Source organism: Podarcis filfolensis (genome assembly GCF_964270895.1).
Source record: "Podarcis filfolensis genome assembly, chromosome: 7".
NCBI classification, from domain to species: Eukaryota; Metazoa; Chordata; class Lepidosauria; order Squamata; family Lacertidae; genus Podarcis; species Podarcis filfolensis.
In genome coordinates, this window is record NC_139603.1 from 85394464 (window position 1) to 85538642 (window position 144179).

The following is a 144179-nucleotide window of genomic DNA, read 5'->3' on the forward strand; positions in this document are numbered from 1 at the left end:
GTGGTCAACAAAAGAGGTTCAAAGACTGTCTCAAGGCAAATCTTTAAAAATGTAGTATAACAACTGGGAAACACTGGCCTGCGAGTGCTCCAATTGGAGAACAGCCCTCACCAAAGGTGTCATGGGTTTTGAAGATGCTCAAACTCAGGACACAAAGGAGAAACGTGCTAAGAGGAAGGCATGCTTGGCAAACCCTCACCGAGATCAACTCCTGTCTGGAAACCAATGTCCCCACTGTGGAAGGATGTGTGGATCCAGAATTGGCCTCCACAGTCACTTATGGACTCACCGTTAAAACTGTGTTCATGGAAGACAATCTTACTCAGTTACCCATTCCCAGGTGGGGCAACAAAAGAAATTAATGGAGATATCAGGAATGTCCTCATAACCAAGACAAACTTCCATTACTAAGCATTATTCCCACACCGCCCTGTGTTGATGGTTAAATTGTTTGCCTCTGGCATACCGTATTTTTCGCCCTATAGGACGCACTTTTTCCCCTCCAAAAATGAAGGGGAAATGTGTGTGCGTCCTATGGGGTGAATGCAGGCTTTCGCTGAAGCCTGCAGAGCGAGAGGGGTCGGTGCGCACTGACCCCTTTCGCTCTCCAGGCTTCGCGGACCTCTCCGCAAGCAGCGGGAGCCAGCGCTGGGCTCCCATGGCTTGCAGAGAGCTGCCTGTTTGGGGGCTGGGGTCGGGGGAAGCTCGGGCCTCCCCCGCCCCAGCCCCGCGCCTGGGGGGGGAATAATTTTTTTCCCTTTATTCCCCCCCAAAAACTAGGTGCGCCTTATGGGACGGTGCGTCCTATAGGGCGAAAAATACGGTATGTAAGTCAAAGAGAAAATAACTGCATCATTTTATTGATGCAGATGAAAGCTTTTACATACCTAGAATGAATGAAAAGCTTTCTATAATAATAACTTCTGCAACAGTGCACGTCTACTCAGAAGGAAGCCTAGTCTAGTTCAATATGCGCTACAGTCATAGTATGGTTGGGAGAGTTCTGTGGTTGCACTCGGTTTATGCTCAGAGGTTTGGCCTTTAAACAAGCTCTCAGTGTCAGCCTGGACCATAATATATATCTGTCAGTATATAAATCCTATCTGGCTTTCAGGTAAGTAGGCACAATGGTGTCTCAGGGGACACAGAGTCTGGGAAGCTTAAGTCTAGTAGCGGCAGCTGAACATGCAAAGAGTTGATCTGGAAGGAAAAGAACTCACCTCAATGAGGGTTAGTAACTTGGAGAGTCAACATGCATGAAACTGGGAGCATATATTTGATGGTAAAGGTAAAAGGACCCCTGACCATTAGGTCCAGTCGTGACCGACTCTGGGGTTGCGGCACTCATCTTGCTTTATTGGCCGAGGGAGCTGGCATACAGCTTCCGGATCATGTGGCCAGCATGACTAAGCCGCTTCTGGCGAAACAGTGCACGGAAATGCCGTTTACCTTCCCGCCGGAGCGGTACCTATTTATCTACTTGCACTTTGACATGCTTTTGAACTGCTAGGTTGGCAGGAGCAGGGACCAAGCAATGAGAGCTCACCCTGTCGCAGGGATTCGAACCGCCGACCTTCTGATTGGCAAGTCCTAGGCTCTGTGGTTTAACGCACAGTGCCACCCGTGTCCCTATATTTGATTCTAATGCAGCTTAATTTCAGCCACTGGGTGGCCACTGTTGACTGCCTACCTATGGGCTGGATTTGGCCCAGCGGCTGCCAGATATCTACTTGTTGCTGCAGGATTATTGAATTTCATTTGTAGACGGGCACTTCAAAATGAGCAGTTAGGAGACTTTGAATAACGTCCAGTTCAAGGCCTCTTTACCCAAAGCTGACCTTCCATTGCGGCAGCATTCCATTCTTTATTAAAGGCCGGCTTTGAACATCGGCCTAATGCACCGGAACAGTCACGGTCCCCAGGAACGTCTCTCCTGCCTTAAGTGCTTGCCGTGAGTTTGGCCTCGGCCGCCCCTCACTTCCCAGCCATATGTTTCGCATCCAGGACTGAACAAAAGCTTCCTTTTGCAGGCTGTGCCCTTGAAAGCAGAAAGGGCATGCAGAGGTCCGTGTTGTGCACAGAGAAGCATTTAGGGAAGGAGAAAAGCGGGAGATATTTCTCATAAAACCGGCTAGCCTCTTTTGCTGCCTTGGATGAAACACATGGCAGTGAGCAGTGACGGATTTATGTATAAGCTAAACAAGCTATAGCTTAGGGCCCCACTCTCTTAGGGGCCCCAACAGAAAAAAAACACCCTGGATGTACATTTCCAAAATATAAGATAAAAAACAAATAAAACAAACCTATATGCAGCAACAGTGTTTTGTGTTGTGTAGGCTCCTATGATATAAGTCATGGTCTCCACCTGCTAGCCTGCTCCCTAAAATATCACTGGTTTGCTCATTTCTGTATATAGGGTGCCTACATTCTGCATTCTGCCCACAAAGATCCGTATAGTTAAAGCTATGGTTTTCCGAGTACAGTGGTACCTTGGGTTACAGACACTTCAGGTTACAGACTCCGCTCACCCAGAAATAGTACCATGAGTTAAGAAGTTTGCTTCAGGATGAGAACTGAAATTGTGCTCCTGCGGCGCTGCAGCCGCAGGAGGCCCCATAAGCTAAAGTGGTACCTCAGGTTAAGAAAAGTTTCAGGTTAAGAACAGACCTCCAGAACGAATTAAGTTCTTAACCTGCGCTACCACTGTAGTGATGTATGGAAGTGAGAGCTGGATCATAAAGAAGGCTGATTGCCGAAGAATGGATGCTTTTGAATTCTGGTGCTGGAGGAGACTCTTGAGAGTCCCATGGACTGCAAGAAGATCAAACCTATCCATTCTGAAAGAAATCAGCCCTGAGTGCTCACTGGAAGGACAGATCGTGAAGCTGAGGCTCCAAGACTTTGGCCACCTCATGAGAAGAGAAGACTCCCTGGAAAAGACCCTGATGTTGGGAAAGATGGAGGGCACAAGGAGAAGGGGACGACAGAAGACGAGATGCTTGGACAGTGTTCTTGAAGCTACCAACATGAGTTTGACCAAACTGTGGGAGGCAGACAGAAGTGCCTGGTGTGCTCTGGTCCAGGGGGTCACGACGAGTCGGACATGACTAAATGACTAAACAACAACAACAACATTCTGCATGGACTGGTTGCATGGCAACATGTGCAAATGGCTTTAGATACCTATTAAAGGTAAAGGTAAAGGGACCCCTGACCATTAAGTCGAGTCATGACCGACTCTGGGGTTGCAGTGCTCATCTCGCTTTATTGGCTGAGGGAGCTGGCGTATAGCTTCCGGGTCATGTGGCCAGCATGACTAAGCCGCATCTGGCGAACCAGAGCAGCGCACGGAAACGCCATTTACCTTCCCACCGGAGTGGTGCCTATTTATCTACTTGCACTTTGACGTGCTTTCGAACTGCTAGGTTGGCAGGAGCAGGGACCGAGCAACGGGAGCTCACCCCGTCGTGGGGATCCGAACCTCCGACCTTCTGATCCGCAAGTCCTAGGCTCTGAGGTTTAACCCACAGCGCCACCCACGTCCCAGATAGCTACTAGGCCCATAAATTACCATATAGCATCTATTCAGCAACAAAAAACAGCGACCATTTGTTGTTGACAAAGGACAGCTGGACATATAAAGAGCCCCATTACCTTTAGTAGCTTAGGGCCTCATTAAACCTAAATCCAGCCCTGGCGGCGAGGACCCAGAACAGCACCCAAGCACCCACCCATTCCTGCCCGGGACGTGGCTGGCTGCAGGAATGTCAGCCCAAACCTCCAGCCAGTTTTTCCTAGTGCAAACGGAGGACAGAGTGTCTGAGCACAGTTGGGCCAGGAGAAAGGGCCTCTCCTCTCCCCTGCTTGCGATATCTCTGGTGCCAAGCAGCACATGGAGCTCCTGCTGAGATTTAACCTCCATTTGACTTTTGAGTTTCCACCCTCTGATAACTTCAGCAGATGTGCATTTCTGGGTGGGGCTTGCGAGTGGGGAAATCCAGCTCTGAGCGTTCCTCCGTCTTCCTTAACGGATTGAGGGGTGTGTGTGTGTGGAGAGCTCAAAGGGTCCACAGCGAACAGAAGGAGTCGGGTTTCTTTTTGCAAAAGCCTAGTCTTCCGAGGAAGCAAGAAAAACAAAGAAATATATAAAAAGAAATATATAAAAAGGGCAGGTGATCCCCGCCAATCTGTTTGGTTCATTTTGAAATAAAAAAATTAAGGTCTTATATATAATAATAAATGTTCATAAATGAATACCAAGCAAACACGTACATAAATATATAAACCACATGTCTGAAGCAGCACAGGAAAACAGCCCTGAAACCATTTTGACTTCCAAACTGACCAAATGTTTTCTCTGCAATGTCGAAGGAAAATGTAAAAGCCTCTCCGTTGTCTTTTCCTTCACAAATCCTGTCTTAAGGGTATGTCTGTGTATGAATAGGGTAAGCCTGTGACCTGGCCCAGGAGCTAAGTATTTATCATTACAAAAGTCTGGCAAGGCTTCCCAGGGTATCCAATCAAGTGACCATTAACAGGTAACCTGCCAGACAGGAGATAAACAACACACTCAGATTTTTGTTGTAGACTGCCTTATCTGTGATGTAGGTATGATGTGTCTGGGGGGTGGTCTTGAGCAACACCCCTTCTGTGATGTAGGTATGATGTTTCTGGGAGTGGTCTTGGGCTCCAGGGCGGGCAATTTAAAACGTATATATAAGGGCAGGCACACCTTGGTTCTGGGTCCTCCTCCTTTTCTGCGTGTGGGGGGAGCACCCTCTTGCAACAGTTCAATAAAGATCAAGCTTACTAGCTGCTTTGCTTCTCTATATTCTCTGGTTGGCCTCTGTTATTTTCTCCAACCGACGGAGAACCTGTAAAGGACTCTATAAGGGCTCTTGTGTTCCCTATAAGGGAATAAGGGCAGATTTTTGTTTATTACAATTTGTTATTCTTTATTACATTTATGTTGTTGTTGTTGTTTAGGCGTTTAGTCGTGTCCGACTCTTCGTGACCCCATGGACCAGAGCACGCCAGGCACTCCTGTCTTCCACTGCCTCCTGCAGTTTGGTCAAACTCATGCTGGTAGCTTTTAGAACACTGTCCAACCATCTCGTCCTCTGTCGTCCCCTTCTCCTTACGCCCTCCATCTTTCCCAACATCAGGGTCTTTTCCAGGGAGCCTTCTCTTCTCATGAGGTGGCCAAAGTCTTGGAGCCTCAGTTTCACAATCTGTCCTTCCAGTGAGCACTCAGGGCTAATTTCCTTAAGAATGGATAGGTTTGATATTCTTGCATTTATATACCAGCGCTATTTCCCAAGGAGCTCAAGGCGGTGTATGTGGTTTCCCCCTTCCCATTTCCACAACAACCCTGTGAGGTAGGTGCGGCTAAGAGATGGCGACTGGCCCAAGGTCTCCCATTGAACTCCATGGATAGTGGAGCGGAGATTCGAACCCTGGTCCTCCTGGTCCTGCTCCAACACTCTAACCATATCGCGCCACACTGTCTCTCCCTCTTGCATGAGCAATGCGGCCAGTCATAGAATTAGAATCACAAAATCTTAGAATTGTTGCGTTGGAGGGGACCCCAAGGGTCATCTAGTCCAACCCTCTGCAGTGCAGGAATCCCGCCGACAGTCATCCCTGGGTGGGCACTGTTATAAGAATTTTAAGGTCTTAAATATATATTAAATGTTCATAAATGTACCAACCAAGCATGTACATAGATCAGCATGGGAAGACTGACCTGAAACCATTTTGACTCCCAAACTGACCAAATGTTTTCTCTGCAAGGAGGAAGGGGGTCAGGGAGCCTTCCCATTGTTACAGGAATTTAGTAATCACCATTTCAAAGGAATGGCCAGACTACCAGGAAAGGCAATCCGATAAGGCATTATCAGTTAACCTGACAGACAGGAAAAACAACAACATTCAAATTTCTGTTGTAGACCACCTTTTTTGAGACGTAGGCATGATGTTTGAGGGGGGTGGTCTTGGGTTACACCCCTTCAGTGATGTATGTATGATGTATGGAGGGGTGGTCTTGAGCTCCAGGGAAGGGAATTTAAAATGTCTATACATATAAGGGTGGACACACCTGGGTTCTGGGTCCTCCTCCTTTCCTTCGTGTGAGGGGAGCACCCCGTTGCAACAGATCAATAAAGATCAGGCTTACCAGCTGCTTTGCTTCTCAATATTCTCTGGATGGCCTCTGTTATTTTCTCCTACCAATAGGGAACCCATGTAAGGACTCCATATGGGCTCTTGGGTACCCCATAAGGAGAAAAGGGCAGATTTTGTTTACAACAGCTCGAACCACCAATCTTCTGGTTAACAGCTTGACGCACTGACCCACTGCACCACAGAAGCACCAATCGTAGAATCGTAGAGTTGGAAGGAACCCTTAGGGTCATCTAGAGGGTCGACCCCCTGCAACACAGGAATCTTTTGCCCAACATGGGATTCGAACCCACAACCCTGAGATGAAGTGTCTCATGCCATCCCAGCTGAACTAAAATGGAACAAAGTTTGGAAGTTTCTGGTGGTGGACAATCCGAGGTCAAGTTGCGCCGGGACATTTCTCTTTCCTGCCGTGGGTCCTGTTCAAGGCTATGCCCTTAAGGAAATGTATTCTGAACCATCCTGGGAGACATGTGTCTGGTTACTGCAGAAATTAAGGCATGTGGTGTATGGAAGTGAGAGCTGGACCATAAAGAAGGCTGATCGCCGAAGAATTGATGCTTTTGAATTCTGGTGCTGGAGGAGACTCTTGAGAGTCCCATGGACAGCAAGAAGATCAAACCTCTCCATTCTGAAGGAAATCAGCCCTGAGTGCTCACTGGAAGGACAGATCGTGAAGCTGAGGCTCCAGTACTTTGGCCACCGCATGAGAAGAGAAGACTCCCTGGAAAAGACCCTGATGTTGGGAAGATGGAGGGCACAAGGAGAAGGGAATGACAGAGGACGAGATGGTTGGATAGTGTTCTCAAGGCTACCAGCATGAGTTCGACCAAACTGCGGGAGGCAGTGGAAGACAGGAGTGCCTGGCGTGCTCTGGTCCATGGGGTCACAAAGAGTTGGACATGACTAAACAACAACAAGAACATGTTTCACTTCCTGTTGAGTGTGTTCCATTTGCAAATTGAGTCCCCCGCTGCTATGGGAAAGCACGCCTTGGTTTAAGAACGCTTTGGTTTAAGAACAGACTTCTGGAACAGATTAAGTTCGTACCACTGTAGTTGTTTATTTTCTTGACCTCTGATGGGAGGGCGTTCCACAGGGCGGGCGCCACTACCGAGGAGGCCAGCGGGAGGCAGTGGAAGACAGGAGTGCCTGGTGTGCTCTGGTCCATGGGGTCACGAAGAGTCAGACACAACTGAACGACTCAACAACAACAAACCTGACACCATCCGGGTGCTACTGAACCACAACTCCCATCAACCCTGACCATTGGCCATGCTAACTGAGGGTGATGGTGGCTTGGAGTCTGACAGGTTCTGCACCTCCGTAATAAGGAACATGACAACAAGTCAGATAAATTATTGGCAAGCTGCCTTAAGAATACAGAAGCAAGGATTACGGGCCAAACTGGATCTGCAGTTAGATTCCTGCAATGCCTGTTGCGTTATTTAAGAGCACCTGAGCTCCGTAACTGGAAATCATAACACCTCTGAATTTTGAGATGGCATCTGGGGCTGCACAAACACTTTCAAGCACATATCTAAAATGGTTGTTATTCTTCTTCTTCCGTATTTATTTATTTATACCCAGCCTTTCCTCATGATGGGACTCAAGGAGACTTACGGATAAAAACATAGAAGAATCGACACCGAACGAGTAAACACGGACAGAAGTAAAACTATATGCTTCAGACTACGTTTAATACACACAGATAATTACAATAAAACAGCACCAGCCCTTTCATTAAAAAGCAGCCCGTTGCTAACAGCCTGTTGGAACAAGAAGGTTTCACCTGCTGGTGGAAGGATAAAGAGGGAGGCAGTCTAGCGAAAATAAAAGGCAGCAGATTCTGCACTTTTCCTGCTAAATTACAGTCTATACCTGCACACCATTTCCCGCTTTTGGGCTTAAACCGATGCAGCATTTATCCATATCACATGTGCAACCCCCTTGTGACACCTTGGCTGGGGGCCCTGCAAGCTGACCTGGAGTTTTGGGTCCTGGCTTGAAGGTTGAAGGGGCTGGAGAACACTCTCGGTGGTAGTGCCACAATAAAAGTGCCACAAATCAGGAGCGGAAAGACTGTTGGCAGGGAAGTTAACTCTTTCCTTGAGGAAATGGACGGACAACTTTGCAACCCTTCGCAGCAGGTCTTGCCCCCTAGCGAGCAGCTGCCAGGACTCTCTAAGGCTCCTCCTCTTCCAGATGTGTCCCATGGAGGTGCAAGCTGGGTCTGTGCACCTCTGGCCTCTGTTGTTCTCCTTATTCTGCATGTTTTTGGAGACCAGTGAAGAGGGGAGCTTGTCATAGCAGGAGAGGGAGATTCCCTGGATTCTTAAACGGCTTCTTGACCCCCCTCCTCTGCTTTAAGTACCAAGGTGTTTGAGAACCAAGGTACCACTGTAAAGGATCCCTGATGGATAGCTTTCAATTGCATGTTTTTGGGAAATATTAGTGTGGGGACCCTGGCATCAATAAGCAGCATGCAATTTGTCTTCAGGTAAACTGTGTGACTGGAAGAAATGGAGGCAGTGAGAGATTTTACTTTCTTGGTCTCCATGATCACTGCAGATGGTGACAGCAGCCACGAAATTAAAAGACGCCTGCTTCTTGGGAGAAAAGCAATGACAAACCTAGACAGCACCTTAAAAAGTAGAGACATCACCTTGCCAACAAAGGTCCGTATAGTAAAAGCGATGGTTTTCCCAGTAGTGATGTATGGAAGGGAGAGCTGGACCATAAAGAAGGCTGATCGACGAAGAATTGATGCTTTTGAATTCTGGTGCTGGAGGAGACTCTTGAGAGTCCCATGGACTGCAAGAAGATCAAACCTATCCATTCTGAAGGAAATCAGTCCTGAGTGCTCCCTGGAAGGACAGATCCTGAAGCTGAGGCTCCAATACTTTGGCCATCTCATGAGAAGAGAAGACTCCCTGGAAAAGACCCTGATGTTGGGAAAGATGGAGGGCACAAGGAGAAGGGGATGACAGAGGACGAGATGGTTGGACGGTGTTCTCGAAGCTACCAGCATGAGTTTGACCCAACTGCGGGAGGCAGTGGAAGACAGGAGTGCCTGGTGTGCTCTGGTCCATGGGGTCACAAAGAGTCAGACACGACTAAACAACAACAAACTGTGTGACACTGATTGCACCTTGGAACACATAGAATCCTAGGATTGTAGAGTTTGAAGGGAACCCTGAGATTCAACTCGCCAGCCCCTAGCAATGCCATCTTGACAGATGGCCATTAAACCTCTGCTTCAAAACCTCCAAAGAAAGTCCACATAGGATAAAGTTACCCTGCTTCTCAGTGCATGGCCCACACAGCATTACGACAAAGGAAAAGCAAAGGCACACCCAGAGATTTCAAGGGTGCCTCTCCACATTCCAGCCCTCAGCCGTGCCCTGCAAAACAGGTGGGCATTATCGTCTGGGAAAATCAAGAGATGCCAACAGCAAAGCAAACTCTGGCCAGGCAAAAATGTGTTTGGGTTGGCAGGCAGAGCCCTGCAGCTGCTGAATGCAACTGACACGGCGCACAGAAGAGCTAGCCTCTGTCTGCGTTTTTGCTAGCAGATCAAGCGGCCTGCATTTTTTAGGAAGAAGCTGCTGTCGGGGAGAGTTGCAAATATTAGCCCCCGAGCAGGAATGGAGCTCCTGCAATGCCGATTTGCCAAGCGTAAGGAAAAAGCAATCGCACGCTGTCAGATTAAGCAGCTGAAGATAGCCATCTTAATTGCACTGCTCTCTGGGGGCGAGCAACGCCGTCCCTGTACATGTGTGAGCGGGAACTTTCCCACCCTTAAAAGGGCCTGAGTCACTTCTACTCATGTTCCACCTGGGCTTTCGGTGCATTCAAACTCCTGCTCTTCCCCTCCCTCCCTCTGCCACCCACGCCGATCCTGAAATGACTCGAAGCTGCCAGTGTGGTGTAGTGGTTAAGAGCGGTAGACTTGTAATCTGGTGAACCGGGTTCGATTCCCCGCTTCTCCACATGCAGCTGCTGGGTGACCTTGGGCCAGTCACACTTCTCTGAAGTCTCTCAGCCCCACTCACCTCACAGAGTGTTTGTTTTGGGGAGGAAAGGAAAGGAGAATGTTAGCCGCTTTGAGACTCCTTCGGGTAGTGATAAAGCGGGATATCAAATCCAAACTCTTCTTCTTCTTGCAATTTTACTTTCCTTGGCTTTCTGTACAACAGGGGTAGGCAACCTAAGGCCTGGGGGCCCGATCCGGCCCAATCGCCTTCTAAATCTGGCACGCAGACGGTCTGGGAATCAGCGTGTTTCTACATGAGCAGAATGTGTGCTTTTATTTAAAATGCATCTCTGGGTTATTTGGGGGGGGCATAGGAATTCGTTATTTTTTTCAAAATATAGTCCGGCCTCCCACAAGGTATGAGGGACAGTGGACCGGCCCCCTGCTGGGAAAGTTTGCTGACCCCTGGGCGAGAACCCCGTTAATCCCTACGACGACCTTGTGAGGTAGGTTAAGGGACTGCAACTGACTCCAAGGTCACCTCACGGGTTTCATGACGGAGTTGGGATCTGAACCCTGATCTCCCAGTTCCTAGTCCGACCCTCTAATCCAGCCTTTCTGAACCTGTGGGTCCCCAGATGTTGTTGAACTACAACTCCCATCACCCCTAGCTAGCAAGACCAGAGCTCAGGGATGATGGGAGTTGTAGTCCAACAACATCTGGGGACCCACAGGTTGAGAACTGCCCCTCACTGGCTTCTTAAGAGGACTTCTGCTATGGAGCAGCTCTATAAAGTCAGTAAATAAATATGAGAAAAGCAAAATGTCACATAGAAAAGGATCTGAAATATTTCCCATGAAGTTTGAATTTTATTCTGGATTTGTTTGCTGTGTTGCAAACAGCTTTAGGATTATCCCCCTTTAAAATATAGAGCAGTACAGAGATGAAATGAACAATAATATTTTTTGCAGCAAAAAAAGAGGCACCTAAACATTCTGTTGTGGTGACCACAATTTAAGTTTTGAAGTGCCATTTGGCGATTAGCTTATATATCTGATTTTCTACCTAGAAGGAGCAATCTATGATGCCTCTAAGCTCAGCGTTCAAACCACAATGACCTGGAAAGGAGTCAGATTGTGGTTGTTTCAATGGACAGCTTCTAGTTTTACCTTAAGGGAAGGAGAGATAAATAAATGCACTGCAACACAGAGTCTCATACAAAACAGTGAAGCCTTTTTATTTTTTAAATTTTCCTTTGTTGTTGCGGTCGGAGGCAAGGACAGCCTTATTACACTCTTAAGGAAACCTCTCACAACTGAAAAAAAAAGTGAATACTTTAAAAAAGGCATTGACAGTTTTACACAGGACTTGAGCAGAAAAAACAGACAAGTTTTCACTTTTTTTTTTTTTTAAATAATTCTTCTTCTTTTAAAAAAAGGTTATAAAGTGTCTGGACCTCGTTGGCATCTGCCAAAGTGATGCTTGCCCGATATAAAAGCACTGGGTAGAATAGTAAAAACCAACAATAATAATTTAGCTATGGCTCAGAGGGAAAACGGACAAACCAACAAATACCCCAAATAACTGGTCTCCGCCTACAACACCCTTCCCCAACTTGGCGCTCTCTCCATGTTCTGAACTACAACTCCCAAAAGCCTCAGGCGGGGCTGATGGGAGTGGCAGGCCGTCGAATTAGGGAAGGCAGACCTATGAACTAATGGCGCACCGAGTTTTTAAAAAAGGGAGACGTGTAAAATCCCACTGCTGAAGGAATCAGAAGGATCCTCTGGTGTATCTTTGGGAAAACACGTTTCAAAAAGAAACAGGGTGGGTTGGGAAAATTCAGACACACATCCCAGAACACTAAAATATTGAAGCTAGGAGTACCAGTCTGGAAACATGCACCCTCAAGCAGGGATTAGAAGCTGCCCTCGATTAAAACATTAACCTTTCGCCAGCAATTTCACCAAGGTTCTAATTCGCTTTCCCGCCGCCACGGCCAAGTGGGAGCTGTTTCTTCGTGAAGTCTTCCCACGCTGGCCTGGGAGCATTGATGTGCCAGGAACGCTCTGCGTCGGGACCACCTGCATGTCTGTCCCCCCCCTTGCTTGGCCACTTGGGGTCAAGCGATGATCAAGCTAGGACACCACCCCGTTGCCTCGATAGTGCAAGAGCAGTGTTGGAAGAAGCTGGCGGAATTTAAGGCGCCCCCAGACCTGGAAGATTAAACGGGGTGTGAGGTCGATGTGGTGGCAGCCGTTCCAATTTCCTTCCTGCCAGGTGTGTTCCCTTCGTCCCCTTTTCCCCCAAAAGGCTTTTCCGATGCCCCAAAAGATGCCAGCGGGGAGGGCTCGCTCGCCCCCACCGTGCTGCACATTCGATTGCTTTCCGGTGGGAAAAACTTGCGCACGGGGAAATGTTGGGGAAACGACGCCCATCACTTCTGGGATGTTATATTGAGGGTGCAACGAAGAGGGTCTGAGGAATTCTCTGTCTGCCTTGGGGTGGAATGCATAGCTGTCAACTTTTCCCTTTTCTTGCGAGGAATCCTATTCGGAATAAGGGAATTTCCCTTTAAAAAAAGGGAAACGTTGACAGCTATGGTGGAATGACCCTTGGAGTTATGCTGGAAGCCCCCTTTCTCCCCTGGAACCATAAAACGTCATTTCATTGCGACGTTTGCATTAGCAGTTGGGAATCCCCCCTCCGAAAAAACATTGTCGTTTTTAATAATTAAAAAAACCACACACACACACATCATTTAAATTCACATTCCTGGACATTGTAATGAGCCATATCATCCCAGAGCCAAGAGGGCGTTTCAAATCCCCACTCTCGGCTGCGATGTGGTGCAAAGAGCCTTGAGATCTGTGGAGGAACATGATCACTTTTGCTTTACAACAGCCGGGAGAGAGAAATCGCCTCTCCCAATACCACACACACAAAAACCACAAGAGGCATTGCAAATTTGTATATATATATGTTTCCCCCCGCCTCCCTGCTAGAGGATACACGCAAGCTTTCGGTTTTTTTAATTTGAATTCAAGATTTCCACACTATAAGGCTATTAAGAATGCTGGTATATCTGTGTCTGGCTAAGCCAGCGCTCTGAAGTCATTTTATGTGCTATGATTTTTTTAATTTTATTTTTCTAAAAAGAGACCTATGGGGAATTTTTTTTGCAAAAGGCGCACATTTGAGAGAAAGAACGACGCTTTTCGGAAAGGATCTTCTTAAAAAAAGTTGGCGCTTGTGCCCTTTTAAAGAACATTCTTGATGCAGCAGGTAGATGAAAATAACTTTTCCCTGCCTGTGTTGACCACTGCTCTCCAACCACCCCCCGCAAGCTTATGGTCAGCCAAATGGTGGTCACTTTTAATCTGAGGGAGGGCACTGTGTTCCCCAGACACTAATCTTGGGCTCTGGAGAAAGCTGAGTGGCCAAACTCTATCGTAAAGATGGCATCTCCAGGCTATGAGGTTTTACGACGAATGGGCACATTATGTGCTGATGGCAGAAGGTTGCTGACTAGGGGCCAAAGTGAGGAAAGTGCTTCCTGAAAGATCTACCTGGAGGCTGGCAGTGAAATATATAAACAGGCCCAATGCTTCACTCCTTGGACGTGACAACTAAAAGCAACATTTAAAAAATAAAATTAAAACCGGGAGGGTCAGGCTAAAGTTGTGTTGGCCTCTTTCCGATACAGGCATCCCTGTCCTAATTTGCACCACTTGAGTCCGAGGGAAGTGGAAATCCAATTATTTGAATGTTTCACATGGGAGGCAGGATGGGGAGGGAATCCCAGCAGTGCACATGAAAGCCATTTGCCAGAAGAGGCATGTGGGCCAAGTCTTCCTTCTCCCTGACATGCTAGCTGTCTACATGCAAGGGGCCAAGTGCGTCAAAGCTTCCGCACAACACAGTCTCTCTGCTGGCAGCCTGAAATCCTGGGGAAATGGTGCGATCCTGCTTCTGCCACAAGAGTCAGCCCAAATTTGGGCGCAGGCGCAAAATTAGGCCGTGCGTATTTTGTGCTGCGATCTGCTTGAGTCCACCCTAGTCAGCAAGGCTTTCCCCCCATAAATCTCCCCCCTCCCCCAATTTGGTAGAAGCTCACCCAAAGCAGCTGCCTGCCTCCCCCCCCCCAAACTGTTCCCTCCACCAAGTCACGCCTTTGCAGGCTGAACAATTCCCACCCATCCTCCATCCCATAACCTGCTGGCTGCACACTTGAGCTCTCAGCACAGGAAATCGCTCCCACCCACGCATGGAAGCTGTCAAGAGGACTGCACATTTATCGTCAACCGGAAGAAAGCTTTCCGGGCCAAGGGAGACCACCGTAAAAGTTTAAAAAGCAAAATGCTGAACTTTTTTGCTCGAAGGTATTAAAAACGCAACTGAAACTTCTGCTACACAAACAAGAGGAAAGCAGAAGCTGTGGCGTCTCTGTGGGCTGCGCATCTCAGATCGGGGCATGTTCACCTTTAGAGCACTAATAATACCAAGGCTTACAGAGGCAGAGCGAGTCTCCGCGCACGTTTGCCAAAAGCAAAGATCCTCGATTTGCTCATGGGGACTTTAATTCATCTATTTCCGACGCGGATTACCGCTTCGGCCAGGGAGTTCTGCATGCAGATGGAATGTGTGCACCTGCAACCAGTTGCACGCCTGTGATTAACGTTGCATGCCATTCCCAAGCGCCAGAAAAGGAGGAGAGCACACAAAACGTGGCTACGTACCCAGAACTCCCATTTTTGCTAGCAATAGAGAAAAAGCAAGTTTCAGGATCTCATGGCTTTTGAGCTGCTGAAGATTTTCATAATTTGGAAGTGGGGCTTCAGCAGCCAAGCTACAAAATAGGACTAGGGAAACCAGAATGAGGCAAGAGGGGCAGAATTATTATTCCTCACCCCCCCCGCAGTCCCCTGATTTCTTGACCCATAATGCATTGGGGGTAGAATTGTTACCATTGTTTTTTGCACCGAGGGGCACATAGGCTTAGTCCTCTTTTCGGGGGAAGAGGCGGTGAGCAGCTCCCTATTACAGCCATTTCCCTGCTGAAGGGGGGGATTTGGGGGCTGTGATTTCTGCATGGCTTCGGTAAAGGACCAGCCGCTGCTGCTATGCTCACACAGCAAATCTGCAAGCACCCGGGCAGCAATGGCGCGATTTAGCTCCGCAAAGACAAAATCACCAGAAATAACTTGTGCATTTAATAGCGATTAAAAACGTTAAGCATCAAAACCGAAGGTGTGGCTTGGGTGCTATTGACAAGGGCAAAACTGCAGCATGGAAAATGGGTTTTAAAGCTTCCGGTAACCTCCTCACAACCTGTGAAGAGTCAGAGGAGAATTTATTAGCCTGCCTTCTCCTGGGTCCAGCTTCCTCTGTCTCTTAAAACTGGACCCACAAGATCCGGGATCTCCCTGGGTGCCAAAATTACATTGCATGCTCATTTATTCTTCTCCCGCGAAGTGGGATCTCCTCGTAAACGTCCTGCGACTGCAGGAATAGCTGCCTGATCTCTTAAGGCCTAGGGCGAAGACAGGAATAAATTGTGCAGTCCTCCATGTCCAAATCAGATGTCGTTCCATGCATGAAACAGCTTTCTCTGTCTCACGCCTTTTCCCAATTCCTGAGCCCAATGCCAAACATTCCTGAAGCCCTCTGTTCTCAGACCAAAAACCATTTTTTACTAGCTACCTGCCTCCCCTGAATTCACTCTTGGTCTCTCGTGCAGGTAAGCCAAACCTTTGCCAATGAGCTACAACCCTAGGATGCCCTTGCAAGCAGAGGCAAGGATGGGAATCGAATGATTTAAACGTGAAGGGACCAACTTCTGATCACACACAAAGAGGAATCGTAGCACCTGGGAGACGGAATCTCACAAGGTAGAACTACGATGCCTTTGGCAGAGAGCCTGTTTGCTTTCCTGTTGTGCATTGCAGAGAAATGTCCCTGTACCTTTTCCAAATGGAGTGAGGAAACCCCCTTCATGGGGTTAGATCAAAGATCACAGCAGATCACTCAAGAAGACCACAGGACTACCTTGCCAGAAAGACTACTTTGCAAGAAGGTGGCAACTGACCCATCACGCCATTACCCAACCAATGCCATCCCTCCAGGCAAAACCAACTTGCCACCTGGGTTGCAGGAGGCCTGGCATAACATGCGGTGCCCACCAAGTCAATTGGAGACCACCACCCCCAGCAGAAGGGGGGAGGAAGTGGCAGGGTGGCACTGCTTTTGGCTTAGTGCATCGGAAGCCACGCTGGCATCAGGGAGAGGGGAGGCAGTGGCAAGGGATCTGAGCTGCAAGAAGTCTATCCCACCCAAAGCGATCCCACTCGGCCCCTGCTGGGACCTGCCCCTCCCTGGAAAGGAGGTTTTTTTTGGGGGGGGGCACGGAAGAGGAGCTGTGGTAGTCCCAGATAGATACACCCCAGCACCAAGGAACAGAAGCACAATTGCATTGTGGTGTGCCATCGTCACACTTGGCGAGTGTTCTGCGAGGAGAGGGGGACAGGGGGAAAAACAACAACATAATTTCTAGTTTTTTGTTGGGGGGGGGGGAATGGACTCAGCCACCTTCCCCCCAGGCTCAGATCCCAGCGCTGCCGGATTTGGCGGCACCGAACAAGGAGAATCCTGCACGGTGGGGAAGGTTGCTGCCTGGGACTTCAGAGGTCAAGCCCTGTGTTTGTGTTTGCGGAGTTTGTGTGTGTGTTTTGGCAAAAGGCTATTACTGAGGTTACATGATGCAGCATTTGTTCTTGTGGTTCTGTGGGTCCTTGAAACGCAGCCGCTGTTTGGGCCGGTACTTCTCCAGGTACGTCAGCTGCTTGCTGTTGATGGCTCCGCGGCGCTTCCTGGCGAGGAGAGAGAGAGAGAAAGAAGGGAGGGAGGGGATAGAAAAATCAAAGCTTTGGTGTGCTGATCAAAAACACCTTGCAAGCGTTGAACACACACACACAGGTTCTTGACCCCAAGTAAAACCTTTCCTGAAGTCCTGGAAGAGACCCTCACATGCCGGAAGAAAAAGCTATCTTTGCCAGCCCCAGTTAGGTGTTTCCAAAGCTGTGCAGCAGCAAAACTCTCTCTTCCGCAGAAAGGGCTGGTCAGAGCAGCCCCAGGTGCACCCTCGACTCCAGATGTGGGAGGGTGGGGCTAATAATAATAATAAAAATAAAAATAAATTTTATTTATACCCCGCCCTCCCTGGCCAGAGCTGGGCTCACAGTAAAAAAGATGATAGGGGAAAAAGAAAAAGAAAAAAACAATTTAAAATGCAGCCTCATTTTAAAAGTAGCCGATAAATCAAGACCATAAGGGGAGGGAAACATAAGGGTCAGACTGAGTCCAAACCAAAGGCCAGGCGGAACAGCCCCGTCTTGCAGACCTTGCGGAAAGATGTCAAGTAGCGCAGGGCCCTAGTCTCTTGTGGCAGAGCGTTCCACCAAGTCGGGGCCAGTACTGAAAAGGCCCTGGCCCTAGTTGAGACCAATCTAACCTCCTTGAGGCTTGGGACCTCCAAAATGTTATCAGGTCCTCCGGGGGCATGCCAGGAGAGGCGGTCCCGCAGGTACGAGGGTCCTAGGCCGCATAGGGCTTTAAAGGTCAAAACCAGCACCTTAACCCTGACGCTGTACTCCACCGGGAGCCAGTGCAGCTGGTAAAGCACTGGATGAATGTGATCCCACGGCAAGAAGAGACGTTTCTGGCCGTTCAGCCCCCTCCCCAAGGTCCTTGCTCTGCCAAGAGCACGAGGGAGAGACTGAAGGAAAAATCCCTGTTCCGTGGCCTTAGCAGAACACGCTAAGGAGATTAGAGGAGGGATTGAGAGCAGAACGCTTGGCTGCAGCTCGTGAGCAGAGCTGGTGGCGACGAAGGGCTCACACAGCTAGTACAGCTGCAAGCCAAGCGATGCGGCCAGATGGACCGTAATCCTCGCCGGATCCGGCCGGACAGTTTTCGCTGGATTCCCCCCCCCCCTCCAAAGGTTCATTTTAGTTCTTCCCTAACCCCAGATGACTTTCTGGCAGGGCAACGACGCCCCGCTCCCCACAAATAACCCCCCTGAAAGCGAGAGTCAGGGTGGGTGGGTGTGCCGTGCGACAGCAACGGGCTGCACCTCGGAGGGAGATCAGTTGCTTGGCATGCAGAAGGCTCCAGGTTAAACCTCCCAACGGCATCGGTTAGTGCAGAATCCTGCAGCGTCCCTCATCACGCGACCGAAACATCCCTGACACAGACTGACTGGTTCTCAGTAGATTGGCGCAGTCTCTCTTTAGGTCGGACGTGAGTGGTGCTGTGGGTTAAACCACAGAGCCTAGGACTTGTTGATCAGAAGGTCGGCGGTTCGAATCCCTGTGACGGGGTGAGCTCTTGTTGCTCGGTCCCTGCTCCTGCCCACATAGCAGTTCGAAAGCACGTCAAAGTGCAAGTAGATAAATAGGCACTGCTCCAGCAGGAAGGTAAACGGCGTTTCGGTGCACTGCTCTGGTTCTCCAGAAGCGGCTTAGTCATGCTGGCCACATGACCCGGAAGCTGTACGCCGGCTCCCTTGGCCAGTAAAGCGAGATGAGCGCCGCAACCCCAGAGTCATTTGCGACTGGACTTAACTGTCAGGGGTCCTTTACCTTTTTTAACAAGTCACAGCACCCTGAATAAAGTAGTCATCCCAGTTCCAGAAAACAACACTCTTAAAGAGACTATGCCCCTGTGGACAGAGACAAATAGAATCAGTTGTTCATGTTCACAAATGGATCTAATGGTCAGGGGTCCCCTTACCCTCTACCTTTACCTCTTTAGGTACTGTTTCTGCTAGCAATGTGGGATTTGGGGAAGGGTCGGAGCTCAGCCAGAGGGCGTCAGCTCAGCATGCAGAAGGCTCAGGGTTCAATCCCCCAAGGGCGTCTCTGGGTGCAGCTGGAAAAGACCCCCTGTCTGAAACCCTCGAGAGATTCTGCCAGTCAGTGTAGACAGCACTAACCTAGAGAAGACCAATGGCCTGGCCTGTATAACGCAGCTTCCTGTATCACTGTGACGGTCTCAATGTTACAGGATTACAGGAATCCTCTTGCATCTTTGCATGGGAAAAGTTAGCCTCTCAGGGAGAACAAGGCTAAGCTAAATCCTTCTTCTTGATATGCTAGGGAGCCCTGACCATTAGGTCCAGTCGTGGCCGACTCTGGGGTTGCGGTGCTCATCTCCCTTTATTGGCCGAGGGAGCCGGCGTACAGCTTCCGGGTCAAGTGGCCAGAATGACTAAGCTGCTTCTGGTGAACCAGAGCAGCGCACGGAAACGCCGTTTACCTTCCCGCCGGAGCGGTACCTATTTATCTACTGGCACTTTGACGTGCTTTCGAACTGCTAGGTTGGCAGGAGCAGGGACCGAGCAACGGGAGCTCATCCCATCACGGGGATTCGAACTGCTAACCTTCTGATCGGCATGTCCTAGGCTCTGTGGTTTAACCCACAGCGCCACCCACGCCCCTCTTGATACACTAGCTTTCTCCGTTTAGGGTTTCTGCTACCGTTGGAAGGGAAATTAGATGTGACACACCGCTTAGGACTATGAAGCGGTACAGCCACCACTATGACTCCAGCAGAGTACAATGATAGAATCTTAAGAGTGGGAAGGGGCACCGAGGGTCATCCAGCCCAACCCAGCCCTGCAATTGAGGAATCTCAGCTAAAGCATCCCTGACAGATAGCCATCCAACCTCTGCTTAAAAACCTCCAAGGAAGGAGAGTCCACAACCTCCTGAGGGAGACTATTCCATTGCTGAACAGAACCCTACTGTCAGAAAGTTCTTCCAGATGTTTAGCACCAGGACCAAAACTGAGATCATCATCAGCTGTGTCGAGAGTTGAGTTGTCGAGGGCAGGAAGAGAAAGCCGAGTGGCTTGTCATAATAAAAGCCTGCCCCTTAAAGTCAGTCCACTTACAACCCAAGCAGTATTTCTACCCATTACCTTGATCAACTATGGAAGACCGAGGCTGGGGTCCAAAAGCTGCGTCTCGAGACGCGGGAGTGCCCAGAAGCATTTTACAAAGTCCCCTCTGTAGCAAAAGAGCAATTTTGGGGAGGGCGGGGGGAAAGACTGCTGTTTAAATTTCTATGGGCCTTGGATCCTGGCCATAAACAAACAGATTTGCCTGTGTAAATTTGTAGGTCAGGTTCCGATTCATTCAGCTAAACCGAAACAAAGAGTTCAAGAGAAGGGGCAGAAACTTGTCCCAGCCATCTTTTACAAGCCTGCACCCGATCGGCTTTCTGGGTGGAGCTCACCCATGCCAGCGAGCCGCACGCTCGCAATTTTTGGTGTGTTCCTTAGGCCGAACGACCTCTGCTTTTTCCGTAAGCAACCCCCGACTCCTCTCTCCACAAGCATCAAGCCAGTCTAGGAACGCTGGGCCATTAATCTGGATCTTAGCAGGCGGCTCAGAGGCACTTACTGTCTAATAAACTGAATGGCATCTTCGTATTTCATTCCGCTCTCAATCAGCGCCAGCGCGACAAGAACCGGAGCTCTGGTTTAAAAGAGAGAGAGAGAAGATTAAACCATCGCACTAGGAAGAAGAAACAGGGTTCAACTAGAGAAAAAAGGCTGGCATTTTTATTTTTGCAGGGGGAAGGAGGAGGAAGAAGGCACAGGAATTCAATCAGTTTCTGTCCCAACCTGAGCATTTAGATATTTACAGCTGGTTAAAACCCTGCACAGGCCCTTGCCACTCTCCCTATAAGCACAGCTGGTTGTCTTGTTGGTATTTTGTGCTATGCTTGCACCTCATGGGACACGGGTGGCGCTGTGGGTTAAACCACAGAGCCTAGGACTTGCCGATCAGAAGGTCGGCGGTTCGAATTCCCGTGACGGGGTGAGCTCCCGTTGCTCAGTCCCTGCTCCTGCCCACCTAGCAGTTCGAAAGCACGTCAAAGTGCAAGTAGATAAATAGGTACCGCTCCGGCGGGAAGGTAAAGGGCGTTTCCATGCGCTGCTCTGGTTCACCAGAAGCGGTTTAGTCATGCTGGCCACATGACCCGGAAGCTGTACGCCGGCTCCCTTGGCCAGTAAAGCGAGATGAGCGCCGCAGCCCGAGTCGGCCACGACTGGACCTAATGGTCAGGGGGTCCCTTTACCTTGCACCTCACACTTTTTAATCCAGGGGTGGGGAACCAGAGACCTGGGTATGTGTAATAATAATAATAATAGTAATAATAATAATTTATTATTTGTACCCCACCCATCTGGCTGGGTTTCCCCAGCCACTCTGGGCGGTTTCCAACAGAATATTAAAATACAATAGTCTATTGAACATTAAAAGCTTCACTAAACAGGGCCACCTTCAGTTGTCTTTTAAAAGTAAAATAGTTGTTTATTGCCTTCACATCTGGTGGGAGGGCATTCCACAGGGTGGGCGCCACTACCGAGAAGGCCCTCTGCCTGGTTCCCTGTAACTTGGCTTCTCACAGTGAGGGAACAGCCAGAAGGCCCTCGGCGCTGGACCTCAGTGTCCGGGCAGAATGATGGGGGTGGAGACGCTCCTTCAGGTATACTGGACTGAGGCCGCTTAGGGCTTTAAAGGTCAGCACCAACATTTTGAACTGTGTGTGTTACATGTGGCCACTCTATCTGGCCTTTAGGATTCAACCAAAAGGTACTGGAAAGGGTTACTTTCGGCTTTCACCGCTCGCGCTCAAAATGACGTCACGCGCATGCGCAGAAGCGGCAAATCGCGAACCACGCAGAAGCGGGTTGCGTTCTGCTCATGTTTCAAACGGGTCTCCGGAATGGATCCCGTTCGCAACCAGAGGTACCACTGTATTATTATTATTATTATTATTAGACAATTACTTCCCTTGATGTAGTCCTGGATTTCCAAAACTTGGGTCTCCAGCTGTAGTTGGACTACAACTCCCATCATCCCTGACCACGGGCCCCGCTAGGTAGGGATGAAGGAAGTTGTAGTCCCAAAAAAAGACCCAAGTTTGAGAAATCTATTCTGCAGGTCGCTTCTGCCCAATGCAGGGCCTGAATTCACGACCCAGAGGTGAAGAGCCTCATGTTTTCCCGACAGAAGAATGGCCCGACTTAGACTGAGGGGAGCTCCATATAGTCCCAGGCTCCCTTGAGAGCACGGAGCTCCGGCTTACCGTCCCAGGCCAGCCACGCAATGGACAGCCACGCAGCAGCCGGGGTCTTCGCAGAACTTGGTCTTCAGCAGGTTGAGCCAGTCGTCCACAATCTTGGTAGGTGGCGGAGCGCCGTCGTCAAAGGGCCAGTCCTGGAGGAGAGGGGGCACAAAGAGAGAGAGAGAGAGAGAGAGGTTTATTTACCTCCTTTTTTAATGCTTTATTGAGATTAAAAAGAAGTAACATACATGAGGGTTAATCAGGAAAAAGCAAAGAAAGCAATAATATTTGTTGCGTCACATCACTGTACATTCTTCTTGAGTTTCTATCAATTTCCCATCATGTATTTACTGCTTTATCTAGCGCACAATTAATTTTAATTTTTTAAATTTTCATCAATGTTATGCTCTCTTATGATTGATCGTCCTGCCACAGAAGTTATTCCTGCCACTGGCGTGATGTTATTACACTATTCAATAAGATTTTTTTTTGCACATTTCTTATTTCCTAATAAATGTTTGATCAGTATGATCTCTCAGTTTTTCTGTCATTTTTGCCAAGTGGGCGTACTCCAGCCACTCTAACTTTGTGGGGGTTTTCTTTCCTTTCCCATTTGTGCCGATTAGTATTCTTGCAGCTACTGTAGCGTACAAGAATATTTCTCTCGCATTTTTAGGTATATCTGGGCCTAGTATCCCCAGGAGAAATGCCTGCGTTTTTTTGTTTTTTTAAATGAAGGATACCTTAATCATTCTTTTAAGTTCATTATAAATTACATTCCAAAATTCCTTAATTTTCTTACAAGTTTATTCTCAGAATTACTCTAAGCGCACTAATGAGACTGATACTGATGAACTGGAAGAACAGAGACACGATTCTCCTTAATCAATGGCTTGGCATCCTAACAACATATGAACATAACAATATATGTGTGCTTTTTTTTTAACAAGCAATTTACTGAATATATATATATATATATATATATATATATATATATATGAATGAATATAATATATATATATATATATATTATATATATATATATAAACACATTTTAAAACCATAACGTTTTGCTTGATTTCCCTCCACTCCTTGGTTCCATTATTTTAGACTTGTTCATGCATGTCTGTAACACCTTATATTTATAATAATCCATTTTTAAAACCTTCTTCATCTTATTACAAGTGACTTTAAAAAGTTATACACAAAGCTTAAAAAGTATGCATTAAACCAGCGGTTCTGAACCTGTGGGTCCCCAGATGTTGTTGGACTACAACTCCCATCAATCCTGAGCTCTGGCCTTGCTAGCTAGAGGTGATGGGAGTTGTAGTTCAACAACATCTGGGAACCCACAGGTTGAGAAAGGCCGCATTAAAACATTTGCCCTTTTTATAAACTCAAAGTTGAACATAACAATATATGAACAGACTGCTTATAGACGCTACAGCTGGGAGATATATCAATATATAGTCTCAAACTGCTTTGAAGTCCATATTGTGATATTAGTTCCCTAATTTCTGACATGGCAATATATCGCAAATCCTGATGCGTGTTTCGTGTGCTACGCAAAAAACACACCGCAGGAGAAAACCGTGCAGCCAGCCAACGCATAGCTCCATCCTTATTTCAGACATCGTGATATATCAGTACATCACAATATTTAGCTGGCGATATATCGCAATGTTGAAAAACAGATATCACCTAACCCTAATACACAAAGACTTTCTTTGGATAAATACAATGATATTTGGAGTGAGTTTTACTCAAACTATATTAGGTTCTTGGTAACAATATGTGCATTAATGACAGGGCATAAAATAATAATAATCTGAAAGCAACCCTGCTTAGGGAACTTTTTAATGTTTGATGTTTTATCATGTTTGTAATATTCTGTTGGAAGCCACCCAGAATGGCTGGGGAAACCCAGTCAGATGGGCGTGGTATAATAATAATAATAATAATAATAATAATAATAATAATAATAATTTATTATTTGTACCCCGCCCATCTGGCTGGGCTTCCCCAGCCACTCTGGGCGGCTTCCAAAAAAATATTAAAATCCTCTAATACATCAAACACTAAAAGCTTCCCTAAATAGGGGTATTATTATTATTATTATTATTATTATTATTATTATTATTATTACCCTCAGCAGGTCTTGAGCTCCTCCCCCTTACTCTCCATTTTTCTCTTGCATCTTGTGTAAGGATCGTTGAGGGCAGAAAGTTGTTGTTGCTGCTGCTGCTGCTGTTATTATTATTACAGTCATACCTCATGTTACATTTGCTTCATGTTACGTTTTTTTCAGGTTGCGTCCCACAGCGACTTGGAAGTACTGGAAAAGGTTACTTCCGGGTTTCGCCGCTCGCGCATGCACAGAAGCGATAAATCGTGCCACGCACCTGCGCAGATACAGCGCTTCAGGTTGTGGGCTTTTCATGTTGCGAACGGGCCTCCGGAATGGATCCCATCCGCAACCAGAGGTACTATTGTATTCCATAATAATTTATAGAAACGTAACTTATTATTCTCTTTTCCATTCGCACTTTTCTGTTCTTCTTTGCCACTCTATCTTTTCTTCCAATAAAATATATTTTTTGAAAAGCTTTGCTGCCATTCAGTGCAGACTAAACTGAACTGGACGGGACGTGGGTCTGACTTGATATATAACACACCGTTCTGGGTTGGTAGGTGCTATGTGGCATGGGATAAATCCATCTGGATTTCCCTGTGCAACCGTGTTGGGATCATCCACAAGTTCTGCAGTAGACAAAAGGACCGATTGATTCCACCCCTTTGCAAACAAGAGCACGCAGGCACATGAAAAACCTTCTGCACCATAAACGGCCGCCCGCTCTCGAACGAAGACAGGCTTGGATAGGAAAGGGAACGGGGAGAGAGGGGGCCCAGCCAAGCCTGGAGAAGGCCTTCCCCCTGGGGCCGGCGATAAATCCACTGGTTGTGCGTAATCGGCGAGGCACCGACCCAAGGAGGAGGTTTCACAGATGCGGCTCGTAAATAGTTCATTTCTAGGACGCGGAGCTGTCTTCTCTCCCGGCTACGGAGACCTGGAAAGCAGGCTGGGCCTTTGCTCTTATGAGCAGCCTTGCAGCAGAGCCCGTTTTCCAAAAATGAGAAAGGAAAGCCTGTAGGCAACACCCCTCCCAAAAGCAAGATTGCACCCCCAAAGAGGGTTGCAGAGAAAGGGAAGACTCCGAGTGATCTGATTTTCTCTCTGGAGCCCCAAAGCTGCATCTTGCAAACAGGCTCTCTCTCTCTTCTTTGCGTAGAGAAAAAATGTTTGCAAGCTGGACGGTGTCCAGGAGCAGCTCTCGACAAGCTGCCCATTTAGAACGGGTTTGGGGTTAGGTGGGGGGGGAAGAGACAGAGAGAGAGGAGTTTCACCAACCAAGCCTCCGCAAATCCTTTCCAAGGACCGGGCGGGTCGGGGAGGAAAAGGGCCATGCAAGGTAAATAGGACAGGCCGTTTTCAGGCTCCCGGCTGCAAAACGCGATGCGAGGCCGATAAGGAGGAAACCACAATGTCGCCTTGTTCGACGTGAAACGAGAACCATGCGGGGACGCAATCAACAGCACCCACACAAAGCAGAAACAGATTCGGGCGCATGAAAGCCCGCTTTTGTTTCATCTCTTAAGAGAGAAGGAATAATAATAATAATAATAATAATAATAATAATATTTTATTTATATCCCGCCCTCCCCAGCCGAAGCCGGGCTCAGAGCGGCTAACAACAATAAAAGTAACACAGCATTCTAAAATCAATTCATTCTGAAATCAGTTCAAAATCAAATTAATGGCAACCATTGGGCTAGAGTTCTGTGAGGAAGGGGTCAGACTGTGCCTTGGCCAAAGGCCAGGCGGAACAGCTCTGTATTGCAGGCCCTGCAGAAAGATGTCAAGTCCCGCAGGGTCCTAGTCTCTTGTGACAGAACGTTCCACCAAGTCGGGGCCAGTACTGAAAAGGCCCTGGCCCTGGTTGAGACCAGCCTAACCTCCCTCTAGCCTGGGACCTCCAAGATGTTTTTGTTTGAAGACTGTAATGTCCTCCATGGGACATACCAGGAGAGGCGGTCCCGTAGGTACGAGGATCCTAGGCCATATAGGGCTTTGAAGGTTAAAACTAGCAACTTAAACCTGATCCTGTACTCTACCGGGAGCCAGTGCAGCTGGTATAGCACCGGGTGAATGTGATCCCGCGGCGAGGACCCTGTAAGGAGTCTCGCCGCGGCATTCTGCACCAGCTGGAGTTTCTGGGTCAGTCTCAAGGGCAGCCCCACGTAGAGCGAGTTACAATAAAAGTGACAAGGAGGCAGGATGTTGAGAACGTGTGTCCAGTGAGAGTGAAACAGCTCCACACGTCCAAAATTCGGTGGTGGACGTTGGGCTTTAATATTTCAGCGGTGCCCAGTGTGACGCCAAAATTGGGTGCCTCCCCCTTGCCCTTCATTGTCTGCAACAGTTGGGGTACCCAGGGCAGGCAAAGCAGCCACGCACACCTGTATTTGCTTCTGCCAAAATTCCACTTGCCGTTTGTTTATTACATTTACATATCACCGTTTTACCATCAAGAAGGCTGATCGCCGAAGAATTGATGCTTTTGAATTCTGGTGCTGGAGGAGACTCTTGAGGGTCCCATGGACTGCAAGAAGATCAAACTGATCCATTCTGAAGGAAATCAGCCCTGAATGCTCACTGGAAGGACAGATCCTGAAGTTGAGGCTCCAATACTTTGGCCACCTCATGAGAAGAGAAGACTCCCTGGAAAAGACCCTGATGTTGGGAAAGATGGAGGGCACAAGGAGAAGGGGACGACAGAGGACGAGATGGTGGGACAGTGTTCGCGAAGCTACCAGCATGAGTTTGACCCAACTACGGGAGGCAGTGGAAGACAGGAGTGCCTGGCGTGCTCTGGTCCATGGGGTCATCGGACACGACCAAACAACTAAACAACAACAACATCACCACCGTTTTCTTCCAAGGAGCCTAAGGCGGTGCAGTTGGCTCCCCTCCCCCCCAAATTTCATCCTCAGAACACCCCTGCAAAAACTCTCAACTCTCCCTCCCAACTCTTATGAATAACAGCAGCAGTGTACGTACCAGCATCACAATGATATACACACAACACAACTCATCGGCTGCAACAGAATGCTATTTCCAAGCCTAATTTCAGCGGGGGGTTGGGGGGTTGGCAGAGGGTGTGACTATGCAAATGAAACGAAGAGAAAATAGTGGGGTTAAGTTATTCCTCCATCCTCTCGCCACCCCAACATTTCGTGCCCCTGGGAAACAGTGTTAGAAACTCAGATATGCAAGCTGTTTGACAAATGGCACCTTCAACCTAGGTTATGGGCGCCACAACCAAATGTCTAGGCACATAATCAATAACAACATATTCAAATCAACCATAGGTAAAATTTTATATACGTTAACACTCCTCCATCCACAAGGTTTAATTAACGTTTAACATTTTAATTGCCCCAAATTGTTCAAACCTACCCAAATAATTCAATATCTTCTCAAACCAATTCTCCTCTTTCTCTCTGACCTTAAACCCTTTCATTCTGTGTATCTTCACAGTTAGATATTCTAAAATTATAATATTACTCAGTTTTTCCCTCCATTGGTTCACCCCTAACTCTTCTGCATTTTTCCAATTACTCACTATAACCTGTCTGGCTGCAGTTATCATCAATTTTACCCATCTACATTCCTCTTTTGTTTTTAACTCGGTGCTACTCAGACTAATAAGAACCATTGATTTAGGTATTTCCACCTTCCTACCCACAATTCCCGATATTTCTATACCAATCTGTTTCCAAAATTCATTAATTAACGGACAATCCCATCGCATATGACTGTACGTTCCCATCACTCCACATTTCCTCCAACAATTCTTTCTTCCAGATTTTGTAATATTATAAAACCTTAAAGGTAAAGGTAAAGGGACCCCTGACCATTAGGTCCAGTCGTGGCCGACTCTGGGGTTGCGGCGCTCATCTCATTTTATTGGCCGAGGGAGCCGGCGTACAGCTTCCGGGTCATGTGGCCAGCATGACTAAGCTGCTTCTGGCAAATCAGAGCAGCACACGGAAACGCCGTTTACCTTCCCGCTGGAGCGGTACCTATTCATCTACTTACACTTTGACGTGCTTTCGAACTGCTAGGTGGGCAGGAGCAGGGACCAAGCAACGGGAGCTCACCCTGTTGCGGGGATTCGAACCGCCGACCTTCTGATCGGCAAGTCCTAGGCTCTGTGGTTTAACCCACAGCGCCACCCGCGTCCCAATTTCATGATGTAACCATCATGTATTAGTGATGTAGTTTTTTGGGGGGGTGTAACATGGGGATTAGCAGCTAATAAAAGTTTGGGGGCTTCCGGGTTTCGCCGCTCGCACATGCACATAAGTGCAAAATGACATCATGCGCATGAGAAGTGTCGAATCGCAACCCGCGCATGTGCAGCCGTGCCACTGCGGGTTGTGCTCTTTTCATGTTGCGAACGGGCCTCCAGAACGGATCCCGTTCACAACCAGAGGTACCACTGTAGTATTATTATTATTATGCAGATTGTGCAAATAAAAGTTAAAAGGGATTCTGCAGTCTGCCTCTGTGCTGTCTATTTTTACCCAAATCCTGCCCTGCCTTTGCTCCTTGACAGTTAATCGCCTTATGCCAGGCTCACAAAGCTGGCTCGTGCCTTCGGATGAAATCTTTGCTCCCAGCTACACCCTGGAGCCTTGGGTCATCTGCCAGCCACTCGCAGCAACGTCCCATCTTAAGGGATTTCTCCCTTCACCCCGCTAAGACTCTGAGAAGCAGGTTTCTTGTGCTAATTTTGCAGCGTTTGTCGTAATCGATATTTATGAATCCTAATGACGGATTGATTTTATTGCATTTATATCCCACTTTCTTCTCCAAGGAGATCAAAATTGCATGCTCCCCTCAATTCTCACAACAACCCTGTGAGGTAGGTTAGGCTGAGAGGTCGTGAATTGACTCCAAGGTTGTCCAGTGAGCTTTGATTTGAACACTGGTCTCCCAGGTCCCAATCGAACACTCTAACTGCTAAACCACCAGTGGCTCCACCTCTCTTGGGTGGGCTAGTTAAAAAGGACAACAAAAATTGTGGTACGGCACAGGTGCTTAAATGAAAAATATATAGGCAGCAGAGCTGGCGAGATGGGCACCATAGAGGATGTTTTCCTACAGAAGCCAGATTAAACTCCATTCCTGGTGGCCATTTCTGGCACTGAGCAAGGGAAGTTTGGCAATCTGCTCTTGGACTGCAAGAAACAGTCCTTTACTGCATGCACAGGTCACAATTCCTCTGTAGCGCAAAAAGTGCATTGTGCGCAGAATTATCAGCTAATCTTGGTTACTTCGAAAAGTGTTTGGAAGCCACCAAGTGCCAAGGGGCTCAGCTTTCACTCATACTTTTTTAAAAAATTGAGTTTCTAGTCCATATGGCCGTGGAGATATGCTTGAAGCTACTTGGGCGACGGCTGCTGAAATTGCAGGAAGCGAGAAATAGTTGAATAAGTTTTTGGTTGGTGGAAGGAGGGTTTTGATGCTCTGCACAGCTCTTCCCCAAAGATCAACAAAACTATTTTCTACTGCAAAATAGTAAAGATTAAAGGAGTTTTAAAACCTAAGAAGAGACCTTAACTATTCTTAACTGGCCAGATACCACCATGAGTGCAAATACCACCTGAAATTCTGTGTATCATTATGGGCACCGCAATTTAAGAAGGATGTTGGCAAGCTGGAACCAGTGTTAGAAAACTGGGATAGGAATGCTAGGAGCCATGTGGCGTCTCCCATCCAGTTTCAAAAGGGTTATAAAAAGCGACTGGCGCCCAGCTAATTTCGAACGTTGGGTATGTTTAGCCTGGAAAAGAGGAGATACGATAGCCACCTTGGAATGTCTCGAGGGCTGTCCCATGGAAGAGGGAACAAGCTTGTTTCTCCTGCTCTGGAGGGCAAGATTCGAACCAGTGGCTTCAAGTTTCAAGAAAGGAGATTCTCACTGAACATCAGGGAAAGCATTCTGAAAGTAAAAGCTGTTCACAGTGGAACGGTCTCCCTCGGGAGGTGATGGATTCTCCTTCCTTTGAGGTTTTTAAGCAGAGGTGAGATGGCCATCTGACACGGATGCTCTAGCTGGGATTCCTGCATTGCAGAGGGTTGGGCTAGATGACCCTCAGGGACCCTTCCAACTCTGATTCTGTGAAATCTTCATGAATGATCAACAAAATGGATGTCCAGGGAGCCCCAGTAAATCTTTTGCCGGGAACGAGGCAGGTGTGTCTCGCACTGCCAAGTACAGTGGTACCTTGGTTCTCAAATGCCTTGGTACTCAAACAACTTGGAACCCAAACACTGCAAACCAGGAAGTAAGTGTTCCGTTTCACGAACTTTTTTTGGAAGCTGAACGTACTCCGCTTTGAGTGTTACGCTTCCAAGTTAAGTGCCACAATTCCGTTTTGAATGTTACGCTCAGGAGGCCTGTCTGTTTCTGCTATTTATTTTGCATTTTTGTTTCTGTGACTGTGTGGAACCCAGTTCAGCCACTGACTGGTTGTCTGACTGACTGCACTACAGTGGATGCTCGGGTTGTGAACGTGATCCGTGCAGGATGCACGTTTGCAACCCGCGTTTGCAACCCGCAGCAGCATGTCTGCGCACACATGGGTTGCAATTCGGAGCTACTGCGCATGCGCGACCACCGAAACCCAGAAGTAACCCGTTCCGGTACTTCCGGGTTTTGGTGTGTGTGTAACCCGAAAAAACGCAAACTGAAGCAGCTGTAACCCAAGGTATTACTGTACATAGTTATTTATTGCTTTCATTTTATGGATCAGTGGTCTCGTTAGATAGTAAAATTCATGTTAAATTGCCATTTTAGGGGTTGTTTTTAAAAGTCTGGAACAGATTTATCCATTTTGCATTACTTTCTATGGGAAAGCATGCCTTGGTTTTGGAACGCTTTGGTTTTGGAACGGATTAAGTTTGAGAACCAAGGAACCACTGTACTGCTTCTCAGATCTTACCAAAGCTCATGTGCAGAGACTTTCGATTAAGTTACCTCCGACTTTTGGGAAGCAAATTGCCCTGAGTCCGGGCTTGAAACTAGACAGAGCTGCCTGAAACGATACTACTGATCTGGAAGCATGCATTCTGGAGCAGGAAGCAAAGATTACAGCTGAGCGAAGCCACAACCTTCTCCCACGCCGTTCCTTGCCCTGAGCACAGAGGATTGTGTCGTAACGCCGTCTTTAATTATTTCTAATTAAAAGGGCAGAACAAGCGCTTGAAAAAAACAAAACCCAGTTCTTTTTCTTTTGCTGACGGCTTCAAACAATCAAAGGCAACTACTGAAACATGCGCAGTTTCATTCCTTCCCTGCGAGATAATCACAGAGGGTAACGCGAGCAGCTGGTTTCATATCCAAGCCCCTTTAAAACTCTCCACCATTCACTCCCTGCAGAAGTCACAGGGTGAGCCAGTCAGCCAACCTGCCAAGGCATCTTCCTGCTTCTGGAGGGGGCAAGGTGGTTAGATTGGTCTCAACTAGGGCCAGGGCCTTTTCAGCACTGGCCCCGACTTGGTGGAACGCTCTGTCACAGGAGACCAGGGCCCTGCGGGACTTGACATTTTTCCGAAGGGCCTGCAAGACAGAGCTATTCTGCCTGGCCTTTGGTTTGGACTCAGTCTGACCCTGATGTTTCCCTCCCCTTATGGTTTTGATCTATGGGCTACTATTAAAATGAGGCTGCATTTTAAATTATATTTTAACCTGCATTTTAAATTGGGGTTTTTCCCCCCTATTGTAATTTTACTGGTGTTAGCCGCCCTGAGCCCGGCTCTGGCCGGGTATAAATAAAAATTTATTATGGTATTATATTAATATTTGCTCTAGTTGATCCCATCTCCATTTATATTCATAGAATCTTAAGAGCTGGAAGGGGATATCAAAGGTCATCTAGACCAGCCCCCGGGATTGCAGGGATCTCAGCTAAAGCATCCCTGACAGATGGCCATCCAATCTCTGCTTAAAAACCTCCATGGAAGGGAAGTCCACCATCTATCGAGGGAGACTATTCCACTGTCAACCAGCTCTTACTGTCAGAAAGCTCTTCTTGACGTTGAGTCGGAATCTCATTTGTTGTAACTTGAAGCCATGGGTTCGAGTCCTACCATCCAGAGCAGGAGAAAACAAGCATATTGAGGGCTATGTTTTCCAAAAATAACCCCAATGATTTAAGTCTTGGAGGAGATCAATACCTGCATCAACAGTGTTTTACCTCACAGAGAAATGCCGTTGTGTTAGGTAGGGGTGGGCAGTCTATCAATACATGGCCTGAAACCAATTTGAAGTTAAGATTGCACTAATGGCTTCAGAATGACAGTATATTGCCATGAGGGGCCATCTCTGGGAAGGACATGCCAGAGCGATTGATGGGAACTACTGGAGGGTTCTTTCGCTCCTCTTGCTCCCTCCCTCCCCAGCCCAGGACCTCTGCATAATAATAATAATAATAATAATAATAATAATAATAATAATAATAATATATTATTTATACCCCGCCCATCTGGCTGGGTTTCCCCAGCCACTCTGGGCGGCTTCCAATAGAATATTAAAATACAATAGTCTATTAAACATTAAAAGCTTCCCTAAACAGGGCTGCCTTCAGATGTCTCCTAAATGTCAGGTAACTGTTCTTCTCTTTGACATCTGGTGGGAGAGCGTTCCACAGGGCGGGTGCCACCACCAAGAAGGCCCTCTGCCTGGTTCCCTGTAACTTATACTGGTGTATCGCGATAGTTAAGTTTGCGGTCTATCACAATGTTGAAAACCAGATTATCGCAAAACCCTAACGGTAGGTGGCCACAATGTGAAGTGCAAACAGTACAGAGCTAAAAAGCACTCCTTAAACAACCAACGTACACCAAAGCATTGTACGAGGGTACCTGTCCGATGGCCTGCGAAAAGTAAAACAAAATCCGCCAGGTTATCAGACCTGGAAACTTGAAGACATTTCAGCCTTCCCAAGGCTGTCTATGGGACCAAGGCACATACCATGACGGTGATGCCATCTTTCTCCAGCGGAGTCTTGTCATAGGTAACTTCGCAAACCCTCACGACTGTCGTCGCACCGTATTTCTTCAGGTCCTGCACGGGGGAAGAAGGGGAAAGAAGACTTTAGCTCGCCTGGCCTGAATCATGGCTTCGTAGACTGACCACAAGGGCCATTCTGGTCCAATCTCCTTCCGTGAAGGAATCTTTTAATACAGAACAACAAACCCGTGTTGCAAACTTGACACAACAAACAACACAAGCAACACGAAGACCAGTCAATCTTTGAAAGTCCGTAGAAGTATAATGATTTCTTATGGCTGTAATATTGCTCTGTACCTTTAAATTGAATTACTGCAATTCAGTCTCCCTGTACTGAGTGCCACCTGGGAATGGTTACTTATGCTTCAGGTTTCATGCAACTGGTAGCAATGGTTACATATCCACATGACCACAGCTCCTTGTGCATTTTTCTAATCTATGGGGTATGTACCTTTGTCCTTCTTATTGTAGTTGTAGCATACAATAATAACAATAATTTATTATTTGTACCCCGCCCATCTGGCTGGGTTTCCCCAGCCACTCTGGGCGGCTTCCACAAAGACCAAAAATACACACAGATGTCACACTTCCCTGAACAGGGCTGCCTTAACATGTCTTCTGAATGTCAGGTAGTTGTTTATCTCTTTGACATCTGATGGGAGGGCGTTCCACAGGGCGGGCGCCACCACCGAGAAGGCCCTCTGCCTGGTTCCCTGTAGCTTTGCTTCTCGCAATGAGGGAACTGCCAGAAGGCCCTCAGCGCTGGACCTCAGCGTCCGGGCAGAAAGATGGGGGTGGAGACGCTCCTTCAGGATTGTAATATATGGGTTGTAATGTGTGAAGTTTATATAGCTTTCATGTACACAAGTCGTTGTTTCATATTTGAATTCTTTTGTAGTTGTGCTGAAGAAGATTCCAGCAAAACTGTCAGATTATCCGGGATCACTGTCCTACGTTGTTATTCACTTACTACTTTGGCACTATGAACGCCTAAAAAGTTTTAGCGCTTAGCCCACAGGATAGCATCTATTACTTCATTTCAACCATAGACTTATTATACTTCTACGGACTTTCAAAGATTGACGTGTGTTCATTTGTTTTCACATATATGAAGAGAATTTACAAGTGTACACGTTTTGTTTTTGTTGTACTAAATCATGTCTATTACGCAATAAGAATTACAGTGCTATCTAGTATACTGGTCTACGTGTGGCTTGTTGTGCAGGAATCTTTGGCCCAACGTGGGTCTCGAACCCAAAACCCTAAGATTAAGAGTCTCGCGCTCTGCCAACCGGAAGCCCAGTTCAGAAAGCCGTTTTGCTTCAGTGAGGCAGGAATCCTGCGACGGCTAAGTGGAACTGCTTCCTTCCTTCCTTCCCTGATGCATTCTTGCGCAACTTATTAAAAACGTTCTGCCCATGTTCCCCACACTGGTATTGGGGTCAGCCTTCTCCAAACTGGTGCCCCCCAGAGAGGTGTTACAGAGGTGTTTCTAGGCTGCCTCAACAGACGTACAGTGTCCTGATCAAGGGAAGTAATAGTAAGGTAAAGGGACCCCTGGCCATTAGGTCCAGTCGTCGCCGACTGTGGGGTGGCAGCGCTCATCTCGCTTTACTGGCTGAGGGAGCCAGCGTACAGCTTCCGGGTCATGTGGCCAGCAGGACTAAGCCGCTTCTGGCAAACCAGAGCAGCGAACGGAAACGCCGGTTACCTTCCCGCCGGAGTGGTACCTATTTATCTACTTGCACTGGCGTGCTTTCGAACTGCTAGGTTGGCAGGAGCAGAGACTGAGCAACGGGAGCTCACCCTGTTGCGGGGATTCGAACCGCCAACCTTCTGATCAGCAAGTCCAAGGCTCTGTGGTTTAACCCACAGCACCACCTGGGTCCCAAGCGAAGTAATAGTACCACTCTATTCTGTCTTGGTCAGACCACACCTCGGAGTACTGTGTCCAGTTTTAGGTGCCACAATTTAAGAAGGCTGTTGGCAAGCTGCAGAGTAGGACTCGAACCCATGGCATCAAGTTACAAGTTACAAGGAGATTTCAGTTTAACATCAGGAAAAGCTTTCTGAGAGTAAGAGAGTGATGGACTCTCCTTCCTTGGAGGTTTTTCAACAGACGTTCACCTACCATGGATGCCTTAGTTGAGATTGACGACACTACAAATCTAGGCTTCTATGCCCCCGATGCAGCTACAGTCATACCTCGTGTTGCGTTTGCTTCAGGTTGAACGTTTTCAGGTTGCGTCCCATGGTGACCCGGAAATACCGGAAAGGGTTACTTCTGGGTTTCGCCACTCGCGCATGCGCAGACGCTCAAAATGACGGCATGCGCAGAAGCGGTGAATCGCGACATGCGCAGACGCGGGTTGCGTTCTTCTCAGGTTGCGAACGGGGCTCCGGAACGGATCCTGTTCGCAACCAGAGGTACCACTGTACTACCCAAAGTGGGGCCATCGAGGACTGTCTTAAAATCCCCAAAGGGCTGCTACAAAGAGGAAGGCAAAGACTTGCTCTCAGCAGATCTCGTGGGTTTTAAATACAGGATGAAGTTACTGGATCTCATGGGCCAGAGAGGGAGGTCTGGAAGGCTACACTTGGCTGAGGTCCGGCATCCTTGGCCTAGTCGCTCCCCCTCCCACAAGGTTCTCCTTCCAAGTCCTACTTTAGAGAAAGCAGACTCCAGCCAGGGAAGGCAGCGATATTCCTTGCTGCTCCCCCAAAGGTTAAACGAGGGCATTTATTTTTAATCCCGGTAGGTATGCTGCAAGTTCGCTGAGTTGCCCACGTAACCAGATCAACATCTGCGGACAACAGAGCTGTTTTGGGGGCCTATTGGGGGTGGGGGAGAGAGAGAGAGAAGAGACGAACAGCTAAAAACAGCATCCTGGCCCTAAGCCCAGGTATAAGGGGGAGGGCAAAAGCTGCCCAGCAAATTTTAAGCAGATCTGGGTGGGCTTTAAAAACAAAACAAAAAAGGCAATAGGGACGCAGGAAGGGACCTGTGGCAAAGTAGAGTGACGGAAGTACATTCATTCAAAGTAAAAGCAAGGGGTGCTTTTGGGAAGAACAGGCACCTGGTTTGGTTACCAGGTGACGTAGTTCAGCATTCCCAAGGATCTGCCTGGGCAAGCTCAACCGCCAAAATGGTCAGAACCTCCTGCCAAATGTAGTCTGAATACTTGCATCTCAACCGCCCCTATAAAAATAAATAAATGGGGGGAGGGGGGAACTATGGCTAAGTTTACATGATACCTTTTAAAGCAGAATCAGATCACTCCCCCCCCCCACCAGCAAAGAATTCTGGGCAGTGTAGTTTTACCCCTCGCAGAGGCACAATCCCAAACAACCCTTGACAAACTACATTGCCCAGAATAATTGGGGGGGGGCGGGCAAATGTGCATGGAATGGGCTTTAAAGGTAAAATGAGCACACAGCCTAAGAGAACGAAGTTGTGGCTGGTGGCTTCATAGAATCACAGAGTTGGAAGGGATCCAGGGGTCATCCAGTCCAACCCGCTGCAATGCAGGAATCTCAACGAAAGCATCCATGACAGGTGGCCATTCTACTTCTGCTTAAAAACCTCCAAGGAAAGAGAGTTCACAACCTCTTGTGGGAGTCTGTTCCACTGTCAAACAGCTCTTGCTCTCAAAAGGTTCTTCCGGATGTTGAGTCGGAATCTTCTTTCTTGTAACTTGAAGCCATGGGTTCGAGTCCTACCGTCCAGAGCAGGAGAAAACAAGCTTGCTCCCTCTTCCATGTGACAGCCCTTGAGATATTTGAAGATGGCTATCATATCTCCTCTCAGTCTCCTCTTTTCCAGGCTAAACAGACCCAGCTCCTTCAACCATTCCTCATAAGGCTTGGTTTCTAGACCCCTGATCATCTTGGTCTCCCACCTCTGCACACCTTCCAGCTTGTCAACATCCTTCTTAGATTGTGGTGCCCAGAACTGGACACAATATTCCAAGTGTGGTCTGACCAAGGCAGAATAGAGGGGTGCTATTACTTCCCTTGATCTGGACACTATACTTCTGTTGATGCAGCCTAGAATAGCATTAGCTTTTTTTGCTGCTGCATCACACTGTTGACTCATGTTCAGCTTGTGATCCACCAAGACCCCTAGATCCTTTTCACATGTACTGCTAGTAAGCCAGGTGTTCCCCGTCTTGCATTTGTGCATACAATTCTCCCTGCCCAAGAGCATAACCTGCCATTTATCCCTACTGAAATTCACTGGGTTAGTTTGGGCCCAGTTCTCCAATTTGTTAAGGTCACCTTGAATCCCAATTCTGAATTCTGCGGTATTAGCTACCCCTCCCAGTTTGCTCTTCCAGGTGCACTAGCAACTCCCATGATTGAAAGACCTACACTGGCTCCCAGTATGTTTCCAAGCACAATTCAAAGTGTTGGTGCTGACCTTTAAAGCCCTAAACGGCCTCGGTCCTGTATACCTGAAGGAGCGTCTCCACCCCCATCGTTCTACCCGGACACTGAGGTCCAGCGCCAAGGGCCTTCGGGCGGTTCCCTCGCTGCGAGAAACTAAGTTACAGGGAACCAGGCAGAGGGCCTTCTCGGTAGTGGCGCCCGCCCTGTGGAACGCCCTCTCACCAGATGTCAAAGAGAAGAACAACTACCAGACTTTTAGAAGACATCTGAAGGCAGCCCTGTTTAGGGAAGCTTTTAATGTTTAACATATTGCATAGAATCATACAGTTGGAAGAGACCACAAGGGCCATCGAGTCCAACCCCCTGCCAAGCAGGAAACACCATCAGAGCACTCCTGACATATGGTTCTCAAGCCTCTGCTTAAAGACCTCCAAAGAAGGAGACTCCACCACACTCCTTGGCAGCAAATTCCACTGTCGAACAGCTCTTACTGTCAGGAAGTTCTTCCTAATGTTTAGGTGGAATCTTCTTTCTTGTAGTTTGGATCCATTGCTCCGTGTCCGCTTCTCTGGAGCAGCAGAAAACAACCTTTCTCCCTCCTCTATGTGACATCCTTTTATATATTTGAACATGGCTATCATATCACCCCTTAACCTCCTCTTCTCCAGGCTAAACATGCCCAGCTCCCTTAGCCGTTCCTCATAAGGCCTTTGACCATTTTGGTTGCATTTTAATACTTTGTTGGAAGCCAGATGGGCGGGATATAAATAATAAATTATTATTAATTATTATTATCATCATCATCGTCCCTGGCCAGCAGGGCCAAGGATGATGCGATTTGTAGTTGAGTGCCCTTTCAAGAGGCTAAAAGGGTGACCACCCGTTTCATGTGGGCAACTTGCTGTTCTGGGGGGCTGAATGGAAACTCTCAGGGGTGAAGAATGACGACACTTTGAGCTCTTCTGCTGGCTCCATGCAGACAGCTTTGACCTTGCTGGTCTAAATATTACCTTACTTTCAAAGGTAAACTCCTTCTGATTGTTGACTCTCCAGGCCCAGCCAATTACAATTCAGCCAAAACAATCTTTCTGCGAACCAGATCCCTTGCCGAGCAAGTAAAAATCACCTCCAGGGAAACAGGGAGAAAAGGAACCACCCGCTGGGGGCAATGGGATAACTTGGGGGTCAGTGCTAAGGGGCAAGCGGGGTGCGGAATGACTTTCACGCTTTGGAAAGCTGCTATTAATCCAACTAAACAGTTTTACTTGCATTCAGAATGAAAGCGCAATTGTTACTGTTTTGAATTTTATTGTATTATTATCTTCCTTTAGTGGGCTGTGCAAACCGATATTCTGATTGATGCTTTTTTCATAGGGCAGGGCAAGGGGAATTTGGGGGTGAGTGTCTGGAACTGAGAAGGCAGAACCTCAAAGTGTCTGGGAACCACAGATCTATCCAAAATGGTTTTATTTTGCAGCCTACAAATGTGACGGCTGATACAGACACCGAGTAGGCCGAAAGTTCAGCAAGTGAGTAACCTTTAAGTAGGCTAAATAAACAGTCCCTCCGCCTAGGAGTTGGACGTGAAGACAGCACAACCAATTTTCTGCAGGAGTGCCGGTGCCAAAAGTTTGTGGCTTATCTGAACCGCTGGCAGCTGAGCTCCTTGAGAATTTCCCAAGTACGTCAGAACTACAGGTAATCTTCACATACTCTGGAGCCGTCAAGCGCCCATGGTGACTAAGGAGACTTTCTGAACAAAGCACCTAACATTCGGACTGAATCCCTCTCCAGTTAACAAGTGAGAGAACGTCGGGGGGAAATACACCCTTCTTTGTTTGACATGTAAGAATGTGCAACTTCAGGCTTAAGACTCTCACCCGCTGTCTTTAACCGAGATGGGAGACCCCCCAAATTCTACTCTACAACTGCTCCAACTCCCCTGAAATCCCTGGGAGCGCTTTTGGGGTGGGAGAAAAGAGAGTCTTTCTCTCCATCTCTTAACTCGATGTGTCCTTGACCTGGGATTGGACAGGGACCAGAAATCCCTCTCTTTCCTTGCAACATTCCTGGAACAGACTCCTGGAAAAGTGATGCAGTCTTAACTTTTTTGGGTTGTACTCAAAGCAGTGACTATGGGATTCTCCCTCCCTGGTTATCCCCTAAATCGGTTCTGCGGTTTCCCAGAACCAAATAAAGCAGATTTGGGGGTGGCAGGAGCGTCCCTCGTGCATGTTCCTCGTTCCCCTCGCACAACTGTTTCGTTGGCCGCTGCCCTTTGCATCTGTTCCTGCTCAAAAGAATTTGTTAGAGCGGAACCCCAACATATATGGCTTCGGCTCATTATACCTGAAGGAGCGTCTCCACCTCCATCGTTCTGCCCAGACACTGAGGTCCAGCGCCGAGGGCCTTCTGGCGGTTCCCTCGCTGCGAGAAGTAAAGCTACAGGGAACCAGGCAGAGGGCCTTCTCGGTGGTGGCGCCCGCCCTGTGGAACGCCCTCCCATCAGATGTCAAAGAGGTAAACAACTACCTGACATTTAGAAGACATCTGAAGGCAGCCCTGTTCAGGGAAGTTTTTAATGTGTGACATTTTAATGTATTTTTAATCTTTGTTGGAAGCTGCCCAGAGTGGCTGGGGAAACCCAGCCAGATGGGTGGGGTACAAATAATAAATTATTATTATTATTATTATTATTATTATTATTATTATTCGTCGAACCTGCAAGAGGGCCTTTAAACCAACGGGTGAACACAGAATCCGATTCAACCCCAATGTTTCCAATTTGCTCAGGCAGACTTACCTCGATGAAGGTGTTCAGAGTGGCGTTGGTTGGGTTGTGAGTTATCAGGAATCTCATGTTCTTGTAGCAAACCTCCACAGGCGCCGGGCGGTTCATGCGGGCCATGGCGGAGGAAGGAGTGGGGGTCTCAAGATTGGTTGGAGGGGCGGGGGGGGAACAAAACAAATGCACACACACCAAAATCCAACACGCCCGCAAAGGAGATGGGGGAAAAAAAGAGATTTGCAGGGCGAAAAAGGAAATGGAAGAGTTTGGCAAAAGGCTATCTTTTCTCCCCCCTGACCAACACAAATGTTGTGCAAAATATTCCCAGCTTTGGGGAGAGCGCAGGCTGGATTCTCTAAACCATACAGTTAAGGGGGGGAAAAAGGAACCCTGTGCTTGCTTGCTGCTGCGCAAAAAAAATCAAAACGAAACCAAAACCTGCTGTAGTGTCAATTTCCTTTGTGTGTGCAATTTTAGACGTCCTTCGCTGCTGCTTCGCTTCCCTGCCTGGACTCTCTCTATCTCTCTCTTTCCCCTCTTTAGAAAGGCCTCTGCATTCGGTTAACCCCACCGGCGTCCGTCCTGCGCCATCACGTTACCCCATCTGGATATGTAGAATATTTGGGGGCAGCGATGGGGACCTGGGGCGGCTCAGGCTGGGGCAGCGGGCGGCAAAAGTCCTCCTTGGGCTGCAAGAGCCATGCACAGGAGACCTGAATGGTGAAGCCCGACGACTCAGGGCGCCCGGTTTTGGGCGGGGCGGCGGCGTCCTTCCTTCAGCGGGTAGGATGTTGCGCGGGGCAGTGCTCAAAGCTGCACCCGGGACCCTCCATAAATCGACAGCCTTTCAGCATACGAGACAATCTGGAAGAAGGGGAAATGGGGGAGAGAGAAAGAAAGAAAGGGTCTCTGGTCAGTGGAAAAGTCTCCATCGATAAGGACATAATGATAATGATGATGATGATGATGATAATAATAATAATAATAATATTTATACCCCACCCATCTGGCTGGGATTCCCCAGCCACTCTGGGCGGCTTCCAACAGAACACTAAAATACAATAACCTATAATAATATAGGCAACCAGATGTTCCAATTTGGCGACTTCAACCTTGGTTTCAGGAGCCATTTGGCACCCAACTTATATACAGCCATGTTCTTTCTTTTTTTTTAAAGAATATTTATTACTTTTCCAACAATTTAAACAAAACAAAATAAACAACACAGTACAATACAAAAGCACTACATAATATAACATAAAAACACTACATAACACTAACACACACTAACAAAATAAAAACAATTTAAAACACACTAAACAATTTCAATATCTTATCTTTCATTCACTTATTTCAGCGACCTCCTCGCACCTCCCTTTTTGTATTCCACTTCTATTAATTGTTTCAGCAATTCCTTTCCATCTTCCTCTGTTTTCTATCCTATAATTATCTTAACATTTCTAACCTTATTTTTTCCTTTAATACTCTAATAATCTAATTATACTTAGTCCCTTATAACATTTCTACTAAAGCCATATAACTTCATTTCCACATTTTTCTAACATTCATTAATTTTACAGTATTTCTGTAAATAGTCTTTAAACTTTTTCCAGTCCTCTTCCACCGACTCTTCTCCCTGGTCTCGGATTCTGCCAGTCATTTCCGCCAGTTCCATATAGTCCATCAACTTCATCTGCCATTCTTCCCGGGTGGGTAAATCTTGTGTCTTCCAATACTTCGCGATGATACAGTCATGTTCTTTCAGGTTACGTCCCGTGGTGTCCCCGAGGTACCAGAAAGGGTTACTTCCAGGTTTCGCCGCTCACACATGTGCAGAAGCACAAAATGATGTCATGTGTGTGCGCAGAAGTGGCGAGTTGCAACCTGTGCATGCGCAGATGCGCTGCTGCAGGTTGTGTTCTTTTCATGTCTCCAGAACGGATCCCATTTGCAACCAGAGGTACCACTGTATATGAGTTTCTAACACCGGCTCTTATATACAGATATATAGTACAGTGGTACCTTGATTCGCAAACTTAATTCGTTCTGGAAGTCTGTTCCAAAACCCAAGCATTCCAAAACCAAGGTTCGCTTTCCCATAGAAAGCAATACAAAATGGATTAATCCATTCCAGACTTTTCAAAACAACCCCTAAAACAGCAATTCAACATGATTTTTACTATCTAACGAGACCACTGATCCATAAAATGAAAGCAATAAACAATGTACAATCAATCAATCAATCAATCAGTAACTGAACTGGGTTCCACACAAACAAAAAAGCAAAATAAACAGCAAAAACAGACAGACCTTGGCGTAACACTCAAAACGGAAGTGTGGCACTCAAATCGGAAGCGTAGAACTCAAAACGGAGCACGTTCGGCTTCAGATAAAAGTTTGCAAACTGGAACACTTATTTCTGGGTTTGCAGTGTTTGGGTTCCAAGTTGTTTGAGTACCAAGGCATTTGAGAACAAAGGTACCAATGTACGCTGGTAAGAAGCACTGTCTAAACACTTCATTTAAAATATAATAATAATAATAATAATAATAATAATAATAATAATAATTTATACCCCGCCCATCTGTCACCCACTTTACTATCCAGTATGGAGGAGCGTTGCACAGCAGATAATCTCTCCTTCTCTCTCTCTTTTTGCTACGAAGTGGTACCCAAAAGGTTGACATCACTAGCCTGAACTTGCCCAGCCTATTCTGCTGTCACAGTATGCAACACGTGAGGTCACAATATGGACCAGGGAAGCCATCCTCTAGCCAAGAGGGAGCAAGGTCTTTTTTTCTCTTTTGCAAACCCGCTTTGAGACGTTTTGCAACCAAGGGGTGTACAAAGTTTACGAAATAAATAGGACTAAAATGACGGAAGAAGGGGATGGGGAGAGAATAGGTGCCTTTCTAAATCTGCCCCCGTTCTTCATCCTCCGTTAATCCTGGACAGGGAAGCAGCTGGACTAGACCAGTGTTAGAAACTCAAGATATATAAGATAGGAACAGCTCCTTAAACCAGGGTTACGGTGACCAAAATGGAATGTCTAGCTGCCATTTTGGGCCCAGTCGGCTCAAAGGTCGTATTTTTCAATATGACTCTTTGGTTCCTCAAATTCATTCTTTTTTATATTTAAATTCTTATTGGTTTTATAAACTTTACACAAAGTGCAATTCATACACTTTTCTTAGCAATTTGACTTCCAAGCCTTACATTCATGTGGTTTTTCCCTACAGACAAATTACCTGCTGCCTCAGAGATGGCAAGGCCTGGAAATAACCCTGGAAAATTTTGGGGGAAAAAACCCAGGCCCCCCCCTGAAAAAAATGAAAAAACAATCAGTTTGATATAGTTGGAATATTCCACAGTGTGGTTTTTTTCCTGGAAAAAATAAAGCGCTTTGGGGAAAAAACCTGTTTTTTTCCCATTCCGCCTCCCAAGGTCTTTCCATCTCTATGCCTTATACACAATTCTTATTCTACTATAAATTTCTTTATTCCCTTCATTCTTACAATCCTTCCCTTGCTTAAACTTCCATGACCTGCTTGCAATTTCAATTATTTAATTTTACTGGAATTTTATTTACATCGTAACACAAACCCCCCACCCCCAATACACATTAAACGTGAATGGAACATACAGTGAACATAACATACAACAATACAAACAACCAAATAAATGACTTCCTTTATCCTGCATCTGGCCTCCTTATTTACTTCTTACAAACTGTTTCCTTTATGAATAATTATTAAGATTTTTCTAATTATAACTTAAATACCCACAAAGTCTCCTGCAGACATTAATCAAAACAAGTCCAGGTATGTATTTTAGGGCACTGTTTTGTGAAGTATTCCCTGCATTTCCCCCATGCTTTTTGAAACTCTTGTCTGGTGTGATCTCTAATTGCCTCTGTTAATCCAACCCAGCCTTTCTCAACCTGTGGGTCCCCAGATGTTGTTGGACTACAACTCCCATCATGCCTAGCTAGCAAGGTCAGAGCTCAGGGATGATGGGAGTTGTAGTCCAACAACATCTGGGGACCCACAGGTTGAGAACCACTGACAGCCAGTTCAATATACTCTAACAGTTTGTCTTATCATTCCTTTTTTGTTGGCACGTTTTCTTTTTTCCAGTTTTTAGCAATTAGGATCCTTGCTGCTCAACTTAGTCCATTAACTTCAAAATCCTTTCCTCTTTTGTTGGGGGTTCCTGACATTTGTTCTGTCTGTGCAGATAAAATGTCACGGATAGAATTCTATAGGATGTGTTGTGTATCTGTGAAAGTAGCCAATATCCAGGGATCCCCAGATGGTGGAGGCATCAGGTGCCATCTTGGCACCCGGGCATCTTCATAATAATAATAAAAAGCCAGGAAGAAAAGCACCTGGACCAAGCATCTTGAGATGGTTGCCTGTGGATATCACCCCTCTTCCCTTCTTGCCCCTGCCTGCTGCCAGGCGTTATGGCATGGACTTCCCAACTGCACCCAGAATCTGAAACCTGCTAAGCTAGCAGTTTGGAGCTGACTCATACATATACAAGCATCGGTTGCAAACAGCCGTTACTGAACAACTTGCAGCTGAATATTGTAAACTGCTGACTCAGAACAGCAGGGTGGTTCAGTGACCTCGGGTGATTTTAAAGTTTTTCCTGTGGTTCATCAACATGCATGAACTCGCCCTTGTCAGGGATTGAAAAGATGAGGAAATAAATATGTCGCCGGATGTGGGGCAGAGACACTACACTCGATTCCTGGCAGGTGAGCTGCAGCTGTTTGCAGGGGGAAAGAGGTGCAAGGCAGAAGAAGAGGAAGAGGAAGAGGAAGAGGAAGAAGAGTTTGGATTTGATATCCCGCTTTATCACTACCCTAAGGAGTCTCAAAGGGACGCGGGTGGCGCTGTGGGTTAAACCACAGAGCCTAGGACTTGCTGATCAGAAGGTCGGTGGTTCGAATCCCCACGGCGGGGTGAGCTCCCGCTCCTCAGTCCCAGCTCCTGCCCACCTAGCAGTTCGAAAGCACATCAAAGTGCAAGTAGATAAATAGGTACCATTCTGGCGGGAAGGTAAACGGCGTTTCTGTGCGCTGCTCTGGTTTGCCAGAAGCGGCTTAGTCATGCTGGCCACACGACCCGGAAGCTGTGCGCCGGCTCCCTCGGCCAATAAAGCGAGATGAGAGCCATACCTCTAGAGTCGTCTGCGGTTCCCTCGCTGCGAGAAGCCAAGTTACAGGGAACCAGGCAGAGGGCCTTCTCGGTAGTGGCACCCGCCCTGTGGAACGCCCTCCCATCACATGTCAAGGAAATAAACAACTATCCGACTTTTAGAAGACATCTGAAGGCAGCCCTGTTTAGGAAAGATTTTAATCTTTAATAGGTTATTGTATTTTAATATTCTATTGGAAGCCACCCAGAGTGGCTGGAGAAACCCAGCCAGATGGGTGGGGTATAATTAATAAATTATTATTATTATTATTATTATTATTATTATTATTATTATTATTACAATTTCCAATCTTCCCAATGACCTTATATCTTGTTCTGTCCCACTTTAACCGCAACGGCTTGCAGCACGGAGATGAGTTTGCCTACAGCCTTATTAAGTTCTGATTAGCCCCCCCCCCCCCCGCTGGGGAAATCCAAGGCCAGGAAAGTCGTGGCAATGATGGTATCAGACCACGTCGACAGCACCTGCAAGAGGGAACGTCCAAGAGCTTGTCAACGCTGCTTTGAACTTTTATCTCACTCTCTCGAGAGCCCTGCCAACAAAGCAAGATCTAGCCGTGGCCAAGTTTCTTCCTTTGAAAAGATCTCGGCCCTGGCTACATGGCAAGAGATTTGCATCTCTCCACCGGGCCAAGAGACGGGGTGATAATGCAAAGCAGACCGAACAGCTTCTTGGACCGTCTACAACACCGCTTGCTCTTTTGGGAGAGATGCAAGCACTGAGAAACATATGCTCTACTCGGCAGATCCCAAATATTCACACACACACACACACACACACACACACACACACACACCATAGCTGTCAACTTACAGATTTGAAAATAAGGGATCAGCAGCCTCGAAAATAAGGGATAAGCAGTCAAAATAAGGGATTTTGCTTAACTTATACATAAATCCGGCACTGATGGAGCCATGCTGCTTTTGCTATGACTGTGTTTTGCAGGGGGTTGGACTAGATGATCCTAAGGGTCTACAACTCCAACCAAAGAAGAGTGGCAGACAAAACTGATGAACGACGTCGAGATGGCAAAGCTTACAAGCAGAATTAGAAACCAGGAAGAGGACCTCTTTAATAAAGAATGGGGAAAGTTTATAATTTATTTGAAAAGCTATTGTAAAGAGTTACATACATTGGTAGGATTGACAGAAAACTTGTAGTAAAATTTAAACTATGGATGGACAAATGATTTATAAAAATAGAGTTATGAAAGGGATGCAGAGGGGGAAATCACTACATTAAGATGCTGAACTGGTTGGAGGGTATGCTAAGCAGCATGTCGGGGCTGCCGTCGTCCTGGCGTGAGGAGTTCCATTGGCTTTTCCCTGCCCGAGAGGGAGGGAGGGAGAGAGACTCTCGCCCACGCCGCCCGTGAGCCCGGCATGAGGCGCTTGCGGCAGCGCCGCGGCCGCTGAAGCGCCGCCCTTCTGCGTCCCTCCCCATCCCCTCCTCTTCTTCCTCCCCCAGGCCACCTTCTCAGCTGCCACCTCTGGCTTCCCCTGGCAGCGCAGTGGAAGTCTCACAAGAGAGGGGCTGCCCGCCCGCCCGCCTGCCCGCAGCCACCCGTCTCCGACGCGCCCCTGAGGGGGAAAAGGAAGAGACGGAGACGCGACAGCTCGTGTGCAATCTCTCTCGCGGTGGAGGACCCCGAGCCGCTGCTTCCCTCCCGAGCCGGGCGAGCATGAAACCCGGGAAATTTAAGGGACATCATCAATAAGGGACAGCAGCGGGACACGGCGCTGGGATAAGGGAGTTTCCCACCAAATAAGGGACGGTTGACAACTATGACACACACCCCTCCAGGAGAGAATTGCTTTTACCTAGGCTCAAAGAGAGAAGCGTGGAAAAGCGAGCACATGACATGCCCAGAATACAAAACCAAACAACACAACAGGTTGCCTGATAGCAGAGGCTCCCAGCTGTGGGGGACGGGTGTGTCCTAAAGAATTTCCTGTCCTTTCCCTATTGTTCCCGAAATCAATCGTGGGCGAGGCTTTCCTACCACCCCATTAACAGCAGCCATGCCCTTCCTCTAGAAGATGCCAGATTACAGACTGCAAACCCTCCAGAACAGGAAAGTCAGAGCAGGGGTATGTAAAGTAAAAATGTATAGGGTTTTTTCTTTAATTAAACACCCCCCCCCAATTTACTCATGATGAAGGATTTGGCACAATATGCCCCGCGGTGCTGCGCTAAGACAGGCCAGCTGACTTAGAAGCCAACAATTTTTGTGTCCCATTAACACAAGAGAAGAAGGTGCGAGAGACACCAAAAAAACCTTGTTTCCTATCCGCAGTGTCGATAACCACCAATGGGTGAGATGGGGCTAGGTACATTATGAGAAAACTCCAGCCTCATTTCCTCGCGAAACTGAGGAGTTGGAACCGGGTTGAATAGAATTCAGTTTATTCTGTTGCAATGAAATGCGTGTAGCCTCGGTTTCCTCTTCCGTGGGCTCAGCCATGTTTAGAACAGCTTTAAACAAAAGACCCTACAAACTGAAATCCAGTATACATAATATCAGTAGGTCTCTGACCCATCTGATGTGAAACCTCTGCAATCATATCCGAATCAGAGAGCACTGGATTGGGACCAATATTCATACAGTAATTTTATTGGTGCTTAATGACTACCCAAGCCTCGCTTTGCTTCTCAAACAATGGCAGCCTTATTCCTTCCTTTGATGCTAATCTACACACACACACCACACACACACACAGCTGGCTTCTCACCGCTGAGGCAAGTCTTCCTTTTTTAAAAAAAAGAAACAGGAGCTGAACTATTTTAGGTTCAACGTGCTCATTTTGCAACGAGATTTGCAGAGAGAGACAGGCCCATCCTTCTCAAGAGAGCGGGTGCCATTTGGACAAAATCACGCACCAAAAACGCGTGTGGGGGAAACGACAGCCGACGGATGCCTTACCTCCCCCTGTTCAGAGTTTCCCAACACAACGCACACCGAGCGCAGGTGCGGCAAGTTGAGGCACGCACTACAATCCTCACACGGCTCCAAAAGCACTGGGCGAGCCCCGGGACGTGGTTCTGCGAGTAGGTTCCGGGTCCATCGAGGGCAGAAGGCTCCTAAACCTTCCCGACGTTACCTCCGCTTTGCGCGAAGGTGTTTCTCCCACCTCCTCAGAGGCATTTTGCTTCCCCGTCGCTGCCTCTTCTCTCTGAAGTAGGAGAGGCACTCCTGCGAGCGGCCAGAAAGCCTGTTCGTGCGTGGCGGAAGGAGCACCGGCAAAGCGTGCGCCTCCGGTGCGCCGGGGCTGGCTCTGGCAGCGACTCAAGAGCTCTGAAGCTTGCAACGTGCTAAGAATAAGCCGGAGGCAAACATCAGCCTTGTGCACCCCTCCTACGGAAGCCTTGGGTGTGCCAGGCCTTCGTCACACCGGCAGTTTCCTCTTATTTCCAACCCAGAAACTGCTGTGTCGAGAGAGAGAGAGACGAGCGCACAAACATCCGCAGACCAGAAACACGCTGAATCGGAAACGGACTGGGATCGCTGCCAGCGACGCCTGCTCGCTTGGGTAGCCAAGGCCAGGAATTGGGTGTGTGTGTGTGAGAGAGAGAGTGGGCTGGTGTCGCTCTAAGCATCCCAGGGCTTTTGGAGAGGAGAACCCCGCACCTCGCAGATTCTAAGTCTTTGCAACAAGTGGGGATTGTGAGAAAAGACAGTCTTGAGAAATGAAGCCAAAACATCCGGGAGTCTTGGTTTTAGACCAAATCAGACCACTGGTCCATATAGATCAGCGTTGTCTGTCCTGGCTGCTAAGGGGTCTCCAGGTTTTCAGAGGCAGGGGTCTCTGGAGTGAACCCAAGACTTCTTGTACACCATGCATAGGATCATAAAATTGTACAGTCACAAGGGACCCCCGAAGGTCCTCTAGTCCAACCCGCTGCAATGCAGGAATCTCAACTACCACTGTTTGTTATCATAACTGTTCAGCGAAGTTTTTAATATTTAATGCTGTACTGTTTTTAACACCTGATTGGGAGCCGCCCAAAAATACAGTAAAATATCACACGTTAAAAACTTCCCTGAACAGGGCTGCCTTAAGATGTCTTCTGAATGTCAGGTAGTTGCTTATCGCTTTGACATCTGCTGGAAGGGCATTCCACAGGGTGGGCGCCACTACCGAGAAGGCCCTCTGTCTGGTTCCCTGTAGCTTTGCTTCTCGCAATGAGGGAACCGCCAGAAGGCCCTCAGTGCTGGACCTCAGCGTCCGGGCAGAACGATGGGGATGGAGACGCTCCTTCAGGTATACTGGACCGAGGCCGTTTAGGGCTTTCAAGGTCAGCACCAACACTTTGAATTGTGCTCGGAAACGTACTGGGAGCCAATGTAGCTCTTTCAAGACCGGTGTTATATGGTCTCGGCGGCCGCCCCCAGTCACCAGTCTAGCTGCCACATTCTGGATTAGTTGTAGTTTCCGAGTCACCTTCAAAGGTAGCCCCACGTAGAGCGCATTGCAGTAATCCAAGCGAGAGATAACTAGAGCATGCACCACTCTGGCAAGACAGTCCGCAGGCAGATAGGGTCTCAGCCTGCGTACCAGATGGAGCTGGTAAACAGCTACCCTGGACACAGAATTGACCTACACCTCCATGGACAGCTATGAGTCGAAAATGACTCCCAGGCTGCGCACCTGGTGCTTCAGGGGCACAATTACCCCATTCAGGAACAGGGAGTCTTCCACACCTGCCCACCTCCTGTCCCCCCAAAACAGTACTTCTGTCTTGTCAGGATTCAACCTCAATCTGTTAGCCGCCATCCATCCTCCAACCGCCTCCAGACACTCACACAGGACCTTCACCGCCTTCACTGGTTCTGATTTAAAAGAGAGGTAGAGCTGGGTATCATCCGCATACTGATGAACACCCAGCCCAAACCTCCTGATGATCTCTCCCAGCGGCTGCATGTAAATGTTGAAAAGCATGGGGGAGAGGACAGAACCCTGAGGCACCCCACAAGTGAGAGCCCAGGGGTCTGAACACTCATCCCCCACCACCACTTTCTGAACACGGCCCAGGAGGAAGGAGCGGAACCACTGTATGACAGTGCCCCCAGCTCCCAGCCCCTCAAGACGGTCCAGAAGGATGTTATGGTCGATGGTGTCAAAAGCTGCTGAGAGATCCAGCAGAACTAGCAAACAGCTCTCACCTTTGTCCCTAGCCCGCCGGAGATCATAAACCAGTGCGACCAAGGCAGTTTCAGTCCCATGATGAGGCCTGAATCCCGACTGGAAGGGATCCAAATGGTCTGCTTCTTCCAGGCGTGCCTGGAGTTGTTCAGCAACTGTTCGCTCAATAACCTTGCCCGAGAATGGAAGATTTGAGACTGGGCGATAGTTGGCCATCGTGGCCGCATCTAAAGATGGTTTTTTAAGAAGCGGTTTAATAACCGCCTCTTTCAGCGGGTCTGGGAAGGCTCCCTCACGGAGGGAAGCATTCACCACCCCACGAAGCCCATCGCCCAGTCCTTCCCGGCTAGCTTTTATAAGCCAGGATGGGCAAGGATCCAGGAGACAGGTGGTTGGTTTCACTCGTCCAAGCAGCCTGTCCACATCCTTGGAGGTAACAGATTGGAATTGATCCCACTCAACTTGACTAGACAAAACTCTAGCACTCTCCCGCCCCGGCCCTGCTCCCACGGTGGAGTCTACTTCTTCCCGAATCTGAGCGATTTTATCTGCAAAAAACTTTGCAAAATCATTGTAAAAATGCCTTTGAGGCAGTTTCTTAGCTTTTAAACTTTTGTTTCTTTCTAATGGTCTTTGTAAGAGTGCAGAAGCATTCCTTTGATAATGTTAAATTTGTAAGTTTCAGGGACCCTAAGAGTCATCTAGTCCACCCCCCAGCAATGCAGCAATCACAACAAAAGCATCCATGACAGATGGCCACCCAACATCTGCTTATAAACCTCCAAGGAAGGAGATTCCACAACCTCCCGAGGGAGACAGTTCCACTGTCCAACAGCTCTTACTCTCAGAAAGCTCTGACTGATGTTCAGCCGGAATCTCCTTGTAATCTGAATCCATCGGTTCAGGTGCTACCCTTCGAACCAGCAGCAAAAAAGCATGCTCCATCTTCCATGTGACAGTCTTGAGATATTTGAAGGTGGCTATCGTATCACCTCTCAGTTTCCTCCTCTCCAAGCTAAACATGCCCCGCTCCATTCCTCGTAGGGGGCTCTCCTACAATGCAAATTCTCCCCTGCTAAGCAATGGACCTTCCCAAACAGAAGACCTAGGACTTTCAAAATCCCCCCTCACTTGGAAACTTTCCCCCCACAACGTATTTATTCCTGCTTTCCTTTTTCCGGAACCCCTACCAGCTTGCCGCCAACGTGCTGCTTTGACGAGCTGGCGAATTATAAATTTGGAAATCTGCAAACCCGTAGCTTAGGAAGAGCTGTGTGCTGAGATACCTGGGCTTGGTTAAAGGAAGGAAGAAGCAATTTTGAAAGCAGCTTTAAGAAGGCATCGCCTGTCCATGCATGAACCTCCTGTTGCAGGAAGTACAAAGCGTTTGTCCCAGGGTGGGGGAAAGAGGCTTGGGGAAATCGCTGGCTAAAGTTCTGCAAGAGGAGGAGGTAAACAAAACCAGTCCCTGGAGTTTGATTTCTCATACGCGAGGCTTACCTTTCCGAAGAGGAGAACCTCCAGGTTGCCCAAACGCCTCTTGCAGCCAGATTTTCGCCCTGCTGAGGACTGCTCAGTCCCCCTTCGAAGAGGCTGCCGGCTTGGCTAAGCCCGTGGCGTGATCTGCCTGACAGCTCTTGTTTTGCAGCGCTTACCTTTGGCAGGGTCATCCGCTGCTTAGCACCGGGTGCACAGAGCCTCAAAATAGAACACAAGGGCTAAGCACATAAGTAAACGGGAACAGGGAAGCTGAATGATGCAAGGGACACGGCAGCCGGGGGGATGGACGGACGGACAGACAAGAGAGTGAATCTTTGTCAATCGCTCCCCCTCCCTTTGCACAAAACAGCAGCAGCAAGAAAAAGGAGAAGGCAACTTTTTTCTTACAAAGAGAGTTCCATGTTGTTGTTGCTGCTGCTACAGACTACTTCCTGCTCCTGGCAACTTTGCATTTTGGTGGGTGCCTGTGAGAGGCGGCCGATAAAGGCTTCAGAACGTGGCAGGCAGGCGAATGCCCCTTTCCACTTTTGCAGCCCTTGGGAAATATTATTGTTGATATGTGTTTCTAAATCCCATTAGCTCTTAAGGGCAAGCCCTGTTTATCTGCTTCACCCTTGCTACCACTGTAGGTCATGTTAAATCTACACAAACACACACACCACCAGCAACTGACACAAGCCAAGGCTCTAAGCTTGAAGCCCCACACACAAAGCCCCTGTATGCACACTGTTCCAACTTGGATAGCGTTAACCCTGCAATGCTGCTCAGATTTGGAAATCGAGGTGCACAATTCAGCATCCTGGGAGCTAGACTGGTGACTGGGAGTGGCCGCCGGGACCACATAACACCGGTCCTGAGAGATCTGCATTGCCTCCCAGTACATTTCCGAGCACAATTCAAAGTGTTGGTGCTGACCTTTAAAGCCCTAAACGGCCTTGGCCCAGTATACCTGAAGGAGCGTCTCCACCCCCATCGTTCAGCCCGGACACTGAGATCCAGCGCCGAGGGCCTTCTGGAAGTTCCCTCGCTGTGAGAAGTGAGGTTACAAGGAACCAGACAGAGGGCCTTCTCGGTAGTGGTGCCCACCCTGTGGAACACCCTCCCTTCAGATGTGAAGAAAATAACCAGCCATCCTATCTTTAAAAGACATCTGAATTCAGCCCTGTTCAGGGAAGTTTTTAATATTTAATGCTGTACTGTTTTTAACATTTGATTGGGAGCCGCCCAGAGTGGCTGGGGAAACTCAGCCAGATGGGCGGGGTATAAATAATAATAATAATTAATAATAATAATAATAATAATAATAATAATTACTATCCACCTCTTTTTTTAGCATTGGGAAAATGGCTTTGAAAATCTACAGACAACGCTTGGTAGGATCTCAGAAACCAGGTCCGGTGTGTGTGTGTGTGTGTGTGTGTGTGTGTGTGTGCATTTGCATCAGCATTTGTTTGCGGGGAGAGGGAGTGTTTCACCGCTGCACAAATCTAACTGCCCTCTTCTGTGACTAAAAAGAGAATCTTGCAAACGAAGCTTACTTGTGCAGATATGCTTATTTTAGGTAACGCGTACGGGTCATGAGTAAATTCAGTGTTTCCCGGTGCAAAGATGAGCTCTGTGTTTGTGCATGTAAAATGTGAGAAGGCATGAGCATGCCTGAGCGCGCATGCGCACACACAAACTGTTCCACCAGCGGTCTCTAGAGTTATCCGTTCCCAGCAAGGCTGCATCCATATCCCATTTTACAGTAATTATGAGCGGTACTTATAACAACTACAGTACCATGGAGAGTTTTACAGCAGCGATAGTAATGGAAAACCACTATTGAAAAATGCAAGCGGTTACTCCCAGTGGTGCTATACCATCACCTCTGGCAACTTAGGAATAATGTTGATAACCAGCAAGCCCCAGAGGCATAAAGGGCTTATAATGCTAAGGAAGAAATTATTCCTTGACCCATAGCTCTTGATGATGTGATTAAACAGTTCTAAAGTGCAGGGGGAGCAAGCCGGGCGAGAGGTTCTGGTATCCCTTGGGAGAGAGGGGAGCAAAGCGAAGCTGCTTGGCCTGGGGTCTATTTATAACCCTAAATCACATTCCGCAGAACCGCCAGAGCCAGGATGCAGCCGCTGGGCTTTGAAGGACATACCCTCATATCCTGTGCAAACTTCTCAGGGCTGTCTGATAAACATCGGCGGGCTCCTCTCTCGCGACGGACACCTGCCCCACATCTGCTTGGCGCAAACACCTGGCTTTTGTTTTCAAGATGGCAAGGCGGAAAAAAACCGTTGGGAGGAAGATTGCTTCGACTTTACGAAAACACTTTAAAGAAGCTAAGAGCAGCCCTGTTCGCTTAGACCGAATAAAATCCACTTGGTTCAGCATCCTGTTCCCACCACAACCCCCCCAATAGCGGGCAAGGCTATCCGGAAGCCGAGAAGAAAAGCACAAAGGGGACGCTGTTCCCTCTTTGCTGTGTCCAGAGTTGGAGAGCTGGAAGGGATCTCCAAAGGTCATGTAGCTCAACCCCCTACTGCCTGTAATCCAATTGTGTCTGGGTTCTACCACGCAAGCAGCCTCCTGAAAATCCAAATGCACTTGCACAGACCAGTGGATGAGCATGCTTTGAAAACTTCATCAGGTCGATAAAAACAGGAAACGGAGCGCTAGTTGGCTCAGCTGTCAGCCTCTTCAGATTTGGAAAGGGTTAATTTGCTCCTTCACCAACCTAATTTCATCTGGGTCAGCCTCTGTTCTTTTCCCAGCTAGCCTGCCCCCCCATACAGATGTATGGGGTTTTGTAATCCCAGCCAAACCAACAAGCGCCCCTTTCCCTACAGGGCTAAGCCTGCGAACATTCCACTGACAGTTCTATCGGTCACGGAATGCCCACAAACATTTCAACATCACTTGCGGTGCAACAAACCAGCGTCCGAATGCTTCAACGCCGGCAATATGAACACTGCGCAGGCGGGCACCACACACACACACAAAAAATACAGGCAGGCCAACAATGACGCCAGCTCACCACCTGCCAAGCTATTATTCATCTGGCAGCTCTCTGCGCGCATAACAGAGGGAGTATGCGCTCAGGAGGATTTAGGGAGGGATCACAGGGAGATCAAACTCTTAACCAACTTGATCCAGATTTCAAACACATCGAAAGCTACTGGAGTGGAAAAGGCTACGGAGACACCTTCTCTCCACCGTTCTCTGGGGAGAATTTCGCCCTGAAACGTGGACTGAGGACCCCGGGGAATGCGCGGCACATGTGTTTCTTTGCACCGCGTACATTGCGCCGTGACTCAGGGTCTTTCAGAACAAAATACTCTGAAATGGAGCAAACTGCATGACTGGTCCCTTCTCCAGGTCACAGAACAAATCTCCTCCTGTTAGCCATCACGTTTCCTGCGGAAAACCAGGAAGCTGTCTGATAATGGGAAACAGGGTTCGAAACTTCCATTGTTCCAGGCGCATTTTGCAGCAGGGAATTTCATTAGCGCGAGCCGTTTCTGAGCTCTGGGCTCAGTGATTTCAGATTAAAACTGCAGAGTGGAAGGAAAGGAGGACCTTTTCCTGCCTCCCCACTTCCAGCTGCTCTCTGAAGACTGGAGAAGAGACCCTCTTAAGAATATTAAGGTGTGGGCAGGGGGAGGACTAGACCGTGTGAAAAAGGAACATAATATTTTAGCTGCATTTCATTCATTTTCAGCTTTGTACATTGGTACCTCGGGTTAAGTACTTAATTCGTTCCAGAGGTCTGTTCTTAACCTGAAACTGTTCTTAACCTGAAGCACCACTTTAGCTAATGGGGCCTCCTGCTACCGCCGCGCTGCCGGAGCAGGATTTCTGTTCTCATCCTGAAGCAAAGTTCTTAACCCGAGGTAATATTTCTGGGTTAGCGGAATCTGTAACCTGAATCTTTGAAGCCTGGAGAGGAGAAGGGCCGGTGCGCACCTATCCCGCTCGCTCTCCAGGCTTCAGCAGAAGGCATCCCGAAACCTCCCAAAGCTTGTGGGGCTGGTGGTGGGGAAAGCCGAGCTTCCCTCACTGCCAGCCCCGGGGAGCAGCGGGAAGGCTGTGTGAAGGCTGTGTGCAGCCTTCCCGCTGCTCCCAGAGCTTGTCGGGGCTGGCGAGGAAACCTGGGTCCCACCCCCCACCCCCCAGCCTCAGGGACCACACATTCGCTCCATATGACGCACAGACATTTCCCCTTAGGTTTTAAGAGGAAAAGTGTGTCTTATGGAGCGAAAAATACGGTAAATATGGGGAAAGCCATATGTCTCCAAGGTCCTAATCCAGCACTCTAACCATCACACCACACACACCATTGCCGGGGAAAGAAGTTGCAAAAGGCTGTATTTCAAGTTTCACACAGTGGAGTCTGGGACATATTCTAGGATTCACGAACAGCTTACACAAAGGCTTATGGCCTAGCCTTTCATGTCTCCACACTACTGTCTCCTTACTCCACACATGTCTCCCCATGTGAACTCTGCATGAATCCTGCAACATGCACAAAAAATGCAAGCGTTCACTAGCGGGGAAAAGCTTGCAGCGGCACGGAAGATGTCGATTTCTCGTTTCTCTCCGGACATGTGGCCATCGAGATCAATACCTTTTAAACATTTGCAGAAATTACGGTGCTCATCATCAGCACCAAAGCCTTCCCTGCTGAGCCCCATTCCCACCAACCAGTTCCGAAGTTCGGAGACAGAAATCTGAAGGAACAGAAAGGAAACATATGAAGGTACTGGAATATTTTAGCCCTGGAGGCCTGGACCAGTTTGAACATGGCTGAGAGGAACCCATTCTGCCTGCCTGCAAAAAAGGCTTTTCATCAAAGGCTGGAGGAAAACTCACTACCTGGAAGACAGGTAGGGACTGCCCCTATTTTGCATGCAGAAGAACAAGTTTCTGGCAGAGTCAGGAGGAAAACTCAGGACTGCGAGCCCTGTGCTTTGTCGCGAAAGGCGTTGGGGGAACTCAACACAAAGGGATGTGTGTGTTACTTCACACAACGCATTAGGATTAAGAAATCCAAAAGCATCTAAGAATCTTAGAGGACTGGAATAAATACATGAACTATTTGAAAAGAAATTGTGATGAACAGATTACACTAGTAGGACTGCAATAAGTTTTGTAAGCTGGATTATCTGAAATATTACAAGAAAGACTATGAAAAGAATTATTAGTTGAATTCAATATAGAAACTAAGAAACGCAGAATAAGTGATAAAAACAGAAAATCATCAGAGGCGTTGACGGAAGTCTAAAACACTGCATAAGACGAGAAGTTATGTTGTATGAGTGTTTGAACTGGTATGCTAAAAAATTAATAAAAATGTATTTTTAAAAGAAAGAAGGAAAAGAAATCCAAAAGAAGTTTCGGGACGGATCAAAGAAGAGTCCTTCTTCACGCAGCTCTTAGTTCAACTATGGAACTCGCTTCCGCAGGAGACAGTGGTGGTTTTAAAAGATCAGACAAATTCTCTATTCGCAATGGCGGCTATGCTCTTGTCTCCACAGCTGGAGACAGCGATGCTTCTGTTGGGAACTACAGGTGCAGAGAATGCTCTTGCGCTAGGATTCTGCATGTGGGTTTCTCACAAGGCATCTGGTTGGACACTGTGAGAACAGGATGGCCAATGCTCTGATTCGGTAGGAGGGAGAATCGTAGTTTCTTTCTATGCACGGCAGTGATGCTGCAACATACAGTTCACCGGACCACACTGCCTGCGACAGCCATAGGCAAAGATCCCTGCAACTCTCCCAAAATAGTAATAATAATAATAAAATTCCTTCCAGTAGCACCTTAGAGACCAACTACGTTTCGTGTGCATGCACACTTCTTCAGATACCAACTCTCCCAGTTTGAGCTCCAGCAGCTCCTGCTTGGGAACTGGATGCCAGCGTTAAATCCTGAACAGTAAACAATGCTCAGCTTGACAGGTGAGGCGTGAGAAAGCCAGCGGCCCCAGAGAGCATGACGCCACCTTGTACCTTGGTGGTGGATGACTGTAACCTCAAAGGCCACCCTGGAAACTAATCGTCAACCTGACAGCTGCCGCAGATGTCTGCATGTCCCTGTAAACAGAGGCAGCGTCACTAAGATAATTGCAAGGTGATGGCTGTCTAGGCTTTGCACCAAGGATACAGAGGGTATCAGTGACGCTCGGCAGTTTGCAGAAGGAGCTATGAAGCTGTTGCCTCCTAACGTACAAACATCGGTGATGACTTTTGCTGGGTGAATCCAAGGTTCATGCGGGTACCCCTGAACGAGGTGGAAGAAGGAACTTAAACCACATCAGATTGCAATTAGGGGAAATATATAATAATAATGGGACGCGGGTGGTGCTGTGGGTTAAACCACAGAGCCTAGGGCTTGCCGATCAGAAGGTCGGCGGTTCGAATCCCTGCAACGGGGTGAGCTCCCTTTGCTTGGTCCCTGCTCCTGCCAACCTAGCAGTTCAAAAGTACGAAGTGCACATAGATAAATAGGTACCACTCCGGAGGGAAGGTAAACAGCGTTTCTGTGCGCTGCTCTGGTTTGCCAGAAGCACCTTAGTCATGCTGGCCACATGACCTGGAAGCTGTACGCCGGCTCCCTCGGCCAATAAAGCGAGATGAGTGCCACAACCCCAGAGTCGTCCGCGACTGGACCTAATAGTCAGGGGTCCCTTTACCTTTACAACAACAACAACAACAATTTATTTATACCCTGCCCATCTGGCTGGGTTTCCCCAGCCACTCTGGACGGCTCCCAACAGAACAGTAAAAACACAATAAAACATCAAGCATTAAAAACTTCCCTAAACAGGGCTGCCTTCAGATGACTTCTAAAAGTCGGATAGTTGTGTACAGTGGTTCCTCGGGTTAAGTACTTAATTCATTCCGGAGGTCCGTTCTTAACCTGAAACTGTTCTTAACCTGAAGCAGCATTTTAGCTAATGGGGCCTCCTGCTGCCGTCGTGCCACCAGAGCACGATTTCTGTTCTCATCCTGAAGCAAAGTTCTTAACCCGAGGTACTATTTCTGGGTTAGTGGAGTCTGTAACCTGAAGTGTATGTAACCTGAAGCGTATGTAACCCAAGGTACCATTGTATTTCCTTGACATCTGATGGGAGGGTATTCCACAGGGTGGGCACCACCACCGAGAAGGCCCTCTGCCTGGTTCCCTGTGACTTCACTTCTCACGGTGAGGGAACCACTAGGAGGCCCCTGGTGCTGGACCTCAGTGTCTGGGTAGAACGATGGAGGTGGAGACGCTCCTTCAGGGATACTGGGCTGAGGCCGTTTAGGGCTTTAAAGGTCAGCACCAACCCTTTGAATTGTGCTCGGAAACGTACTGGGAGCCAATGTAGGTCTTTCAAGACTGATGTTATATTGTCTCAGCAGCCACTCCCAGTCACCAATCTAGCTGCCACATTCTGGATTAGTTCTAGTTTCTGGGACCTTCAAAGGTAGCCCCACCATGTAGAGAACATGTATATATAAAGAACCCCCAAAACAACCGGGGGAAGTTTCCATCCCAGCCTTTTCCTTGCAATGTTCTATGGTCTGCAAGGTCCCTCCAAACTCTAAAAATTATTTGATTCTATACTTGCAGGGAGGAATGACTGTTTTTAACTTACAGTGGTGCCTCGCAAGACGAAATTAATCCGTTCCGCGAGTCTCTTCGTCTTGCGGTTTTTTCGTCTTGCGAAGCACGGCTATTAGCGGCTTAGCAGCTATTAACAGCTTTAAGAAAAAGGAAACAAACTCGCAAGAACTCGCAAGACGTTTCGTCTTGCGAAGCAAGCCCATAGGGGAAATCGTCTTGCGAAGCGACGCAAAAAACGAAAAACCCTTTCGTCTTGCGCGTTTTTCATTTTGCGAGGCATTCGTCTTGCGGGGCACCACTGTACTGTGTTCCTATAACAGAGCAAGATCCACTATTCTGCCCCAATAGTGTGCATTTACTGCTTTGAACACAAAAGGGCACATTGCTTCTCTCCAGGAGGCTGGTTTCTTTTGAAAACACAGTCCAATGATGCAAGAGGAAGTTTGCCATTGTGCCAGTGTTGCTTTAAAAAGTGTAAGTTCATGCATCACGGTAAGCTATGAACCACGGTTTACTGTACGCCAGGAAACTGAATCTGCTCAGCTTCTTGCATCTGGGAGGAGGAAACAAACCGCGATGCCAGACTTAGCTATATGTCCAGAGGAAGGATTATGACCTGGAGCCAAGGTGTGTTCTTGGCTTAATGATAGTGGGGTTGTCGGAAGGGGGTACGAACCACAACCCCTGGATCAGACACAAGGCTGAAACCACAAGGTTTCCGAAAAGCCCCGGTGATGTGTGTTCACAGTAAACCGTGAACTGTTAGTGTGATGTGGGCTCTGGTAAGGTTTTTTAGGCAAATGAGAAGGTTACGTACTAAAAGAAAACGGGGTTCAGGCCAAGGTTAGCTTACGAGCAAATTCCAGGGTCAGCATGCAATTTTTAAATGCAGGACAGGATGAGAGTCGCCACACACAAATTACATCAACCCCTTCAGAGCCTAGAAATTACTATTAATATATTTTTATTTATATCCCCACCTTTTCCCCGGACAGGGACTGAAGGTGGCTTACAGATACAGTGGTACCTCGGGTTACAGACCCTTCAGGTTACAGACTCCGCCAACCCAGAAATAGTACCTCGGGTTAAGAACTTTGCTTCAGGATGAGAACAGAAATCGCACGATGGCAGCGTGGTAGCAGCAGGAGGCCCAGTTAGCTAAAGTGGTACCTCAGGTTAAGAACAGTTTCAGGTTAAGTACGGACCTCCAGAACGAATTAAGTTCTTAACCTGGGGTACCACTGTAAAAGAAAGAAGAGCTAAAAACATAGGGGTGAAAAACCATTAATTGAAAAGCAATTAAGTCACATTCCTTGCACTTTTGCCTTTCGGGACACACAAGCAAGACGGAAAAGTTAAGCTCCCTTGGTTTTTTTCTGCTACTGCCAGGAGGTGTAGTGCATTTCATGTAACCTTGTTATGTTTATATTGCCGAAACATTGGGCTTTTTTGGAGGGGGGTAGCTTTGTCATATTTGCTGTTGTGTTGTTCTACAGAACAACAAACCCCTGTGTTGCAAACATATTCTCTAATATATTTGAAATCAATTGAACACATGTCTGTCAATCTTTGAAAATCCGCAGAAGTATAATAATATATTGGAGAATGTACAAGTGCACACATTTCGTTTTTGTTACTAAATTATGTATATTATGCAATAAGAATTACAGTGCTATCTAGTATACTGGTCTCTGTGTTGCTTGTATTCTGTGTTGTGTTGTGTTGTGTTGTGTTGTGTTGTTCTACAGATGCTCAAACAGCTTTCCCCCAGCCTGACATCGCACAAGTGCTTTTGCCTTCAACCAGCCTGCAGAGCCGTCGGAATCTCTCATAAAAGCCTGTAAGATTCTGGCAACAGCAGGACAATTTTATGCCTCCTGATTTATACAGGCACAAGCAGTAATTTTCAGGTACGGACCAAGTGAAACTCCAGGAAATGCCGAGCCTTTCATTTTCTCCTTAACGAAAGGCCCCGGCAACAGACAGGCTGCTATTAAGTTTCGCCGCGAGCTCCTTTTCCAGAACCCTCAAATTGGACGTAACTCCGGAAGCCGCGAGCAGGACGGGACAGGGGAGAGGGAGAGAGGGGTGCCATCTAAAAACAGCCCGCTCACCCTGTAACTAAAAAAAGGTAAAGGGACCCCTGACCATTAGGTCCAGTCGTGGCCGACTCTGGGGTTGCGGTGCTCATCTCGCTTTATTAGCCAAGGCAGCCAGCATACAGCTTCTGGGTCATGTGGCCAGCATGACTAAACCACTTACCTTCCCGCTGGAGCGGTACCTATTTATCTACTTGCACTTTGACGTGCTTTCGAACTGCTAGGTGGGCAGGAGCAGGGACCGAGCAACGGGAGCTCACCCCGTCTTGGGGATTCGAACCGCCAACCTTCTGATCGGCAAGTCCTAGGCTCTGTGGTTCAACCCACAGCGCCACCCGCGTCCCCTTTGTGGGAGTATATTGTATTTAAAAATGGGGTATCAGAGTTTTTAGGGGGCTAACCAGGTTGGGATAGCTGGGATAGCAGGCTTATTGGTTTTTGAAATGTCTTATGTAGATTTTTCAATTTCGTTGTGCTGTATGGGACAATGACAATAAAGATTGGTTGGCAGGAGCAGGGACTGAACAACGGGAGCTCACCCCGTCACGAGGATTCGAACCGCCGACCTTCCGATCGGCAAGCCCAAGGCACAGTGGTTTACACCACAGGGCCATCCACGCCCCTAGAACAAACTTAGTTGGTCTCTAAGGTGCTACTGGACATTATTTATTTATTTAACCCTACTTTAGAGACCACACAAACGTCAGAATGCCAAATAGTCGTTGTCATTCCTCACACAAACTCTCCCCACCAACAAAGGAGCTGTGGATCCACTTTTAGAACAACCTGTAACCAATTTAGATGGAAGATAGCTGTTCAACAAACGCGCTGTGCGTGTTATGGAGCGAAAAATACGGCAATACCTACACTGCTGAGGGTTGGACGAGAAACCCTCAAGGTCCCTTCCCATTCTACATTCCAATGATTCTATATGTGCTGCAGCTGAGAATAATTGAGATTCCTAGCCAGAGCTGTGTGTACTCTGTGATAAAAGCAAAACAACAACAACATGCAGCAAGGCCTCCATTTCTTGCCACAAAGCTGACCATGTTAATCTCACTTAACTCCCTGCACCCAGCGGATGAGAAAAAAATCAAGAAAATGTAGAACTCTGGGGAGTTAACAGAAAATGCCTAGGACAAGAACAAAGGGTGAATCTTTAGTTTTCAACTTCCTGGAGAAGCCTGGGAAGAGTTCCAATTCCTAGCACCCCAAAACTAAAGCTCCAAGGTGTTTGGTTTTTTTTTTCCCCTTAGGGGGGTGGGAGGCCTAAAGGAGGAAAGCCTCATCCCCACACTTCCGAGAATGGCAGAGCAATCGGGAAAGGGGGCAGAAGGCAACCAGGGGGTGGGCATCTTGCCAAAAGCATAACCTGCAAATCAACCTAGATTTGGGTGCTCCTAAGCCATCGAATTGCCAACAAAGGTCTGTATAGTTAAAGCTATGGTTCTCCTATTAGTGATGTACGGAAGTGAGAGCTGGACCATAAAGAAGGCTGATCGCCAAAGAATGGATGCTTTTGAATTCTGGTGCTGGAGGAGACTCTGGAGAGTCCCATGGACTGCAAGAAGATCAAACCTCTCCATTCTGAAGGAAATCAGCCCTGAGTGCTCACTGGAAGGACAGATCCTGAAGCTGATGCTCCAATACTTTGGCCACCTCATGAGAAGAGAAGACTCCCTGGAAAAGACCCTGATGTTGGGAAAGATGGAGGGCACAAGGAGAAGGGGATGACAGAGGACGAGATGGTGGGACAGTGTTCTCGAAGCTATGAACATGAGTTTGACCAAACTGCGGGAGGCAGTGGAAGACAGGAGTGCCTGACATGCTCTGGTCCATGGGGTCACGAAGAGTCGGACATGACTAAACAACAACAACAGCCATCGAATCCAGAGCACAGCTGAGGGGCGGCCAGCGGCATGAGCTCTCTCTTTCACCTCGCCCAGGTACAGCCGCATCTTGCAAAAATCCTAGGATTAGATTGCTCACTGGAGATTAAACTGTTGTGTCACAGCACGTCTGCTCATTCCTCCTTGAGCTCCGATTCCCCTTCCTCTTGAAGATGGCTTCCTTTGAGATGAAAGATTTATCTCTCCCCCCCCCCCAATCACCCTAAAGCTGTCACAGCCCAGTCTGGCGAGCTGCATCCTATTCAAGGTGGATATGATTTTTTAAAAAATCAGATTTTTGTTAATCAGATTTTTTTGATTTAAATTGGATTTTTAAAATAAAATGCTTTTGCAGGAAACATCTTTCTAAAGATAGTTTTCTATTTAGGTTGCATGATAGTCCAAAGGCTATACATCCGGAAATAAGGATTTGTTTTAAGATTTGCATGTGTGCTGAAACTCTAGGCTAGGGTTTTTGTTTTTAAAGTTTAACGACATCAGTTAACAAACATGGATACATATGCTATAATGTTATTGTTTTAGTTAAATAAATTGTTTAACGTGTTACTAAGGATTATATTTCTCCTTCCAATAAAGTACAGCAGAAAAGTTGTCCAAATATAAACAAGTTAACTTATTAAGCCTCACAATCATTTCATAATTACGTCGATATATTTCTAATAGCATAACCAAGTCAGTAATTTTTGATGTAACCGTAAAAGCTACTCTGAAAATTTATTATTCCAAAAATGAAACCTTCAACTGGTTGCAAATATTAAGATTACTAGGGTTGCGAACGTGATCTGTGCGGGATGCACGTCCGCAACCCACAGCGGCGCATGCGCAAAGCGCAATTTAGTGCTTCTGCGCATGCACAACCACAGAAACCCGGAAGTAACCCGTTCTGGTACTTCGAGGTTTCGGCGGTCCGCAACCTGAAAAAACGCAACCTGAAGCGTCTGTAACCCGAGGTATGACTGTACCAGCAAAAACACCCACGATTTTAACCAAGTCTTACTGACTAGTGATTTAAATTGATTTGATTTAAATCAAATCCACCCTGGTCCTATTCCTTCCCCAGGTGCAGGGAAAACTGAGCCACCTTGGCAAACTTTGCCTCAACCCCATCTCAAGGCACAGCCTGGAGTTCACCTTCCGTTGCTCCTAGGGGCCAACCTTACAAGGCCAGAAAAGTCATAAGTTACAGCAACATCCTTCCTTTCCCCCCCCCCCCATCCTGCTGTAAGAAAAAAGGATACCGTGCAGCTGGAGAAGGTTCAGTAAAGGGCCACCAAAATGATCAAGCGTCTGGATTATTGGTAGGCAAACTAAGGACTGGGGCCCGGATCCGGCCCAATCGCCTTCTAAATCCGGCCCGCGGATGGTCCGGGAATCAGCGTGTTTTTACATGAGTAGAATGTGTCCTTTTATTTAAAATGCATCTCTGGGTTATTTGTGGGGCCTGCCTGGTGTTTTTACATGAGTAGAATGTGTGCTTTTATTTCTGTAAAAAAATGATTTAAATCCAGTCTTACTGACTAGTGATTTAAATTGATTTGATTTAAATCAAATCCACCCTGCTGTACACCCACATGGACAACAACAATTAAGGCTGCATTTTATTTAATCTTTTCTTGCTAGCACAACTTACTCTGTCGTTGTTCAGTCTGTCAAAGGGGTGAGGAGTTCTGGAGGGGGAGAAATGGGTCCTGCCTCCAGCTATGAATAAACTTAATTCAGGTGCCCTCTCGACTCCTGCGGTTTACCACAGGTTGCCTACACATTCCCCAAATATAGCAATCGGGATTAAGGCGAAAGAGGGCCGGTTCTTAATTTAGGGAACCGGGGCAATTGGCGGATCCTGCGACAGTTCCTCCCACATCACTCTGTTCATGCAAAAATTCAGAAGCCTTGCGAGAAGATCCACACTGACTCTCCTTGCTACCTCGTCCTCTTTGCCCTGCTTTCCTGTCTGCTTTTTTCCTACAAACAAACAAACAAACAAACAAATAAATAAATTTTATACCCCGCCCATCTGGCTGGGTTTCCCCAGCCACTCTGGGCGGCTTCCAACAAAATATTAAAATGCAATAATTCATCAAATATTATTGTTGAACTACAACTCCCATCACCCCTAGCTAGCAAGGCCAGAGCTCAGGGATGATGGGAGTTGTAGTCCAACAACATCTGAGGACCCACAGGTTGAGAACCACTGCAAGTCTTATTTCCCAAATGATGGACTGGTTGTGGCTGATTCTCAGTTAAACATCTGGCGAGTTTACAGCAGTTTTCGGGGGGGGGGGACAATGCCCACAAGTTGACACGTCCTTCTGGAAAAGCCAGTACAAATAAAATGGGTAGGGTTTTCTTTGCACCCAAAGAAAATAAGTGTTGGAGCCTCTCTAACTTTAATCATGGGGGGCAAGGCCCCACAAAGGACAGCTCGACCACTGCTACTCATTCACACGCACACCCCCAAATCCACTGATATATTGGGGTGTTCCTTTGGAGGGGTCACCCTGTTCATTCAAGACACTAATCACAATGGATCAGTGCATCTGGCTGTTAACCAGAAGGTTGGTGGTACGAGCTCATCCAAGGGATAGCTGTGGACAGGATTCCTGCATTGCACGCGGGTCAGACTGAATGACCCTTGGGGTCCCTTCCATCTCTAAATTTCTAAGATTCTAGTGAACCCCAGGAGCCAAGGACCTGCTCCAGACAAGGGTCATGAAGCAGGGAAAGCAAACCAGAAGTAATAAAATGAACCGCAGTGTCAAGACACGATAGTAACCTCCAGTTATAAATGGAGTTACGAATCATATCTAGAAAGAATTAGGAGAAATGGGGATGAGAACAGACAGCATGTGGTTTAAGAGGGCATTGCGCAAATGAAATTTAGCCTGCTTATCTATTTACTGGCACGCCTTTTAACCCTGATCAGACACAGAATTTTATATTGACAATTCCATACTTTTGCTCCGATATTTACAGAAGACAATGACGTTTGGGTTATTTACGCAACTGCATATTTAGAATACAGAGAGAGTTGTGTTAAAGGAAAGAGGAGATTGAATACTTATTTACGAATTGCTGCGTAGTTCACCCTCTTAAATTCTGAATGTATTTGTGTGTGTGTTAACAGGCATAATAAAATTTAAGTTTAGTGGGGGGTTTTTTAAAAAAGAGAAACCAAATTGGGGAGGTTTAAGAGCCGGCACAGCAGCAGCAGCAAAGGTTTAGAACCCACCCTACTCTATCGGGGACCTCTGCTTGAATTCACTGCGGTGGCCGGATTCCCCCACTTGCAATTTCGAGGACTGTTTCCCAGACAAAAGAACAGGGGGGAGAGACAGAGAGAAAAGAGAGCGAAGCAGCTGGGTGCGTCTGGCACAAAGGAAAGGAGCAACAGGAAAGCAAAGTTCGCCCAATTCCCAGTGGGTGGAAGGGTGTGGAGAAGCAGGATGTGGAAGATGAAAGGGTTAGAGGGAGGAGGAGAGGCGGGGAAGGGTGGGGGGGGGACGCCCCAAACATCTGCATGAATACGGGGCCAAGTGGAAGCCGGAAAGATGGGAAGGGAGCGAGAGAGGAAGCAACAGAGTGTCATCCGCCCAGACGGTTTTTTCCCCTCGATGAACAAAAGCCACCAATAGCCGCAGACATCTGCCACTCCGGCAGGAAATGTGCAGGACAGCTCCAAAGAGAGAGGCGCTGTCAAAAGAGCTTCTGCATTTGGAAGCAAAAGGAAACGGCATCTGCTATAAAAAGGACGCAAAAATGCACATTCCGGGAGTTCACCTTCCTGTCTTCCTTTCCCCCGCTTTCGCTCCCTCTGCTTCCTTCGGGGTTTTTTTGTCTTTCTTTCTTAAAAAGCAACAAGAACATCAGCGAACCCACAAAGGCAGGCCAGCGTGTGCTCACAGTGACCTGGTTAAAAGGTTGGAGGAGGAAAAGGAAGCAAGAGACTCGTGCACCTCCCGATTACTCATGAACCGGAACCCTGGGCTCGGGAGCAAGTGGGAGAAAAATCCATGCATTGGAAAGGAGCAGGGAGGGAATTTTGTTGCTCTGTAGGAGCCGCAGGGAGAGAAAGGACTGGAGTGGGTTGCAGAAGGGAGGGTTAGAAAGAGGAAAGGGGGGGGGATAAATGAATGCAGGGATGCATGCGCTGAACGGATGCAGGGGTGCATGCGCTGAACGGATGCAGGGATGCATGCGCTGAATGGATGCAGGGGTGCATGCGCTGAACGGATGCAGGGATGCATGCGCTGAACGAATGCAGGGATGCGTCCATTGCTCCATCCACAATGGAGAGGAGCACTCGTGTTATTGTCTCCAGGGGTCCACCAACATGGTTGCTAGGGTAGGCCGCGAATTTAATTTCAGAGATTGCTGCGCGCTGGACCCTCCTTTGGAAGCCGGTCGCAAGATGAGCGAAACCCTCTCCCCCCAAAACATCCGCACATCTCAAGACAGCTTCCTGCGCAATCACCGCGGTGAACAAAAACCTGAGAATGTACAGATCGTGGAAATGAGGAGTGGGAAAAGGACCCGAGGATCATCTTGTGGAGTGCCTCAGGGTTCTGTCCTCTCCCCCATGCTTTTCAACATCTACATGCAGCCACTGGGAGAGATCATCAGGGGGTTTGGGCTGGGTGTCCATCAATATGCAGATGATACCCAGCTCTACCTTTCTTTCAAATCAGAACCAGTGAAGGTCCTGTGTGAGTGCCTGGAGGCGGTTGGAGGATGGGTGGCAGCTAACAGATTGAGGTTGAAGCACGACAAGACAGAAGTACTGTTTTTGGGGGACGGGGTGGGCAGGTGTGGAGTCATTTTGGACTGAATGGGGAAACTGTGCACCTGAAGGACCAGGTGTGCAGCCTGGGAGTCATTTTGGACTCACAGCTGTCCATGGAGGCACAGGTTGATTCTGTGTCCAGGGCAGCTGTCTACCAGCTCCACCTGGTACGCAGGATGAGACCCTACCTGCCCGCAGACTGCCTCGCCAGAGTGGAGCATGCTCTGGTTATCTCTCGCTTGGACTACTGCAATGCGCTTGGTGTGGGGCTACCTTTGAAGGTGACCCAGAAACTACAACTAATCCAGAATGCGGCAGCTAGATTGGGGACTGGGAGCAGCCGCCGAGACCACATAACACAGGTCTTGAAAGACCTACACTGGCTCCCAGTACGTTTCCGAGCACAATTCAAAGTGTTGGTGCTGACCTTTAAAGCCCTAAATGGCCTCAGTCCTGTATACCTGAAGGAGCGTCTCCACCCCCATCGTTCTGCCCGGACACTGAGGTCCAGCCCCAAGGGCCTTCTGATGATTCCCTCACTGTGAGAAGCAAAGTTACAGGGAACCAGGCAGAGGGCCTTTTCGGTAGCGGCACCCTCCCTGTGGAACACCCTCCCATCAGATATCAAAGAAATAAACAGCTATCTGACTTTTAGAAGACACCTGAAGGCACTCCTGTTTAGGGAAGCTTTTAATATTTGATGAATTATTGTGCTTTAATATCTTGCTGGAAGCCGCTCAGAGTAGCTGGTGAAACCCAGCCAGATCGGCGGGGTATAAATAATAATAATAATAATAATAATAATAATAATAATAATAATATATTATTAATATTAAGCCCAACCCCCTCCTGTGCAGGGATGAGAAGCAGCAGTCCATGCTCCGTGTTCTGCTGCTGCTTCCATGCCACAAACCTGACGCCAGAATCACACTGTTCTGGTGTCAGGTGGTGGCAAATCCCCAGCGGAAGATTTGAACCCGGATCCCCCTGGTCTGGTCTATCACTCTAACCCAGGCATAGGCAAACTGGGCCCTCCAGATGATTTAGAACTACAACTACCATCATCCCTAGCTAACAGGACCAGTGGTCAGGAATGATGGGAATTGTAGTCTCAAAACATCTGGAGGGCTGAGTTTGCCTATGCCTGCTCTAACCATTTGACCAGGGGTCAGCAACCTTTTCCAGCCGTGGGCCAGTCCACCGTCCCTCAGACCTTGTGGGGGGCCAGACTATATTTTGAAAAGAAAAAAAAATGAATGAATTCCTATGCCCCACAAATAACCCAGAGATGCATTTTAAATAAAAAGACACATTTTACTCATGTAAAAACATGAGTTTTTACATGAGACTGAGAAGGTGATTGGGCTGTATCTGGCCCCCGGGCCTTAGGTTGCCTACCCCTGCATTAGACCATCCTGGTTTCCTAGACTACTTTTGCTATTGGGCAGCTATATAAATGAGGCAGGTGACTAAATATGGAGAAAGCCAACTGCCACTTAAAAGAAGGATCTGAAATATTTTCCTGGAAGCTTAAATTTTGTTTCATTCTGGATTGTTTCATTTGGTGTTTCAATGTGTTGTAAACCCCTTTGAGATTTTTCCCCTTTAAAATATAAAGCAGTGTAGAAATGAAAACAACAGCTCCATTGGGGGAAAAGGGGCACCTAGACATTCCGTTGTGGCAACGCTAACCTAGGTATAAGGTGCCATTTGGCAATTATTAGCTGAGATTCCTGCATTTGCAAGGGGTTGGAATAGATGACCTTGGGGTCCCCCTTCCAAACCTACAGTTCTCTCATACTATGATCCGAGTTTCTATTGCTGATGATCACCTATGCTGAAGCTCTCCGAACAATGAAAGCTCTATAACGCAAATAAAAGAGGAAGGTTTGCTGATGAAACTCGCCAACCCAACAGGCTCACATCCCAAGATCAATAAAAGTGAAAACCATACAATATTTGGGCGGCCGGGAGCGGGGAGGGAAGTCCTCTGGGTGGCTTCACAACAAATAAGCAATAGAGAGCAAAACGGATTAAGACAGTGAACCAGAAAACACAAAAAAAGGAATATAAATACAACAGTAAATGGATCTCGCAGCAAAACTCAATCCCTGTCCATTTTATCAATCTAGCACATCGATTCTCTTTCATTTGCACTCCACCTTTTCACCATTATGAAACCCATCTCGGCAGGGAGCCAGTGCAGACCTGCTTGGCTTCAGCCGGGAGGCGTGGTGCAGATTCACAGGATTGCAGGACGGGGAGGGAACCCCAGCGGTCATCTAGCCCAACCCCCTTGCAATGCGGGAATTGCAGTTGAAGAGTCCCCTCCCTGGAAGGATGGACGTCCAGCCTGTGCTTAGAAGTCTCCACCACCCCCTTCCTACCCTCCAACAGCTTTTCCTAAATAATAATATTAATAATAATAATAATAATAATAATAATAATTTTGTATTTGCACCCCGCCCATCTGGCTGGGTTTTGCTGTCATCCAACCGTCTCTGTGACAGAGACCGCACCTCCCATCTCCTTCCTGTACAGCACCTAGCATGGGGCCAATGTTAAGCATCGTGCAAGCGGCTGCAATGCTTAATAATAATAATAATAATAATAATAATAATAATAATTTATTTGTACGCCGCCCATCTGACTGCGGCTTCCACAAAGATCAAAAATACACCAAGATGTCACACATTAAAAACTTCCCTGAACAGGGCTGCCTTAAGATGTCTTCTGAATGTCAGGTAGTTGCTTATCTCTTTGACATCTGATAGGAGGGCGTTCCACAGGGCGGGCGCCACTACCGAGAAGGCCCTCTGCCTGGTTCCCTGTAGCTTTGCTTCTCAGAATGAGGGAACCGCCAGAAGGCCCTCGGCGCTGGACCTCAGCGTCCGGGCAGAACGATGGGGCTGGAGACGCTCCTTCAGGTATACTGGGCCGAGGCCGTTCAGGGCTTTAAAGGTCAGCACCAACACTTTGAATTGTGCTCGGAAACATACTGGGAGCCAATGTAGGTCTTTCAAGACCGATGTTATGTGGTCTCGGCGGCCACCCCCAGTCCCCAGTCTAGCTGCCGCATTCTGGATTGGTTGTATTTCTGGGTCACCTTCAAAGGTAGCCCCACGCAGAGCGCATTGCAGTAGTCCAAGCGAGAGATAACTAGAGCATGTACCACTCTGGCGAGACTGTCTGCGGGCAGGTAGGGTCTCAGCCTGCGTACCAGATGGAGCTGGTAAACAGCTGCCCTGGACACCCAATTGACCTGCACCTCCATGAACAGCTGTGAGTCCAACATGACTCCCAGGCTGCGCCCCTGGTCCTTCAGGGGCACAGTAACCCCATTCAGGACCAGCGAGTTCTCTACACCAGCCCGCCTCCTGTCCCCCCAAAACAGTACTTCTGTCTTGTCAGCATTCAACCTCAATCCATTAGCCACCATCCATCCTCCAACCAGGGCATGGTTGAAAGGAAACTTCCTGCAGTATGCACTTATTTCCTGCAGGCCCCCTAGACTACTCCAGCTTGCAAGAATTAAGGCCGATCCAGCAAAGGCATGCACAGCTCTGGCAACTTCGCAGAGCCTGGAAGCGCATAACGTCAGGTCTTCCCCCTTTCTGCCCATTTCCAAGCAGCTTGGTGTCTCCACTTCCTCCTCGCTTATCCCCAGCCCACCCCGGCAGAGAGGGAGTGGGGAGAAACCCTCATTTTCTGGGATTTCCCCACCAACCCCCCCCCCCACTCCACGCTTTGAGCCAACAGCTGCAAGTCCTCAACCTCAAAGGGAGAAACTTTCCCACCCGATAACTCTTGCGCAGCAAGGCCAATAAATTTCCCAGTTTCCAGGAGGCTGTGGACGAACGACCCGGGAAAAAACTTGCAGAGAAACTCCTCCTGACGTGGCCGAAACAGGCGTCCGGACCTACCTTGCGAGTTGCCCCTGCTGCGGACAGCTTTCACTTCTGCCACCTTCCCCCCAAAAGCAGAGTGTCGCCTTTGGGGACGGGAATCTGGGAATGGGAGTCTTCCAGAGAAAAGGACGGGAACGCGAGGCGTCTCTGTCCCTGACGGCGATGTCTGCCTTCAATTAGCAATCTCAAGTGCCAATTTAAGAGGAAAAAGCAGCGCCGGGGAGGGAGAGGAGAAGGGGGAAGAGAGAGGCCAACTCTATGGGGAATCGTAACATAATCATTTAAACTGGCAGCTTTGCAAAGGCAAGAGTGCTCCAGCTCTGGGTGGCAGCATGCCAAGGCCTGGAGCAGCAGCAAGGAGAGAGAATATGTGAGCTACCAAAGGGGCCTGGCAGGGGAAAAAACACACCAAGGGGGGCAGTTAAGTTTGTCTGGCACTAAACTGGGGTATATGAATGCAAGAAGCTGGGTCCGAATCAATCCGCACCAAGGGAACGGAGGAACAGGCCAGTTTGCTGACATGAGATCAGCCTCCACAACTGGACAAAGCAACACTTCCGAATCTCACTTGCGGGACACCAGCTCTCGCACTCGAGTCCTGCTTGATTATGGTGTACAGCTGATGAAAACCCCACTAACTCCAGCCTCAGTCCACTCCTTGTGAAAGTCCCCAACACGTTTGAAACGTCTTTTCCTGACAATCCTCTCCAGGCTGCAGTCATCCCTGCTGCTTGTGCACCTTTTTCTTCCACACTTTCCCCTTCCGCATCACTTTCCATTAATGTGCTTCGATTCAGCACTTTGGGAACATCCAACTACTTCTGCAATTACCTTTTGAGGCTTTTCCTCCTTATGGAGGGTTTCAATGATGGCTTTCTGCACAGCTGTCAGGTCAGCAGCCTTCCCCACGATTGTGCTTCCTACAGAACCAGGCTGAGACCATTTAAAGGCTCAGGAACCCATAGCAGGTTTCATGGATTGAATAGCTACTGCACCTTTACACAATATTCTAATTTTCCGAGATTGTTAATTTGCGGTTTTCATCAGCTGTATGCCATGATCATCACAATTATAACAAATAAAGGCTTGACATATCTTGTTTTGCATGTCATGAGTCTATCTCATACATAAGAGAAAGGTAAAGGGACCCTGACCATTAGGTCCTGTCGTGACCAATTCTGGGGTTGCGGTGCTCATCTCGCTTTATTGGCCGAGGGAGCCGGCGTACAGCTTCCGGGTCATGTGGCCAGCATGACTAAGCCAGAGCAGCGCACGGAAACGCCGTTTACCTTCCCGCCGGAGCAGTACCTATTTATCTACTTGCACTTTGACGTGCTTTCGAACTGCTAGGTTGGCAGGAGCAGGGACCAAGCAACGGGAGCTCAGATTCACCTTTTAAGTTGAATTACAGTGGTACCTCAGGTTACGTACTTAATTCGTTCTGGAGGTCCGTTCTTAACCTGAAACTCTTCTTACCCTGAAGCACCACTTTAGCTAATGGGGCCTCCTACTGCTGCCATGCCGCCGCTGCATGATTTCTGTTCTTATCCTGAAGCAAAGTTCTTAACCTGAAGCACTATTTCTGAGTCAGCGGAGTCTGTAACCGGAAGTGTATGTAACCTGAAGCATATGCAACCCGAGGTACCACTGTACTGAAATAAATGAACTTTTCCATGATATTCTAATTTTCCGAGTTTCACCTGTACATCAGTTCCCAAGCTTCCCAATGCCGTAATTAATGCGTCCAGGCCTCTCTCTGCCTGCTCGTGTTATTCCTTCCTCTTTACACATGGAGTGGCATTCCAACACGCCAAGCCATGATCTGGACTTTTCTGATGCCAAACTCACCGTTCTCCAGACCAGCTCACCCACACCAATGCAAACAAACGGAAAACGTCCCTGGTTTGTTTCCTCCCTACGCTTCGCTCGCCAGCTTCTGCATCTCCCAGCCTATATTTGCTAAGCATCGCCCCCTTCCAACTTTGCAAGGTCTAGCAACTTTGTCATAGTCCAGCTCCAAAACTCCACTGGGGGAGGGAAAACGGGGGCCTGCATTCATTGCTTGCCAGGTGTCTCTCTGTTTCTGAGATACTCAACTCTGGGAGCCAGCGAACAGCTAGGCAGCTCAAGAGGATGAGGAATGGAAGCTGGTTTCCACAAGAGATTGTGGAAAACCCATCCTTGGTTTGCCACAAAAAAGGGATGTTGCAGAACTGGGAAAAGTTCAGAAAAGGGCAACCTAAATTATCAAAGGGATGGCGCAAGCTTCGCTATGAGGAAAGCTTGCAGCATTTAGGAATTTTTAGTTTAGTGAAAAGGCGAGTAAGGAGTTTATGGAAAGTGGATAAAGGGAAGTTTTTATCCCTCTCTCCAATATCTCTAAGCTCTTTAACAACACATTAAAACATTCAATGAAACGACCCAGAATGAAATAAATTCATACTTCAAGGAAAATATTTCGGATCCTTCTCTAAGTGACATTTCACTGTCCCCAAAGAGAAGAACAAAGACAAGACTTTTAGAAGACATCTGAAGGCAACCCTGTTTAGGGAAGCTTTTAATGTTTAACAGACCATTGTATTTCAATATTTTGTTGGAAGCCGCCCAGAGTGGCTGGGGAAACCCAGCCAGATGGGCAGGGTATAAATCATCATCATCATCATCATCATCATCATCATCATCATCATCTACTTAAATTGACAGAGCTGCCCAATAGCAGAAGGGCTCTAGGAAGCCACATGCGGCACAGTGGAATAGGACCTGGGAGATCGGGGTTCGAATTCCCACTGCGTCATGAAGCTCAATAGGTGACTTTGAAATCAGTCACAGCCTCCCCTCACCTACCTCGCAGAGTCGTTGTAGGGATTAACTGAGGAAGGGGGTGGACCATGTACCCCTTGGAGGAAAAGGAAGGATATAAATGCAATAAATAAGTTATTCTTCTTACCTGTTTAGGAAAGCTGGAAGGGCCAGACAGATGGAGAAACCTGTCGCCAACCTGGCGTCCCAGAGATCTCCACGTGGCCGCAAACGGACCTGTGCCATTAGCAAAACGCTCCTAATTTCAAACACTTATGCAGAGTTGGAAGGAACCCCAGGGGTCATCTAGTCCAACCCCCTGCAATGCAGGAGTCTCAGCTAAAGCATCCATGGCAGATGGCCAGGCGATCTCTGCTTAAAAACCTCCAGTGAAGGAAAGAGTCCACAACCTCCTGAGGGAGACCGTTCCACATCTTAAAGATAGCATCCATCATTACATTTTGCAGCTGAGAGATCAATCCTTACTTGATTTTCTCGGTCACCTAGACCAGGGATCAGCAAACATTTTCAGCAGTGGGCCAGTCCAGTGTCCCTCAGACCTTGTGGGGGGGCCGGACCATATTTTTTGTGGGGAAATGAACAAATTCCTATGCCCCCAAAATAACCAAGAGATGCATTTCAAATAAAAGCACACATTCTGCTCATGTAAAAACACCAGGCAGGCCCCACAAATAACCCAGAGATGCATTTTAAATAAAAGGGCACATTCTACTCATGTAAAAACATACTGGTTCCCAGACCATCCACAGGCCGGATTTAGAAGGCGATTGGTCCAGATCCGGCCCCCGGGCCTTAGATTCGCTACCCATGCTCTAGACTCAACAGAAAGGAAACTTTGTAGAAGAAGAAAGTGCTAGGTGGGAGAGTGCAATAGATAGATAAATAAATAAATAGATAGATAGATATTGCACCCCTCCAAATGTTGGTGAAAATATACCAGTCTTTTCTCTTCTCTTCTTCCCATGATGGGCACTTTACCGGCACAGCGGTGTAAGTGAGTGTGTACTATGTTTATTATATAACCCATTGTGCAATATCTAATTAAATCACAGACCACATAATTAAAACAAAGCCCAGGCTGCAGAAGTAAAACTGCACCAACCAATAATTAGGGCACTCCTGTGAAAGCCGGGCGAAACAGGAAGGCGTTCCTGGGAGCTTGCAGGGCCAGGAAACTGAGGCAGAACTGGGTTTCCAACGTAGCACGTGCAAATCTGTGGTTCTGCAAAGGGCCTGCCTCAGCATCCAGCTGGAATGGACTCGCAGGGCAGAGCATAATGAATTGGAAGGGTGCCCTAAAAAAGGTAAAGGTAAAGGACCCCTGGACGGTTCAGTCCAGTCAAAGGTGAATACGGGGTTGCGGCGCTCATCTCGCTTTCAGGCTGAGGGAGTTGGCGTTTGTCCACAGAGTTTTCCAGGTCATGTGGCCAGCAGGACTAAACCGCTTCTGACGCTACGCGACACCGTGACGGAAACCAGAGTGCACGGAAACGCCGTTTACCTTCCTGTCACAGTGGTACCTATTTATCTACTTGCACTGGTATGGTGCTGGAGGAGACTCTTGAGAGTCCCATGGACTGCAAGAAGATCAAACCTATCCATTCTGAAGGAAATCAGCCCTGAGTGCTCACTGGAAGGACAGATCCTGAAGCTGAGGCTCCAATACTTTGGCCACCTCATGAGAAGAGAAGACTCCCGGGAAAAGACCCTGATGTTGGGAAAGATGGAGGGCACAAGGAGAAGGGGATGATGACAGAGGACAAGATGGTTGAACAGTGTTCTCGAAGCTACCAGCATGAGTTTGACCAAACTGCGGGAGGCAGTGGAAGACAGGAGTGCCTGGCGTGCTCTGGTCCATGGGGTCACGAAGAGTCGGACACAACTAAACAACAACAACAACAACAACTGGTATGTTTTTGAACTGCTAGGTTGGCAGGAGCTGGGACAGAGCAACAGGAGCTCACTCCATCACAGGGATTCGAACCGCCGACCTTCAGATCAGCAAGCCCAAGAGGCTCCGTGTTTTAGACCACAGCGCCACCCACTCCCTTTGGATGAGTGCATCCTGTGTGGAGAAGAACTGGTCAAGTTCACAGAGATCTGGCCCCAAAGCCAATGGGCCACCCATTCCTGTGACCCAGTGTTTGTATCAGACATATAGAGTACACATGTGTACACACACACACACACACACACAGCAGAGACAAAAGACCAACCTCAATGACCCATCTCCAATTGACCAATGTCAAGCAAACCTATCCGAGGAGCAAACTTCCAGCGAAACTCTACATGATGTGCTCTCAGCTGGCAGAAATTTCAAATCACCCCACTGAGAAGAAGTCTTGAGGGCTGTTCTGCCTGGGCAGGATCCAAATTGGAAGCTTATTTCCCATGCTAAACTGACTCTGATTAAACCACACTTTGCTAGCCAACAAGGAGCATGCTGCAATTTTCAGGTGCCTGAGTAAGCAGGCGCCTGGGGATTTTCCAACCCGGATAATTCGTCTGCGATATATTCTGGAAAGTCGTCGGCTCTGCATTTGGACACCTCTTTTTTTATAATAATATTTATTACTTTTCCAACAATTTAAACAAGACAAAATAAACAATACAACACAATACAAAAACACTACATAACATAACATAAAAACACTACATAACACTAACACATTAAACTAACAAAACAAAATAAAAACAATTTAAAACATACCAAACAATTTCAATATCTTATCTTTCATTCACTTATTTCAGCGACCTCCTCACACCTCCCTTTTTGTATTCCACTTCCATTAATTGTTTCAGCAATTCCTTTCCATCTTCCTCTGTTTTCTATCCTATAATTATCTTAACATTTCTAACCTTATTTTTTCCTTTAATACTCTAATAATCTAATTATACTTAGTCCCTTATAACATTTCTACTAAAGCCATATAACTTCATTTCCACATTTTTCTAACATTCATTAATTTTACAGTATTTCTGTAAATAGTCTTTAAACTTTTTCCAGTCTTCTTCCACCGACTCTTCTCCCTGGTCTCGGATTCTGCCAGTCATTTCCGCCAGTTCCATATAGTCCATCAGCTTCATCTGCCATTCTTCCCGGGTGGGTAGATCTTGTGTCTTCCAATACTTCGCGATAAGTATTCTTGCTGCTGTTGTAGCATACATAAAAAAAGTTCTATCCTTCTTTAGCACCAATTGGCCGACCATACCCAGGAGAAAGGCCTCTGGTTTCTTCAAGAAGGTATATTTAAATACCTTTTTCATTTCATTATAAATCATCTCCCAGAATGTCTTAATCCTTGGGCATGTCCACCAAAGGTGAAAGAATGTACCTTCAGTCTCATTACATTTCCAACATTTATTATCGGGCAAATGGTAAATTTTTGCAAGCTTGACTGGTGTCATATACCACCTATAAATCATTTTCATTAAATTTTCTCTTAAAGCATTACATGCCGTAAATTTCATACCTGTGGTCCATAGCTGTTCCCAGTCAGCCATCATTATGTTATGTCCAACATTTGGACACCTCTTTTGGCACACTGCCTCCTGAGAGGAATGGGCAGGTTCCTGTTTCCATTCTTGAGACAACCGGGGCCAATCTGAATCAAGATGGCGGAGGGAGCTTTTCAGAATGGCACTGACTTTCACCGACGATTTCAAAATCAGATCTTCTGGTTTCTGGGAATTCCCATGCGATGCCAGGCACAAGGCCGCCAGTTGAATAAATAAAAATAAACAAATTGGTAAGAGCAAGCGACTTTGCAGCCTGTCTCAAAATGGCTTGGTTCTGGTTTAAGAGCATGCTCTGAAGGGGCAGAACAGGCCTGAAAATCACATCCTCCTTTCAAATAGTTCATGGGATTTAACAGGCAAGAACAAAACAAAAGGCAAACGCAATGCTTGACCCAAAACTGCGAAGTTTAGGGGTTTTTTGTTTTTGTTTTTGTTTTTTTGCATACACACATCTTTAACTTGGCATATAACTACAGTGGTACCTCGGGTTAAGTACTTAATTCGTTCCAGAGGTCTGTACTTAACCTGAAACTGTTCTTAACCTGAAGCACCACTTTAGCTAATGGGGCCTCCTGCTGCTGCCGCGCCGCTGGAGCACGATTTCTGTTCTCATCCTGAAGCAAAGTTCTTAACCTGAAGCACTATTTCTGGGTTAGCTGAGTCTGTAACCTGAAGCATATGTAACCTGAAGCGTATGTAACCTGAGGTACCACTGTATACTGAACTAAGACTGCTGGTGTCTATTAGTACCAAAGATTCCAAGATAGGCTGCGGCAATTTTCATTTAAATGCACACCTGAAGTCACGTTGTTGACTTCAACAGCACACCTGCTAGCGTTTATTCTGGTATTAGTAACAGATCTGCAGTCCTGAGCCTCTCAGAAGGCTACCTGTCAAACAAGGCTTGGACCCTGCAAGACATATTAGTTATTTCCCCCAGCATTCCTGCAGAAACGCGAGATCACCTTGCACCCTTTTTATCTGCTTTCTCAAGGCCTCGCAATGAGATTAAACACGGTGGCCAACTTTCACAGTTCTGTGCACACGTCACTTAAATATAATCACTTCCCACACACTTGCAAATCAGTATTTCTGCCAATAAGCTCCCCTCTTTCTGAATAATTCTGCTGATGCAGGCGGTGCGTTGTTGTCAGAAAGCTGAGAGGGAGGTAAAAGTAGGAGGCGATGCCCATTGCTGGTAAAAAACACAAGGGTGGGGGGAGAATGCCATTTCCTGCAAAGTTAGGAACAAAAGCTGCTTTTGTGCCAGCAATCCCTGACTCCACCAATCCCTGACCTCATCTCAGTGCTATTTGCCTGAACAGAAACCAAGGGGGAATGACAGCCGTGCCGAACAGGCCCAATACCATGATGTCAAGAACAAAAGATCAACCGTCACAGGAACCATCTAGAACTATCTAGAAATGCAAATGGCACCAACTTGACTCGCTGCCTAGCATGTCCACAGAGTGGGCGATAGTTGCAGAGCAAGGAGCTGAAGGAGGCAGCATTCGGTAGAGCATGAGACTTGATCTCAGGGTTGAGGGTTTGAGCCCCATGTTGGGCAAAAGATTCCTGCATTGCAGCAGGTTGAACTAGATAAGGGTTTCCCAAACTTGCGTCTCCGGCTGTTGTTGGGGCTACAACTCCCTAACTCAGCAGGACCAGCAGTCAGGGATGATGGGAGTCGTGAGGCAGACATCAAAACTCTGAAGATCCAAAGCACCAGGGCTGTTTCTGGCCTTGCAAATTCCTCTGTTGAACCTAAACACAATAGTTCCAGTTACAGATAGGTAGCCGTGTTGGTCTGCCATAGTCAAAACAAAAAATTTTTTTTCCATCCAGTAGCACCTTAAAGACCAACTAAGTTAGTTCTTGGTATGAGCTTTCGTGTGCATGCACACTTCTTCAGATACACCGAAACAGAAGTTGCCAGATCCTTCTATATAGTGAGAAGGTGGGGAGGGGTATTACTCAGAAGGGTGGTGGGAATAGGTGATTGGCAGATAGCTGTGATGAGCCTGTTGACGACTCTTAACGACTGCAATAGGTCTTACAGGAAAAAGCAAGGGGTGAGAAGGTGAAAAATGGCTTTGTCATGTATAATGAGATAAGAATCCAATGTCTTTGTTCAGACCAGGTCTCTCCATGGTTTCTCCATGGTTTCTCTGTCTTGTGATTCTTGATGTCCGATTTATGTCCGTTTATTCTTTGGCGTAAGGTTTGGCCTGTTTGTCCAATATAGAGAGCTGAAGGACACTGTTGGCATTTGATGGCATATACAATGTTAGACGATGAGCAATTAAATAGTCCCGAGATGGTATGTGTGATGTTGTTGGGGCCAGTAATGGTGTTGTCCGGGTGTATGTGGCAGCAAAGTTGGCATCTGGGTTTATTGCAGGCTCTGGTGCCAGTGTCCGTGTTACGTCTGGTTGTAGTATTATTGTGGGTTAGGAGTTGTTTAAGATTGGGTGGCTGTCTGTAGGCAATGAAAGGTCTTCCTCCCAGAGCTTGAGAAAGAGAACTGTCATTGTCCAGGAGAGTAAACACAATAGGTTAAAGGTAAAGGGACACCTGACCATTAGGTCCAGTCGCGGACGACCCTCGGGTTGTGGCGCTCATCTCGCTTTATTGGCCGAGGGAGCTGGCGTACAGCTTCCAGGTCATGTGGCCAGCATGACTAAGCCGCTTCTGCCGAACCAGAGCAGCGCACGGAAACGCCGTTTACCTTCCCGCCGGAGCGGTACCTATTTATCTACTTGCACTTTGACGTGCTTTCGAACTGCTAGGTGGGCAGGAGCAGGGACCGAGCAACGGGAGCTCACCCCGTCACAGGGATTCGAACCGCCGACCTTCTGATCGGCAAGTCCTAGGCTCTGTGGTTTAACCCACAGCGCCACCCGCGTCCCACAGCGCCACAGTCTGCAAATGACTTTCAAAAACGCCCATTGTAAAAATAAAATAAAATGCTTAGCTTTGTGTTGCAACAAACTCTCCTGAGATCCTGAACGCTAAAGAACGCCACTTGGGACATTTGCGGACTAAAAGAGGGAGAATAAAACTGCAAGACAGAGCACGAAAGTGAAGTGTAGCTGCCGAAGATTCGGGGTTCAGTACTGCTTGCTCCAAGATCCCTTGCAACAGCTCCTCAAGCTCTGCCCTAGTGGAGCCCAACCAAAAAAGTGATCACTTTGAATCTTTTAATTTGGAAGCCATCCATTGAAGGTGAACTTTGGAAGAATTGGGACAGATAAACGGAAGTAATTCTTCATGTGGAAATTGCTCCTCTCAGTCTCCTCTTTTCCAAGCTCAGCACACCCAACTCTCTCAACCGTTCCTCCTAGCAGGAGTGCCCAATCTTTTTTTCCAAAGAGGGCCAGATTTGACGGAGAGAACATGCATGAGGGCTGACCAAAGTTGAGCCTTTTTAAGGATTTTACCCCAAAGTTGACCATCTTGGTCCCACCTTGTCTGCACACGTTCCAGCTTGTCGACATCCTCCTTAAATTGTGCTGCCCAGAACCCAGAACTGGGTGCAGGTCTCCAGCTGGGATATGCCCAAGGTCAAATAGAGAAGGATGAACGAAGATGAGGGAAGAATCATAGAATTGTAGAGCTATAAGGGACTCTTGAGGATCATCTTAGCCCAACCCCCTTGAAATTCAGCAATATGCAGCTGTCCACAGGGGGAATCAAACCCGTGACTGTGGCATTACCAGGCACTGTGCTCTAACCAACTGAGCTATCGTTTTTGCCCCGTCCCAACAAGGCCACCTCGCACCTTGAAAGTTCCCCAAAAAAGGAATCCAACAATCTGCTGGAGGAAGGAAACTTTTTCACCATTTCTTTTGGTTAACTGATCCAAAAGCTGCTGGGCTTAGGAGAACACAAGGTGCAGAAGGGAAAGTCTTTGGCAGGAACAGTTTCTTCTAACCCACCCAGATAGCGCTTTTCTCCTTTAATGAAACAGAGAACCCTTCGTTTAATACCGCGAAAGGCACAGGGGGGTCACGCGAGGTGAAGAACGCTGGCATCCCGCTCAGAGAGGGAGCACCTGGCTCAAGCTAATAAAATTAGAGGGTAGGGGAATACAGGTGGGGAACACCCTCCCTTGCGAACGTTTGCCTGCTTAGAGGAATATAGCCGACGGAGACTAGGTAAGACGAGGCCAACTTTTGGATGATGGAAGGTGGGTAGTATTCTACGTTGCAAAATAGGCTCTGAAACTCCAGGAATAAAATAATAATAATACTCGTATTTTGCATTTTTAATCCAGCAGGCAAAAAGCATAAAACAGGATTATCTTCCTGCTGCGCTGCCAAAACGCAACAAGTTTGGTCAGGAATAATAAAGATGATGCACTGCTTGCTGCTAGGGGTGCCAAGCGACTGGAGTCCCCGCCTTCACTCCCAGATATAAAGGCAGAAACCGCATTTCTGCTGGTTCTAGCCCAGGGGTCAGCAAACTTTTTCAGCAGGGGGCCAGTCCACTGTCCCTCAGACCTTGTGGGGGGCCGGACTACATTTTGAAAAATATATTTGAAGGGTGGAAAAAACGAAGGAATTCCTATGCTCCACAAATAACCCAGATGGAGGGCACAAGGAGAAGGGGACGACAGAGAATTAGATGGTTGGACGGTGTTCTTGAAGCTACCAGCATGAGTTTGACCAAACTGCGGGAGGCAGTGGAAGACAGGAGTGCCTGGCGTGCTCTGGTCCATGGGGTCACGAAGAGTCAGACATGACTAAACAACAAAGCAGTGTGTTAGAATTTCTCCAACTCTGCAATCCTGAGCATTTACGTGGGGAATGCACATGGGAAGAGCACCTCTCCTGGTATGTCCCACAGAGGGCCTTATGGTCTTCAAACAAAAACATCTTGGAGGTCCCGGGCCACAGGGAGGTTAGGCTGGCCTCAACCAGAGGCAGGGCTTTTTCGGCCGTGGCCCCGATCTGGTGGAACGCTCTGTCACAAGAGACTAGGGCCCTTCGGGACTTAACATCTTTCCGCAGGGCCTGCAAGACAGAGTTGTTCCACCAGGCCTTTGGCCAAGGCACAGTCTGACCCCCTCTCTCCTTCTGTAATCCTCATAGAACTCTAGCCCAATGGTTGCCATTAATTTGATTCTGAATTGATTTTAGAATGTATTTCAATTAATTGATTGTGATTTTATGTAAACTGTGTTACTTTTACTGTTGTTAGCCGCTCTGAGACCGGCTTCGGCTGGGGAGGGCGGGATATAAATAAAATTTTATTATTATTATTAACACCTGAAAGTGGATTTGCATGAACAATTGTGTGCGAGCTCAAGAAACGAATGCCCTGTGCATCTCCCGGCAAGATTTCAATTTTGGGCACCACAGCAGAGCTGTGAGAAGCACCACAAGCTTCGGGGTCCCGCGCCCTTTCAGCTGCACATTGGTGGTGCTTGCCGTGACATTGGCAGAATTCCAAGTTCCCCGGGTAGGAACGCATAGTGTGCCTGCCTGCCGCATTAAAATCAGAAGTGATCTCCGGTGACATTTAACTTTCGAGGCTGCAGCGTTTCTCCTCACATAGACCCAAGGAACATGCTCCGCGCATGCAGAAACCATGCCAGTCTCCCTGAAACGCAGGCCGTCCAATCCTAAGCCCTTGACAACGGACGGCAGCGCCAAGAACTCAAGAACGACTCGCTGTTTCTCTGTCTCTGCCTCACATACACACTGGCTGTTTGCAGATTTCCTGGTCTGCATCTGGGCTGTCAACCAGAAACGGAAAGTAGGTTACTGTCTCATCATCCGCCCGGGCCTCTGACTCGAATCTTCAAGTGCCTTTTGCAATTCAGCCGGAGCAGCGCTAACAGCGACAATGAGACCGTGAGGCCGCAAAACAACACACACACACAAAAGCTGCTGCGATTTTGCTTTCTTTGCAGGCCAGGAATATTCACATGGAATATTTTAAAGGCAGCAAAGGCAGGCAATGTAGATTTCAAATTCCCATGCAAACCATACTTTGAACTCCTTTTTAAATTTTTATTGGAAATTTTATTTAAAACATAACATAACCCCCGCCCCAATACAGAAATCCACCCTCATTAAACGTGAACATAACATACAATGAGCATAACATACAACAATACAAACCACCAAACAAAAGACTTCCTTTATCCTGTATCTGGCCTCCTTATTTACTTCTTATGAACCGTTTCCTTTATGAATAATTATTAAGATTTTTGTATCCACAAAGTCTCCTGCAGACATTAATCGAAACTATTCCAGGTATGTATTTTGGGGCACTGTTTTGTGAAGTCTTCTCTGCATACCTCGAACTCCAAATGTGTGGGCGTTTTGAATTTTGAACTTTTTGCGATACGAGGCGGCACTTGAAAAAGGGCGCCCACCCCCAAAACAAAAATCCCTATTGGGAAAAATTACGTATAGAAATGCACACAAGGAGGGAAGCGTGTTCAGTTCCTCGCTGCCTCCCGTGGCCCATCTAGTCCAGCAGCCTGTGGGAAAACGGCAAGCAGGATTCGAACACAAGACCCCTCTCCTCTCCAGTGGTTTCCAGCAGCTGGTATTCAGAAGCATCGCTGCCTCCGACGGTGGAGGCACAACGCAGCCATCCTGGCTAGCAGCCACTGAGAGCCTTTTTCTCCTCCACAATTTTTCCCAATCCTCTTTTAAAGCCATCCAAGTTGGAGCCATCCTGTGGGAGGGAGTTCCACAGGTTAACGACGCACCTAATTAGGCTTCTAGCAGGCTCACAGCTGTGGGCTGTGCTTCTTGGAGCGAGTATAAAACCTGTTACCTCCAAGGAGCTTGAGTTGATGTGCATGGTTATTCCGCTTCCTCGTTAAAACCCAACAACAGCTCTGTGAGTTGGGTTAGATTCAGAGCAACTGGCCAAGTCACCCAGCCAGCTTCATGCCCAAGTGAGGATTTGAACTCTGGTCTCCCAGTTCCTACTCCGAAAACGCTAGCCACTACGCAACACCTCCTCTCACTTTTCACAGATATCTGGTGCTTGGCAAAGCACGGCCCTCCCTCGAGTTCTCCGCACGCAAAGGTGCCACACGACACTTGTTCTGCATTCACAAAAAAGTGGTTTTACAATGTAGCAGCTCCCATTACCCTTTGGAACTCTCTGCCTCTTGACTCCAGGCAGGGATCTTCCGTGAACTTCATTCGTTGCCTGTTAAAAACATTTTTGCTTAGGCAAGTCTGCCCAGATATTCAGAATCCCGGTGTGTGTGTGGTTTTCTTAGGTCATTGCTGGCTTCAATTCTTTGAACGTTTTGTTTTCACTAATAATTTTGTTTTATAATTAAGTGTTTTAAATTTGTTGTTAGCCACCCTCAGCCCGGTTTTTGAACCGGGAAGGGCGAGGTATAAATAAAAATTATTATTATTATTATTACTATTAATAATAAAACGCTTTGAGGTTGTTGGTTTTTGTTTTGTTTTTACAATCAAGCGGTATGTGGATTTAATGAAATAAATCAGGGGTCAGCAAACTTTTTCAGCAGGGGGCCAGGTCCAATGTCCCTCAGACCTTGTGGGGGGCCAGACTATATATATTTTGGGTGGGGTGGGGAAATGAACGCATTTCTATGCCCCACAAATAACCCAGAGATGCATTTTAAATAAAAGGACACATTCTACTCATGTAAAAACACACAGTTTCCCAGATCGTCTGCGGGCCAGATTTAGAAGGCGAATGGGCCGGATCCGGCTACCCGGGCTGGATCCTACCCATGAAACAAATAAATACAGAACTGGTTGGAGGGGAGAAGGACAAGCACAGGTCATGGGGGTTACCTGTTCGGTCAAGATATGGGGGCACCTGAAGATATAGATGGGGCCAGTGTGTGGGGATAAAGACAGTTTCGTGTCTGTAAATGCACCAATGGTCAGATTAGCAGGGAGCAGAGGTTTGCAACCTCATGACCTCTCAAAGCCCTGGAATGCCTCCAGGATTCAAGGAGATACCAGCATATTTGCAAAGCTGCTGAATGTGATTTCTTAAATGCTAGCAGCTCTTATCTGGAAAGAGACAGAGAAGGGAGGGGAACACAGTGAGTCGAGGGGGAAAAAGAGAAAAACAGGATGAAACACAGATGCTGAAACCCTGTGGCTGCAGACCCTTGATAATTGTCGGTTAAACAGCAAAACAGGAAACTAACAGCTTATACCTGTGTGTGTGTGAATGGTGCTGTTTCTTTCCACCATCCAAAAAAAGAATCACACATTCAGCTGTTAAGAGACTTTTGTCAAGGCAACTGCCACCCAGAACGCCCCCCCCCGCTCACATTTAAAAATCACTTCCCCTTTGTCACAGCCAATTCTGAAATGCAAAACTCTTTTTTCTAAAAAAGCGCTTAACGCCGCACATCTGCTTACATTTTTAATTCTATTTGCATGAAGAGCAGAATCCTTGGAGAAATGCAAATATCTTACGGGAAAAGAAGCCTACTCGAGCGGAGCAGAACTCGAAAAAGGCGGGGGGTGGCCCCCTTTGCTTTCGCGATGATTTCGGCGCTTACGGTAAAACCCGACTGGTGTAAAAGAAATAGAAAAAGTCCCTGCAAATGTGGGGTGGGCGTTTGAGGGTGTCACAACTGCAGGGGGACGGTTAATGAGCGCCTGACACACCTCGGTGTCTGATATACTTTTTGATTCATTCAGAATATTGTTTCTCTTTAATATCAGGACCTGCTGATGGCATTGGGCAAGGATCTCTTTCCCCGCCACCCTCCACAACAGCATTGCAAAAATAGCCATCTCAACCCACTTCCAAAGTTTACGCTCATGCAATGAAGGGTTAGGGACGCGGGTGGCGCTGTGGGGTAAACCACAGAGCCTACGGCTTGCTGATCGGAAGGTTGGCGGTTTGAATCCCTGCGACGGGGTGAGCTCCCGTTGCTCGGTCCCTGCTCCTGCCCACCTAGCAGTTCGGAAGCATGTCAAAGTCCAAGTAGATAAATAGGTACTGCTCCGGTGGGAAGGTAAATGGTGTTTCCGTGCGCTGCTCTGGTTCGCCAGAAGCGGCTTAGTCATGCTGGCCACATGACCCGGAAGCTGTGCGCCGGCTCCCTCGGCCAATAAAGCGAGATGAGCGCCGCAACCCCAGAGTCGGCCACATTAAAGGTCAGGGGTCCTTTAATGAAGGGTTAATCCGAAGACGGAATAAGGAAAAGGCAGCTCCAGGGGGTTTACCCTGTTTTGTGTCTAGTGAATTTGCTGGACCTTGAGCCAAAACTTCTAATGCCATGGCTACATACAACGGTAGGAGTTTAATCTCATTGATTCCGAACTGCAACTATTTTGGGGTTCAATCACATACAGTGGTACCTCTGGTTGTGAACGGATCTGTTCTGGAGGCCAGTTCGTAACCAGAAAGGAACGCAACCTGTGTCCGCATGGGTCGCCACTTCTGCGCATGCGTGTGACGTCATTTTTGCACACCTGCGCATGCACGAGCGGCAAAACCCGGAAGTAACCCTTTCCGGTACTTCCAGGTCGCCGCGGGACGCAACCTGAAAAGACGTAACCTGAACCGAATGTAACAAGAGGTATGACTATACCAGCAAAATCAGGTGGCACAGCTACAAGTGATTGGAAGGTCATGAGCAGGGGTCGGCAACCTTAGGCCCATGGGCCACAAGCAACCCATGGGGGTTGTTTAACCGGCCCACGATCCGCCCCCGAACCAAGCAGCCCGCTATGCGAGTCCCCGCGCACTGCGCTAAACTGGCGCAGTGCGGCACGGCGACTCTGCTTCCGTGGCACTGGAAATTGCGTCTGCGCAGATGCCAGAAATTGCATCTTATCAGACGCTGGATATCGCCGGTGCAGGCGCGATCTGGCCCATGGAAGGATCTCTGCTGGAGTGAACCGACCCAGGTGAGGTACACCTTGCTGACCCCTGGTCCTGAGCGAAAATCCCACGTTCCCAAAAGATTATTTTTTGCAGGAAGAAAAGTGACATGGAAAATGCACAGCATCACAGTCGCTGCATCACAGAACAGGACAAATGTGTTCTCTCAACTAACCCAGTGGTTCCTAAATGTTTTAGGGGCAATGCCCCCTCGGTGCCATAATAAACGTCATCATTCAAAAGCGGCAATTTGCAAAAGGAAGCGAGTGACACAAAAAAATTTTAAGCAGTGACAATTAATTGCACATTTATTCAAAATCCGAACGAAACTATTTAATTATAGTTTCAGCGACACGGATTCTGAAGCCTGGTAGTTAATGACACCCCCCAGCAGCCCCTCTCTGCCACAAACTTGCCTCTCAGCGCCCCCACTATGTAAATCCAAAGCACCTTTGGGAACCACTGGTCTAACTTCCTTGTAAACCAGGCATGGCCAAACTTGGCCCTCCAGCTGTTTTGGGACTACAATTCCCATCATCCCTGACCACTGGTCCTGTTAGCCAGGGATGATGGGAGTTGTAGTCTCAAAACAGCTGGTGGGCCAAGTTTGGCCATGCCTGCTGTGAACAAATGAGGATGAACGCTCTGTAAATAAGAACATCGGAAGACCTTGCTGGGTCAGGCGAATGGCCCATCTGCTCCGCTGTATTCCACCCATTGTCTTCTCACAGCAGCCAACCAGAGGCCTGCAGCAAGCAGGATTCAAACACAAGAGCCCTCTCCCTTCCCGCAACCGGTATCTGGAAGCATTTCTGCCTCCAACTGCGGCGGTATAGCACAGCCATCACGGCTAGTAGCCATCGATAAGACTTCTCCACAGAGCTGTCCAATCCGCTTTTAAAGCCATCCCATTTGCGATTGCCTTAAAAAGCAATGACAAACCTAGACAGCATCTTAAATAGCAGAGACATCACCTTGCCAACAAAGGTCCGTATAGTTAAAGCCATGCTTTTCCCAGTAGTGATGTATGGAAGTGAGAGCTGGACCATAAAGAAGGCTGATTGCCGAAGAATTGATGCTTTTGAATTATGGTGCTGGAGGAGACTCTTGAAGAGCCCCATGGACTGCAAGAAGATCAAACCTCTCCATTCTGAAGGAAATCAGCCCTGAGTGCTCACTGGAAGGACAGATCCTGAAGCTGAGGCTCCAGTACTTTGGCCATCTCATGAGAAGAGAAGACTCCCTGGAAAAGACCCTGATGTTGGGAAAGATGGAGGGCACAAGGAGAAGGGGATGACAGAGGTTGGACAGTGTTGTCGAAGCTACCAGCATGAGTTTGACCAAACTGCGGGAAGCAGTGGAAGACAGGAGTGCCTGGCGTGCTCTGGTCCATGGGGTCACAAAGAGTCGGACATGACTAAACGACTAAACAAACAACAGCAGCAGCGAGTTCTGCAGATTAACCACGCGCTGTGCGAAGGAGGATATTCTTTTTACCTGTCCTTGACTCTTCAGCATTCGGCTGCCTGGATCTCCCCTGCTTTCTCCTCCCCGAGCCTTATCACTTACCGGCAGATTTGCAGCCTTCTGCATGCTTTCGATCCGGCGCATGAGAGAGAGAGAGAAAGACTTTCCGTAAGAGTCAGACGGGGCTGTTTGCGTATCCCTGGCAGACGAACAGCCCTGCTCTTCCAGCTGCAGTGGGAGAGAAGGAGAGCCTACAGGCGTGCGAGAGGAAAAGGGGAGGACACCGGTCTAGCGAGATCCTTATCAGAAGGTCATTTGTTTGCCTCTCGCAGGAGCAGCTGTGGGAAAGAGAGCGCACCTCCTGCGCACTCAGCCAGCGCCAACAGCGACACGGCCTCCCCGCCTCTGGCACCAGGTGCGCGGCTCCAGTTTGGCAGCTTCCTGGCAGGGCAAGAACCTGTTTGAGGTTCTCCTGCTTCCCCCACCGAGCCACAGAGATCGGCACTTTGATCCCAGGCCTGCCAACTGCACCTCGGAGTCTGTGGCAAGCGAGCAGCCAGCCCTGTGGCTGCAGATCCCTGATGAATGGATTTAATCAAGCCCGGTCATATTTGGCAGAGCTCGCTGGCACGCGGAATGCTGCCTGTTTCAAAAGGCCGGGCGCGCATTGCAAACTTGGTTTGGGGAGAGAGAACCTGATTATATATCATAGAACACAGGTCCCGAAAGACCTACATTGGCTCCTCGTACGTTTCCGAGCACAAGTCAAAGTGTTGGTGCTGACCTTGAAAGCCCTAAATGGCCTCGGCCCAGTATATCTGAAGGAACCCTGACAAGACAGACGTACTGTTTTTGGGGGGACAGGGGGTGGGCTGGTGTGAGGGACTCCCTGGTCCTGAATGGGGTAACCGTGCCCCTGAAGGACCAGGTGCGCAGCCTGGGAGTCATTTTGGACTCACAGAGGTCCATGGTGGCGCAGGTCAATTCTGTGTCCAGGGCAGCTGTTTATCAGCTCCACCTGGTATGCAGGCTGAGACCCTACCTGCCTGGAGACTGTTTCGCCAGAGTGGTGAATGCTCTGGTTATCTCCCACTTGGACTACTGCAATGCGCTCTGCGTGGGGCTACCTTTGAAGATGACCCAGAAACTGCAATTAATCCAGAATGCGGCAGCTAGACTGGTGACTGGGAGTGGCCGCCAGGACCATATAGCACCGGTCCTGAGAGATCTTCATTGGCTCCCAGTACGTTTCCGAGCACAATTCAAAGTGTTGGTGCTGACCTTGAAAGCCCTGAACGGCCTTGATCCAGTATACCTAAAGGAGCGTCTCCACCCTCATCGTTCTGCCCAGACACTGAGGTCCAGCGCTGAGGGCCTTCTGGCGGTTCTCTCACTGCGAGAAGTGTTGTGCTGTAGACTGTATCACTATGGAGAAGCTCATTCAGGCACTGATTCAAGAGTAGTACAGGGATCCGAAAATCAACAGTGACTGTTCGAAACTAGTAGAATCCATGCCAAACCATGTTCAAATGCTGCTTAAAAATAACAGAGGTCATATCCATTACTGGGACGCGGATGGCGCTGTGGGTTAAAGCACAGAGCCTAGGATTTGCCGATCAGAAGGTCGGCAGTTCGAATCCCCGCAACGGGGTGAGCTTCCGTTGCCCGGTCCCTGCTCCTGCCAACCTAGCAGTTCGAAAGCACCTCAAAGTGAAAGTAGATAAATAGGTACCACTCCGGTGGGAAGGTAAACGGCATTTCCGTGCACTGCTCTGGTTCTCCAGAAGCGGCTTAGTCATGCTGGCCACATGACCCGGAAGCTGTACGCCGGCTCCCTCGGCCAATAAAGCAAGATGAGCGCTGCAACCCCAGAGTCGGCCACGACTGGACCTAATGGTCAGGGGTCCCTTTAGCTTTTATCCATTACTAATGTACATATATGTGAGTTTTGTACATGTATGTGTGAGTTTTGTACAATAAACTACATGGTTTGTTTCATTTAATTTGCACAAGGGTGTAACTGGGGATGGGCAGAGAAGAAATCAAGTGTTGGGGAAGGAGGGGGAGGGGAGCAAGAACCCCCCAAACCCTCCCCACCACGAACATACACCCCCCCGAGTCTCTTAAAGCCCCCCCAGCAGAAAGGGCCTCCCTTAATCTGCCAGCAACTGAGGTTGTGTGGAAGTATTTAAGATTTAAACTCTCATAAGGGACACATTTTGCCAACTCCGCTATTCCCCAGCGGTGTTCCAATTTAATGCTGCACCCCCTTTCTCTCCCTGCTTTGGTGCTGCGGCTGCATTTCTGATGTGGTTTAATAGCTTGCTTTGAAATTCAAATCGCCAGCTGAGTCGAGGGGGTGGTCCCTTGCGTCGCAGGATCCTTCCACCACTCTCAGTAACGTGCGCCCCAAAATGACGCACAGGGATTTGCGTGTTCCCTTAAGCACGTGTGATGCATTACACACAAACAACGCCACACGCCTGCTTTCAAGTTTTCAATGAATCCTTTCCATACTGGACCCGTAACTGAATACACAGGAACAGATACGCTAAACGGGCACACCCTCCGTCTTGTTTATTTCTGTTCCGAGCTAAGCAATTTTGCCTTTTGCACACTGTATCGGCAAGTTTCTCAAGACAGCACCATTGTCTTTGCCGTAGGCTTGGAACTGTCAGCAGAAAGGCCACATATTTCAAATTGCATTGCCCTGCACAGTACTTTGCTTGACCCATCTTCTAAAATGGACTCCTTCGGCGATTGCCACTTCTATCCCTGTTCCAATTCCATTTTTTAAAACGGAAAATGACAACTTAGTTATTTCTTTCCTCCAGAGACCTCAAGATGGTGCATATCGTTGTCCCCACTTCATTTTAAATTCACAGCAACCCTGAGAAATGGGCTGGACTGGAAGACAGTGGGTGAGGATTCGAATCCTGGTCTCTGAGGTCTTAGTCCAGCACGTTTATATATTACACCACCCTGGCTCTGGCAGGTTGACGACGTGGGCTCTCCAAAATAAAAATCAAAAGAGAAGAACTGCCCAGGGGATCATTCACAGGAACTTTGTCTAACGTTGCTAAGTTATATTTTCCAGCTCCTGGCAGCTGTTGATTTCTGTGTTTCACAATTAAGCTGGTTACAAAAATCAAATCAGTTCAAGCGCCCAGGCTGCTGAGGATTCAATAATCTTGTGCGTTGCTCCAATATAGTTAAGGCTTTTAAAAAACACTTGACCAAATGATTTTGGCTTGTATCCACCTCGCAATGCAATTACCACTGGTTCACACCAAAGTAGTGAATGAATGAATTTATTAATACGGTCACAGAACAGCGTCAACACACACAATATCACAGATCATAAAAATATATATCAGAAATACAAAAGACAATATGAATATAACAAGGATTTAAATATAAAAATTAAAATTAATTATTAGCATGCCCCCTGTAAATAACATTTAGGGGTTTAGTCACTATGGAATACCACTTGCTTCCTGCGATTGATTGCAGACGCACAGAATTTAGCTACATTTAATGTAGTCTTGGGATTCTTGTCCTCTAGCAGTAGCTTTAAACTATGATGTTCCGATTCTTTCCTGGACTTTTGCAAAACAGGTGTAATAAAAGTCAAACGTATATCCTCATAAAGACAACGTAATAGTACATGTGAAGCAGTTTCAACTTCTAACGAGCCACAAGGGCAGACCCGTGCTGTGTATGGTTTACCCTCAAATCTGCCCTGAAGTAAGGCAGAAGGGAGAATGTTGAATCTGGCGAGGGTAAAAGACCGTCTGTATTTGGGTACCTGAAGACCTGACAGATAGTTAGCTGGAGAGAAACCTCTCCCATGGTCCCTTATTGCTGGATGTTTAATCATTTCGCTCATGTGGCATTGTAATTCTACGTCCCAGATACGCTGGCGAATTGTAGTCCTAGCTTTCTCGAAGCCTGTCGCTATCAGGGTCTGCTGTGGGATCCCCAAGCCTTTAAGCTTTTCCAGCAGTGTAGCTTTCCATTTACACCAAAGTAGTCTTCCTTGCTCCAACTCTGACATTCTTTAGAAAACTAACACACAAGGCAGGACCAGGAAAGTTAAGGCACGGTTACTAACCCCTAGGAACCAAATACCAAGCCATTTGTTGTGCAGGGGAACAAAATCACGTCACGCGTTCCTGACCGATAACCCGGAGAATATTCTGCTCGCCTTAGGCGAGCGACGTAACAACATGGAAGCACTCTTGGGTATTTTGGATGTGTGGGGAACCTACTTCGCCCCGGGGGCCACATTCCTTGATTGAAAGCCTTCTGAGGGCCGAATGCCATGGGCAAGACCGGAGGCAATAGTGCGTGGGACAATGAATTGGAAACTTTTTCCTAAGTAGGCTAGTTTCCACAGACTGCAACCACGGAGATACATCAGAAAAAGAGCAATCTCTGCCCCAAGCTGCATACAAACTGGAATCCTGACACTGAGGGAGCCAGGAAAGGATAAGGGAGGAATAGGAAAAGGTCGCAAAGGATGAGTGCAAACCTGTCATGGGGATGACTTTTAGATCAAGGGCCACATCCCCCCCCCAGGGGCCAGATGTCAGAGGCAAAATTCAGCACAGCAACGTATGTCCTGAATGGGGTAACTGTGCCCCTGAAAGACCAGGTGTGCAGCCTGGGAGTCATTTTGGACTCACAGCTGTGCATGGAGGCACAGGTCAATTCTGTGTCCAGGGCAGCTGTTTATCAGCTCCATCTGCTACGCAGGCTGAGACCCTACGTGCCCGTGAACTGTCTCGCCAGAGTGGTGCATGCTCTAGTTATCTCTCGCTTGGACTGCTGCAATGCGCTCTATGTGGGGCTACCTTTGAAGGTGACCCGGAAACTTCAACTAATCCAGAATACGGCAGCTAGACTGGTGACTAGGAGTGGCCGGCGAGACCACATAACACCGGTCTTGAAAGACCTACATTGGCTCCCAGTACGTTTCCGAGCACAATTCAAAGTGTTGGTGCTGACCTTCAAAGCCCTAAACGGCCTCGGTCTAGCGCCGAGGGCCTTCTGGCAGTTCCCTCGCTGCGAAAAGCCAAATTACAGGGAACCAGGCAGAGGGCCTTCTCGGTAGTGGCGCCCGCCCTGTGGAACACCCTCCCAGCAGATGTAAAAGATAAAAATAACTACCAAACTTTTAGAAGACATCTGAAGGCAGCCCTGTTTAGGGAAGCTTTTAATGTTTAATAGGTTATTGTATTTTAGTGTTTTGTTGGAAGCCGCCCAGAGTGGCTGGGGAAACCCAGCCAGATGGGCAGGGTATAAATAAATTATTATTATTATTATTATTATTATTATTATTATTATTAAAATCATTTTTCATTGGAGTACTTTCAACACACCCAAACACCTCTATTCTTTATATGGGCGGGGGGGGGGGGGAGGCATGATCAGAGCTCAAGAACACCTGCCAGCCAGGTAGAAACATTCAAGGAGGATGTGAAGCTGGAGGAGGGCCAGGCACAGAAGCCCAGAGGGCCACATTTGGGAGCTGGGACCCCGGCTTTCGGCCCTTAGGAACATGACGCACCTTCAGGTTGGTAGAAATACCTCCAAACACCAACAAACAGGGCACCGCGTTTCAAAACTTCCTCCTACTCTAACACCGCAGAGTCAAGACAGGAAACGCCCTCGAATCGTTGCCCAGAATGCTGACCGTGGGCTGGACCCAAAACGACAAAATGGCAAGCAAAGGAAAGATGTGCAAATGTCAAAACTCTGTCAACACAGGGCATGCGCATAGGAATGGCGTCAGGCGTGCTCCAGAGGCAGCTTGGACCACAACCATGTTGTTTTAATAATAAAAATTATAAAAATAAGAGTTACTTACCTAAATCAGCACACGCATCCAAGAAATCTCCCAACAGATTCAAAAGCCGGGAGCAGTAAATTCATCTGCCTCCTACAAATTCCATGCTCAGCAGTTTTCCAGGACACCATCCAAGCCCCACGCCTGTAAAGATATTGACAACAGGAACAATGATTTGTATTATTATTATTATGTTTTTAGATATGCTGTAAGCTGTCCAGACTACCTGGGGAAACCCAGCCAGATTGGCGGGGTATAAATAAAATAATAATATCTGCTAGGATGGATCTTTAGAATTATCTTTAAAATCCACCTGTGCCCTAACCACCTAACTTGGCTCACTTTTCTGATCTCGCTGTTCTCAAGCACATCACTGCCAGTTACAGACCAAAGTAGACAGTGCACTAGATATTGCCTCCTGCTGCACGAAGCAGCCAAGTCCATTTAAAGGCTAGCATAATTGCTTAAATTTAACACCTGCAGAAATCCCGGCGTCCCAAAACATATATTTAAAAGCACACTGCTCTTTTTTTCGCCGCAAAGATTCTTTAACAAGCTGCGAGGCAAATGCATTCAGCACAACCCCAAGTTAAAATATGGATTTGCAAGGAGAGCAGAATGTACACGGATGGCAGCTGAGAGACACACACATGACTTTTTAAAAATGGGAACGAAAGCTGCTTGAGATTCTATGGCAGACAACAACATAGAGACACTCAAAATTTGCTGTGGATTGCAGATGACACACATATATTTCCTGCGGTTAAGTAAGAAGACTCAGGGCTCTGCTTCACGGCAAAGTTTCTAAGCACAGGAAAACTGTTCAGAGCGCACAAGGTTTTGCATGTTATGTTCTATTTTGATATGGGGACTTTTGTCCCCAAGTTTAAGTAGTTGAGTGAGAATCATCCACGACAGGTTTCTGTTCTGCGGAGCCCATGATCTCACCTTACGTGATGCTATGGTGAAAGCTGGGAAGTCAGATGAGGCAACACTTGCAAAACAACCTACAGCAATATAGCCAAACAGGAAGAGGCTAGAGACAAGCAAGAAACACAGATTGCAATTCCTAGCAGAGCCGTGTTCATCAGAATCAGAGCCCTCTTATTTTACACTTGAAAAGTAAGACTTTAGAGCAATATGGCCCAACTAGACATTTCGCTTTGGGAGCTTCAGCCACTTAGCACCAAGCTTATATATCCGAGTTTCTAACACTGTTGGTGTCTCATTCTAGGTTTGCTGCCTGCTTGCATGCCACAGTTTACCCGTTCAGACACCAAACTGTTGTTGTTGTTGTTTAGTCGTGTCCGGCTCTTCGTGACCCCATGGACCAAAGCACGCCAGGCACACCTGTCTTCCACTGCCTCCCGCAGTTTGGTCAAACTCATGCTGGTAGCTTCGAGAACACCGTCCAACCATCTCGTCCTCTGTCATCCCCTTCTCCTTGTGCCCTCCATCTTTCCCAACATCAGGGTCTTTTCCAGGGAGTCTTCTCATGAGGTGGCCAAAGTCTTGGAGCCTCAGCTTCAGGATCTGTCCTTCCAGTGAGCACTCAGGGCTGATTTCCTTCAGAATGGATAGGTTTGATCTTCTTGCAGTCCATGGGACTCTCAAGAGTCTCCTCCAGCACCATAATTCAAAAGCATCAATTCTTCGGTGATCAGCCTTCTTTATGGTCCAGCTCTCACTTTCATACATCACTACTGGGAAAACCATAGTTTTAACCATACGGACCTTTGTTGGCAACTTAACAATGGTGTGGACTGATGCCTAGATTGGTTTACTGAACTTGGTCTGCTTCTTTGCATAGCTGCCAACTTTTCCCTTTTCTTGCAAGGAACCCTATTCGGAATAAGGGAATTTCCCTTAAAAAAAGGGAAACGTTGACAGCTATGCTTCTTTGTGAAAGGAAGGGGACAAGATAGGTCTTGTGTCTTTGCATCAAGTTATAAGCATTTATTCCTGTCAACGGAACATATCGATTGCTTTAAGACACAAGTCATTTTAAACTTGCAATGGCTTCAGAGGGAGAGAAACGGGAGTTTGCTTTAATCGCTCACAGGAATCAGTGGTATTTAAATAGCCCTAAAGTCCAGTTGAATTATGGCCATACTCTGTCTCATAGAGAAGCACTGGCCCCCAATCCAGCCTGCCATGACTAACTCTCTTTGAAACCAGTGGAGGCGAACTTTATTTTCAACTAACCTCTATCAATTCAGCCTTTGGGACTTTGTCGTTATTAATCTTTCTTGGACTGAAGCCACTCTTTTGCCAATTGCCAACCCGCATGTAATAAAGACAACAATTTGTTGTCTGGCGATTCTGCTTGCTGTCCATGAAAACGTACAGAGACAGACAGAAATCCATTAATTTCATAATTGCACCTTGTCTCTGAACAGATACTTCTCTAGTGCATGATCAAACCTTTTGCATTATGCTCCGACCTTGTGAAAGACGCATGCTGAGTTAAAACCTGCCCAGTGAGCATGCATATGCAAATACAGTGGTTCTCAAACTTTATTCTCAGGACCACATTTTCAGAATAAAAATCAGCTTGCACCACGCCAAATTTTTATTTATTTATAAAAAATGCACTTGAAAACAGAAAAGCAGCAACTCTTAGCAATGCTTGATTTATAACGTAGAACACAGTGACTTTATAGTATGATCACGGGACACCCAGAAAGTACAAAACAACGCAGCTACTTAAGAACATGAACCATTTCCAAAATATAATTATAAACGAGTCATCTCTAGCGCTCTGTTTGAAAGGCGATTCTGGGACACAACCGGGACTGCCATCAGTATCGCTTGTCGTTCTTTTTTCTCATTTTGAAAAGATGTTTATTCATGTTCTGAAACTAAATGAAAAATATGGGCAAGGACCAATTTATGCACAGCCACGCACGCATGCTGAACCCAAAAGTGACTTTAAAAATGGCAAAAACGCCCACAAAATAGCCCAGAAAGGTCAAAATACTGTGTGAAAACAGCGCCTAGTGATCCCACAAGCCTTTGCAAGTGCAATTGCTGGGGTCCTTGTACTGACCATTGAGGGCTGTGGAGAGTTGGGAGTTTGTGCAAGGAAGTTTGGAAGGAGCGACTGTGGCGATGTTGTGCAAGCTGGATTTCGAAGGGGCAGAGGAACCAGAGACCAAATTGCAAACATGCGCTGGATTATGGAGAAAGCTAGAGAGTTCCAGAAAGACATCTACTTCATTTGACTATGCAAAAGCCTTTGACTGTGTTGACCACAGCAAACTATGGCAAGTTCTTAAAGAAATGGGAGTGCCTGATCACCTCATCTGTCTCCTGAGAAATCTCTATGTGGGACAAGAAGCTACAGTTAGAACTGGATATGGAACAACTGACTGGTTCAAAACTGGGAAAGGAGTACGGCAAGGCTGTATATTGTCTCCCTGCTTATTTAACTTATATGCAGAATTCATTAGGCAAAAGGCTGGGCTGGATGAATCCGAAACTGGAATTAAGATCGCCGGAAGAAATATCAACAACCTCAGATATGCAGATGACACAACCTTGATGGCAGAAAGTGAAGAGGAATTAAAGAACCTTTTAATGAGGCTGAAAGAGGAGAGCGCAAAATATGGTCTGAAGCTCAACATCAAAAAAATGAAGATCATGGCCACTGGTCCCATCACCTCCTGGCAAATAGAAGGGGAAGAAATGGAGGCAGTGAGAGATTTGACTTTCTTGGGCTCCATGATCACTGCAGATGGTGATAGCAGTCACGAAATTTAAAGATGCCTGCTCCTTGGGAGAAAGGTGATGGCAAACCTAGACAGCATCTTAAAAAGCAGAGACATCACCTTGCCAACAAAGGTCCGTATAGTTAAAGCTATGGTTTTCCCATTAGTGATGTACAGAAGTGAGAGCTGGACCATAAAGAAAGCTGATCGCCGAAGAATTGATGCTTTTGAATTATGGTGTTGGGAGGAGACTCTTGAGAGTCTCATGGACTGCAAGGAGATCAAGCCTATCCATTCTGAAGGAAATCAGGCCTGAGTGTTCACTGGAAGGACAGATCGTGAAGCTGAGGCTCCAAGACTTTGGCCACCTCATGAGAAGAGAAGATTCCCTGGAAAAGACCCTGATGTTGGGAAAGATGGAGGGCACAAGGAGAAGGGGACGAGATGGTTGGACAGTGTTCTCGAAGCTACCAGCATGAGTTTGACCAAGCTTTGGGAGGCAGTGGAAGACAGGAGTGCCTGGAATGCTCTGGTCCATGGGGTCACGAAGAATCGGACATGACTAAACGACTAAGCAACAACAAAGCGCTGCTGGTTTTTTTAAAGGGTTTTTTGAGGGTTTCCAGAGGCTTAGAAGGTGTTTGCAGGCTTTTCCAATGGCATTTCAAAACGTACGTGATTTCCCGTAAATGTGCGGTGCCTCGGGACGTAACTAGCACGTAAACGGGGAGTTGCCTGTACTATACTACACAGAAACGTCGAAATGTTTCTTTTAACGTCCTTGAATCTTTCCGTCAAACTTGTCATCCTCTCCTGCCAAACCCTTTTGAGAACCACCGTCCTAATATATAATGGGAAGGAAACATGTAATCTCCATTGCGGAGAGGGGATCCTTTGGCGATTTAAATCAACGCAGCTTGCAAAGAGATGACAAATAAGGTTGTGTTTTTAAAAAATAAATAAATCATTTTCTTAAGAATTACAACTACGAAATAAATTTATGCAATCTCTGGCCAGGCCACTTCCTGGGAAAGTTTTCAGGACTTTGCAGATCAGCCTCACAGGAAGTTTCCCGCAAAATATTGCTGTCTAGTGAAATGTTTTCTTCCCTTCAAGAGGTCAGGTCTCTCTCTAAGACCAGGGCAGGGGGATGAGGAAAGTTACTGGGGAACAAACCATGTATTCAATCATTTGGCCTCTCCAAAGCTTTTGGACTGCAGAGAGAGATTCAGAGAGAGCCCTTTTAAAAACTTTTACTTTGCAAGGCGAAAATGCACCTCTATAAAAGAGAAATGCACCTCTATAAAAGAGGGAGGCAGTGGAAGACAGGAGTGCCTGGCGTGCTCTGGTCCATGGGGTCATGAAGAGTCGGACACGACTAAACAACAACAAACATCTTCCAAGACAATAATGCCCACTTACTCCACAAAGAACTCATAACCCAGCTACTTTCAGCAGCCAGAAGCATCACAGCCAGACACTGGAGAAACCTGTCAGGAGTAAGCCTGGACTAAATGGTACCAAATAGTATGGGAAACAGCCCTACTAGAAGAATTAACCAATAAACTGAAACTGACACAGGGACAAATAGAAGTAGACGCCTTCAGCCCGGTGTGGCTCCCCTTTATCACATACACAGCCCAACAAGACAACGACAAAAATGCACCAACAGCATACAAATCAATATGGCTAACCTGATCCAAAACACCCACCCACCCAACTCACACACGAAAACAAAGACCACCACAGCCAACCACAAATGAACAACCACACCCTAGGCCAACCCCAACCTCTCTCACCACCAAAGGAACACAAGTAAACAGCAGAGAACCTGCACAAGCGACGCGGACACCAAACCCTACATATATTAAGTAAAATAGAAGCATTGCCACCCGACCTCATCCCCACTCATCTTTCCCCCTTTTCTTCCTAACATCTCAACAAACGAAACTGATTTGTAAAAATGTTACATGAAAAAAAATATACGAGAGTGAGAGATTGCACACGCTTTTGTAAAACAAGAAAATCTTTAAGAAAAAAGAAAGCATCCTTTGTATCTCTAGACAAAAAGACGGTGAAAGCACCTCTTGAAACCAGCATCTGTTGCCCCGCTCAGAAGTCCGCAGCTGTCTCTTCAAGGCCCGATAAAAGTGGGAGCTGCATTCTCGAGTGCCGGGCCAAAGCGGTCCTCCCCTGCTAAGCCGCTACTACTAATCAGTTCAGCTCATTAACGGAGCCTCAGATCTCCCAGGTTTCCCAAGCTTTCCTCCCCGCTGCGCAGCAACAAGGACGCAGCTTGCAATTAGAAAGTGACGTTGCAAACAGCGTTAAGGCAGCCCTGCGCCTCGATTGAGTGCAGCGGCGCTGCAATGAGAAAAAGCTGCAGAGCGCGGGGTGTTTTTAGTTTAGAGGAGACGAAGAGGCAACAGGTTTGCGTGTCGACGCCCAAATAAAGACACAGTTCACACAACACTTTCGTTTTGGTTTTCGGCATAATTTTGGCCACAACTTTATTGAATTACAGTATGTGAGTGGTTGCTTAGGCATTGGTTAGTGACTATCTGTTCCCACATAGAGGTAGGAACAGAACTGACAACTGCAAGCCTGAGGAAGTCAGCCAGGGTAAACATTTTTGGGGAGAGACTACAGCTGGGTGCCAGGCTCTCACCTCTCCCCAAATGTTCCCAGGGGCTCTTGCGTGGCCCTAGGCCCTTGCCAGGGGTTCGGACAAGAGCATGGCGAGCCCCTGGATTCCTTTAACGGAATATTCTTGCAGCAGCAGCATTGGAGGGGCAGGTACAGCCAACCACATCCCCTCCACCAACCGAAATTAACCAATGCCTAACTGCAACCTTGGGACGCGGGAGCCGGCGTAGTTTCCCGGTCATGTGGCCAGTATGACTAAGCCACTTCTGGCGAACCAGAGCAACGCACGGAAACGCCGTTTACCTTCCTGCTGGAGCAATACCTATTTGTCTACTTGCACTTTGACGTGCTTTTGAACTGCTATGTTGGCAGGAGCAGGGACCGAGCAACGGGAGCTCAACCCGTCACGAAGATTCGAACCGTGAACTTCTGATTGGCAAGTCCTAGGCTCTGTGGTTTAACCCGCAGCGCCACCCGTGTCCCTCTCTAATTTCTAGCTTCTTCTAAATAACACCACGTTTCAGCCTTGTTTTAGAATTTATTTATTTTTTAAGTCACAGCCAGTGTTAGAAACTAGGAGAAAAAAAGCTAGGAGCCAAATGGCTTCTGGGTCCTGGGTTTAGGTGCCAAAAAAGAATGTCTAGTCATGCGTCGGTAGCACTTTTTATTTTCCCCTAGAAAGAATGCAAAATGGATTAACCCGTTCCAACCCCTAAAATAGCAATTTAACATGAATTTTACTATTTAACAAGACCATTGATCCAGTGTACTGGATGTACTACCAGTGTACTGCAGTCACACTATTGATCAATCAGTAGCTGAGCTGGATTCCAGTGTCACAAAAACAAAACAAAAAGCCGCAAAAACAAATACGCAAAATAAATTGCAAAAACAGACACACCTCAGCATAACACTCGAAACAGAAGTGTGGCACTCAAATCGGAAGCATAACACTCAAAACTGAGCATATTCAGCTTCCAAAAAAGTTTGCAAACTGGAACGTTTACTTCCGGGTTTGCAGTGTTTGGGTTCCAAGTTGTTCTGAGTGCCAAGGCGTTTGAGAACCAAGCTACCATCGTATTTGAATTTTCTTCACAAAGCTGAGATGCTCCAGATGTTTTAGACTATAGCACTGCCAAGGGTTGGGCCAGATGACCCCTTGGGTCCCTTCCAACTACAATTCTTTTTATTCCCATAGGGCTATAGCCCCAAACATCTGGAGGGTGCCAAGTTGGCAAAGGCAGGACAGTACAATGAATTCCGCTCCTCCCCACCCAAACCCCGATTTCAAAGACACCTGGAAACAAAGAACAGAGGGGAATTTAGACAGCAAGACAGTAAATTGAAGCTGGTGGTGGGCATGAAAAGAGGATGTAAAGAAATCTAATACCCCCCCCCAAAAAAGCAATTTTAGAATCATATATTGAAGAAGCGAGAGAAACGCAGAATAGTAGCCTCTTCAGCCAGCGTAGTGGACAGACTTGCGGAACTACAAACGAGCTGGGAGATTGCAAAACTGTTATGCTTACATGGGGAGAAAAAAGCAATTTGGAGTCTTAAAAAAAGAATAATGCGGAGAGTCTTAATGTCTGAGAATAGATTCAGAAAACTTGTTCCTCTGTCCAGCATTCGCTATCCTCTACATCCTATGACTGGCTTCCATTTTGCAACGGGAAAATCCAACATCAACTTCAAACGAATTTGGAAAAACGGCACTAAAAAAGGCTATGGGGAAGAGGTCGTAATGGGAAAGCGAAATGAAAAATCCAAATAGGAAATATGCACGGGTTTGCTCAAATAAGTGTCATCTTTGCAAATAATGCATTCCACTCCAGCTCCACGGCGAGAGCGAGGAAAATAAGCTTCAAGTTATTATGAGGGAGAGTTTGCTAGCAGCGCGGTATGGAACGAGCGGAGGGGGAAAGTGGCTACGAATGTTCTGTCTGATTACATCCAATGATGACATCAATTTTGGAGAGAATGAAGTCTCCATTCTCCCGGCACCCTGGGAGAAGTCGTCGTTCCTCCAGCAACAGCAGAAATTAGCAATCGACAGGCTGGAGAGGACCCTGCAGGGTTCGGAAATGAGCTTCCGAAAGGTAGGAATGAAATTGTGACTGCATCAAAGGCTTCTAACAGAGGTAGAAGCATGGCCATGGAGCAGAAAATCAGGTGTGGGAGAGGATGACTGAGACAGGAACACAGAAAGCCTTGATAGCTTGGATGGTTAAGAGCGTGGTGCTGATGTACAGTGGATGCTCGGATTGCTAACGTGATACATGCGGGAAGCACGTTCGCAACCCGCAGCGTTCGCAACTCGCAGCGCCGCGTGTGTGCACGCGCGGGTTGCAATTCGCAGCTTCTGCGCATGGTGCAATTTAGCGCTTCCTCACATGCGCGACCACCGAAACCCGGAAGTAACCCGTTCCAGTACTTCCAGGTTTCAGCACATCTGTAACCCGAAAAAACGCAGCCTGAAGCGTCTGTAACCCAAGGTATGACTGTACTGCCAAGGTTGCAGGTTTGATCCCCGTATGGGGCAGCTGCACAATCCTGCATTGCAAGGGGTTGAGATTTAAGAATTATGCCGTAAGAGGAAGGTAGCAAAGCCAAAATGTCAAAAATCAAGCTTTCCAGTTTAGCCAAGCAGCTCAGCAAAAATCAACACAAGAGGCCCAGTGAACATGTGTGAGGACCATCCAAAGTCGTTGACCTTTTTTTTAAGGATGGAAGTTGTTGACCTTCTTTTAGGATTTCCCCCCACGAAATAAACCACCAGAGGCCGGGCTAAACCAATGGGCGGGCAGTTAGGCCCCCGGGCCGGACTTGGGACATGCCTGGGTTAAATGGTGTCAGCAACAGTTACACCCCATTAGGGGACAAGCACCGGATAGGATAGGTGCACACTTAGATACATGACCTCAGCAACTTTAAATAGGGAACACTGCAGGATCCAAACTCCTTTGGCAATGTCTTTAAACCCTTTCCCACCGTGGGAACGGTATACCTGCTTCTATGAACCTACGGGGCCCAAATGGGACTTTACGGTGAGATGCAAACATTTGGCAAAATAAGAGAGCTGTTTTCTAAACATCAGGTGTATAAACCAGCATACCCATCTTCGGTGCTGGAGTCAACATGTGAACCATGAGGGCACTGCATCATGGTTTAGTGATCTGATGGCTCTGGATGTGGCGGCGCCCGTCACCTGGCAAATTTATTTGCTGATTTTGCAGGTCTTGGGAGATGAAATGCAGAACAGCATGCAGGTAAGCTAAAGAGAGGCAGGGGAAGCATCACTTCTTGCATGGGAACTGATTTTCCAGTCGACATGCGCTCTTGCAGAAATGCAGTATCGTTTGCAGATATGGGTGGCATTTGAGCATCTCAGCATCAAACAAACCCACAGCTCCCCGCGCTCAACAAAACCACAGAGATGGGAGGGAGCGAGATTGTAATGCAAGCCCCTGGCTGATGCAGAAAACCCAGAGCTGGAGCATCCTTCTTGCGGCTCAATGTGAATTAGCCTGATCCTCTATTCCCTTTCTCCTTCATGAAGAAACCCTCTCTGGGACCCCATATTTAAATTCTTCCCTGGTCTCCTTGCTGGCCCTAGTAGGACCAACTTGGCCAGTTAGCCCTGGTGATCATTTGATGTCTACTGACTGGTTTGTGTTGTTGTTTCCCCCCAAAATGACCCCTGAATTTTTGAATTTTATTGATATTGATGCTGCACTTTGTGTGATATTTTATGCTGTTTTTAAGTCGCATTTTAATCAATGTTTTATATTTGCTGTTTGGCCGCCTTGAGCCTGGTTTTTAAACCTGGAAGGGCAGGGTATACCGTATTTTTCGCTCTATAAGACACACTTTTCCCCTCCTAAAAAGTATGGGGAAATGTGTGTGTGTGTCTTATGGAGCGCATGCAGTCTGCGCAGCTATCCCTGAAGCCAGGAGAGCGAAAGGGATCGGTGCTTTTGCTGTGCAGTAATCCCTCTTGCTGTTCTGAATTCGCTTCGCTGGAGAGGCACTGCGCAGAGAGGGAAAGAATATTTTTTCTCTTGTTCCCCTCCTCTAAAACTAGGTGCGTCTTATAGAGTGAAAAATACGGGAAATTTGAATTTATTATTATTATTAATGTGTCAAGAGAATCTCTGGCTGTTAACCAGGAGGCTGGTGGTTCGAGCCCACCCAGGGAAAGGCTTTGGGCAGGATTCCTGAGTGCAGCGGGTTGGACTAGATGACCGCAGGGGTCCCTTCCGACTCTACAACTGTGATTCTATTATTTCCATCAGATGGCTCTCCTGCCGCATCTCTTTCCTCTTCTGTGTGACTTGAGCCGCTATCATCCTTGCTTATTCCCAGGCTTGGTTTTCCAGGAGACATTTGCGATACAGACGCCACAGCTGCGAAGCCAACTCCCTTATCTCCTTAACCCTGGGATTTAAGAGCAAGGCGCTGGACAGAGGCTACAGCTGCCAAGGAGTTTAAAGCGATGGTGGGATTGTAAGAAAGTGAAAGGTTTCTGGGAGATGATATATAAAGAAATGAAAAGGATGTTAAGATATACATTTGTAAAGAAACCAGAGGCTTTTCTTTTAGGGATTACAGGAAATGAAATAAAAAGAAAGGACTGTAAACTTTTCCAATATGCAGTTACGGCAGCAAGAATTCAACTGGCCCAGAAATGGAAACAAGAAGAAATACCAACGATAGAAGACTAGAGAATGAAACTGACAGATTATGCAGAACTGGACAAATTAACTGGAAAAATTAGATATCTTCGAGACCAAAAGTTCATCGAGGACTGGGGAAAGTTTGTGGAGTATCTGAAAAGTATATGTGAAGTTCAAACAACGTTAGTGGGGTTTCAAGAAGCACTGTGAAATTTGAGATATATTGTTAAAAAGAAATAGAGAGGGAGAGGAAAGACTAACGGCAATATTAAACATAAGAAATGTGTAATTGAAAGATAAATACGGATGATTGTCAGAGAAGCTAAAGGAAGTCCCAAATGAGATAAATTTATGAAAATTGGGATAATAATTGTGTATTTATGCTAAAAATTAATAAAAATTATTACAAAAAAGGAGTTTAAAGCGAGCCCCTTAACCCACAGCCGTTCCTTTCGATGCGCAGTCTTGTGATAGACACCCAATTCTAGGTCTCCCACGGTGCCCATTTGGCGCTTAATGCCATCAGCAGACAGCGCAGGATGAACTACAATACGATAATCTTTATTGCCATTGTCCCATACAGAACAACGAAATTTAAAAATCTACATAAGACAATTCAAAAACCAATAAGCCTGCTATCCCAACCTGGTTAGCCCCCTAAAAACTCTGATACCCCATTTTTTAATACAATATACTCCCATAGAGGGGACGCGGGTGGAGTTGTGGGTTAAACCACAGAGCCTAGGACTTGCTGATCAGAAGGTTGGCGGTTTGAATCCCTGCGACGGGTGAGCTCCCGTTGCTCGGTCCCTGCTCCTGCCACCGTTGCTTGGTCCCTGCTCCTGCCAACCTAGCAGTTCGAAAGCACGTCAAAGTGCAAGTAGATAAATAGGTACCGCTCCGGCGGGAAGGTAAACGGCGTTTCCGTGCGCTGCTCTGGTTCACCAGAAGCGGCTTAGTCATGCTGGCCACATGACCCGGAAGCTGTACGCCAGCTCCCTCGGCCAGTAAAGCGAGATGAGCGCCGCAACCCCAGAGTCGGCCACGACTGGACCTAATGGTCAGGGGTCCCTTTACCTTTCCATATACTCCCATAGAGACTCCTTACACTGCGTTTAAAACCAAAATCACATTTGGATAGAAACTGTTTCTCAGGCGGCTAGTCCTGGTCTTTATAACCCTGTACCTTCTTCCAGAAGGCAGAAGCTGAAAGAGATCATTTCCGGGGTGCGCACTATCCTGCGCTATCTCTGCAGCTTTCTTATGGCACCTGGAAGCGTAGATTTGATCCAAGGTGGGAAGAGTGCACCCAATTATTCTCTCCGCAGTCTTTACAACCCTGGACAGCATTGTTTTTTCCCTGACCGTGCAGCTCCCAAACCACACACACAGACCATAAGTTAATACACTCTCAACAGTACAATGGTAAAATGCCGTCAACAGGTCCTTTGAGAGATTATTTTTCCGGAGGATTCTCAGAAAATATAACCTCTGCTGTGCTCTCTTCATCAGGTCTTTGCTGTTTTCTCCCCAGGTTAGGTCATCTCCCAACTCTTATTCCCAGAAATCGAAACACCGAGACCTGTTCCACGCATTTCCCTTCAATAATAACACACAAAGACATTCGACGGCAATGCTTTTTAAGAAAAGAAAAAGCACCCAACGGGCTCGTAGGAGGTGTACATGCCAGATTCTGCACCTAGGGCTTTAGCGGGTAACATGATTTCACCAAAATGTAGGAGAAACCGGAGAATGGAATGCAGTATTTGCAAAATTGGAAAGATTCTCACCTTTCACTTTAAAAAGGAACGCAAACCTTCCAAACCAGTATTTCCCAAAACCGAGTCTTCAGCCGTTTTCTGGACTACAGTTCCCATCATCCCAGACCACTTGTCCTGCTAGCTAGGGACGATGTGAGTTGTAGTCCCAAAACAGCTGGAGACCCAACTTTGGGAAACACTGTTCAAGACCAAGCATTAGGAACCTCCAGGTGCTAAGAAGGGCCATAGCTCAGTGGTAGGCTTATCTGCCCTGCAAGCAGAAGGTCAAAGGTTCGATCCCCAGCAGCTCCTAACAGAAATCCTCGAGAATCCTTGAACTAATGGTATAAAATAAGGCACACACACCCAAGCTCCTTAGGAAACGAAGCCTGATGAGGAACGGTTGAGGGAGCTGGGTATGTTTAGCCTGGAAAAGGAGACTGAGAGGAGATAGGATAGCCATCTTCAAATATCTCAAGGGCTGTCACATGGAAGAGATTGAACAAGCTTGTTTTCTCCTGCTCTGGAGGGTAGGACTCAAACTCATGGCTTCAAAGTTACAGCCATACCTCGGGATGAATACGCTTCAGCTTAAATGCTTTCGGGTTGCGCTCCTCAGCGACCTGGAAGTAATGGAGCGCGTTACTTCCGGGTTTCGCGACTCGCGCAGACGCTCAAAATGACTTCACGCGCGTGCGGGGAAGCAGGAAAACACAACCTGCGCACACGCATCTTGCGTTCACTTCAGGATGCAAACGGGGCTCCGGAACGGATCCCATTCGCATCCAGAGGTACCACTGTACGAGAAAGCAGATTCCGACTAAACATACAGGAAAAACTTTCTGACAGAAAGAGCTGTTTTGACAGTGGAACGGACTCCCTCAGGAGAGGGTGGACTTTCCTCCCTTGGAGATTTTTAAGCAGAGGTTGGATGGCCATCTGTCGTGGATGCTTTAGCTGAGATTCCTGCATTGCAGGGGGTTGGACTAGATGACCCTTGGGGTCCCTTCCAACTCTAGGATTCTATACTGCAGGGCTCAAAATCTCAGCATCCCTGGCTAGGCCTGATGGGAGATGGCGTTCAACAACACCTGCAGGACCACATGCTCCCTGCTCCCATCAGATGTCAAGGAAATAAACAACTACTGAAGGAAGGTGAGGACAGGTGACCCCACCTAGGCCCAAAGTCACCCCCCCTCAATAATCACCCCAGGCCTCAAACTGTCCAAAATTCCTTTTGTAAAGTTTTCCTCTGCTTTTATCACAATATGCTGCGCATAGGCAAAATGTTACCTTTAAAGGCTAATGAACAGACTCTGTCAATGCCAAGAATACTCAGGCCTGAGAACTGAATCTTATCTCATTCGGTTGCAACATCTTTGGACATGCTGAACCGCTTTCATTCCCCTTTTCCTGGGAAGGGCGCCAAGAGTCCAAAAGAGTCCCAAGACAGGGGAGCTTTCTGTACATGCTCAGGAAACTCATGGGGCAGGACTCCTGGAAAAGGAGGAGAAAGGGGAGGGAACTGGAAGGGGTATATACTCTGTGCACATGACTGTGAACCCGTGCATGCTTTTTGTGAGTTATCACACTTGCTCCTTCTACCAGTTCATGGATGGTAGAAATAAAGCTTTTTCTCCAAAACTATTCCTTGAGTGTCTGTTGACTCCCATTTTCCCTTTCCCGGGCGCAATATTTTTCCCATCCGAGGGCAAAGCCTCCTAAGGCCACACTACCTGACTTTTAGAAGACATCTGAAGGCAGCCCTGTTTAGGGAAGTGTTTAATGTTTGATGTTTGATCATAGTTTTTTAATGTTCTGTTGGAAGCCGCCCAGAGTGGCTGGGGAAAACCAGCGGCGTATAAATTATTATTATTATTGTTGTTGTTGTTGTTATTATTATTATTATTATTCCTGTTCTAGACTAGCTGTGAAGAACGTTTGACAGCATGCAAGAAATGTGTGCTAAGGACGAAAGAAGAATGGCAGATAAAATTAATGGACGATGCAGAATTAGACAAAATGACAGGAAGGATTCGAAACCTGCGGGACCAGAGATTTACAGAAGATTGGAAGAAGTATATGAACTATCTGAAGAGCAATTGTATTTTTTTTTTTTAAAAAAAGATATTGTCAGGGAACTGTCATCGGAAGAGCCGGAGGTGCAAGGGCTCCCAGAGGTTGGGAGAGACTTATCAGCGGAGGAGGGAACCAGCAGGGGGAGAGAAAGAGCTCCAAGGGAAAGTGAGTCGGAAGGATGGCTCAGAGACAATTCCAGCGAGAACAGTGGGGAGGTTTCAGGACCTCCTATAGGGACACCCACACCTCGCCGGAAACTGTCACGCAGAGAGTCCAGAAGACGCGTTTCCGTTAAGGAGCTTTTATGCTGGAAGAAATTCCGTAAACGCCCACTGTCGGATTCTGCCAGCGACTGACGGAGCCATGCTGATGGAGCTCCGTTACAGACAGGGGTTTGTGGACTTAGCCAAACCCTGAGGGACTAGAAACTTTACGCACAAGCAGCTCATCATCCCATCACAGATATTTATTGAGATTTTACAAAAACATAAGTTTACAAAATAGAAAAAAGTCACATAGAAAGAAAAAGATACAAAAAAGACATAGAAAAATACATAAAAGAAAAAAAGAGGAATAAAAATACAAAATACAAAAAACAAATAGGTAAAAAAGAATTAAAAAAACAAATCCATTTTTAGTAACTTTAAACTCATTAGCTTGTTTCCTTGGCCTCCTCATACCTCCCCTTTTTGTATTCCCATTTAAATAATCAAATCAGCAAATCCTTACCCTCTTTCATTTATCTTAACTCTATATCTTAACATATTATAACTCTATATTTTCATCCATTTATCAATTCATTTTTGCATATTCTTATTAACTTTGTTGCTAATGCCACTTATTTTCAGTCCAACATCATTTTAACATTCATTAATTTTACAGTGTTTCTGAAGGTAGTCTTTAAATTTCTTCCAGTCTTCTTCCACCAACTCTTCTCCCAGGTCTCGGATTCTGCCAGTCATTTCCGCCAATTCCATATAATCCATCACCTTCATCTGCCACTCTTCCAGGGTGGGTAACTCTTGTGTCTTCCAATACAGTGGTGCCTCGCAAGACGAAATTAATTCGTTCGGCAAGTTTTTTCTTCTTGCGAGTTTTTCGTCTTACGAAGCACGGTTTCCCATAGGAATGCATTGAAAATCAATTAATGCGTTCCTATGGAGACCGCCTTCAGACCAGGTCCGGGGACAGTGTGTCCCCGGACCTCTTCTGAAGGCTGGCGGGGGGGGGAGAAGGACTTTTCTCCCCACCGCCAGCCTTCAGAACAGCCTTCTGAAGGCTGGCAGTGGGAAGAAAAGCCCTTCTCCCGCCGCCAGCTTTCAGAAGAGTTCCCCCAGGGCTGCCTAGGCTGCGGATAGCAGCCTGCTGCCCCGCGTGAGGGGCGCTCTGCTTCAGAGCGCCCCTCGCGCGGGGCAGACATTCGCAGCTTGGGGAGCCCTGCAGGAGTTGCCCGCAGGGCTCTCCAAGCTGCGCATAGCAGCCTGCTGCCCCACACGAGGGGCGCTCTTAAGCAGGCTACTATCCGCAGCCTAGGCAGCCCTGGGGGAACTCTTCTGAAGGCTGGCGGCAGGAGAAGGGCTTTTCTTCCCACCGCCAGCCTTCAGAACAGCCTTCTGAATGTTGGCGGTGGGGAGGAAAACCTTCCTCCCACCGCAATTCTCAAGACAGGTCCGGGAACAGAGGAGAAGCGCTGCGCGCCTTCTCCTCTGTTCCCGGACCTGTCCTGAAGGCTTGCAGTGGGAGGAGGGCTTTCCTCCCCACCGCCAACATTCAGAATGCTGTTCTGAATGTTGGCGGTGGGGAGGAAAAACCCTCCTCCCACCGCAAGCCCCGGGAACAGAGGAGAAGCGCTGCGCGCCTTCTCCTCTGTTCCCGGACCTCCCACCGCAAGCCTTCAGGACAGGTCCCGGAACAGAGGAGAAGGCGCGCTGCGCTTCCCCGCTGTCCCCGGAGATTTCCCTATGGGCTTTCGTCTTGCGATGCAAGCCCATAGGGAAATTCGTCTTGCGAAGCCGCTAAAAAATCGGAAAACCCTTTCGTCTTGCGGGTTTTTCGTTTAGCGAGGCATTCGTCTTGCGGGGCACCACTGTACTTTGCAATAAGTATTCTTGCTGTTGTTGTTGCATACATAAAGAAAGTTCTATCCTTCTTTGGCACCAATTGGCCGACTATGCCCAGGAGAAAGGCCTCTGGTTTCTTCAGGAAGGTATATTTAAATACCTTTTTCATTTCATTATATATCATCTCCCAGAAAGCCTTAATCTTTGGGCACGTCCACCAAAGGTGAAAAAATGTACCTTCATTTTCTTTACATTTCCAACATTTATTATTGGGCAAATGATATATTTTTGCAAGCTTGACTGGTGTCATGTACCACCTGTAAATCATTTTCATAATATTCTCTCTTAAGGCATTACATGCCGTAAATTTCATACCGGTGGTCCACAACTGTTCCCAGTCAGCAAACATAATGTTGTGACCAATATCTTGTGCCCATTTGATCATAGCAGATTTGACCGCTTCATCCTGCGTATTCCATTTTAACAGCAAGTTATACATTCTTGAAAGTATCTTAGTTTTGGGATCTAACAGTTCTGTTTCCAATTTTGATTTTTCCACCTGGAAGCCAATTTTTTTATCCAAATTATAGGCCTCTCTTATTTGATAATAATGAAGCCAGTCTCGCACTTTATCTTTTAATTTCTCAAAACTCTGCAATTTCAATTTGTCTCCTTCTTGTTCCAATATTTCCCAATATTTCGGCCATTTGGCCTCCATACTGAGCTTTTTCTGAGCCTTCGCTTCCATTGGTGACAACCACCTTGGGGTTTTATTCTCCAGTAAATCTTTGTATCTTATCCAGACATTGAACAATGCTTTCCTGACAATATGGTTTTTAAATGCTTTATGTGCTTTAACCTTGTCGTACCACAAATATGCATGCCATCCAAAAACGTTGTTAAAACCTTCTAGGTCCAAAATGTCTGTGTTCTCAAGAAGCAGCCAGTCTTTCAACCAGCAGAATGCTGCTGATTCATAATAAAGCAATTGTAATCAACAAATTACACTAGCAGGACTACAAGAAGTTTTGTAAGGAGAAATATGTGAAATGTTACAAAATACATAATGAATAGAGACGTAAGTTATGAGATTTAAATGTAATAAGGAAAATAAGAAATGTATACTAAGAGATTAGATTGGAAAATTTTCAGACAGGATTGATGGAAGTCTAAAAAACTGTAAAGATGTAAAAGCATGTTTAATTACTGTTAAAAATGGTATGTTAAAAAACTATTAAATATATATATATATAAATGTGTGCTAAGGACTCATAAGTCAGAGCAGGCGACTAAATCAGACAAGGAGGAGAGACTAACAGTTCCTAGCCTTTTGCCACATTTACTAAAAGCATGTCAACTGTGCAACCCAAAATGCTTTCACTGTTATCTTGCGATGCTTGTGCATAAATCTCCCTCTGCACACCCAGCATCCAAATCAACCCCCTTCTCCAGTTTTGGTGACGTGGGCTTTTGGCGGGGGAATCTCTCTAGACAAACTAGGCTTGCATGGGAAAATTTCCTGATGCCCTAGAGAGTAATCCAACTTGGCGTGTTTGTTTTACTTCTATTTAGTAAACAAAGCTCAAAACTTTGCTGTGGCCAAGCTTGCCAGATATTGCAGGAGCAGCTGCTGGCACCCACTCATTGCTCCTAACGAAGTTATGAAATGGAAAACCTTGGACAGAAATATGAAAGCCCTGGAAAATTTCCTGCTCCAAATCTGGAGCTGGAGAATGGGCAGTGTTAGAAACTCAGGCATATAAGATCATTGCCAAATGGCACCTTAAACCTACATTATAGTCGCCACCACAGAAAGTGTGTTCACAACACATTAAACCAGCAAATAAAACGATCCAGAGAAAAACAAATTCAGGCTTCAAGGAGAGTATTTCAAGCCCATCTCTTAAGTGGCAATTGGCTTTCCCTGTATTTATTTGCCTACTTGATTTGTAGAACTTTTTTTTTTTTTTAAGATATTTATTGGAGTTTTACAAAAACATAAATTTAAAAGATCATATAAAAAGAAAGAAATACAGTAAAAGAAACATAGAAAAATACATAAAATAAAAAAAGAAGAATAAAAACAAATCCATTTTTGTAACCCTAACTCATTATCTTATTTCCTTGGCCTCCTCACACCTCCCCTTTTTGTATCCCCATTTAAATAATCAAATCAGCAAATCCTTACCCTCTTTCGTTTATCTTAACTCTATATCTTAACATATTATAACTCTATATTTTCATCCATTTTCAGTTCAATTTTGCATACTCTTGTTAACTTTGTTGCTAATGCCACTTATTTTCAATCCAACATCATTTTTAACATTCATTAATTTTACAGTGTTTCTGAAGATAGTCTTTAAATTTCTTCCAGTCTTCTTCCACCAACTCTTCTCCCTGGTCTCGGATTCTGCCAGTCATTTCCGCCAATTCTATATAGTCCATCACCTTCATCTGCCACTCTTCCAGGGTGGGTAGATCTTGTGTCTTCCAATACTTTGCAATGAGTATTCTTGCTGCTGTTGTTGCATACTACTTGATTTGTAGATCTGCCCCATAGCAAATGTCTTCTAGGAAGCCGGTGGGCTGTAGTGGTTAAGAGAGCCAGACTACGAACTGGGAGATCGGGGTTCAAACCCCCACTCCATTGCGAACCTCACTGGGTGACTCTGGAGTCAGTCGCAGCCTTTTAACCCGCCCTGCATGGTTGTTATAGGGATTAACTTGGGGGGGGGGGGCCGTGAACCATGTAGTCCCTGGAAATAAAGGTAGGATTTAAATGCAATGAATAAGCTCTTCTTCTGACCTGCTTAAGAAAGGCTGAGGTCTGGCACCTAAAGATCTCCACGTGGTCGCAAGTGGACCCGTGCCAGTCGCAAAACACACAAAGAATTCTTTGCAGTTTTTTTCTTTAAAATGAAATGACTCTATTACTAATACAGTGGTACTTCTGGATGCGAACGGGATCCGTTCCGGAGCCCCATTCGCATCCAGAAGCGAACGCAACCCGCAAACGCGATTCGCCACTTCTGCACATGACATAATTTTGAGCGTCTGCGCATGCGGCAAAACCCGGAAGTAACACGCCCCGTTACTTCTGGGTCGCCGCAGCGCGCAACCCAAAAAATACTTATGCCGAAGCTACTTCAACCCGAGGTATGACTGTACTAATTATTCACATGGCACACAGCCAGGGGTCAGCAAACTCTTTCAGCAGGGGGCCGGTCCACTGTCCCTCAGACCTTGGGGGACTATATTTTGAATTTATTTTTTAAAATGAACTAATTGCTATGCCCAACAAATAACCCAGTGTTTTAAATAAAAGCACACATTCTGCTCATGTAAAACCAGGCAGGCCCCACAAATAACCCAGAGTTGCATTTTAAATAAAAGGGCACATTCTACTCATGTAAAAACACAGATTCCTGGACCGTCCACAGGCCGGATTGAGAAGGCGACTGGGCCGGATCCCCAGGTCTTAGTTTGCCTACCCACTGTTAAAACTATTGAACTCACTCCCACATGAGGCAGGGCTGACCAGCAACCTCACTTAAGAGAAGGATCTGAAATATTTTCCTTGGCGCTGGAATTTGTTTTATTCTGGGTTGTTTTATTTGGCGCTGCCGTTATAAGACTGCTGAGATTTTTTTTTATTTGAAATGTAAAGCGATATAGAAATGAAATTAATAATAATCTTATAATAATACCCATTTATGGTGGGATGCGGGTGGCGCTGTGGGTTAAACCACAGAGCCTAGGGCTTGCGGATCAGAAGGTCGGCGGTTCGAATCCCCGCAATGGGGTGAGCTCCCATTGCTCGGTCCCTGCTCCTGCCAACCTAGCAGTTCGAAAGCACATCAAAGTGCAAGTAGATAAATAGGTACCACACCGGCGGGAAGGTAAACAGTGAGGGACAGCAATGCTCCCAAATGCCAGTTGCTGGAAACCACAGGAGGGCTCTTGGGTTCAAATCCTGCTTGCTTGCCACTGTGAGAACAGGATGCTGGCCTGGTCCAGCAGAGCTCTTCTTATGCTCTTAAACTAAAGTTTCCCCAATTGCTGCAAACATGAGCCAGACAGCTCGATCGGTGCATGGAGGACATGGAAAACGTCCATCTGTTTGGTGCTCAGTATGAACTGAACTGCCAACAAAGGTCTGTATAGTTAAAGCTATGGTTTTCCCAGTAGTGATGTATGGAAGTGAGAGCTGGACCATAAAGAAGGCTGATCGCCAAAGAATGGATGCTTTTGAATTATGGTGCTGGAGGAGACTCTTGAGAGAAGAGAAGATCAAACCTATCCATTCTGAAGGAAATCAGCCCTGAGCGCTCACTGAAAGGACAGATCCTGAAGCTGAGGCTCCAATACTTTGGCCACCTCATGAGAAGAGAAGATTCACTGGAAAAGACCCTGATGTTGGGAAAGATGGAGGGCGCAAGGAGAAGGGGACGGCAGAGGATGAGATGGTTGGACAGTGTTGTCGAAGCTACCAGCATGAGTTTGACCAAACTGCGGGAGGCAGTGGAAGACAGGAGTGCCTGGCGTGCTCTGGTCCATGGGGTCACGAAGAGTCGGACATGACTAAACAACAACAACATGAACTGAAATGGGCCTTCCCTATCCATGCGCAGCAACATCACGCATCCTGCACGCAGCGGGGTGGGGGGTGGGGGTGGAAAAGCAAAGAGGAACTCCAGATACCAGTTGGGTGCATCTCACGCCAACCCGTTGCCACATGGATGCCCGCCAACAACCCACATTCCAGGTGCTACAGGTTCGTAAAGCAGGCAAGCACTTAAAAGATGAGCTTTCTGCCCTCCAGAAAGTCCGCTGTCCCCAAAACCAGGTCCTTTGCATTGATGGAGAATCACACAGGTGGCGCAAGGCTGGTGCAATCCGGGATGAAGGGAAAGGAGCGCTTGGTGACAAAGACCTAGCATGCAAACTGGCTGTGGGTTGCATGGGCCCCAGTCACCCTCCCACCCTCTCCCCACAGCAGCGATTCTCTTTCAACCTTCACCTCACCCGATTGCGCACTCTGGAAAGCCAGTGGGGCGAAAGTGAAGGCGGAGGCCTGGGGTGGGGGGGGGGAGGATTATCTGCAGGATCGCCTGCTTCCACCCCCGCCCCCTGTTTCTTGAGTGCACCGCATGGCACAGGCGCGCGCCCTTCCTCCCTCACCCCGCCGCTCCTCTCCTGCACGTCAGAAACGCACACGAGCCATTTTTATTTTAAATTTTGCAAAATCTCCCCCGTCTCTCGCTTGCAGTTTTGCAGCCCCGCCCAACGCTTCCGCGGCGCACCCTCTTCCACGGCGGCGGCGCCTTCCTTTTCTTGCAACCATGCATGCCTTTCCTTTTCGGATTCTTGCAACCCGACCTGGGGAAATGCAACGCGGACAACGGGGCGTGCATTGCAACTGCAGACGGAGCCTCCTCTCCTCTTTGCACGTGCGCGCGAGGCGCCCTTTGCTGCACACAATGCCGTTGCCGGGCGGACAAGGCGCAAAAAAAAGCAGCGATGCGCGCGCGGCGCAGCAAACGATGCACAATGCAGCTGCACGGACTTATTGCAAAATAGATTGCAATAGATTGCAAAATGCATATGCGCTGCGAGGCCGTAAAATGCGGTGCAACGCTGATTTGCAAGGAAGGGGGGAGGGTAAAGGAGGGGAGACGCCCCACTGCCCCACCCCCCACCCATGCACACAGCCCAGCTTCCACTGACCTGATTTGCCCGCTGCTTTGCAAGCCAGCCGGCCGCCCCAGCAACAGCAACGCAGCCTCGCGGCTCCCGCATGCCAGACCCGGGGAAAAAGAGAGAGAGAGAGAGAGAGAGAGAGAAAGGGCGGCGTGTTGCGCGTGCGCGCGCCGGCCTCAGCGTTCCACGGCAGCGCGCGCCCGCCCGCGCAAGGGCGGGGGTGCGGCGTGGGAGGGAGAAACAGAGAGCCAGCCGGAGCCAATCAGCGCTCGCGAGCGCCCGCCCGCCCTCCTTTTCCGCGAAGGGACTGGAAAGGGGAGGGAGGCGGAGGAGCCAATCAGAAGTAAGACGAGGGGAGGGGCAACTGTGGGAAAAGGAGGGAGGGGGAGCCTCTCGCGCCTGCAGGCAGAAATCCAACAGGTGAGGCCAATCCCCACCACGTACACACGCAAAACCACACCAAAAATTGCACGCTCATTCTCTCCCTCCCTCCTAAAGCACTGAAGTCGCAGTGGGTGGAGGGGGGGGTTGACCTGTTGGACTTCTGCCTGGCATATTGCTGTTAAAATGGGAAAGCCCCTGATTGTTATTATTTATATGTAGGTAGCAACAAACGCACACTCCTCAAACACAGAAGAACATAAGTTTAAAGAAGGTTGGAAAACATTTATTGAATATATAGGAAATAATTGCCGACAGTTGAAAACTCTGGCAGCATTCAGATAAATTCAACAGTGTAAACAAGTTTTGATGGATGCAATAATGGAATACTGAATGGTATAGTTTCTTTTAAAATATGCAGGGATTTATGATATGTAAAATGATCCATGGAAAGAGAAGAAAGGAAGTCATTGATATCTTAAGGATGTAAAATGAGTATTTTAAGTTGCAAAACAGAAAAATTAAATTAAAAAAATATACAAAAAGAAGAAGACACAGTTGGTAGAGGCATCTCTTTTAACCTGTTGGGCTTCTGCCTGGCATATTGCTGTTAAAAAGGAAGTGTGAAAGCCCTTGATCTTTTTAAAAAATGTAGGTAGAAACAAACACACTTTGCTCAGGTACTGAAGACACAGTTGATGGAGGTGTCTCTGTGAACCTGTTGGACTTCTGCCTAGCATATTGCTGTTTAAAAATAAGCAGGAGAACGCCTGTTTTGTTTTGTCACAAGTAAGTAGCTGCAATGCAGGGGGTTCATCATGTTATCTATCACCCGTTAACAGATTTAAATGGGGTGAGCAAATATTCACAGGCAGTTTTTTCTTAATTCTATTTTTTTCTCCTCTCTCACACACAACTTTTTGCACGTGGCTTAAGACAGAAGAGATTAGGACTCACCTGTCTTCTGTCCCAAACCATGTTGTCCCAAGGACTGGGGTGATGGAGGAGGAGGAGGAGAATGATATGTTTGCAAGTATCTTGGGGTTGATGGTGATTTTGGGGGTAGCGTGAGGCTTCTAGGATTCCGGTGCCCTTATGTTGGGTCATCACCGGAACCAAGCCTTGGCAGGTAAAAGAGCAGCTAAAAGGGAAACGAAAAGGGGTAAAGCGTTATAATTTCCTAAATTATGCTTGAACGTGCATTTCCGATGCTAAGTGAATCGTCTCCATTGCAGGAGGGTCACTACTCTGGAGGGAGAGGCAATTTAAAAGCCGCCAAAGCTTGCCACTTCGGGGCAGAGGGTCCTTGTCTCAGCCTGCCGGTCTGCCTATAAATCACGCCGAGTATCTAAAGCCTGGAACAAAGAGCCCTAATAAAGCCATAAGAAACAAGAACAGGCCACCTCGCTGCTTAACTCCGTTCTGATTTACAAGACTGACTGTTCACGAGTCTGTTTACCGCACAGACTTTCATCTTTGGATTTTGCGGCATGGATTCTGACCCGGCTGCGCTGGCTTTCCGAAATGTTTCCGGGCTCGGTTCAAAGATGCCCAGCACCTCTTCCCCGTGACCTCGCCTGGATGCTTAGTTCGGCGTCAGAGGATCTCCTGCGAGACCCACCTCTGGCAGGGCTAAAAAAGAGAGGGCCTTTTCGGTGGTGGCTCCTGGACTGTGGAACACTCACCTAAGGTGCTAACATTACTATTTTTTCTGGAGCCAGTTCAAGACTTTCCTCTACTTCCAGTCCCAGGCATGTTGTCCTCCTTTCTTCTCCTTTTGCTAGATGGGTTCTGTTAATTCGTTGTTTTAATGGTGATCGTTCTGGTGTACTTGGGGAAGGTGGACTTAATGGTTGGAATTAGTGTGTGATTACTTTTGCAAGGGGACGCGGGTGGCGCTGTGGGTTAAACCACAGAGCCTGGGACTTGCCAATCACAAGGTTGGCAGTTCGAATCCCCACAACGGGGTGAGCTTCCGTTGCCCAGTCCCTGCTCCTGCCAACCTAGCAGTTCGAAAGCACACCAGTGCAAGTAGATAAATAGGTACCGCTCTGGCAGGAGGGTAAATGGCATTTCCGTGCATTGCTCTGATTCGCCAGAAGCGGCTTAGTCTTGCTGGCCACATGACCTGGAAGCTGTACGCCAGCTCCCTTGGCCAGTAAAGCAAGATGAGCGCCGCAACCCCAGAGTCGTCCGTGACTGGACCTAATGGTCAGGGGTCCCTTTACCTTTACCTTACTTTTGCAAGAAGCCTTGAGGCTTTTGTGGCATAAGATGATGAATGAAGCAGTAGTAATATTGATATAATACAAGTTCAGACAGCAATGTTTCGGTACTGGATCCCATTAATTTTGGTGGACTTGCTTCCAAGGAAACATGGACAGGGTTGGTTTCAAGTATGCTGAAGACTTGCTGCCCAATCCTATTCAGGCTTTATTTATTTACAGTGGTACTTTGGTTCTCGAACTCAGCCCTTTTGACTCCCGAAACGGTTCGAAAACCAAGGCCCGGCTTCCAATTGGCTGCAGGAGCTTCCTGCACCCAATTAGAAATCGCGTCGGACATTCAGCTTCCAAAAAACATGCGCAAACCGGAACACTCACTTCTGGATTTGCTGTGTTCGGGAGCCGATTTATTCGGGAGCCAAGCCGTTGAGAAACCAAGATACCACTGTATTTATTTTATGTATTAAATTTATAGAACCCTCAGAATCACAGAGCTGTTTACAGTCTGGAAACACAAAAATGCATTATAACCAGTGCTTTTTTCTGGGGGACGTTGAGGTACCCTAAATATTTTGTGAATCTTTGTACTTTTGTCCATTTAGTGTATTTATTTCCCCCGATTTGAACTATAAAGTGGTGATTTTCTTGAGTCAAAATGAGAGTACCCCTAAACATTTTTTAAGAAGAAGAAAAAAAGCACTGATTATAACAAACAAAACAATAACCCCGCGGAAACAGCAAACCTCCTCAGTTTAGTGCAACTTTATTCCCCAGTACTTAAGGATACGGTCTTGTCTTGAATGTAGCAGCAGTTATATACATGCAACCAAGGGAAGATGTGAGTGTGGAGCCCTGATTACCCAGCCAGCTGCCGCTGGATGATCTAATTTCGTCCTGGCTGGCCTTGCATTGTTGAAGTTCACTCATTTTTGCACCCGAGGCAGACAACAAGCAGCTAAACGGTTCCACTGCTTGAGTCTGGACAGGTGTGCTAGTCCCGTGGGTTACCCGAGAGGCGAGGTCCAAGTCCAGTTTGTGGTCAAAGGTGCAACGTGGAGGCAGTCTGTAGTGGCTAAAGCTGGGTGCAGGGCAGGGAGTCAGGTGAAGTCAGGGACAGGCATGCAAGCAGGGAGCCAAGGCGGGTCAGGGGCTCAGGCAGGAAAGCAGGACAGGGTGCAGGCAGGAACTAAGGTAATGTAAAGGTAAAGGGACCCCTGACCGTTAGGTCCAGCCGTGACCGACTCTGGGGTTGCGGCGCTCATCTCGCTTTATTGGCCGAGGGAGCCGGCGTACAGATTCCGGGTCATGTGGCCAGCAGGACTAAGCCGCTTCTGGCGAACCAGAGCAGCGCATGGAAACACTGTTTACCTTCCCGCTGGAGCGGTACCTATTTATCTACTTGCACTTTGACGTGCTTTCGAACTGCTAGGTTGGCAGGAGCTGGGACTGAACAACAGGTGCTCACCCCGTCACGGGGATTCGAACCGCCAACCTTCTGATCGGCAAGTCCTAGGCTCTGTGGTTTAACCCACAGTGCCACCCACGTCCCACAGGCAGGAACTAGCAACCAACAATGTTGCTCTTGGGACTGGGGCTGGCTGGCTTTTATCTGACCCGAGGCATAGGGCGGCCCTGGTCCACAGGTGACTCGCCTCTCCTGGCCTGGAGGCAAGCACTCCTTCTGCAGGAACTCTGCCTCTCTGCCCTGAGCCTCTGCAGCTCAGGAGAGGATGGAGGGTTACCGGACCCAGAGGCAACCTCAGCTTCCCCTGACGGGGCTGAGAATGGAGCACCTGCAGGCAATGGGTCCTCCATCCCCTCAGGAGCCAGAGCAGACTCAGCTGATGCCTGCACCTGAGGATCCAGCACAGGTGAGGACCCTTCAGGCTCAAGCCCCTGCCCCGGCTCAGGTGGTTCTGGAGGCGGGGAATCCTGTGCAGGCTGGGATCCCTCAGGTTTAGCATCCAAGTCTGAATCCCAGGCCATCACAACAGGGACTGGAACGATATGTTTTTGCTGTACATAGAAAACGTTAGTACATTAGTCCCCGCTGCCTCAGCCTTGTCTACACTGGCAGGCAGCAGAATGCAGAAGGACAAATCTTTGAGATCCTATATAGGCAGTCTTGCAACAGAGCTTCACTGGGACGATGCAGAGATATGAGATATAACTAGGGGAGAACAATCTGAACTAGAAATGGGTTGATTTGCAGTTACACCTCCTAGATATTCACCTGTTCGTGGTGCAGAGCAGGACCTACTCGGTGCTGGCACCTGCCGTGTGGAATGATCTTCTGGCAGAGATTAGGTGGCTGCGCAAATGGGATGATTCCTGCAGGAATCGAAAAATGTGCTTGTTTACTCGGATGTATTCCTGACCGATTCTGCTGCTATTTATTATGACCATTCTTATTTATTTTTATTCACAAACAGATAAGCGAAGCACCAAGCTGAAAGTAAGGGGGTGGGGGAGACAGCCATAAGGGCAGGAGGAATAAAATTGCAAGATAAAATGATCATCATTAAAAGCTTAAAAAAGAAAGAGCGGTATAAAATATATTCCATAGTGCAAAGCAAGGTGCATATCTGCACCAAACATCAAATAATCATGCAGGTTGCCAAATAAACTCACATTCAATGCAAATATGCATGAGATTGTTTGGTGGTGTAAATAACAAAGTTTCCCCAAGCAGAAGCAAAGTTGGAGGGGTCCATATCACCCCTGGCGATACATATTTTATGAGTCAGGGTCTCCCCCCTAAAAATGGCAATGACGATGACTTTTTAAAACCATAAAGGTAAAGGGGCCCCTGACAGTTAAGTCCAGTCGTGACTGACTCTGGGGTTGCGGTGCTCATCTCGCTTTATTGGCCGAGGAAGCCGGCGTACAGCTTCCAGGTCATGTGGCCAGCATGACTAAGCCGCTTCTAGAGAACCAGAGCAGTGCACGGAAACGCCGTTTACCTTCCCGCTGGAGCGGTACCTATTTATCTACTTGCACTTTGACGTGCTTTCTAACTGCTAGGTTGGCAGGAGCAGGGACCGAGCAAAGGGAGCTCACCCCGTCACAGGGATTCGAACCGCCAACCTTCTGATCGGCAAGCCCTAAGCTCTGTGGTTAACCCACAGCGCCACCCGCGTCCCTTTTAAAACCATAGATCTATTTAATAACAAAATGTGTCCTTCCCAGGGTTTTTTTGTTTTAGGGGGAACTCGCCAGAACACACTAGTTCTTCTACCCTTTGAGAGATCACTAGATGAGCAGCAATCACTAGATATAAAATTGATTGTTGGGAAGTAAGATCCATCAGCACCATCAAAAATAGATACCATAGCCTAGTGTCCAATGTAACCTGTTTGCTGATATTGACTTAGTTTCCCCTCCCCTTTCTTTCTGCTGTTCTGATTCGGTTTCGATAATTGGGTGTTACTGATTACATTACATTATATTTTATATGCACTCATCCATGGAATCAGCAGGTGCCACAGAAGTAAAAAGACACATATAATTCCACCAAATAAATAAATAAAATCCTGCCGCGTTGTGCTCCCAGACCTTGATTTGTGCTCGTTTTGCTGCCAAATAATCCTTGCCCTTAATGAAGAAAGCAGAGTGAAGGTGCCGCTGGTTTTCAATTATTATCAAATGGCTACTTTCTTTTTTTAAAAATAAAATAAATAAAGCTTAAAAGAATGGGGCAACAAAGAAAGAGAGTGCAGTTGCCTAGGCAACTACCGGTAGTTTGTTTAAGAAACCCAAGAATGCAGAACTGAATAAATGGATGCCTGCATATTTATAGTGAAATTCCACTTTGGAAAAATTATGTGGTACAAACAGCCAGTTTAAAAGAATTCGTGTCCTCTCTACCTATTAGGAACGCATCTCCAAGATGTTATTTTTAAGTATTCATTCCAGGAAAGCAAGGAGGGAGGGAGAAAAAGAAGAAGAAGAATTGGGAGAGGAAGTGTACCCACAGCAAATGTCAGCCTGATGAAATAAAGATGAGCTGAGCAACAGATTATAGATACGCAGCCCATCAGGACAGGAGCGAGCAGCTGTTGGACAACAAACCTTCAGGAATGGACTTTGCAGGCAAGGAGAGGGCACAAGAGAACAGCGCCGCCATCTTTGAGTTGAGGAAAGAGCTGCCGATTTGTCGGAAACCATTCCTTCTGTCCCCGATGCTCAGGATGTGAGTCTCGTTGCTTGTGTAACCAAAACAGCGCCATTCATACACAAACAGGGTGTAGGGAACATAATCTGCAGGTTCAGGGCAACCCTAAGGTTTGCCGAAGGGACACGGGTGGCGCTGTGGTCTAAACCACAGAGCCTAGGGCTTGCCGATAGGAAGGTCGGCGGTTCGAATCCCCGCGACGGGGTGAGCTCCCGTTGCTCGGTCCCTGCTCTTGCCGACCTAGCAGTTCGAAAGCACGTCAAAGTGCAAGTAGATAAATAGGTACCGCTCCAGCGGGAAGGTAGACGGCGTTTCCGTGCGCTGCTCTGGTTTCACCAGAAGCAGCTTAGCCATGCTGGCCACATGACCCGGAAAAAATATCTGCGGACAAACGCCGGCTCCCTTGACCAGTAAAGCGAGATGAGCACCGCAACCCCAGAGTCGTTCGCGACTGGACTTAACTGCCAGGAATCCTTTACCTTTACCTTTTTAAGGTTTGCCAAAGCACCAAAAAATTGCTTTAGGGAAAATCCTTAGCTGCAGAAACACTCTGTGCTGCAACGTTTTGTTGCAGATCACACACACACACACACACACACTTCACTAATTTGCATAGACCGTTCTGCTCTCTCTTCTCTTGCTGCAGCCTAAAGGATCTCCAAGAGAGAGATCCCTTCATCCAAAGGCAGCCCAAGGTGGAAAAAAAGATGGCAGTGGAAGAGATAACATTGGTAAGCGCTTACTGGGAGGTGAGGTTATAGTGGAAATGTGCCCAAGATTGGAAGCCCCGACGATGGCAATGGGACAGCATATTCTCCACAGACCCCTGAAGGAAGTAGGCCAGGGTCAGAGGGCACAGGGCAGGCCAAGGGATACACACAGCTCTGCCGTCCAGCCTCTCTCACCTGATCCCCACCCCTGAATTTGCCACCTGAGGCAGCTGCCTCATTTTGCCTAACGGCAGAGCCGGCCCTGGACAAATAAGAGATTCAGTTGTGCAGGACACAAGCAACTGCGAATGGGAGGAACTTTTGCTGACGCGGTTCATATGCTTCCAGATATTCGCCTTCGTGAGGGCAAGAAGCTTCCTTAAAATCTAAATGTGAGGTTTACTCAAGCACTGCACCGGATAAACAGGAATCCTTTGCGGGATAGGTTCAGGAAGACGCAGTGAGGTTTTCTTGCTTGCTTTAGCCAATGGGCACAGATTGCGACGATTGGGAAAGGAGAAACCACACCAAATGTGACTGGGGAAAAAGATTTGACCTCACTCTGCACCGTAATGTCATTCTGTCTTCTAGCCTGCGATTGAATTATCTTTTCTTTGTCTCCTCTTGAAAGTGCGCCTATCTAGTATTTCGCACAGTACAGTTGCATGATTGCAGGAGAGGTTTATTTCTTTGGTGGGTATTTCTGTTTCCCTCAAGATAAGGACAAGGCCAGAGTCCCGTCTATGCTCCCAGGCACTGGGTGTGCCATACAGCTTCTCACAGAGATCGAATTATCTTAAGCTTTGACCTGTGACAGCCTCAGAGACTTACCCTAATCTTCTTAGCTCCTTATGAAATGTGTGGCTCCTTACAGGGTTCTCCTTTCAGGGACAAGACCTGCTCCTCCCTTCACAATTAATGAGAAACAGGAAAATGGACTGATCCACACTGGAATAATTAATGCCACCCCCTACGACACAGGATTTTCCTCTCTCTCCCTCTCTCCCAAGACAAGGGTTCTGGTGGATGAACTTCTCTGAATCAGCTAATGTCATGTCCTTGTTTAGGTCCCTGGATTCATTCTATTCTGCCTTGGAATACTGTGTCCAGTTCTGGGCACCACGATTTAAGAAGGACGTTGACAGGCTGGAAGGTGTGCAGAGGAGGGAGACCAAGATGATCAAGCGTCTGGAAACCAAGCCTGATGAGGAACGGTTGAAGGAGCTGGGTGTGTTTAGCCTGGAAAAGAGGAGACTGAGATGAGATATGATGGTGTTGTTTAGTCCTTTAGTCGTGTCCGACTCTTCGTGACCCCATGGACCAGAGCACACCAGGCACTCCTGTCTTCCACCGCCTCCCGCAGTTTGGTCAAACTCATGCTGGTAGCTTCGACAACACTGTCCAACCATCTCATCCTCTGTCGTCCACTTCTCCTTGTGCCATCCATCTTTCCCAACATCAGGGTCTTTTCTAGAGAGTCTTCTCTTCTCATGAGGTGGCCAAAGTCTTGGAGCCTCAGCTTCAGGATCTGTCCTTCCAGTGAGCACTCAGGGCTGATTTACCTAAGAATGGATAGGTTTAATCAATCTTCTTGCAGTCCATGGGACTCTCAAGAGTCTCCTCCAGCACCAGAATTCAAAAGCATCAATTCTTCGGCGATCAGCCTTCTTTATGGTCCAGCTCTCACTTCCATACATCACTACTGGGAAAACCATAGGATAGCCCTCTTTAAATATCTGAAAGGCTTTCACATGGAAGAAGGAATAAGCTTGTTTTCTCCTGCTCTGGATGGTAGGACTTGAACCACTGCCTTCAAGTTGCAAGTAGGAGGTTCTGATGAAACACCAGGAAGAACTTTCTGACAGAGCTGTTCAGCAGTGGAACAGACTACCATGAGAGGTTGTGGATTCTCCTTCCTTGGAGACTTTTAAGCAGACGTTGGATGGCCATCTGTCAGGGATACTTTAGCCAGTGGCGTAATGTGGGGGGTGCAGGGGGGGCCGGCCGCACCGGGCGCAACATCTGGGGGGTAGGGTTAGGGGGCGCAAATCCACGGGTTAGGGGGCGCAAATTACTTGCCTTGCCCCGGGTGCTGACAACCCACCCTACGCCACTGACTTTATTATTATTTTTTTTTAAAAAAGATATTTATTGAAGTTTTACAAAAACATAAATTTAAAAAGGTCATATAAAAAGAAAGAAATACAAAAAAAAAACCATAGAAAAATACATAAAATAGAAAAAAGAAGAATAAAAACAAATCCATTTTTTTGTAACCCTAACTCATTATCTTATTTCCTTGGCCTCCTCACACCTCCCCTTTTTGTATCCCCATTTAAATAATCAAATCAGCAAACCCTTACCCTCTTTCGTTTATCTTAACTTTGTATCTTAACATATTATAACTCTATATTTTCATCCATTATCAATTCAATTTTGCATACTCTTGTTAACTTTGTTGCTAATGCCACTTATTTTCAGTCCAACATCATTTTAACATTCATTAATTTTACAGTGTTTCTGCAGATAGTCTTTAAATTTCTTCCAGTCTTCTTCCACCAGCTCTTCTCCCAGGTCTCGGATTCTGCCAGTCATTTCTGCCAATTCCATATAGTCCATCACCTCTACGTCACTGACTTTAGCTGAGATTCCTGCATTGCAGGGGGCTAGACTAGATTACCCTTGGGGTCCCTTCTAACTCTACAATTCTATGTTTCTACGATCCCACCCCAACCCCCTCTGATCAGAGAAGGACCACTGACATATAGCCCTTGGGTGAATGCAGCTCTCAGTCTGAGAAAGACGCCCCTGGCTAATACAACAACAAAACAACAACAACAACAACTTTTTATTTTTACCCCGCCTATCTGGCTGGGTTTCCCCAGCCACTCTGGGTGGCTCCCAACAGAATATTAAAAACACAATCAAACATTAAAAACTTCCCTAAACAGGGCTGCCTTCAGATGTCTTCTAAAAGTCTGGGCATAGTCGGCCAATTGGTGCCAAAGAAGGACAGAACTTTTTTTATGTATGCAACAACAGCAGCAAGAATACTGATTGCAAAGTATTGGAAGACACAAGAGTTACCCACCCTGGAAGAGTGGCAGATGAAGGTGATGGATTATATGGAACTGGCGGAAATGACTGGCAGAATCCGAGACCAGGGAGAAGAGTTGGTGGAAGAAGACTGGAAGAAATTTAAAGACTATCTGCAGTAACACTGTAAAATTAATGAATGTTAAAATGATGTTGGATTGAAAATAAGTGGCATTAGCAACAAAGTTAACAAGAGTATGCAAAATTGAATTGATAATGGATGAAAATATAGAGTTATAATATGTTAAGATACAAAGTTAAGATAAACGAAAGAGGGTAAGGGTTTGCTGATTTGATTATTTAAATGGGGATACAAAAAGGGGAGGTGTGAGGAGGCCAAGGAAATAAGATAATGAGTTAGGGTTACAAAAAAATGGATTTGTTTTTATTCTTCTTTTTTCTATTTTATGTATTTTTCTATGGTTTTTTTTTTGTATTTCTTTCTTTTTATATGACCTTTTTAAATTTATGTTTTTGTAAAACTTCAATAAATATCTTTTTTAAAAAAAAATAATAATAAAGTCAGTGGCGTAGGGTGGGTTGTCAGCACCCGGGGCAAGGCAAGTAATTTGCGCCCCCTAACCCGTGGATTTGCGCCCCCTAACCCTACCCCCCAGATGTTGCGCCCGGTGCGGCCGGCCCCCCCTGCACCCCCCACATTACGCCACTGGCTAAAGTAACGGATTTGTTTTTATTCTTCTTTTTCTTATTTTATGTATTTTTCTATGTTTTTTTATTGTATTTCTTTCTTTTTATATGATTTTTTAAATTTATGTTTTTGTAAAACTTCAATAAATATCTTTTAAAAATAAATAAAAGTCTGGTAGTTGTTTATTTCCTTGACATTTGATGGGAGGGTGTTTCACAGGGCGGGCGCCACCACCAAAAAGGCCTCTACCTGGTTCCTTGTGTAACCTCGCTTCTCGCAGGGAGGGAACCGCCAGAAGGGGCCTCAGCGCTGGACCTCAGTGTCCAGGCTGAACAATGGGCTAAATGGAAGTGGCAGCAGAAGAGGGAAATTTACTTAGGCAAAGGGTAAATTTACGCAGCAGTAAAGCGATGGAAGAGTTTCACCTGTCAAATGTATGGCATCCATATTGTGAGTGAAACTGAGCAGCAATGCATGCATTTGATTGCTTCCGCGGCACGATTTGCAGAAGCGACCCCCTCAAAGTATCTCTCTTACGGAATAACGCAATTTGGCTTTCCAGTTTACTGTGCGATAAAAGTCGGAGGGCGAAGAGAAGATTTTTACGAGGGCCTTAGGAAATCGCACCATCAATGCAGGATTTTCTGGGAACAGTTAGAACATGCCGTTAAAAAAGTTATGGCATAATAAAAAAAGTGACTTAGACGATCAAGCAGCCAAGAAGGAAAAAACTGCAGATCCTCGGAGCCAGAAAAGCCTGCCTGGAAAGCAGATGTGGTCTCCCGTTCTCAGGGCCACCAACTTTCAAATTACTATTATCATTTATTAAATTTGTATATCACCTTTTATCTATAGATCTCAAGGCAGTTCAAAGCATAAAAATGCAAGATGAAAAAACAAAATACAGAATAAAAACAAGAACGAAACAAAAAAATAATTAGTGCTCCCTCTACCCATTCCCACAAACATATTATTATTATTATTATTATTATTATTATTATTAATATATTACTGTTATTATTAAACATACACAAACCTGGAAGTGACAGAAAATGTCATTCAACATGTCGTGAAAAGGGGTGGGGGGTGGGGACAGGGTCTGGTATGGTTATATGCACCCCACTGATGTACTTGGGGGCCAGGAATGGAACCCCCATGCGAAATGGTTTTTGACTGTACTACACTGAAATGTTGAAATGTTTCTTTGCTTGTCTTCCCAGATAATATTGTGAGCCCGAGAACATGTGTTTCAGCAGCAGCATCCTATGTATGTCTAATTAGCAGAAGAAGAAGAAGAAGAGAAGAGTTTGGATTTGATATCCCGCCATTCACTCCCTTTAAGGAGTCTCAAAGCGGCTAACATTCTCCTTTCCCTTCCTCCCCCACAACAAACACTCTGTGAGGTGAGTGGGGCTGAGAGACTTCAGAGAAGTGTGACTACCCCAGGTCACCCAGCAGCTGCATGTGGAGGAGCGGAGACACGAACCCGGTTCCCCAGATTACGTGACTACCGCTCTTAACCACTACACCACACTGGCTCACACTGGCAGTACTTTCTCAAACCCTCCAAGTGTCCCTGTTTTCCAGGGACAGTCCCGGATTTACAGAAGCCGTCCCAGTTTCTGATTTTATCCCAGAATGTCCCACTTTTCCTTAAGATCTCCATATTTTCATTGGAGAAATGTGGGAGGGTATGGAGTTATTGGACCCCCAAGCCGTCTGAAGGCAGCCTTGTATAGGAAAGCTTTTTAAAATGTTTAATTTATTATTATGTTTTTATATGGCACCCAGAGTGGCTGGGGCAACCCAGTAAGATAGGTGGGGTAGAAATAGAAAAGAATGATAATAATAATAATAATAATAATAATAATAATAATAATAGGATAAAGGTAAAGGTAAAGGTAAAGGGACTCCTGACCATTAGGTCCAGTCGCAGATGACTCTGGGGTTGCGGCGCTCATCTCGCTTTACTGGCCGAGGGAGCCGGCATACAGCTTCCGGGTCATGTGGCCAGCATGACTAAGCCGCTTCTGGTGAACCAGAGCAGCGCACAGAAACGCCGTTTACCTTTCCGCCAGAGCAGTACCTATTTATCTACTTGCACTTCTGATGTGCTTTCGAAATGCTAGGTTGGCAGGAGCAGGGACCGAGTAACGGGAGCTCACCCCATTGCGGGGATTCAAACCGCCGACCTTCTGATCCGCAAGCCCTAGGCTCTGTGGTTTAACCCACAGCACCACCCGCGTCCCTATAATATAGGACAGGATATCCCTATTTTCATTGGGGAAATATTGGAGGGTATGCATTCTGTTAAATTCAGTCGCACTTACTCCAAGGTAAGTCTATCTAAGTACTGTCCCATATTTTTTATTTCAACAGGACAGCTAATCACACACTTTCGTTGAAACAATCACAGCTTTGCTTTGATAGCCATGGGGCAAGATCCAGCCCACTGAAACCAATGGGACCCCCTGCCAAAATCGCTTTACCCAGGCTGATCTGTTTCTTGCACTTTGATGCTATCCATGTTTACTTGGGGAAACCCCTACTGAGTTCGCCAGGCCTGTCTTCTGGATGTGAACGCTGAGGACCGGAGCTGTCATCTTGCACTCAGCAGCGAGGTCACGATCCGGACTGACATTTTCAGTCAAAGGGAGAGTCTCTCGGGCCCTCAAACGGCATTAGGTTTCCATGCGTTGGCATGGAGAAAGTTAAAAGGAAGAATTCTCACAGTGTATGTTACTGGGGATTTATTTTAAGTCCCTCCCCCCCCTCCCCGCGAATTCTCAGGGTGGGTTATCCCGAGAAATGATCGGATGAGAACACAGATTAACAAGCAGCTGGGTCTTCCTCTTCTGAGCCTCTGGGACACAGGACTGACGTCACTCCCTGGCGTGACCAGGGTCCACCACTGGCTCTGATGGCCCCAGCCTCCCTAGGGAGTGTCTATTTACTGCCATGCTCCCTCCAGGATGCAGCAAAGCCTCTGAAATCGGAGGCTTGGGAAGGGCGAGCCAGCCTCCTGATGGGTCTGAAATGTCTTTTGAAGGGCCCTGCAAAAAAAGTGGATGTACAGTCATACCTTGGGTTACAGATGCTTCAGGTTGCGTTTTTTTGGGTTATGGACATGCCGAAACCTGGAAGTACCAGATCAGGTACTTTGGCGGTCACGAATGCGCAGAAGCACTAAATTGCACTTTGCGCATGCGCAGCGGCGCTGTGGGCTGCGAACGCTGTGGGTTGCGAACATACCTCCCACACAGAGGAGGAGGAGGAGGAGGAGGAGGAGGAGAAGAAGAATTTATTATTTATACCCCGCCCATCTGGCTGAGTTTCCCCAGCCACTCTGAGCGGCTTCCAATCAAGTGTTAAAAACAATACAGCATTAAATATTAAAAACTTCCCTAAACAGGGCTGCCTTCAGATGTCTTTTAAAGAGAAGATAACTGCTTATTTCCTTCACATCTGAAGGGAGGGTGTTCCACAGGGCAGGCACCACTACTGAGAAGGCCCTCTGCCTGGTTCCCTGTAACCTCACTTCTCGCAATGAGGGAACTGCCAGAAGGCCCTCGGCGCTGGATCTCACTGTCCGGGCTGAACGATGGGGGTGGAGACGCTCCTTCAGGTATACAGGACGAGGCTGTTGAGGGCTTTAAAGGTCAGCACCAACACTCTGAATTGTGCTCGGAAACGTTCGCAACCTGAGTGTCCACTGTAATTGCCTTCTTTTTCACCCATCGAAGCAGACCTGCCTGATGCTAGCACACCTCTGTGGCTATCGGTGCCATAGAGAGAACGGGGCCCTTGAAGCTAGCAAATCCAACTTCAGCAGGGACAAATGTAAGATTCTGCAATTGGGCAGAAAGAACCAGATGCACAAATATAGGATGGGGAAAACTTGGCTTAGTAGCAGTACATCTGAAAAGTATCTAGGGGTCTTTGTGGACCACAAGCTTGACATGAGTCAACAGTGTGATGCTGCATCAAAAAAGGCGAATGCTATTCTAGGCTGCATCAGAGGTATAGTGTTCAGATCAATAGAAGTAATAGTACTACTCTAATCTCTATTAGTTAGACCACACTTGGAATACTGTGTCCAGTTCTGGGCACCACGATTTAAGCTGGAACGTGTGCAGAGGAGGGCGACCAAGATGATCAAGGGTCTGGAAACCAAGCCTTATGAGGAGTACTTGAAGGAGCTAGGTATGTTTAGCCTGGAAAAGAGGAGACCGAGAGGAGATAGGATTTGTTGTTGTTAAGTCGTTTAGTCATGTCCGACTCTTCGTGACCCCATGGACCAGAGAACGCCAGGCCCTCCTGTCTTCCACTGCCTCCCGCAGTTTGGTCAAACTCATGTTCGCAGCTTCGAGAACACTGTCCAACCATCTCATCCTCTGTCGTCCTCTTCTCCTTGTGCCCTCCATCTTTCCCAACATCAGGGTCTTTTCCAGGGAGTCTTCTCTTCTCATGAGGGGGCTCTTAGATTTGTGATGGGGGTGAGAGTTGAGCAAAGAAGCTGTAGTGGGTTAAGTACCTCCTTTCCTCTCTGGAGCTGCTTCTCATTGCCATACGGTTACCTCCCAATGCAGTTTTTCATATGCATGTGTTGAAAAGCTGCAGGGAATTTTGTTCCGCCGCAGGCAAAATTTCTTTCCCAGCCCGGAGATTCTTTTAAGTGGAGCTTTCAGGAACTGAACCTGGGACGTGATGCATGCAAAGAATGTACTTGGCTACTGAAATACGTCCCCTTCTCACGACCTCCTGCACCCTTCCCGTGGGCCCTTCACTGCTGAGTTCTCAATTTGAATCAGAAACTGAATCCCTGCACTTGTGGAAATGCACCAGAGCTGCTCAACATGTCCTTGAAAAGCAGCTGGCTCTGCGTCAGAGTATAATGCCTGTTGCCTGTGATAATTCGCAGGTGTGCAGCATCACGTGGGGGAAATGCCACGAGAATCACCGTTTTCATTTTTGCTAGTGAAAAGAACGCCATTATGATTGGCTTGTGTGTTTCACAAGTCAGTGCAGTGGCAGCAACAACTTGGAGAGGGACAGGTTTCACGAGCATCAAAGTTCCCAGATTCTTTCTCCTTTCGATATCTTAATTTCAGTTTTTGAAAAACCCCAATTGTTTACTTTGTCCCATAGATAATAGCAGAAGCCTCCCATAACTGTATTACACCACGTCTTTGTTTCTGCGGTATCACTCTGGATTCTGTGCCTAGTCAAACTGTTGTTGTTGTTGTTTAGTCGTGACCCCATGGACCAGAGCATGCCAGGCACTCCTGTCTTCCACTGCCTCCCACAGTTTGGTCAAACTCATGTTCACAGCTTCGAGAACACGGTCCAACCATCTCGTCCTCTGTCATCCCCTTCTCCTTGTGCCCTCCATCTTTCCCAACATGAGGGTCTTTTCCAGGAAGTCTTCTCTTCTCCTGAGGTGGCCAAAGTATTGGAGCCTCAGCTTCAGGATCTGTCCTTCCAGTGAGCACTCAGGGCTGATTTCCTTCAGAATGGATAGGTTTGATCTTCTTGCAGTCCATGGGACTCTCAAGAGTCTCCTCCAGCACCAGAATTCAAAAGCATCAAATCTTCGGCGATCAGCCTTCTTTATGGTCCAGCTCTCACTTCCATATATCACTACTGCTCTGGTCAGACCTCACCTGGAGTACTGTGTCCAGTTCTGGGCACCTCAGTTCAAGAAGGACACTGACAAACCGGAACGTGTCCAGAGGAGGGCAACCAAAATGGTCAAAGGCCTGGAAACAATGCCTTATGAGGAACGGCTAAGGGAGCTGGGCATGTTTAGCCTGGAGAAGAGGAGGTTAAGGAGTGATATGATAGCCATGTTCAAATATATGAAAGGATGTCACATAGAGGAGGGAGAAAGGTTGTTTTCTGCTGCTCCAGAGAAGTGGACACGGAGCAATGGATCCAAACTACAAGAAAGAAGATTCCACCTAAACATTAGGAAGAACTTCCTGACAGTAAGAGCTGTTCGACAGTGGAATTTGCTGCCAAGGAGTGTGGTGGAGTCTCCTTCTTTGGAGGTCTTTAAGCAGAGGCTTGACAACCATATGTCAGGAGAGCCCTGATGGTGTTTCCTGCTTGGCAGGGGGTTGGACTCGATGGCCCTTGTGGTCTCTTCTAACTCTATGATTCTTTTTTTTAAAAAATAATATTTATTACTTTTTATGATTCTATGATTCTACTGGGAAAACCATAGCTTTTACTATACGGACCTTTGTTGGCAAGGTGATGTCTCTGCTTTTTAAGATGCTTTCTAGGTTTGTCATCACTTTTCTCCCAAGAAGCAAACGTCTTTTAATTTCGTGGCTGCTGTCACCATCTGCCTTCAAACTACTGTTTGGCAAACACTGAAGAACAATGAGGCAATTCTGAGCTAAATGCACCAGTGCCCTGACTTGATATAACGGATATACAATTCTAACAAACAACACACATTCTGCTCCACTGCGGCAAAGGTTTCCATGCCTAAAGCATATTGTAAATGGTTTCAGGGTGCCTGATGGGAAGTAATTCATGACTGAAACAAATGAACTAATAATAATCCTCCTTCTTCTTTTAGCCAAGTAAGATCATCTTCCATGAACGTGGACTTAACAATTTCAAATGTCTATATAAGGGCTTGCACACCATTGTTCGGGGTCCCTCCTGCCTCCTGCTTGTGGTGAGTGGGGACCCTCTTGCAACAGTTTAGTAAAGATCAGGCTTACTAGCTGCTTTGCTTCTCAATATTCTCTGGTTGGCCTGTTATTTTCTCCCACCGATAGAGAACCTACAAAAGGACTCTATATGGGCTCTTGGGTACCCCATAAGTGAAAAGGAGCAGTGTTTTCTTATAACAGTAGAACTAGAAGAGAAGATAGAAGCAGGAAGAAGTAGAGGAGGTTCTGGTCCAATTCCGAGCACAATTCAAAGTGTTGGCGCTGACCTTTAAACCCCTAAATGGCCTCAGCCCAGTATATCTGAAGGAGCGTCTCCACCCCCATCGTTCTGCCCGGACACTGAGATCCAGCTCCAAGGGTCTTCTGGCGGTTCCCTCCCTACGAGAAGCCAAGTTATAGAGAACCAGGCAGAGGGCCTTCTTGGTAGTGGCGCCCGCCCTGTGGAACGCCCTCCCACCAGATGTCAAAGAGAACAACAACTACCAGACTTCTAGAAGACATCTGAAGGCAGCCCTGTTTAGGGAAGCTTTTAATGTTTGATGCATTACTGTATTTTAATATTTTGTTGGAAGCTGCCCAGAGTGGCTGGGGAAGTCCAGCCAGATGGATGGGGTATAAATATTATTATTATTATTATTATTATTATTATTATTATTATTATTATTATTATTATTATATGCTTTGGGTCGTTTAAGTGTGCAGGCCGAGCCCGTTCTATCCTCATATAATTTGGGTACATATGTCTTTCCCTGACATTTCCTGCCTTCTAAGTGGCTTTTAAAAATCATCTAATGTCCATTTTCCCAACTGCACGTTTAAGCGTCCAACTGCAAAACTTGGAAAAAGAAAAAAACAGAAAAAAGCCCTGCTCATTAAAACTAGCTCACATTACATGCTGGACCCCCTGGGCAAATAAATATGCTTTCACCTGATGGCAGAATGACATTGCAGCTGGTGCCAGAAGCTTTCTGCCAGCATCGGATGGGTAGGCAAATTGCCCATGGGAAACTCCTGGTGAGGGGGAAACCAGGCTTTGGCTTCGGTGCCCAGATCAGCAGATGGGCGGAAGAGCCGCAGCCAGCTTTCTGCGGGCACTGGGTGCACGAGTGACTTCCCTGTGGGGAAACTTGCTTGCACAGCTGATCTGGCAGGGTTTGGCTCAACTGCCCATTGGTTGATGGGCGGCAGAGCCAAAGCCCACCATACAATGCTGTTGTGCAATCAGGAGTTGGGGTGCAGTGCCAGAATTACATACAGTGGTACCTCTGGATGCAAACAGGATCCATTCCAGAGTCCTGTTCACATCCTGAAGTGAACGCAACCCGCGTCTGCGTGTGTGTGGCGATTCACCGCTTCTGCGCATGCGCATGATGTCAATTTGAGCGTCTGCGCATGCACGAGTGGCAAAACCCGGAAGTAATGCATTCCGTTACTTCTGGGTCGCCGCGGAGCGCAACCCGAAAACGCTCAACCTGAAGCAACTTTAACCCGAGGTATGAATTTATAAGCTAAACAAGCTATAGCTTAGGGCCCCACTCTCTTGGGGGCATCCAAAAAATTTAAAAGAAAAAAAAACTGGGTGTGCATTTCCAAAATATAAGATAAAAAACAAATAAAATAAAACCTACATACAGCAAGTGTTTTGTGTTGTGTAGGCTCCTATGATGTAAGCAATGGGCCCCGCCTGCTAGCCTGCACCCTAAAATATCACTGGTTTGCTCATTTCTATATATAGGGTGCCTACATTCTGCATGGACTGGTTGCATGGCAAGATGTGCAAATGGCTTTAGATACCTATCAGGTCCATAAATTAGCATATGTTCAACACAAAAAAAACAGCGACAATTTGTCGTTGACAAAGGACAGCTGCACATATAAAGGGCCCCATTACCTTCAGTAGCTTAGGTGCCAACTTGAATAAAATATTGGGGGGCAGGGGCAAGTATGCCCTGCCCTGCATAATCAATCACATGATTCTGCTATAAGAATTCTAAGGGCTCAAATATCAAATAAATGTTCATAAATGCACATAGTGAACACACACATGTAAGTATATAAGCCACACGTCTAAAATAGTACAGTGGTACTTTGGTTCTCAAACGTAATCCGTTCCGGAAGTCCATTCCAAAACCAAAGTGTTCCAAAACCAAGGCGTGCTGTCCCATAGAAAGTAGTGCAAAATAGATTAATCCGTTCCAGACTTCTAAAAACAACTCCTGAAACAGCAATTTAACATGAACTTTACTATCTAACGAGACCATTGATCCATAAAAGGAAAGCCAACCCAACAGGGAAAAAGGTAAGTTTTAACCAATAATGGATCTTCAGAATCCGGTCCATGGGGTCACAAAGAGTCGGACACGACTAAACGACAACATTTGTTCAATAGTTTAACTATGTGATGTCTTGACTTGAGGAAAGTTAGACAAAGCCCACCGTTTTCATATTTCTGGCAGACAGCAGAGTTGCAAACCCCTGAGGATGTTCCACTTACTGCTCCCTTCTTGAAGAAACATTTTAAATATGAGTTAAGGAGTTTTTAATCCACATGAGAGCAAGTAAGACATCGGGATATCTGCTCCTAAGTCCTAAATCCCCAAACATCCTGGATAATCACAGGCAAGCAACTGAGCTTCTCTGTCTTGTCTCGTCAGTGCCAAAAGCATCCTTCTTCCTGTCTCTAAAAAAACGACGCAGCTGGTTTTACACCTCACTTGGACTGGCAAGGTAGATGCCATCTCCTCCCTGGCTGGTTGCTCCCACGAACGCCTGGCGTAACACCAGCATCTTCTGCTTATGTGGTTTGGGTGGGTTTTAGAAATTATACTGACTGCATATCCTAATGCTGTAAGCTAGTTAAAGACATATTTGCTGATTAATTGTGTGAGTTTCAATAAGCTAACTGAGCAACTAAGATAGGGTTGCTGTACTGTATGCCCAGAATTTCCTGGACCTATCCGGAATACTGCGAGTAGCGTTTGGGCGGAAATCAGTGAAATGTCTGGGGAAATCTGGACGTATGGCAGTCCATGTCAATGGTGTGGTTTTTCCTGGTTTTCCTCAGAAATATCTCCAAAACGTCAACTGGAGACAAAGCCTCTCCTTGTATGCCCCGCCGAGGACCTTAAGGTCCACAAATGACAACACTTTGGAAGTCCCAAGTCACAAGGTGGTTAGATTGGTCTCAACCAGGGCCAGGGCCTTTTCAGTACTGGCCCCGACTTGGTGGAACGCTCTGTCACAAGAGACTAGGGCCCCTGACATCTTTCAACAGGGCCTGCAAGACAGAGCTGTTCCACCTGGACTCAGTCTGACCCCTGTGTTTCCCTCCCCTTATGGTTTTTGAACTATGGGCTACTATTAAAATGAGGCTGCATTTTAAATTGTATTTTAACCCTTACAGTGGTACCTTGGGTTACAGACACTTTAGGTTACAGACTCTGTTAACCCAGAAATAGTACCTCAGGATGAGAAGTTTGTCTCCAATACTTTGGCCACCTCATGAGAAGAGAAGACTCCCTGGAAAAGACCCTGATGTTGGGAAAGATGAAGGGTACAAGGAGAAGGGGACGACAGAGGACGAGATGGTGGGACAGTGTTCTCGAAGCTGCCAACATGAGTTTGACCAAGCTGCGGGAGGCAGTGGAAGACAGGAGTGCCTGGCGTGCTCTGGTCCATGGGGTCACAAAGAGGCGGACACGACTAAACGACTAAACAACAAGGTGCTACTGGAAGGTTATTTTTTATTTTGTTTTGCTTTTTTAAAGTTACTGAATGGTTCAGTGTGAGGTATTATCCAACCTATGCCTGATGCTCTGTGAGATGAACTACAGAACACCTTGGTTAGGGGGGGAAAAAACATTGAATGTACCTTGGATAGGTTGACTGGACTTTTGTTGAGAGTGTTGCAAAAGGTGGTACCTTAAGCACTGGTGCCACCTAACGTCCATTTTTCAAAAAGCAGACAGGAAAAAAGCAGATTCACTATGCATGAGAGAGATACGAAACTGCCAGACCACTGGCCCATCCACCTCTGGTTGGCTGTGGCTCTCCAGATATGCATCTTTTTGGGTGCTGTGACCCAGTTCAAGGCTAGAGCGTGGAGACATTGCTTCAGCAATGGAGCATCTCAGACTCGGAGTTTATACATCCGCTGGGGATTGCACTCCTTCCTGACTTTCAGCCAAGCCCTGATCTGGGCAGTTGATGCTCCCCCTGTTTCTCCTCACAGAAGGTAGCGACATGGGTGGTGCTGTGGTCTAAACCACTGAGCCTCTTGGGCTTGCCAATTGTAAGGTTGGCAGTTCGAATCCCTGCGACGGGGTGAGCTCCCGATGCTCTGTCCCAGCTCCTGCCAACTTAGCAGTTTCAAAGCATACCAGCATGAGTAGATACATAGGTACCGCTGCGGCAGGAAGGTAAATGGCATTTCTGTGTGCTCACAGTGTCCCGTTGTGCCAGAAGCGGTTCAGTCATGCTGGTTGCATGACCCAGAAAAGCTATCTGTGGACAAACGTCAGCTCCCTCAGCCTGAAAGTTGAGATGAGCGCCACACCCCACAGTCAAATTTGAATGGACTTAACCATCCAGGGGTCCTTTACCTTTACTGTTTCCTTACCTCTGAGAAGGTACAACAACAACAACAACTTATTTATACCCCACCACTTTGGGCGGCTCCCAACAGAATATTAAAAACACAATAAAACATCAAACATTAAAAACTTCCATAAACAGGGCTGCCTTCAGATGTCTTCCAAAAGTCAGATAGTTGTTTATTTCCTTGAAATCTGATGTGAGGGCATTCCACAGGGCGGGTGCTACCACCGAGAAGGCCCTCTGCCTGGTTCCCTGTAACTTCACTTCTCGCAGTGAGGGAACCACCAGAAGGCCCTCGGTGCTGGACCTCAGTGTCAGGGCTGAGCGATGGGGGTGGAGGTTTTGGTCTGGGGAGGGCCAAGCACTGACATGCCTCCACCCAAGATCCAGTTCTGGGTGGAGATGCCAGGGAATGAACTTGAGATTTTCTGCATTCAAAATGTGCCTTCTCCTATTGAGCTAGGAGCTCCTGCCCACAGCAACTCGACTCTGTGTGGGGATCTGCTGCTGGGCTGCTTCTCCTTCCCCAACTTTCCACCAGATGGTTCTTTCACTCTTCCCAGCATCTGTTCCAGGATGGATGCCACTGTCCCCATGCAAGCCCAAGATCTCTAGAAGATGGTTTCTTGCCTCAAGTGCTGCTGCTGCTGCTGGCACTGCTGTTGCCAGCCTGCAAAATGAAAGCACCACCAGTTCCTTTAGATCAGGCATGGCCAAACTTGGCCCTCCAGATGTTTTGGGACTACAACTCCCATCATCCCTAGCTAACAAGACCAGTGGTCAGGGATGATGGGAACTGTAGTCCCTAAACATCTGGAGGACCAAGTTTGGCCATGCCTGCTTTAGATGAAGGATGAGGAAATTGTGGACCATCAGATGCTGTTGAACTACGTCTCCCACCACCCCTTACCATTGGCCATACTGGCTAGGGATGATGGGAGTCAGAGTGCAAGAACATACAGAAGGCCACTGGTTGTCCATCCCTGTTCTAGATGTTCCAAGATGGTGGGAGAGAGTGCAGACTTCCACATATAACAAAATTAATTTCAATAGGGACAAACATAAGCTTCTAGGTTGGAAGAACCAGCTGCACAAAGAGGAGATGAGGGACACCTGGCTTGCAATAGTACATGTGAAAAGGATCTAGGGATCTTAGTAGACCACAATCTGAACATGCGTCAACAGTGTGATGCTGCAGCAAAAATAGGGGATGCTATTCTAGGCTGCATCAACAGAAGTCTAGTGTTCAGATCAAGGGTAATAGTAATAGGTAAAGGTAAAGGGACCCCTGACCATTAGGTCCAGTCGTGACCGACTCTGGGGTTGCGGTGCTCATCTTGCTTTATTGGCCGAGGGAGCCGGCGTACAGCTTCCGGGTCATGTGGTCAGCATGACTAGGCCTCTTCTGGCGAACCAGAGCAGCGCTTGGAAACACCATTTACCTTCCCACCAGAGCAGTACTTATTTATCTACTTGCACTTGGACATGCTTTTGAACTGCTAGGTGGGCAGGAGCAGGGACTGAGCAACGGGAGCTTACCCCGTCATGGGGATTCGAACGGCTGACCTTCTGATCGGCAAGCCCTAGGCTCTGTGGTTTAACCCACAGCGCCACCCTTGTCCCTAATAGTAATAGTCCTGCTTTATTCTGCCTTGAAGGATGTTGACCAGCTGGAACATGTGCAGAGGAGGGTGACCAAGATGACCACGGGTCTAGAAGCCAAGCCTTATGAGGAACGGTTGAAGGATCTGGGTATGTTTAGTCTGGATCAGAGGAGACTGAGTGGAGACAAGACACCCATTTTCAAATATCGGAAGGGCTATCCCATGGAAGATGGAATCAGCTTGTTTTCTGCGCCAAAGGTTGGGGCCCGTACCAAGTTACAAGAAATCAAATTCTGACTAAACACCAGGAAGAACTTTCTGGCAGTGAGAGATGCTGGACAGTGGAATGGTCTCCTTCGCTAGGCTGTGGACTCTCTTTTCTTGCAGGTTTTTAAGCAAAGGTTGGCTGGTCATCTGCTATGGATGCTCTTGTTGAAATCCCTGCATTGCAGGGAGTTGGACGATGAACACCGGGGTCCCTTCCAACTCTACAATTCCGTGATTCTATGACTGCGACTCTGCACACCACACTAAAACAGGGACACTTAATTGGCAGGAATCCCAGGCAGTTAACTGAAGGCTAATGAAACCTAACGACAATGTGGGATGCTCAGCAAGGGCGCTAATTCTGTTTCTGCAGTGCTGCCTTAATTCACAGCGCAAGATTTACCGGCTGCCATTTGCTCCTCTGGCCTCCTGCTTGGCGGTGCTTCGCCTTGCTGCCAGCTCCAGGGTGCCCGCAGACGGTGCCAGCTTGACTGGCAGGTTGACAAATGCCACTCATCTCATCTTCTTGGTGCAAAAGGTCGCCGTGAGCACCGCTGTCGCAGCCAAGATAGGAAGAAGGGATGGAAATCTGGGCACGCTGGCTTGTCTAGTGACTCATTCCCATGCAAGCCGGGAACCTAGAAACCAACTTATGCTACCTGCTCTGTCTAGCTCAGTATGGTCTATTATTATTTAATTTAAAATATTATCCTTGAGGATGGGGTAGGGGAGGGGAGGGGGTTATTGTTTGTTTCGTTCTTGTTTTTCATTATGCGTTTTGTGTTTTTATCTTTGATAATGGAAAGATCCGAGGGACAAAAACAAAGACACTAACTAGGATAACTTGGAGCAAAA

At 47.2% G+C, this 144179-nt stretch overlaps 1 protein-coding gene across 5 annotated transcripts; it reads right to left on the reverse strand.

Annotated features, from left to right (window-relative positions):
- Nucleotides 1–11368: 11368 nt before the first annotated feature.
- Nucleotides 11369–119233, reverse strand: PTP4A3 (protein tyrosine phosphatase 4A3). 5 transcript variants are annotated; one of them, XM_083622366.1, is made up of 7 exons: nucleotides 118961–119233; nucleotides 96324–96446; nucleotides 40628–41476; nucleotides 33397–33489; nucleotides 22316–22446; nucleotides 20620–20694; nucleotides 11369–17026 (listed from the first exon to the last, which is right to left on the reverse strand). In XM_083622366.1, exons 3-7 carry the CDS (start codon nucleotides 40730–40732, stop codon nucleotides 16909–16911), a joined length of 522 nt encoding a protein of 173 aa, XP_083478492.1. In that variant the 5' UTR covers nucleotides 40733–41476; nucleotides 96324–96446; nucleotides 118961–119233; the 3' UTR covers nucleotides 11369–16908. The 5 variants fall into 5 exon arrangements, with proteins under 5 accessions (XP_083478492.1, XP_083478495.1, XP_083478493.1 ...); XM_083622369.1 differs by lacking the exons at nucleotides 96324–96446; nucleotides 118961–119233 and adding an exon at nucleotides 90554–90697; XM_083622367.1 differs by lacking the exons at nucleotides 96324–96446; nucleotides 118961–119233 and adding an exon at nucleotides 52483–52632.
- Nucleotides 119234–144179: the final 24946 nt, after the last annotated feature.

What these genes read in the sequence shown, in the direction of transcription:
- PTP4A3 (XM_083622366.1), bottom strand. Translation starts at nt 40,732, where the DNA reads ATGGCCCGCATGAACCGCCCGGCGCCTGTGGAGGTTTGCTACAAGAAC. An exon ending in AAGATGGCATCACCGTCATG is followed by an intron (nt 22,447 to 33,396) that starts GTATGTGCCTTG and finishes CCTCTCCTCCAG; the next exon opens with GACTGGCCCTTTGACGACGG. An exon ending in GCCATTCAGTTTATTAGACA is followed by an intron (nt 17,027 to 20,619) that starts GTAAGTGCCTCT and finishes TCTCCTCGCCAG; the next exon opens with GAAGCGCCGCGGAGCCATCA.